Source organism: Eupeodes corollae, chromosome 2 (assembly GCF_945859685.1).
Source record: "Eupeodes corollae chromosome 2, idEupCoro1.1, whole genome shotgun sequence".
Taxonomy (NCBI): Eukaryota; Metazoa; Arthropoda; class Insecta; order Diptera; family Syrphidae; genus Eupeodes; species Eupeodes corollae.
In genome coordinates this window covers 34,245,048-34,386,529 of record NC_079148.1, presented here as the reverse complement: position 1 = coordinate 34,386,529, position 141,482 = coordinate 34,245,048, and the positions used below count along the sequence as shown (strand labels likewise).

The window sequence follows — 141,482 nt, the reverse complement described above, 5'->3', positions numbered from 1 at the left end:
GTGAAATTTTCGAGGTGACAAATTTTTTTTTGTTTTATAAAAAAACCGTTGACTGGATTTTTTTCAAAAAATATACTTGTTTGGTATCACGTTACAGTTTAATTCAAGTCTCTAGCGTTTTTGGTTCGTAAGATATTTCGGGTTAACCAAAATGTTCCTTTTTTTTAAACTGCTTTGGTAAAAAACTACCCACGCTATTTTCTTGAGAGCCCTTCATGCATCTTTCTGCATTGTTATCTGCGTAACAAATTTGTTTGAAGTCGATATGTCTTCTGGTTCTTGAGCTATACACTACGAAAAAAACATCGCGAACGTACGGACGTACGAAATAACCCATTAATTATCCAAATGACAAGAACGTGAAGGTGACAAAGAAGTCATAGCAGAAAATAAGGCTGGAATTCAAAGGGAGTTCCAAGAATGTTTTGGTTGTCGGGATTTGGTAACACAAATGACAGAAACACAGCTACACGATTCTGTCAATACCCTGAAAATCCAGCTAAATTAAAAAAATTAGACATAAAGAACACATTGAAAAAAGACATTTACAGTACATTTTGCTTGGGCTCAGACGTCATCGTGCAAATTTTAACCACTCGAGCTCTAACGTTTGATTTTATGCCACGTTTTAGGTTATTTAACAAGGCTGTGGTGCAACGTGCCACACAAGAAATGAAATGGTCGCCAAACAGGAATTATATTGTAGTATTAGTCCCTATACAAATTTTTTGTTAGAGAATGGGAATTTCGAATTTTCTCAAAAATGGTCAGATATACCTACAAAAGTGTACCTCCAGAGAACCTTTATATTGTTTTTTTTAGTTTTCTCAACAACGAAAGAACCGATTTAAATTTTTTTTATCTGACCAAGATCGTATATTGTCTAAGTAGTATTTTACTACAAAAATGTCTAATTAATTTATTTCTTAAAAAATATATATTATTTAAAATTCGGTGTAATATAGGAAGTTATTTCAATCGGTCCGATTTTTTTAATTAAAAGTAAGACATTTCTCGACGTTTCAAGGCACCAGAATCTAAATCAAATGTTTTTTTTAGAGAAGTCTTTGTGTACGTAAATTTTCCTCAAGAGCTGGCAGAGACTTAAAATGTATATTGTTTTACATCAAAAGAATACAGACACGACTTTTGAAACATTGAGTGGGTGTTTTATTAATTTAATTTGCAATTTGTTTACCCCAAATATTTCTCGAACCAAAAAAACTAGCAACATCAATTGAATATTATATCTTACATTGTCAATTGGTACCAAATTAACAAATCAAAAGAACTTGAAAATAGTATTTTTCATCCCAAATATTTTTCAAACTAAAATTATATTACCTCCAGAATAATTGTATGCGTACAAAAAATAACCTTTTTTAACATGTGGTAAAATGTTTAGAAATATCGAAGTGACAGTTCACAAAAACAAATAAAAATCCAAAAAATCCCTACTTAAACTTGGATAAAATTGCCAACAACTCACAATTTTGGCTTACATCTAATTTAATGTTGTAAAACAAATTGTTCTTAACATTTCGTCCAGTTGAAAGTTTTCAAATACCAAAATTAAAATCTACATATAAAATACTACACAAAATTAGTAAAACTAATTTTCAACCCTAATATAATTAGAAAAATTCAACCTCCACTTTTTGGTAAAAGTTGGGTTTTAACTGAATTATTTGAGGAAACAAAAAGAGATATTGAAATCAATTTTATAACATCATACGTCCAATATGGCAGTTAACTTTAAGTTATTTGTGTATAAACAAAAATTGACAACTTTCTTTTAACAAAAAAGAACAACTAAAAAATGATAAGAATAGTTTTGGGCTCAAGTGTCTTGAAAACAAAGAGAGATATTGACTTAAAATTTTTGTTGTTACTCAAAATGTTATTCTTAGTATTTTATAACATTTTTAGAAATATCCAAAAACGGGCAAGTGTTGGTCACAAACTTGCTTATATTAATTCTCAGGATATTAGAGTAGAAAAACAATTTTTACCAATTTTGTAAAGTTTTCTATTTTTCTAAAAATACCACTGATTATAAAAAAGTTTTTAATTCTACAAATTGAGCAGGTTATACAATGGGAAGTTAGCAGTGAGAATTGATAAAACTAGATATCGAAATAGAATATTGAACAGTTGGAGTCCGAGTATGCCTCTATCCCAAATTTAAATATACTTCAAATCTGTTATAGTTAGTTTTAAGATTTTAAAGTTCTATTCAAATTCTGTCCCCACGCAGTCGGGTTTCCTATTAGTTTGGATTTTCCATGTTTAAGAATATTCTCATGAGAACTAAACATTACATTTTACAAAAATAAGTCAACAACAAAAATCTTACACTTAAAAAAGTTTAACATTCGATATTAACTTGTATTTTTTGACTAATATCTCCCATCAGTTTAAATCAATCCTAAATATATGTATGTACTTGTAAATAGGAAAAAGTTTATGTTGTTGTTTTTGTTTTTGTTTTGGTTAAGTTCTATTATAAACTTGGCCATAAGCCACAAGAGACGTGTATAGGCATTGGGAGAGACAACTTTAAAATCCGCCATTCAACATTTACTTTCTGTGTCAGTGTTTGTTCTTTTAACTTTTTTACTCTATAAATATAAAAGAGGATAAAAAATGTCCTGTTTTTGATTCTAATTAAAACCTCAATTCAAGGACCAAGGACTTTCGACAAAAATAAAAACTCAATAAATTTACTTCACAACAAGCAGTCCAGTACAAACCTTATACCGTATATATGTAGGTATGTATGTATGTATTTTTGTCAAATCCCATTGTTGTCCTGTGTACAGAAATATACTCAATGAAATGTAAAGTAAAATACATGTCCAAAACTTTCAACGAAAAACTTCTACACTGAATGATGTTTTCCATTAAAACTTCTAAAAATGATTCAATGGGAATACATACTACATATACATATATATCTCGATTTACTAAAATACTTACATATACATTTTTGTTTATTTTTCATTTTTTGTTCGGCTTACGGGAAAAGATTTATGTCCTCCTATATGTCACAACAAAAGTATGTAATACCTGCCAACATTTTTTATTTTTATTTTATTTTATTTTGTCTGTTTTAGGTTTAAACTTTATTTAAACAAAAATTAAAAACAACTAAATCGGCACAAAAATATGATGTAAAAAGTGAATCCTTTAAATAAACCCCTAATGAAAATTCCAAAAACCCACAAATTGAAAACATAAAATAAGCAAATAATAATAAATACAAAAAAAAGTGTTACAAAATAAAATTTCAGAAAAGAGTAATTTAACGTTTTGAATTTCATTCATTGAAAAATTTCAAAGGACATTGGTGCATTAATACGCATACCTACAAACTTATGTATTTGTATTCATTTTTGTTTGTTTTTTGTTTTTGTTTCTGTTTTGTTAATTTGTTTCTTTGCCTTTGCGTTTTTGTGGTAGTATTTTCTTCTTTATTCTTGTCTCTTGTGTCGCATTTTTATTTGTTATCCTCAATTTGTTTGTATCCTTATTGTGTGGCGTTTTTTTCGCTATCAGTTGTTGTGTTTTTAGAAACTTTCCCTTTCATCATATGGTAATTAAATGAGAAGAACAAAGGGCCGTAGACAGAAATTTGATTTAAAAATTTCAAAAAGGCTTTATAATGATTGACAAAACCCTTAAAATAGTGATAAAACAAAATAACCACTGCACAAGACAGGCCACCAAGTGGCCTTCTTTTATAACAAGGTTATTTTGACAGTGACAGGTATTTTCCAGTCGAAATTTGTACAAAAAGCCTACACTTTTAAACGGAACGATTAGAAATAAATTAGCACAGACAAATTCAATTGAAATGTAAATTTAAGGAAACTTTTTTTATTACTTTAAAATGGAGTTAAAGATTTTCAATTATGAACTTATTGCTTTTGAAAAGCGTCAATTACTTGTCATTTAATTAAATAAATCTAATTGAAAATAAAATTAATCATTACACAAAAAAGTAATTAAATATACTTTGAAAATGTTTCCCCTTAAGAACTTGAACAAACCCAAAAAGTACACTCAATTGTTTAAGAAAAAAAGTTTGGCTTAGTAGTTGGTGTGCTTTGGAGCCGCTAGAATTCGAAAACTACTTTGAGTGAAAAATCATTCAAGAATCCAAGAACAAAAGAAAGAAGCCATCAACAAGGTCTTCGAAAATTGGGATGCGATTTAAAAAACCAGTCGAGGAAGCTACTTGAACGACGTTAAATTCACAGGATCACTCATTTTCGGTTTCGAAAGTAAACCTTAAAAGAGGCTGAAGTTTTACGAAATAATGGGATATCCATTTTACGGCTTCAACAAATTAAGTTGTTTTTATCAGTTGAAAGTCTGATTTTTATGAAAAAGGATTGCTTGACTTTCGCATAACGCATACAAATTCTTAAAACCTACTACAAAACTGGTAATTCTGCAACAACCACGTATCGTGCTTAAAGGTTACATAATCGTCCAACTACGCAAGAAGTTGGCAAAATTGTGAAGAAACTTGAAGAGACTGAATTAGTTACAGATATTGTAAGGTCTGTGCATGATTGTTTCGCTCCTACCACTCAAAATATCGCTGCTGTAAGTGAAAGTGTTGTTAAAGACCGAACTGTGTCGATTCCATTATGGCACATTATGACGTATTTGGATCTATACCTTCATCCATATAAAGTCCAGCTCAAACAACAACTGAAGGCGGCTGAAAATTCACAACGTCTCAGGTATATCAAATGGGTGCTTGAACAACAGGCGGTGGACTGCGATTTTTCGACCAAAGTTTTCTTCAGCGAAATGGCACATTTCTCAAACGACGGGTAATAAACTAAATTGTCGTATTTGGGGTTCTGAAAATGCTCAAGTAATCAAAGAAAGGGCTCATCCCCAAAATGTCTCTGTTTGGTGCGCACTATGGTCCGGAGGTGTGACTGGACCTTATTTCTTCGAAAACGACGATTGAATGACTGTCACCGTCAACCGACTTTTTTTGCCTGTTATTGAAGAATGCGACTTGAAGAACAGGGGTCTAAACAAGATGGTGCCACATGCCATACAACTCTAGTGAATATGGCTTTATTGCAAGAGACATTTCTTTGCCGCGTAATTTCTTGTAGTAGTGATAACAACTGGACTTTTTTTGTGTAGGGCTACTCACCCTATAGCATCCGATATGTTTAGAAAAGTGGTCGAAAATTACCTCAAAAGACTCGATGATTGCACAAGTTCAGCTGGTGGTCATTTAAATATAATATTTCACACATAATGTCAAAGTTCAAATTTTATAACAAAACAGAAATATCATGATAAAAAAATATTATATATGTGTTTTATTTACGTTAACTCTTAAAACCGCAAAATGGATAACCCTGTTATCCTTGTAGCCCTTGGTTTTATTAAACGTTCTTACTTAATTCCTTTACACTACCTTTATATGCTAGTCAAGTCTGGTCTTCCCATCAGAACTTTCACTATCAATTAATTGAATCTGTAGAACGCATATTTCTTAAGCTTGCACTCCGTGGTTTTCAATGGCGTGATAATCTTTTCTTACCACCTTAAGAAGATAGTTTAAAACTTATTAATCTGCAAGCTGTTTAAAAAGCCGTGAAGTCTCAGTTATTCTCTTTAAACACCATCTTTTATCAAGAATAATAGACTCGCCATTTCTTCTAGAAAAGGATCCATAATCATAGCGAAGAGCGTGAAAAGATTGAAATACCACTTTTGTTTTGATCTAACAACCGTTTTTTTGGTAGATGGCAAATAATAATAGATATTTTGACACTTAAAATGACAGCTGAATTTGAAAGGTATCAAATACCAGCTCTCCAAAATTTGAAACCATGATGTACTTTCAGGGTCTATCAATTTTACTGTGATGACAATTCATAGTCAAACCTTAGTAGGAAGGTTTACACTCCCATATCACGCTTTAACACAGTGTTGTACTCTTGAACGAAAAAATTCACCTCATTTACTGAAGTTTGATGAATGATAATGATAGCCTTATTAATTTGAAAGTATTATGGCTGGAATTTTGTGTTTGACAGTTAAGCGAAACTACATTTCTTATGATATTTGTTACCATTAAATTGTTATACCGTCACTTTTGAAATCGAACATTCATAGAAATCCGAAAATATTTTTACCTATTTAACTATATTTTCGGAAAGATTCTCAAGACTTATTTTAGCAATCAAACACGTTTTTACAACTCTTATAAATAACCTGAAAAAATACCTATTTAAGTTTGTCAATCCCTTCAGTATTTCTAAATGCGTGCGAGCCTGGCAAACAAGAGGGCTAACAAAAACTACACAAAACACTAAAAGATGAAAAAAAAAAAACACAAAACAGAACTTGATGACAGACACGGAAACATCTGTCGCATGGAGCAATGCAATGGATGACAAAATAAATGCACGTTACGTATACGTTATAACGTTATACGTAAGTACTATATCCTGCCTGAGTGGATATCACTTTTTGAATGTGCAATGCGAGAGACTTTTGTTGGCTAAACTCCAACAATAAACTTCAGGCTTTTGAAAGAGTTTATGGGTCTTTTGAAAATACACACAGCATAAATAAAATAGTATTATAGATGATAGTAAATTATTTGTTTTGATGTTTGGGTTTTTAAAAAGATACTTACAATTTTCATACCAGCATTTGAAATTGAAATAGTTGTAATTTAATTTATTCAAAATGAGGATGTGAGATCCAAAGAATTTTGCAATAAAAGTTGGACTTTGCGTGTTGAAGTGTTTATAAATTAAGTGTGTTTTTACCTTGACATTCATAGCTGGTATGGATTAAAGACAAGAGTTACATATATTGTTTTATTGAAAACACACATTTTATTTTCGAAAATGCGTGGCTCTTAAAAGTACAGGGTCATTCATTATATTTATAAGCACTTTCAATGTTTAAAGTTAAATAAAATAAGTGTACGTCTATTGATTCCATTTTGTAGGTACAGTGTTTTAATATAAGAGGTTTCACTTTGGTATAAAAAACGAACATTATACGTCCGTGCGTTTGGCACGCTTTTTTCGTCGTAATAATGCAGAAAGATGCAAAAAGGACTCTCAAAAAATCGAGTACGTGTTTTTTCACCATAGTAATTTAAAACAATTTGGTTAACCCAAAATATCTCACGAACCAATTGGATACAAATTAAATTAACTTTTTTTTATAAATCAAAAAGAACTGAAAAAAAAAAACAATTATCACCTCGAATATTTTAAGGACAACAAATTATTTCATCTCCAAAATAATTTAATGCAATGAAAAATAACGTTTTTGAGATCTATTTACATTTTGAGAAATATTGAATTTACAGTTGTTATTTTACAAAAAATAAAAACATAAGAATTTATTAGTAAAAGTTGGTAAAAAATTAATTTGGACTCAAACATGTTTTTAAATATTATAAAAGTTGGCTTCAAATTCAGCAAAATTTGTTTAGAAATCAAACAGTCAGTTTTTTTTTCATAAAAACTAACATAAAACAAAATAGTACACAAAATTGGTAAAAATTGTTGTTTGATTTTCGATGTCTCGTGAAGAATTGAAGGTTTTGACTTCAAAATGATTTCTTCGAAAAATCCCATCTGTACTTGTTTACATAAGAAATAAAAATTTTCAAAAAATGGTACTTAAAATTGGTAAAAATTGATTTTCGACTAAAATATCGTTAACAAAAACAGATTTTGAAATCAAACTGTTTCATCATATGCAAAATTTTATTGGAAATGTTTAGTTAATTTTTAAATTACAATTAAAAAAAAGAGAGAAGATAATTTCCCATTCCGCCGGTCGATTTGTTTTGCTTGAAAGTTTGTAGGTTTTCGTGTTGGGTTAAAAAAGTTGTAAGTTGAATTATTCTGACAATATTTTTCATATAAAGAAATAGTTTAGTTTGAAAATCTAGTTTTGTTAAATAAATTTTTAATCGAAAACAAATGTTTACCAATTTTAGTATCATTTTCAAATTTCTACAAATTGGATGAAATAAATTAATTTCAGAGATACCAAGAACCGAAAATCAATTTTTAAAAAATTTGCGTAATATTTTTTGTAGATTTTATTTTCTTTTTAAAAAACTGACTGTTGGATCTTTTTAAAAAAAAAGTACTGAATATCGAAAACAATATTTTATGTGAAATAAAAAAGTTTGAAGGCAATATCTTTAATTTTTGAAAAGCTATTTGGGTCGAAAGTCAAGAAAGTTTTAGTATTGTTTTTTTTTTAGATTTTTTTTTTTGTAAAAAAACTGTCAATTTGATTTTACTCAAAATTTTACTGAATGTTGAAAGTAATAATTTTTACAAGCTAAAATTAGTTTAGAGCCAATATCTCAAAGGATGTTCAAATGGTAGACATGTGCACTCAAGAGGACACTAAGGCACCACTCCTTATCCAGACGGTAGCGGAGGAATTCCAGAGATGGAATCAACGGTGGCCTCTACAGCTCCAGTAAGGTTGAACTACTTAGTGAACACCTTATAGGGCTTCTTCGACATATTTGGAGCTCAGGCCTATAAGGAGCGGTTTTATACGGTTCCCCATTCTTAGAGTAATACTTAGGATCTGGCCCTCCAGGTTGGGGTTGTGACTTCCTGGCCACGTAAAAGCTTTCATGGTTACGAAACACCAACAAGCGTCGGGTACGCACGGATTTACTGTTGACAACCAACGCAAACGGATTAAGGACAACGAACTTCGGATATGCACGTGGAATGTTAGGTCCCTTAAAAGACCACGAGCTGCCGAAGAATTAGTGGAGGCCCTACACCGCTATAAAAAAGACATCACCGCCATCCAGGAAACACGATGTGGCAGGCCGGGAAAAAAGAGGATGAAAAACTGCGATATTTACTATGGCGACTGCTTCTACGAAAACCAACAGCGCTTATTTGGATGCGGTTTCGTCATTGGAGCCAGACTTAGGCAAGAAGTCTTGATCTATAGGTGCATCAATGAACTCCTCATGACCATACGCATCAAGGCTAAATTCGACAACATTAGCCTGATATGCGCACACGTCCCACAGAAGAGAAAGACGACAACAAAATATATGAGCAGTGTCCTAGCTACGATATTAAAATAGTCCTGGGCGATTTTAATGCCAAGCTAGGACGGAAAGACATGTTTGGTGGAATAATCGGGAAGAATAGCCTACACGACAACACTTCCGACAACGAAATCAGGCTCATAGATTTTGCTGTGGGGCGAAACGTCGTGGTAGCCAGTACGCGTTTTCATCACCTCAAAATCCACAAAGGATCTTGGACTTCTCCAGATCAATCTACCGTCAACCAGATTGATCAATGATCATATTTCGATCGACGCCAGACAAGCTTCCAGCATCATGGATGTACGAACTTTCCGAGGAGCTTATATCGACTTGGACCACTACCTCGTTGTAGCCAAGGATTTCCAGACCCAAGGTAAAACAGGGAGGTGCTGGGAGAAGATACAACGTAGAACGGCTACAATCGCCAGAGATCGCCAAATCCTTTTCCGACCGAGTAACAAGTAAACTCTCACGAAGTTCTCTGCCGCAAACACAAGGTATCGAAAACCAGTGGCAACATTGCCAAGATGCAATCAGAGAAACCGCCTCTGATTTGCTGGGTTTCAAACAGCCACCAACAAGGAACCGCTGGTTTGATGAGGAATGTCGGCAGGCAAATGCAGCCAAACAACAGGCAGGCAAAGCGGCGCTGCATAAAAGGACGAGAGCTGATAGTGAGCTCTTTGAGCAGAAGAGTCGAGAGGAACGCCGACTTCTCAGAATAAAAAATAAGAGAGGGCATGAGAAGCGTGTGGTCGAAGATGTTGAGAAGTATAAAGGCAGGAATGAGGTTTGAAAGTTTAATGAACTGGTGAAACGAAATTCACAGGTACATAAACTTAGAACCCAAGGCTGCAACGACGAAAGTGGAAACATCATAGTGGAACCGCAGTCAATGCTGAGGACATGGAAGGACCACTTCTGCAGACTGTATAACGGCGACGAAGAACTGAATTCCGCTGTTAGGCAGGATGATCCATTCAATATAGACGACGAAAGCCAACAATCCCGTCCTCCCGACTTAGACGAAGTAAAGATTGCCATATCTAAGTTGAAGTCTAATAAAGCCGCTGGAGCGGATGGCTTGAATGCCGAGCTCTTTAAAGCAGCTCGAGATAAAATGGTTAGGAGCATGCACCAACTTATCTGTAAGATATGGTCAGAAGAAAGCATGCCCGATGAATGGAACCTCAGTATTGTTTGCTTGATCCTGAAAAAAGGAGACCTTCTAAACTGCACCAACTATAGAGGAATAAGTCTACTTAACATCGCCTATAAAATCTTCTCTGCCGTAATATGTGAACGTCTAAAGCACATCGTCAACAACCTGATAGGTCCTTATCAGTGTGGTTTTAGACCAGGAAAGTCCACCAGTTGATCAAATATTCACATTACGGCAGATACTGGAAAAACCCAAGATCACAAAATGGAAACCCACCATTCTTTTCATCGATTTCAAGGCCGCATATGACAGCATCTACAGGGACGAGCTGTATAGAGCCATGTCTAGTTTTGGCATCCCTGACAAACTCGTCCGTAAAGGTTGGAAACAACTTAACAGAACCTTTCGATGTCAAAAAAGGTTTAAGACAAGGTGATGCGCTGTCATATGATTTTTTTAACATCGTGCTTGAAAGAATAGTGCAAAGCTCACACATCAACACTATCTTTCAAAAGTCTGAAAAATTACTAGCATATGCTGATGACATTGACATAATCGGAAGAACTCAGCGTGATGTCAATGGGACTTTTGTGAGTATTGAGGCAGAGGCGGCAAAAATGGGTTAAACGGTTAATGAGGGCAAAACAAAGCACATGCCGTCGTCAAGAAAGCACACACAACACCGACGTCTTGGTCAAAACTACACCATCTACAGAAGTACTTTGAGGCAGTCAAGGACTTCGTCTACCTAGGCTCCGCTGTAAACGTAGAAAACAACACCAGCGCTGAGATCAAACACAGAATAACTCTTGCTAACCGCCGTTTCTTTGGACTAAGAAAGTAATTGAGTGGTAAAGTCCTCCCTCGAGGGACCAAAGTGTTGCTATATAAGACCCTTATCATCCCCGTCTTGCTATACGTTGTAGAAGCATGGACTATGACAAAAGCAGATGGAAGCACCTTGGGTCGGTTCGAGAGAAAAGTTCTTCGTGTGATCTACGGTCTCATATGCATCGGAGGGGAGTGGAGGAGAAGATGGAACGACGAGCTGTAGTACGGGCTGTACAACGACGTAGACTTAGCCAGAAGGGTAAAAGTCCAACGACTAAGATGGCTGGGTCACGTAGAGCACATGGAAACCAATGCTCCGGCCCAGAAAGTCTTCGAATCCACACCCACAGGACAGCGCAGTAGAGGAACACAGCGGATCAGGTGGCGCGCACAAGTGGAAGGTGACCCCACCCAATTTGGAGCCCCAAACTGGAGACATATAGCTATAGTGACCGAGCTGGATGGTCTTAAAAAATGTTGTTTAAGTTTTTTTTTAATTGAGGTTGTTTAACAGTTCCTAGTTTGTTTTAAGTCAAAACTTGTCTAATTACAATATACTTACCGTCAATTAACTTACTAACCGCTAAATTTAACGGCCATTTAGAAAAAGAAACATAGAAAAACTTTCAATTGAAATAAATGACACAATTTTGGCAGATGTAACATTAACAATAAGTCCGCTACCAATTACCTAAGATTAAAAGTTATAATGGGAATTTTCTATGTGTTATGCTTCTTGTTTTTTTATCGAATAATGAGTCCATTGCCTAGAACTCTAACATTTCCAGGACATTTACAAAGTAACTCTTCGTGCGTCATCGGTTGTTCAATTTATTCTATAATTAAATCCACGTATCTATACGTTTAACTCTTAAAACTTAATTCATATTAAATCAAATTACTTTTTGTTCATTTTCAATCTTATATAGATAGAAACTTAATAGCCACACGTTGAGCTCTCCCCCCCCCCCCCCACTAATAATCTCTTCTATAAAAATAATTTTTAAATTAAGTGCATGCCATTAAAACTAGTTTCCTCCATACTATCCAATTTATGAGTCACAAAATGTATACCCACATTATATAGGTTGCAATAGTACAGTAGCCTTAATAGTTAATTATTAGACTCATAAGATACCCAATAAAAATTAATTAGACTTAAGAACTTTCTTTATTTGCGGAAAGAAGTCGAAGACTACGACGGACGGCGCAAGATGAGATGAAAAAGAGAGTGAGTGAGAAAAAAAGTGAAAAGAAAAAGTTTTGTCCGTAATAACCGTCATTCCATAAAAGACGGATATAATTTTTGAGGATGTCGCTGTTGCCACTTAGAGCACAACTCTTATTCTTGCCTTGCAACACACAACTCTCTACTAACAGCGTCAAATTGAAAGCTAGAAAGTAGCTCTGTATATCTCTGATGTAGGTATATTTTTTTTTCTGATCACGTCCTCTCATCTCTATGGGCTCTCAAAACTTTTCTACTAAGAAAACCGACAGTTTGATGGCACCATCATCATCATCACAGCTTCACAGTGCCAACGCTAGGACCAACAGCAGCACCAGCACAAGACACTATAGGCACTATTGCCTTGGCTGTATATTTTCATCGCCTGCAGTTGCCACATGGATTTTTTATTATATAATTTTCCTTTTCTTATTCAATCTAGCTTTTCATTTTGAGTCAGAAGATAGGAATATAGGTAGAGCCTGGAATCACAATATCCCGATGGGTGGAAATAAAATCCAACAAAAATCCCTGCCATCACATTAATTAAGGTTTAAGGATATGTACACTACGCCATAGGTACCTACTTTCATATTAAAAATAAAAAGGACGACCTGAGATTGCTGATGCTTTGATTTGGCGAAGAAGATACTTACACAAGTGGAGTTGTTGCACGTGAGTTGGAATAAATGTGACAATAATTTATCCTTCTTAACGAAACAAAATGAAGAAGAAGCAGAAGAAGAAGTCCTAGAGATGAAAGGAAGGATATTTTTGTTGAAAAGGATGCCGGGTTTTGAGATGAAGAGCATAGAATAACGTTATATTTATCTCTTCCATGTGGTGAACTAGCTTTATCCGGTCTTTTCACAAGTCATACAATCCCACCCTACCTGCAACTTGCGTCGTCGTCGTGGTGGGGTATAAAAAAACATCGTCCAAAGCCTAAAGTAAATGCTTTCCGATGCGGCGAAGTAAACTCAACTCTCTCCATCTGAACAGCTGATTGCTTTCGGTAAAGCGGAATGACTGCACAAAATAACTTCCATTTTGCGTTAGTCCTTCTCAATGATGTTTTCATATTTAGAGAGTTTTATCTTCAACGAAAAAAGGAAGTCACATCCTTTATTTCCGTTGTTAGTTTCCATGTTAAGAGTGTAACAGCATTTCACACTCGACAGAACATATTCCTCTCCAGCTCTTCTGTATCTACCAACTGACTGGAATGGAACTATAGTGAAAAACTATAAGTTGTGACTCTGTATCCCTTTTGGGCGCATTTCCATGGCCGACTGTGATAACGAACGTCGACATTTTGTTCGCTCATAAATCATAAATTTCCTCCGACTCAGCATTACTTAGCACAACCGCAGCAGTAGCAGCAGCACCAGCGCAGCGAGTTGCGAGTTATTATCGACAATCTAAACCTATACCAAAGAAGCCCACAAACCTACTCCCAAACTTGTGTCGAATCCTCCGAAAATGGATGAACATTTTATTTTGGTTGGTAGTTTATTCGACAAAAAAAGTTTAAACAATTCCTATACGCACTTTTGATTATCGTGCGGTGCGGTGCGGAGCGTGCGTTCGGTCTGTAGATTCAATTCCACATATGATATGAGAGGCTAATGAAAAATCCAACTTCACACCCCATAAATTCAGAGCGATAGGCTATAACCTTTTTCCCAATGATCGTAATCACAATCCAATAAACGTGTGTTTATTATTCCCTTGCCTTGCAACATAGGCACAGCAACAAATTCAAAAATATCCGCCACTAAACTTGCCTCATCTAACCTCAACTTGCCTCGTATATCTACTCTCGCACCCATAAGCAGTAAGCAAAAGTATAGAAACAGAAACAGAAGCATCGACACGAATTTCAAATAATGTGTTTTTTGAGTCCCATATGGATTGGATATACGAGTATGTAGGCATAACGTGGGTATACCTAGATTGAAAGAAACCGAGACCGTTTTTTGAATTCACCATCAGTGCAACACAGGATCAACACATACGAGAGTATATCTATGTTGGTAGGTAAGGTACACACATTGGGAAAACCAATTTCCTAACCAATGTATTTGTTTATGCCTAATAACAGATTCGACTTCTGGAAACTGGTATACCCATCCTTTGAAATCCATTTGTGGTTACCACACGAGTGGATGCTATGCGGTAGTGTCTATGGCACCTATTAAAGTGAAACCTTATTTCAGGCAGGAAGCCACATTGTATTGAAGCTTCGGGGTATTTCTTTTTTGGACTATGTCTATAGATGTTTTTGTATATGAGAAACAGTTAAAGCAAAAGGATGGGTGGCATATTTCGTCGTCAATGCAACCCTTACCACCATCAGCTAGGAGCGCAGCCTGCCAGACAGCCAGCGGTTCCGCACAATAATAATAGGAGAATGAGTCACCTTTTGGCACCATGAGGCTGCCCTCTAACTCCAACAAACTTTCATGGCATTCACGTTTTGAATGTATTAAAAAGTCCTATTGGGATACGTTATAAATTTTCTGAAGTAGGAGAATATCTAAGCATGGCGCGCGAACGCTGCGAGGAGGTAGTGGCATGGCATGGCATCAAGGAACCTAGTCTAAAGAAATGAAAATGTTCACCTAGAGGGTGAATTTCAGCGTATACTCGAATGATGGATATTTTTAAACTACTCCCTTGGTTATTTATGCGTTAGTTTATTTTTAACGGGGCTGTTTTTGGATTTATAGTGTGTGTCCTGTTGCATAAACGATTATGATTTGTGAATTTATGAGTTCAGAAATCAGAAGTTTGTAGTGTAGGCCTGTGGCGTGTGATAGAAAACTAGCTAAAGTTTTTATTTTTCATAGGTCACTGCTCATTTCAATATTGACAAATCTTCTATTTTGTACTCACCTATGAAATATGTGGTATTGGAAACTTTTAAATACACTTTGCTCCATTTTTGAGCTACAGTAATTATCAATTTTGTGTACAAAGTAAATGCTGAGGCCAAAAGTTTTAAGAAAACAGTTAAATCAATTTATTACTTGTATTTTGATAATCCAGATATTTATTTTGATATCAGTCTTTGAGACCGTTTACAGAATGGGCAACTTTGTCTAATATGGATGCAAAATATTGATACCTATATGATTGTAAAGCTCCTCAAAAATGCAACTATAGTTTGTATGAGCAAAATTCTGGATGCTAAATTTACATTTCTTGCAGGGAAAGCTGTTTTTTGCATTCGGTGTTTTAAAAATATATTTTTTCTTTCTGTGGAAACAAATTATTTAAACATTAAAGAATTATGAATTCCTTATCCATATTTAAATGTTGCAAACAATTTTTTAAGATAAATTTTGAAAGACAATTTTTTTTAACAGTATTTAGTCAAAGCATTACAGTGATTTCTTAGATTCTTAGAATATTAACATAAATATTTTTGTACTTACGTTGAATGTACCCGCGTTTTTGTCAATTTTTGACCAAATCTTGTTTTTAATTTTATTTAGATTAAAAAAACCTTTTTTTAAATCGACATTCGGTGCCAATAATAACTAAAATCATTCTTAAATGATATCCACTTATTTATTGTATCCTTTGAAACTTAAAGTATTTTATAACATTAGTCAATAAGGTTATTTAGTTCAAAATAAAATGATACCGTCTTTTTTTAAGGTTTTTGATAACTCACTTTTTTGAAATTATTAAAGGCTTTTGAAATAAAACCTGTACTAATTCGAAAACACTTAAACCAGACTTTGTCAATCAAATTCGTAATGATTTCTAATTTTAATTATCCATTTAGTATCCATGATAAAAGAGTCAGCATCTATAGTGCGGTCGTGTTTTTAGCTTTGCTCTACAATGTCAAGTCTAAAATGCTTTAAATGTGATAATTTGCTTCTAAAAGAAGAAAAAGCTATAAAGTGTAGTTTATTCTGCGGTAAATCATATCATAGACTTGTGTTTAAATCCATCCGATGAAGTGATAAATTGCATTTAATTATTTACCTATCGTGCGCTTGCTCTCTAAAGTCAATGAACTTTTCAAAGTTATCGATGCTGATTTTTTTTGATTTCAAAAAAAAGGAGATTTCGTTACACTTAAATGTTTGAAATCATTTAAAATACCTTGGTCTAATAAACGATAATTTAATTTAAAAATGTTAAAAATAAAGCTTTTAACAAATTTAGAAAATCAAATTCCGAAGCGGACAGAAAGCTTTTCTGCCAATTTCGTAAAGAATATGATTTCCTAAACAAGTATTAGCACAAGCAATACATATTGAACATCCAAAGCTGTATTTCTTCGGATTCCAAAGCCTTTTGGACTTTTATAAATGGAAAGAAACGTTCTTTAGCTCTTCCAGAAAATATGGAATTTGAACTTTTCTTAAATTTTTTTAAGTCGGTTTATGTTCAACATTCCGAATTAAAGCTTCATCAAACAGAAAATGTATGCATTAACAATGCTTATATCTCAAAACTTCATCTCTTTAAGTCTGACATTCTTAATGGTATCTCAAAATTAAAATCTAGCTCAAATCCTAGTACAGATGAAATTCCATCTCTGGTTCTGAAGCAATGTCAATTCACATTAGTGTTCCCACTACTAATAATTTTTAATAAATCTCTCTGTACTGGCGAATTTCTTGATGAGTCGAAGTTCTCATATATAAGTCCTACTTACAAAGCTGGTCCAAAAACTCTTGTAACAAATTACCGCGCTATAACTAAGCTCTCTGCAATACCTAAATTATTTGAGCTTATAGTAAAAGATCGTTTGTATTTTAGTAAAGGGTGATTTTTTTGAGGTTAGGATTTTCATGCATTAGTATTTGACAGATCACGCGGGATTTCAGACATGGTGTCAAAGAGAAAGATGCTCAGTATGCTTTGACATTTCATCATGAATAGACTTATTAACGAGCAACGCTTGAAAATCATTGAATTTTATTACCAAAATCAGTGTTCGGTTCGAAATGTGTTTCGCGCTTTACGTTCGATTTATGGTCTACATAATCGACCAAGTGAGCAAACAATTAATGCGATTGTGACCAAGTTTCGCACTCAGTTTACTTTGTTGGACATTAAACCAACCACACGAATGCGTACAGTGCGTACAGAAGAGAATATTGCGTCTGTTTCTGAGAGTGTTGCTGAAGACCGTGAAATGTCGATTCGTCGCCGTTCGCAGCAAATTGGGTTTGTGTTATTCGACCACATGGAAGATTTTACGCAAAGATCTTGGTGTAAAACCGTATAAAATACAGCTCGTGCATGAACTGAAGCGGAACGATCTGCCACAACGTCGAATTTTCAGTGAATGGGCCCTAGAAAAGTTGGCAGAAAATCCGCTTTTTTATCGACAAATTTTGTTCAGCGATGAGGCTCATTTCTGGTTGAATGGCTACGTAAATAAATAATAAATAAAAAATAATAAATAAATAAAATAAAAGAGCATATTTGCTGTGGAACAACATGGTTTTATGTCAGGCAAGTTTATTTAATTTAATTCTATTTGTCACGAAATTTTTCTAGCTAAACTTCGAGCTTTTGGCATTCACGGATTGCCTTTGAAATGGATTTTCAGCTACCTTTATAAATAATACAATGTATGAAATTGGGGAAATTCTTCTCTAATACCATACAAGCTTCATCAGGAGTTCCTCAAGTTAGCCTTTTGGGACCCTTCTTTTCAATATATTTGTTAATGATATCCCCTCTCTTCTTAAAAATGCATTTTGTTTGATGTATGCTGATGATATGAACATTTTTCTTTGTATCAAATCTTCAAAATGATTTAAATGTTTTATCTGATTGGTGTGATAGGAATATCCTTCCATTAAATATCACAAAATTTAATGTGTTTACAGCACATCGTATTTTAGTTCCAATGATCCACAACTACCATATGTTTAATCATAACTGAGATTCGTAATCTTGGAGTCATTTTTGATCCGAAGTTGTCTTTTTCACTACATATAGATAATGTAATTGCCAGGCTAATTCAATGCTTTTTTTCGCCAAGCGAACCTGCAACGAGTTTTCTAACCCTTATGCTCTGAAATCAGTGCGTACATGTCATTAGTTCGTCCGATCCTTGAGTATTGTTCAATTGTTTAATATCCTTCTACTTCCATTGGGATAACTTGTATTAAAAGAGATCAAAAGGCTTTCACAAGATTTGTTGTTAGGCAACTGAAATGGAGAATTGATACTTCTTCATATCCGTCAAGATGTGCTTTGATTGGACTTGATTCTTTACAAAAAAGGCGTTCTGTTCAATGTGTACTGCTTGTCCATGATGTATTTTCATACCGTGTCAAATGCCCATGAGAAGATTGCGTCTTCGTCATTTCTTCAACAATAATAAACATAGATGTAATTATGGTTGCAACAAACCATTTTCTAGATGTATACAATTTTTCAACACTTTATGTGATGAACTTGATCTTTCTACAAACAGATGTGAATTTAAAATTCAATTGCAAAGCATATTGTAAAAGAGCTTTAAGTATTTAATTATATTTTTATATCAAGATTGTTAATAATCTGTAAAATTTAAGAATAAATAAATATATTTTCAGTATCTTACTAAAAAGAAACTCATTAGTTTTAAGGCTTCACCTGCCTTACATAAACGCAAAAAGAAAGACGAAGCATTTTTGCTATACTGGGTATTAACATTAAAATGCAAAACGGTTTAAAATCAATAAGTCGAGTTTTTGAAATATATTGAGGAAAATATAAAAATGTTGTTGGGTGTTTCTATTAAATTCTATTTCATTCAAAATTTCTTAAGACTTTAGATAGAACCAAATGAAGATAAAGATTTGCATTTTTTAAAATCATCATATCCTTGAAAACGGGTCAGCTTATATCTCAAAAACGTGTCTTTATAGAAAAAATGTTAGTTAAGTATTTTTCATATTTCAATAGGAAGTTATTGTAATCGTTCCAACTTGTCGAATTCAAAATGTTGACATTTCCCGACGCTTCAAGGTCCGTAGAATCTAAATCAAAGTTTTTTTTAGAGAGATATCTGTGTGTTCGTACATTCGTGTGTCCATACGTTGGGGCAGATTTTTTCGTCGCCATATCTCAAGAACCAGTAGAGATATTCACATTAAATTACATTTATTATACAGATAATAACACAGAAAGATGCAGACATGACTTTCAAAAAATATTGAGTGGGTGAACATTATTGGTTTGCCCCAAATATCTCACGAACCAATAACGCTATTAAGGTCAATTAAATTGTATATTATATAATGTGACGTGATACTAAATTAGTATAATTTTTAAAAACAAATTAATTGACGATTTATTCCGTAAATAAAAAAAAACTGAGTCTATATAATTGTCACCTCTATTTTTTAAGAACTAGAAATGGCTTTATCTCCAAAATAATTGTATTCGACGATAAACGTTTTTGACTTCTGCTAACATTTCGAGAAAAATCAAATTTGCAGTTTAATTTTTTACAAAAATTAAACATTTATAAAAACATTACTTAAACTTGTTAAAAAATGATCTTTTCGAAAATTAAAGGTATTGACTTAAAACTAAAAACAGACCAATGTCTAGTTTTGGTATCGCTGTCAAACTTATCCGTTTCTGCAAATGACGATGGAGAATGCACGCTACTCTATCAAGGTCGGAAAATATCTCACCGATGCATTTGATGCCAAAAAAAGATTTTAGACAAGCGATGCATTGTCATGCGACTTCTTTAATACCGTTCTGGAAAGAATTGTGTAAAACTCAACGAACACTAGAGACAAAACTTCCAAAGATCCATCCAACTACTCGGATACGCAGATGATTTTGACATAATTGGAAGATCAAAGCTTGGTGTCAGTGGAGCGTTTTTGAGTATTGCGACGGAAGCGAAAAAGATGGGTTTAGTGGTCAATGAGGGCAAGACCAAGTAAATGCTGTTATCAAAAAAGGACACTGAACAACGACGTCTTGGACAAAACGTCACCATGGACAGCTATAACATTGAGGTAGTTAAGGACTTTGACTACCTAGGCACCGCTATTAACTCAGACAACTAGAAGGCAATTGAGAAGTAAAGTCCTCTCTCGAGCATCTAAAACCACCATATATAAGACACTCATCATCCCGGTTCTCATTTATGGCGCTGAGGCCTGGACCCTGTCAAAGAAGGATGAGAACATCTTAGGATGCTTCGAGAGAAAAATTCTTCTTGTACGGGCTGTACAGCGAAACTGACCTAGTTAGCAGAATTAAAGTCCAACGGCTTAGATGGCTGGATCATGTAAAGCGAATGGACATCAAAGCTCCAGCCCGAAAGGTCTTCGAATACAATCCCGAGGGACGGCGCAGTAGAGGAGGAGCGCAACTCAGGCAGCGCACTCAGGTGGGTAAAGATCTCAACCAACTAGTCGTGCGAAACTAGAGACAGCTAGCTAGGGACCGAGCTGGCTAGAGAAGCATGTTGTTTGAGGCCCAGGTCCATCTCAGATTGTAGCATGAGCTTAAGTAAGTAAGTAAGACTTAAAACTAACTTCCACTGTAATTTTTTTTCATAAAAATTAAAACCACCAAATGTTCGATTCTCGATATCACTTTAAATTTAATTGTTAGAAAAATTTAGCTTTTTTTTTACAAAAACTGATAAGAAATTGTTTTCCACACAGGTATTATTAAAATTCAAGTTTTTTATCTCCCACAAAATATATTGTTGTTAATATTTTGTTAACATTTTAGACAAATCGGGTTCAGAACTGGGAAGTTATCAGTTTAAGTCGCATCCTAGACTCTTTTTTACTTCATTTTTTATAACTATTTTCAAATTATATAAAAACAATAATATTTATGATTTTTTGAAATAATGTTTGTATATTTTATTTCATACATAAATCATGTATGTGAACACAAAAAGCAAACTAGAAAAATAGTTACTTATTTTCAGGAAAAAAAGTTTAAAGTTTTTGAAAATGGTATCAAATTACAATTTATAACGTTGGGCGATTGGAAACTCTGGTCTTGTTAAAACAGAGAGTGAAACAAAGAAAAACCTTGCTCTTTCTTAGTTCAAAGTTATTGTACACGGATTTATAAATAGAACTATTATTTTAGTCGTACTGGCCTTTTGGGTTTATCATTTTAAAACATCGTGTCAAGATTTTAGTCATTTTAAATTTTAATGAATTATTGTGTTAAAGCCAAAAGTTCAGTTAAGCAGCTTTCCTTTGTCTTTTTATGAAATTCGTACATTTGCGGCTGTATAGCACAAATTCTATCTTTAATGTCTTAAATTGATTGTGAACCATTTGTATTTATCTAAAGCTTGATGAATAACAAAATATTAGGGGTCAATTAACGTTAACACGTCTACTAGAAGTAAAACGGTCAGGAAACTTTTCTTGCAAAATTGCTATTTATTTCGTAGCATCAATCACATCAATATTTTTCAAATCCGAGTGTACAAAATTTTTAATCATAGTTCAGTACCTCAATTTATTCATCGTAATATTTACACCAGCCTTATTTTCAAAACGGTGAGGCCAAAACACGGCCTAAAAAACGAACTAAACAGTGACACTTCAAAAGTGAAGAGGATTGTCAACAATTTTGGATATTTTGAGCTCCTATCTTGTCACTCAAAGATGATTTTTCGTTTGAAATCCGGATCATTTTGGTGCAAAACTTTCGATTCCTTACATCACTTACTTGTCTCAATAGCTCAAATTGTTCTACCAGTTCTACTGTTAAAGGTCAAAGAGATCCTTCACGACAGAGGCGATCTAAAATGCTTTAGTTTTGCGAACTGTCATTGCAAAAAGTTCATCATTTTTATAGTACATTCAAACAATTTTAATACGGTTTTGAAACGCTTATCGTTCAAGCTAAGATTTTCTTTATAAACTTCTTTACAAAAATCTTAAAAGTTTCTCATAAATAGTTTGAAGGAAAAACTCAAGTTCAAGAAATTCTCCTTAATACCAAACACTTTTTCTATATTGAATTCTAAAACACATATATTACAAAAAAAAGCCCACAACTGGTGGAATATATTTCGAACCGTTATTATATGAGGTGGATAAAATGAAAATTTTTAACTTAAAATGAATTTATTTCTACTTAAAGGTAGGAGGGTTATACGTACACATGTATAAAAACTTGTACCTGCCTCACGGAGCAAAGTCTTTGAAAATAAATTAAGGTTTTTGTTTTTTTTTTTTTAGTTCTAGTCTTGAATGTTTTTTGTGCATTCGGGTGTCCTAGTCCTCCTGTGTGGTATGTTTATGCGGTATAATAATAAAGATCCTAGGAGAGGTTGATTTTTGTGTTTATTTATTTGACTATATTGGGGCGTTGTGAAAGCGTGGTGGCGCGGCATGCACGGCGTCAGGCAGCTGCCGGCGGAGTAAAGGCAGCAGCTCCTCAAAGGTTGCTCTGAAATTCTCTTTTCCAGGAACATCAAGTCATATAATGACTGGCTCATTCGAATGTGAAAAGGAAGCCTTGGGCCTACGTATATGTAGAGAACATATTTATAGGTTCAAGATTTTGGTTATATGCAAGGATTTTCTTTGGATAAGCTGCTGTTTTGAGATAACTAAGATTCTTGCTTTTATTATATTTTTTCTGTTCAATGCTGTGTGGTAATTTTTGTTTTATTTTGATTTTTTCCCCATCAGGTCTGTTTATTGAAATTGATGCTTTTTCAGTGTACCTAGTGAATGGAAATTGGCTTATTCATTCGTAGGCGTTTTGAATTGAATAAATCATTTCAGGGTCAGTGAGTGTTGATTTTTGAGGACATTCATGTGTAAGTAAAGGGATTTTTTTTTCTTTCTACTGATGTTGATGTTGTTGGCTTTTATGTTAATTTAATTTTAAAGAACATGATGTTCCAATTTGGTATTTATTTAAGTTTGTTTAAAGAAAAAAAAGAAGAAGTTGATGGTGTTGCTGTGAACATTTGTCAGACAATACCTGATCTTGATATAATCATTTTAAAATATTAGTTTAGAATAAAATGAAAGCGACTGTTATCATAAAACAAACCTTCACGGGAAGAAACTCCATAAATTTAATACATTAAAAAATATTGTCAATAAGATGTGACTTTAAGAAAGGTCGTTTTATAACAGCTTATTTTTTTTAATTTACTAAAAATACATTAAATTCAGTGTAAGGTGTTTGGGCTGTCCTCGAAAGAAATAAAAAAAAATATACGAAGTTGGATCTTAAATTTGTACATTAAAATATTTGAACATTTTAAAAAAGAAAGCCATTGGAATTTTATTTAATGTCGATAACAAAAATATGTATAATGGCAATTGTAAAATTTTATGTCAAAATTAATGCATCCAAAGGACGACAGAGAGGGTGAGAGAGGGTGCATGACAAAATTCATAAGGAAAAGCTACTATCATCACTGATGATGAAGCAAAGGATAGCTCATATCAAGTATCACACCACCTACTTACCTATTTTTTGATTCACTAAAGTTTATACTCGTTTTTATACACTGAGAAAAAAGTGTTGATGGTGTTTATATTGAATTTTTGTGCTATGGAATCTACTATAAGCATTTTTGCGTCTTTTTTATAGGGGTTGCAAACCTATCAGTTTCAATCGATCGGCATAAGGAAAAATGTTGAATGTATCATCCCAGGCGATGCAAATCGAATGAAACGCCTTTGACAATTTTCAATTCTAAGTTAATGGATTTCATAAAAGAGAGACCATACTTGGCATGCATATTCAAGATGAGGACGGACTAGGGAAATATAAAGCCCTTTAGTTTCTTAGGGGTTGGATAATTCTTTTGAACATCTTTTAAAAAAACTGAGAGATCTATTAGCTTTCTTAATAATTTGATCAAAATGCGAATTCAAATTTAAATTTTTGTTAATAGAATCGACTTCGTTGACGGAGTCATTAAAGGTGAAATATACTTTTTGAGAAGGGATTTGTTTGCCCGAAAAGGTCATTTGTTTACATTTACCAACATTTAAAATATGCATGCACCTTGCAAAAAAGATATTAAGATCATTTTGTAAAAGTAAAGAATCAGTTGGATAATCTTAAACATTTTCTTATCATCCGTAAACATTAGGGTATCTGAGTTATTTAATTTAAGCTAGACATCGTTAACAGATAAGACGAAAAGTAGGGGACCAAAGTGACTGCCTTGTGGGACTCCAGAAGTGTCATGTTTCGGACTGGAGACTGAATTACAGAAGACGACTCTATAAGTTCTATTCGCAAGGTAGAAGCTTATCTAGTTTATAAATACAAATGGAAAGTCTAGGGCTCTAAGTTTTATATAAATAATCTTATGAGATATTTTATCGAAAGCTTTGCTGTAATCAGTCTACAAACCATCAACTTCATTGGCATTCTCAAGGGCTATGAAAACTTTGAATATAAATTCAATTAAGTTAATAGTAGTGGATCTTGCTTTAAGAAAACCATGTTGAGGCTTGCAATGTAAATGAACGGAATCATAACCTAAGCTTTTAAAAAGTTTTGGGTTGCATAAAAGTTTAGCAATAGGTCTATGATTGTTTATTTTAGTTTTATTGCCTCTTTTATGAATCGAATTGTGAAAGATAGAGTTTAAAGAGTACAGTTAGAGGTTTAGACAGAAAATGCATACATTGTTTTAGAACAACACTGATGGAACGTCAACGGGATCAGGGCTAGAGATTTTTTTGAGACTTGCGGTTTTGGCAAGTACCATTTCTTCAGTCATTATAAAAGATAAAAGAGATGTTTGAGTGCAACCTTATAAATAACTAAAATAGTGAAGATCAGGATCATGAAGATATTCACTGTTCAGTATAAGTATTTAACAAATAGATTTGTTATAGGTGAAAACCCATCAAATATGGTGCAATGAACTTTCAAAATTACTATTGATAGCTGAAAGCACACCATTTAAATATGTTGTTACATGTGTGGCAGTTTTTACTGCTATCATTTCACTAATCCTGCAAAAACTATTTAAGATAAATAAAAATCGTCAATCATTGACTGATTTAACTAAGAATAATCGCAATTTCAATATTAAAATAGAATAAATATGAGCCCTGTTTCAATAAACTTTTTTGCACTTTTTGTACGCAAATTACATTTCAACAAGAGCGTATTTGTAAAGAGGAAATAATTGAATTGAAAAGCTTTATTCTTTTCAAAATACGATTTACCAAACTTAAATTTTCAAAGTAAAAATCTTTTCTGAAAAGCACCTTTTTTTTATTTTAAAGTATTTGTTCTTTATGTTGCACCAAACCAAATAAAATTTTCAATAATATGCAATTAGAAATGTATATTTCGAAGTAGGAATTTTTATTGAAAAGTTTTGGGAACTAATGAAAAAAACATGTACGAACTGTTTTGAAAATGATAAAGAATATAATAGTTAACATAGAACATTTACTTTGCATTTTAGGGTAAACCCGTTGATTCACCTGAATCTACAAAATGTCTAATTTTTTAGAGATTTTTTAATCAAGGCCATCCATGGAATAAAAAGCGATTATTTTGTAAAGCTGTTTGCAAAGTAATTTATAAAAAAATGAATCGTTTTGAAGAATATTTTTAAGAACAAAGAAGTTAATAACAGTGACCAAAGAGTAGTGAAACTTTGAAAAAACTTCGATATCAGAAATTATTTTGATTGATTGAAAAGTTAAAAGTCTTTTCACTTTGCAAATTTTGTGAAAAATTTTGCTCTTTACTTGACAGAATATTATTTCTGAGCAAACTTAAAAGTGTTTGGTGAAATAAGCTCTTGGTATACCTAGTGCCCTAAATCGAATTAAGAACAGAAGAATTTAAATACTCTTAAGGAAAATACTATACAACCATATTATTCGCTATTATTAGTCATTAGTATAAAAGTTCATTTATTGTGGGATTTATTCAGTTCATTTTTGCCGTTGTATTCGGCTTAAACTGTAGGTCCCCTCCATCGCTGTCAACAGTACTCGCACACAGGAATAGTTGAGAGTTAAAAGTCACTAGGCGTTAGTTCTTAACGGATTGTTGCAACACCCAATTTATTTTTTATTTATTTATTCAGTTTGTTTAAACTATTGCAACTTATTTTCGTTCCAATTGCAATCTTTGATACACAAGGATTTAGGTTAAAAACGATATAAAAAATAGACTGGGATGTGACCCTCACTGATAACTTACCATCCCGTTTTTAATTTTCGTGTTGTGTTAAAAAATCAATTGAAAATAAAATTTACAAAATGATGAAATAGTTTGATTTCAATATCTATTTTTTTATTGGATTTTTAGTCGAAACCCAAATTTTACCAATTTTAGTAACATTTGCGTACTATTTTTTGTAGATTTGTGTGTTGGATATTTAAAAAAAATTATTGAATATTTTCTGTAAGATAAAATTATTTTGAAGCCAATATCTCAAATTTTTGAAAAGATATTTGAGTTGAAAATCAATTTTTACCAACTTTTAGTTATGTTTTTTTAGATTGTTTTTCTTTATAAACAAACTGTCAATTCAATTGTTCTCAAAATTTTACAAGATATCAAGAACGCTGTTCTTCTTTGCATACAATTATTTTAGGAGATAAAATCATATTTTTTTCGTAAAATATTCGAGATATTATTTCTTTCAGTTTTTTGATTTATAAAAAACAGTTTATTGGATTTGTTTCCAAAAATTTACTAGTTTGGTAAAACATTACAAGATATAGTTTAAAATTTATTTATATCACAAATCAATGTTGACTGTAAACATTTTTGGAAATTTATTAACACAAAGAAAAATCAACTGGATTACCAAATTGCATGGAGTTTTGCGGCAGCACTTTCAGTGATTTGTCAACCGTATGCAATCTTTTTGCTGATTATTTTGAGTCGGTATATTCTCTTACATCACCTAATGTACGTCCACAGTTCTCACCTCCTAATGTTATCGATGTCAGTAGCATCAATTTAAGCATAATGGAAGTATGTATCTAAAGCCTTAAGAGGTATTAATGAAAATAAAAGTGCTGGACCGGATGCTATTTCTCCTAAGATCATTAAAAAATGTTCAACATCTCTCCCGATAGCACTTTGCTTTATTTTTAATATTTCCCTGCGAACTGGTCAATCATAGATGAACGGAAAACATCTTTCATCTATCCCATTTTCAAAGCAGGATCGAGACAAAAAGTATGTAACTATAGACCAATATGTAGGCTATCTGTAATTTCAAAAATATTTGAAAAGATTGTTTGCGATAAACTTTATTTTTTACCAAAAATGTAATTGTTGAATCTCAGCACGGTTTCGTGTCAGGCAGATCAACAACTTCTAATCTCACTGTTTTATGTAATTCCGTAGTAAAAGGTTTTGATAAAGGTTTTCAGACAGACATAGTTTTCACAGATTTTGCTAAGGCCTTTGACAGGGTTAATCATGATATTATTGTTCATAAACTTTCTTTGCTGGGATTCCATTCTCAGTTTTTAAAATTGATAAGCCTTATTTGAGCAACTAGACCCAATTCGTCAAAATAGATAAATTCAAATCTAAAGCTATCAAAGTAACATCAGGTGTTCCACAGGGGAGTCATAGTGGACCCTTGCTTTTATACTTTTTTAAATGATATTCCTAATACTTTTAAACTTTCTAATTATTTATTGTATGCTCTTGATGTTTGATTACCCAATTAATGACATTGTTTCGGAAAAAGTTACTAAAAAAAAGACTTAGGAGTCATATTAGATCATAAACTTTCTTTTAATTTCCACATTGATTTTGTTGTAAATAAAGCTAATAAAATGTTCGCCTTTGTATGAAGGAATTTACTGATTCTTACGCGCTCAAATGCCTTTACTTTTAAGGTGTCAGCTATTTGGTATGCAAACGCTTGAGTTAAGAAGGAAATATTTTTCAGTAATCATGGTAAAACATATCTTAAGTAACCGCATAAATAGTTCTTATTTGCTTGAATGGATTAATTTGTATTTTTCTTGAAGAAGTCTCCGTATGGTTTTCTACCTACGTAATGAATTTTTTAGAAGCAACTACAGTAGGAATGAACCCATATCTCGTTGCATCAAAGTGACAAATAGTTTGTACACTCCATTAATATATTTCAACTCTGTTCAAGAGATAGTTTGAAAAGATATGTCATGCTTGTTTTGCTATCTAATAAACACATAGTTACTTAATTTCATATTTACTTATTATTATTAGTACTATTATTTTATTATTATATAAGTAGTAATCTATAAGAGATTGTAAACTCTGCTTGATGAAATAAACTAAATTAAACTATATTCAAATTATGTTTGTTGAACGATCTCATAGGCCATGTCACCAAAAATACTGCACAATGTTTGTATTTTCTGAGACGATGCAATACATTTCTCACTCGAACATCGTCGGGATGTTTTTGGCCTCACCCTTTTTACAGTTATTTTAAAGATCTATGCTTTAGTGAAATAGCCAATTGCATTCCTTCTTTTAAAAAGTTCAATTATGATTCTCGCTCTTCTAGGATTGAACATCAGTTTACCTTCGAGTCCAAATTCGGCCGTACTGTAAAGTAAAGATTTTCGTTTTTTAGCCGTACTTCGCGAATGCGGAATGTGTTACCACACTTTGTCTTTCCCTAAAGAATTTAAAACCAATGCACAACGACATCTCAAAACCCCTTTGTCTTTTTCTAATACTCACACTGTGTCTCTGGCATTGTATAGACATTCAAAATCCTATGAGTGCGCGCTAGTAATAAAAAAGGATGCCGTTTCAGCATCGAATCCTTTTGCTGAAAATTGTATTAAATGTGTGCCCTTAAATTCTATCTTAAAGGCTTTGGATCGACTGTGGTGTCCACGTCAATCTCTTTCTGTAGTGGCTAAGTTTTTCACGTCAAAATACTACTGCTTCCAAAGTGACAGCTGCCCAAATTAAGGGCTAAATTTATGTTAAGACCATTTATTTCCCAGGGTAGGTATTAGACAAGGACGAAAACAGAAGAACGCAAGAATTTCGTGATGCCAAAATAAAGGCCACCTTTTAGAAGAGTTGAGACTAAAACAAAGCGTATAGGAATATTTTCTGAGTGTATAAATTATGTATTTTCGCGATATCAACCTCATTTACCACCATTTTAGACTGACAAAAAATCTTATACAAGAGAAAGTATAAAATTGAAGGTACGTTAGGAAGGTAGGGAGAGATAGGACATGTGTAAGAAGGATATGACAATGTGCCCTGTCAGCGATATGATACTCAGCGCTCAGCTCGTCATGTTTTATTACTATTTTTTTCCCGTTCATTTAAGGATGATGCCTTTTTGCAACAACTGTCACTGAATATACATACATACATACATATACATATGTATAGTACATGTAAGCTCTGTATAGTAGGTATACTATATCTATGGACTTGTTTTTAACCTCTAGAGAACGATATGAGCGAGAAAAACTCGTTCAAATTGTATAGCTACTTACTGATAGCTTTTTTGTTGTTGTTGTTGTTGTTGTGTGCTCAGCTGGTGTATAACATTACAGACAACAAACTGCCTTTTTGGCTAAAAAAAGTCAAATCTTTCAACCAAAAATTATTCCATCAACAATGTGCTTCTGAAGATTGAATTTGAATATTACGGGCATGTATGTAGAATGTAGATACATATGTATATATTATTATGGTCCCCACCGTATATGATCCATTGGCGTTCGTTGTCGTTGTCGTTGATGTTGTCGTTGTCCCTGCAATTTGTTCCTTTAATATTTCTTCCTTCAACCTTAAAGGGGGAGACCTGGGTTGTTGTTCTATAGGATATGACGGATAGATAGGTATAAAAGGTTCTGTATATGACACATGAAAGATGTCATCGTGCTTCAAACATCTCCATTACAGGTTTATTGTGATGTACAGAAATAAATCCGGCAAAGGTTCAAATTACAATCATCATTCCAACGGAAAATTGAACTTGATTTATTGAAGAGATTTTCTTTTGTTTCCGCTTACGTTGCTTATTGTAACTATGGACGTATGCATATAAAAAGGATCTGGTAAAAAGAATTTAAACCCAAATCAGTTATAGAAGACTGCAGCATTTGGTAAAAGAGTAATTTCCTTGAAAATGCATATAAGGCTTTGCGAGAAGAGATTTAAGTTAAATTAATTTTTAAGATTTACAAAAGGTGATTAAATCCCGTTTTGTAAATTAGTTTTAACTTTTGGACTCCATAAAACTTTAATGTGATCTAATGATAAGGCAGATGGATATCAAAACGAATCAAATTTATGAAAGAAAGTTGTTTTGCCTTGACATGGACAATTGTTTTTTGTACATTGCTTTTTAACATAAATACAACCACGAAATGTTCAAGAAATTGAGAAACTAAAGTCAGCTAAACATTATGTAATAATTTTCTATAAAAAATATTTAGTTGTTTCAATTAATCTTTACAAGTCCTACAGAAAATAGGACTACGTAAAACAAGCCTACCAAAATAAGGCCTCAGAAAAATAAGACTATGCAAAATATTCCTACCAAAATTACGCCTAAAAAAAGAGGCCTATAAAAAAAGGCTAACCAAAATTAGGCCTACGAAAAATAGGCCTGCTAAAAATAGGCCTACCAAAACTAGGCCTACAAAAATAGGCCTACCAAAACTAGGCCTACAAAAATAGGTCCATGAATAATGGGCCTATCAAAATTGAACCTACGAAAAATAGCCCAAAAAATTAGGCCTACCAAAAATAGGCCTACCAAAAATAAGCCTAACAAAATTAGCCAAACGAAAAATAAGCCTACCCAAAATAGGCCTACCAAAATTAAGCCTACGAAAAATTTGCCTACAAAATTAGGCCTACGAAAAATAGGCCTACTAAAAAAAATCAAAAGGTTTATAAAAAATAGGTCTATGCAAAAATAGGCCTACCAAAAATACTCTAATAAAGTTAGGCCTACGAAAAATAGGCCTATAAAAAATAATCTTACAAAAACTAGGCCTACGAAAAGTTGGTCTATGAATAATGAGCCTACGAAAATTGAGCCTACGAAAACTAGCGCACAAAATTAGGCCTACAAAAAATAAGCCTAACAAAATCAGCCCAACGAAAAATAAGCCTACCAAAATTAGACCTACGAAAAAAAGGAAAATAGGCCTACTAAAAAATTCTAGCAAAATAGGATTATACAAAAAGGTCTATAAGATATAGGTCTGTGCAAAAAACGCCTACTGAAAATAATCCTACTAAAAATATACCTACGAAAAAAAGTAAAATTGGCCTACTAAAAAAATGAAATAGGTCTGTGCAAAAATAGGCCTATGAAAAATAGGCCTACCAAAATAAGGCCTATGAAAACTAGGCCTCAGAAAAATAGGCTTACCAAAATTAGGCCTACGAAAAATTGGCCTAACAAAAATAGGCCTACGAAATAAAGGCCTAAGAAAAATAAGCCTATGTAAAATAAGCCTACCAAAGTTATTCGTATGAAAAATATGCCAACAAAATAAGGCCTACGAAAAATAGGCCTATGAAAAATAAGCCTACCAAAGTTATTCCTACGAAAAATATGCCTACAAATTTAGGTCTACCAAAAATAAGCCTTCCAAAATTAGGCCTACGAAAAAAAGGAAAATTGGCCTACTAAAAAAATCTTAGCAAAATAGAAAAAAATCAAAAAGGTCTATAAGAAATAGGTCTATGCAAAAATAAGACTACCTAAATTAGGCCTACGAAAAATAGGTCTATAAGTAATAGGTCTATGCAAAAAGGCCTACTGAAAATAGGCCTACTAAAAATATGGCTACCAAAAATTGGCCTACCAAAATGAGGCCTACTAAAATTAGGCCTATGAAAAATAAGCCTACCTACATTTCGCATACGAAAAATAGGCCTATGAAAAAAAACCTACCAAAACAAGGCCTACGAAAAATAGGCCACCGTTAAACAGGCCTTTGAAAAATATGTCTAACAAAATTTGGCCTGCATAAAAAGGGCTTCCAAAATTAGGCCAACGAGAAATGGGCATATGAAAAATATGCCTACAAAGATGAAACCTACAAAAAAAGGCCTATGAAAAATATGTCTGGCAAAATTAGGACTACGAAAACTATGCCTACAAAATTAGGTCTAGGAAAAATTGACCAACCAAAAATAGGCCTACGAAAAATAAGCTTACCAAAAATTGGCCTACAAAAAATATGCCTACGAAAAATAAGCCTAGCAAAAATAGGCCTACAAAAAAATAGCCTATCAAAATTATGCCTACCAAAAATAGGCTACTAAAAATAGACCTAAGAAAAATAAGCCTACCAAAATTAGGACTTCGAAAAATAAGCCTACCAAAATTAGGCCTACGAAAAATAGGCTTATGAAAAATATGCCTACTAAATTAGGCCTACCAAAATAAGGCCTATGAAAAATAAATCTATGAAATATAAGCCTACTTAAAAGAAAGGAGTATTAAAAATAAACAATAAAAATAAACAATTAAAGCTACTAAAAAAGTGCCTATGAAAAATAGGCCCAACAAAATTTAGTCTATGAAAAATAAACCTACCAAAATTAGGCTTAATAAAAATAGTGTAAAACAGTTCCATGAAAAATATGCTTAAGAAAAAAAGTTTGTGCAAAATATGCGCACTAAAAACAGGCCTATGAAAAATGTTTCCGCCAAAAATAGGCCTATGAAAAAAGGTCTACTAAAATATGAAAAATAGGCCTACTGAAAATAGGGTTTTGAAAAAAAGGCCTATGAAAAAAGGTCAATACGATTTTTCATATAACTATTTTCCATAATAAAAATAATAATAATTTTCCAGAAATAATTTTGTTTAAAAATTGGCCTATAGTTACCAACTTTTAACCATCTAGGACGTGTTTTAAGCGAGATATGCGCGTTTTAAGTTTAAACATGAATTTTTTTCCGTAACTTGTTGTTAAATTAGTCTTATTTAAAGATAGAAATAGTGATTCTTAGATCACAGTACTGAAATTTCAGCCCTCTAGGTGGTCTAGATCAAGAAATGATGCAGTTCCAAAATTGCCCTCTACTCCACTGCCGGGGAGATGTTTTTATATAATGAAAAAAACTGGCTTATCTCACATAGCCGCTGTGTAAAAGGTTAATTAGGTCCTCAGTTTGCAACTAAAAAGAGTAAAACTTTTTTAAATTCATAATTCGAATATTCTTTAATGTTAAACTACCAAAAAATATGTGCCTTTACTACACATAAATTTAGTACAACTTTTCTTCATTTTAAAGTCAATTTGAGGGTCGTTTTATACATTTGTGATCTTTTCAAGCTATCAAACACAAAACTTCATTATTCTTTTTATACCACACTAAACCATACTATCACCCCAAGTCTTTTGAATTCCACCAACGTTGTTTTGAATTCATTCAAGCTACAAACCTTATTCATTGTGTTGTCCAATTAATCTTCTGACGACGTTATCCTTTTACTAAAGCAAATTGTCAAATCATATTGCAATTATAATTAGTTTCGTTCGGTTGTTGCCGTTAAAATCTTTGTGCAATTTTTGCCGTCATTCAGCCACCGCACCGCACCGCACCGCACTGCACGTTATCTTGTTCATTTTTATCACATTTTCAAGATATCCTTCTATCATAGTTCTGTCTGTCTTATGCAAACTATAATCCGCAATAAAAAAAGAGCCAACAAAAAGGAAAAGTGGTGAAAAAATCTTTTTTCCTCCTTGAGAGTTGCTAGGAAGAAAACACGGATGGTTGGATTTCAAGATTTCTACAATGCACAAATCCTTTTAGCGATTCCGCGAACACTTTCACAAAACTCCTTCCAAAGATACGACACGATACCGTAGTGTAGATAGTCTACCTCTATAGTATACCGTAGCAAGTACCTAAACAATAAGAAGTCGAAAGGATGATAGACATCAAGAAATGCAGTGCTATATACGAGTATAGGAGTCCTTAAATTTAATTAAGTGAATGCATGGAATCCTTTGCATTATTCATCCTTTTCTACGTTATATCCGAATAACAAAGCGAACGATTGAAGGCATAGCTAAGCTAGCAATACGTTAAAGAAGATTCACTGAAAACTGCCAGGCAGAACATATAACACAATTGGGCAATGTAATGATAGCTCGCTCTTGCTACTATCGCTCTTATATTCGTTCCTACCTTCAAGTTTTGTTTTGAATAGCTGGGAATAGGTATACGTAAGGTATAAGGATACTTTATATAGGTATAGTTTTTTTATTGTCTGTTTATCTAGCTATGTTAGAATATTTATAAAGCTAAAAAGCTATATAGGAAGGATTTTGTATTGTTGGATTAAGCTTTAGCGAGACACAAAGATAAATTAGTGCAAAAGGCAGGTAACTTATATCTAATATTGAAGGGATCTGACAGACAGGAGAAAAAGCAACTTCTTTATTTGGAAAGGAAAACATTATAAACAGTAGGTAGGCTCTCAGAAAATATGATTCTTTGGGAATTGTAAGGCTTATACTTAGAATATTTTTACAAACTGGGACTTCTATCGTCCACTTAATATTGCTTTAATATTATGGTGAAACATTTAATACAAAACACACAGCCTAAGGTTTAAATAGCAAGGGACCTTAATTGTGACTATAAAGCTAAAATATAGCTGGAAAAGCCAACAGTTACCATACTTCTTGGACGAACCTGACCTCTCTATCAATATTGATAAACAAGAAAACATTGTTCCCAAAAAAAACATCCCTTATCGTTATTATTTATAAGGATTCAAAAGATCATTTGATGCATACAAATATGCAGAAAGGACTTTCAATTAATTGAATTTAAGTTTTTTTTTTAACTTTTTGGCTGTAAATCAAAGTTTATTTTAGGTCATAGAGGTTCTTGAGATATGGCAGACAAAAAAAGCTATCCCGAACGTACATACGAGTAACACGCTCACACTTGATCTAGGAACCTTGAAAGTACGTCGAAATGGAGCAAATTTGAATTCGACTAATCGGATCGATTAGAATAATGGCTGAATCACAAACACGCTTGAGCTTCGGCTTCACCTGACGTTTACGAGTTCAGCCATAGGAATTCAATGCATGCTATCACAATGTAGCTTCACAATAGAAATGTCATTCAAAGCAACCTCGAAGCAGGCCCACCGTAACGCAGACGAAAACGAAGCTGAAGCGTGTTTGTGATTCAGCCATAACTTCCTATGGGAAGTTAAAAAACTGATACATTTGAGCAGTTTTTATTTTTTGTTATTCATGAATAACGAGCGATTTTGTAAAACGATGAAATCTTTATAAAGTTCAGATGAATATTTAAAGGCAATTGTTCCAATTAGAAGAATTACAAATGTTGAATTTTTCGAAGTTTCAAGTTCCCTAAGATCTTAATTCACGAGGAAACCATATAAAAGAATTTGGTTGCGACGTTTTGAATATATCTACGAACATGAGCTAATAGTGCAAAGCTTTTTTTCAGTTGAAAGTCTGATATTTAGGTTAATGGATCGCTTAATTATGGCACAACTCATACAAATTGTTAAAACCTACTATACAAATGGTGATTCTGCGTCGTAGATACGTCGAATGGGTTCTTGAACAACAGGCAGTGGAAAGCGATTTTTCGAAGCACATTTCTCACACGTTAGGTTCGTTAATTTTTTGTATAATAAACGGGCACTCAAGGGGTTATTAATACCCTTAACATGTTTAAAGTTTAAACCCAGTGCGAGCATTTGGAAAACAGGGAATGATTAAAGAGGAGATACCGATACACATTGGTCTTAAAATTTTGAATATCAAAATGATAGGGAAAACTAAAGCTGGGTAAAGCATTCGGCTACATTGTTTGAAGGGGAAATGCAACTGGCTAATTCGGCATAACACTGTTTATAAAAATATCGGTAGAAAAACGAAAGGCATGAAACATTGCGTCGGTGTTCAAGTGACGTAATTGTTTCGGCTATAGTTCTATCACCTATCATTTTCAAAGCTCTTTTTTGGACCCTGTCCAAAATACTTAAACTCGTTTAAGGGGCACCTGCCAAATATTGTAAAAAGTTGAGAGTACTGTCGTCAGCAAAACAGTTTATTTGATTAGAAGTGACAGACAAAAGATCGCCTATGAAGATAAGGAAGAAAGTCGGAGACAAAACGGAGCCCTGGGGAACACCAGGGAACCGTTTTATTTTATTTTATTTTATTTTATGAATTTCAGACTTGAAACCATCGAATACAACTTGTATTGGATGGTTTAAAAAGTAATTTCTAATCCAACAAAGAAGAGATTCATCAATACCAAAAGCACACATTTTCGATAAGAGAGCTTGGTGCCAAACTTTATCAAAAGCCTTTGAAATATTAAGTTCAATAATCTTACTTTCTCCTAAACGATGTAAAGATTTCTTTCATTGTTCGGTGAGATAAACCATGAGATCACAAGTGGACCTATTGCTACGAAAGTCGGTCATTAAGAAGCTTCCGTTCTTCAAGATATTTCTTAAGCTCATAATTAATCAGCGTTTTCATGAACTTGGAAAGAAGGGCCGTGAGTGCTATTGGACGGTAGATTGAGGGGGAGGATGATTGGTCTTTTTAGGGGACAGGCTGTACAAATGGTGTTTTCCATCCGCTCGGAAAGAGACCTGCAGAGTAGAAAAGACGGAAAAGCTGGCGCAGTAATTTTGCCAGCGTTGAACAACACCTATTCAAAACAATTGGGGGAATACTATCCGGATTTGTGTACGCCAAGGTCTTTCAGTGCTCTTGCAACTGCATGACTGAAAAAGAAGATTTGTCCCATAAAATCGTTCACGCTCTTAAGAACAAGAGGACTCAAGACACTCTCTGGTGGCGTCGAATTAACAGCAAACTGTGCTGCAAGCAAATTGGCTTTATCAATCGAGCTTACGTAAGGAATGTCATTGTGGACGATTGTTGGAACCGAGAATGACGTGGTGTTTCGTACGTTTTTTACAAATGACCAGAAATTTTAACTACCTTTAGGACATTGTAGAATTGTTTGCCTTAATTTTTGGTCATGAAAAAGTTTGCTTCGTCAAATATGGCCGTTAAAAGTCTTTCGAGCTTGTTTGAACTTATTCCGGTTTTCCTCAGTGGATTTGGCTTTATAAATCCCGAAACTTACATCTCTGAACCTAATTACCTATTTACAGCTCGAATCAAAGCATGAGTTCTCTTTAGGTTTGATAAATTTTACGCTATTAGGGATAAAATTTCTCATTACGCTGGAATCAACGTCACTATCGAGGAAGCATAGTGACCAGCTAAAGTTCCTGAAGAATTCATTGAAACCGTCTCAGTTGTCTTTCTCATATTGCCAAAAGGTTCTCTTAGGAGTTTTTTCATTATCTGAGTTCTTTACACATGCAAACTTTGCAGATACGATGCAATGGTCTGATGTGCCTAGAGGCGGTAATACTCTGATTGTGTATTTATAAGGATCAGAATTAAGAAACAAGTCTAGGGTGTTAGCGGATTAGCCTGTCAAGGATTCGAGTTGGCTCACCGACAAGCTGAGTTAAAGCTGGATCGATACTTTAAAGTTTACACTTATCAACAGTTTTGACTGATCTAAAAGATATCAGAAGTTAATTTCAACAACATCAACATTTTTGGCTCACAAAAAAGGCCAATGATTGACCACTTATGATTTAAGTAATTAATCTGTATATTCGGAAATATAGTCTGAATCAATTCATTTTTTCCTGAAGAACAGTGCAAAAATTATCTGGCAGCTTAATGCACTGCGGATTTGATTGCAGTTCTATTTAACCGTTCTCAGTATCTAGCAATTTCTCGAAAAATTGGTGACGACAAAAATTGAAAAAGTAAAGTTCACTGTATTTCGTTTACAAACAAATAAATTTAACCTAAACTTTAGCCTATATACTCCCTAGAGCAAAAGGAATATACTATGGTGGGCTTCCTGGATATTGAGGGCGCTTTCAACAACGTTGAAACATCCGCTATCACTTCTGCTATGACGACCTTAAACGACGAATACTCAATCTGTGAGTTGATTAATGTAATGCTAAAAAGCAGGATGATCAACTCTAAGTTGGGGGATTTTTGCACAAAAAGGTCTGTCAGTAGAGATACTCCGCAAGGTAGTGTTCTGTCCCTTAGTATTAATCTTCAAAAAACAGACCTCGTTCTTTTCACACGGAAATACAAGATCCCAGTAACTGTACCTCCTTCAATAAAAAGTGTATCACTAATTTTTACCAATGAAGAGTTAAAAAAGCTACAGCTGTTCTTTTCCTTTGCAAGAAAGCCATAGGAATCAAATGGGGTTTTCAACCTCGCATAACCTACTGGCTATACACACTGGTCGTCCGACCAATACTTATGGACGGGGTTGGAGTATGGTGAACTGCACTGGAGAAAGTCACATACTACGACAAACTCAGCAGTGTCCAACGCACTGCATGGCTCTGCATAAGCGGGGCATTAAGAACCACACCCTCAGCAGCGTTAGACACTCTCCTCCATCTGACACCCCTCGACATCTTCAGTAAACAAGTGGCAGCGAGTACAGCTATAAGGCTCTACGCCTCATCTCAATGGACCAACAACAATGTGGGCACTCCATCATTTTGAACCTCTTTGGTTCTATACCAAAGTACATAGACTACACTATTCCTAAACCCCTATTTGAAAAAAACTTCCAGGTATCCATTCCATCCAGAGATAATGGGAAAACAAAAAACTCCTGGATAACAAAAGTATTCATTTTTATGCAGATGGATCCAAGACAAATGAGGGAGTTGGTAGTGTTGTGTACTCAGAAAAGCTTAATCTAAGCATCTTATTCCACCTCCCTTATCATTGTAGCGTCTTCCAAGCGGAAATTTTAGCGATCAAAGAGGTTCTCTCCTGGCTGAGAGAAAACGTGATATCAACTTCTGATATCCGCATCTTCTCTGACAGTCAGGCTGATATCAAATCCCTTGACGGTGTCTCAACCAAATCTTTAACGGCCCTCGATTATCGATCGTCTCTTATGGAGATGGCGCAGCAATTTAACATTCACCTCTGTTGGGTGCCGGGCCACAGAGACATCACAGGTAATTGTAGAGCCGATGAATTCGCTAAAAATGGAACCGTCATACCTATTTCACCTGAAAGGGAGAAGATACATAGGTGTACCGATAGCTACATGTAAACAGCTTTTGCGGTAGCAAATTCTAGGTGGCACAATTTACCATCATGCGCAGCCACAAAACTCGTATGGCCTTCACTGTACCTAAAGCGCTCTAAAGACTTGTTATCTCAAAGCAGACTTCATATTAGCTCCCTAATAGGTGTAATTACGGGAAACTCTTTGCAGGTTTTTTTTTATAAGAATTTCCATGTCAAGGCTCTTTTAAAATCACAACACATACCAATTATGTCTAACTGAAGACTTTATATCTGCTCATTATTTAAGGAGGATATTGGAAGAAACAAGGAGGATATTTCAAACTTACGAACACAGAAATCTCTCTAAGAACTAAGTTAAAAGTCGACAAATCGCATCATTTACAATTTCTACTAATATGAACCTAATTTATAATTAATCAATTCAATGAGTGTATATTTTCAACTTCCTACTTCTTGGAAAATGATTAAATCTCTTTAAAAATGTCCATTATTGACAATTCTTTCCAAGCTGCATATTGTCTTTAAATCTAATTATTTTTCCAATTTCATATCAATTGCGCTTTAGATTGATTCCTCTTTTGATTTCTTTTTTTGTATGTCTTAAATGACCACAAAGCACTTAACCATAATTGCAAAAATTATCTCTCGATTAAGCTTAACTAGTTTTCAAATAGTAAAAAAGCCCTTCCTTTAACATCGCACAGCCCAGACATAATGCAAATATAAAACAAGGTTATAACTTTATCCACGCGCATCGTTACCATCAATGGCACCATCACACCATCATCGTCATCATCATCGTTCTCGTCTTTTTCGATTTGGTTCTTTCACCAGAAAAAGAAATCAAAATTAATAAAAAAAGAAGAGAAAAGACTCATTCCATGGAAAAGCCCCTCAGCATAACTATTGTAATAGTAAAAGTTTTTAATTACTAATTAAACTTTCGTCGTCGTTGCACACTAGAACAGACTTAAAATGTGTCCTTTTATGTTTGCCACAGATAAGCACCGCCAGCCAACGGATATTACCTCATCGTCATCGTCATCGTCCTAGCATATACCATACATACATATACGAGCGACGCATGTATCATTATTATTATTATTATATCCTTATAGAGTTTTTCCATTTTTCTCTTATTATTATTAATAATTCAAGGATACAAACGAGAGGATAAAAGCGCAGTTCCCTATTGTACGGCTCCATCGATGTTTGCAAAAGTTTTGATATGACAGTTAAAGCACATAAGCATAAGCGCAGTGGTGGTAGCTCCACAACGATATACTCTTACTCATAGAAAAAAAAGGACAAGAAGGGACTTCATATAAATACTGTTAAGCGACGACGACAACGAGCGACGTTTTGTTATAAGTAGGTGTGCCAATTCCAATGCCGATATCCCATTCCGTTCTGAGCCGAACCAAGTTGAGCCGAATAGAAGCAAATATCCCGTCAAGTGTAAGGTTTAGTGCTGATCCTTTAAGCCTATTAACAGCTACTTTAAGAACTCGCGCTTACCGACAGATAAAGCTCACAGCTCACCGACAATGGATTTCATTATTTTCTTTCTTAAATACAAAAGTACAATATTCAAACCCTCCTTTTTGGAACTGGAAACCTTGATATCCATACAACCCCCTTAGAATCTAGAACCCAACCCAGGACTCAAACCAACCAACCAACCTACTGAATCGTCGTCCTTTTCGTTTCGTTCTTATAATATAGAGGTGAAACCTCGTGCATCATTGTGCAAACAATAGAAAACTTTAATCTATAAAATGCCATTTATTACTTCAGTGGCGGTAGTGGCGACAACAGCGACGGCAGCGGCGGAGTAGAGGACGACGACAATGAATAAGAAAGGAATGAAAATAATTCTGTAAAAGGATAAATTTTGTGCAGATGATGATGATGATGATGCAGTTAGTCCCTAAATAGATTTGTAGAGAATGTTTTTTTTGGTTATTAAGGAAAGGGAAAGGTTTGGGGGGAGGGAGGGGAATCTTTGCATTTTTCTTCCTTATTTTTTAAGTTTTGTTTTTTGTTTTTCTATACAAAAGGTAGCTTTAGGGATATTTGACACTTTTTATCAATGAAAGGACTCGTTCATCAAGTAAATTGGATTTTAAGAATTAATTAGTATTTGAGATGGAAACTAATAACAAAAACATAGATACGAGGAGTTGGTATATTTTCTATAAAGTTTTGATATTTTATGCATTAATATTTTTCTTTGGAGATAAATTTGAATTGTGCAAGTTTGACAAGTAAAAATTGATAAAAAAGAATTGAAAGAAAGTAATTTTTATTCATGGCAGTTTTTTTTTTTTTCTTTTTAAAAGTGATGGAAAAGAAATCAATCTTTTATGGTAGAAACTGCGAGTAACACAAAGAAATTCAATTTATGACATTGGGCTGAATGTTTTGAGATAAAAGGAAAGTTAGCTTAGACAAAAGTGAATAAGAATGGGTGTGACGTCAAACTAAAATATGATGGAAAATTCTAGCCTCTCAATCAACAACATCAAGATTTTATTTTGAGCTTGTTAAGAAATCGGCTGCCTTAGATTATAAAACAACCTTTAAGGGTATGAAGGTAGTTTTTGACGCCGCTGACTCTTGAGTTTTTTTTTGGAGTACATACAAATGGTAGACATGTGCATTCAAGAGAACACAAGCGTCCACAGGTTTTTCTCAAAACCCACCCCAGTCTATCAACTCCTACTCTCACCTCCCCTTGGTGAACATCGGGTGCCTAGTACCTCAACTGGAGATTGGGTTCCAACCCCAGTGGCAACTCTCCTTATCGAGGCGGCAGCGGACGAAATCTCGAGGTGGAGTCAACGGTGGCGTCTACAGTTCCAGTGAGGTTGAACTACTTAGTGAACACCTTATAGGGCTTCTTCGACATATTCGGAGCCCAGTCCTGGAAGGAGCGGTTTATACGGCTCCCCTTTCTTGGAGTTTTACTAAAGGATTTGGCTCTCCAGGTTGGAGGTTGTGCCGTCGGGGTGACTTCCTATCCACGTAAAAATTACCTTTATTTGCGAAGCACCAACAAGCCTCGGATACGGACGGATTCACTGTTGACAACCCACGCAAACGAAAAAAGGACAACGAACTTCGGATCTGTACGTTGAATGTAAGGTCCTTTACCATACAACGTGCACCCTGACAATAAAATTGTCTTAGCAGATTTTCTGGTAGCTAGTACGTAATTCACACATTTCAATATCCACAAGGGGACATGGAAATCTCCTGATCAATAAACCGTCAACCAGATTGACCACATTGCGATCGACGAACGACACTTCTCCAGTATACAGGATATCCGAACATTCCTAGAGGCCAACATTGACTCGGACCACTACCTCGTTGTAGCCAAGGTACGTCTACGGATATTCCGATCCAAGCCAAAACAAGGAAGTACTGTGAGAATATTCGACGTTAGAACGTAAGACGGCTACAATCGCAAGAGACTGCCATGTCCTTTTCCGATCGAGTCTCTAATAACCTCTTAAAGAAACCTATGCTGCCTGCATTAAGCATTGAAAAACAGTGGCAACATTGCCTTGCAGCCATCAGAGATGCCGCCTATGAAGTGCTAGGTTTCACACCGTCAATACAGCGAAACCCTTAATTTGACGACGAATGGTGGAAAGCACACGCAGCGAAACAAGAGGCATACAAAACGGCGCTGCACAAAAGGACTAGAGCTACTCGCGAGATCTACAAGCAGATGAGGAGAGAGGAACACCGGCTTCTTAGATGGGGAAAAAGAGAGCATGAGAAACGCGCGATAGAGGAGATATAGGGATAACACAACAGGAATGAGGTTCGTAAATTTTAGCAAAAGGTAAAAAAAACCTCCCAAGGGTACCAGCCATGTACCAAAGCCTGTAAAGACGATCAGGAGAACATCGTAGTCGAACCGCAGTCGATGCTGAGAATATGGAAAGATAACTTCTCCAAATTATATGTATAACGGCGATGACGAACCGAATTCCGCTGTAAGTTGTTGGAGCTGACGGCATAGCTGCCGAACTATTCAAAGCAGCAGGCGATGACTTGGTAGGGAGCATGCACCAACTCATCTGCAAAATATGGTCGGAAGAAAGCATGCCCGATGAGTGGAATCTCAGCATAGTGTGCCCGATACATAAGAAAGGAGACCCTCTAAACTGCGCCAACTGCAGAGGCATCAGTCTCCTTAACATTGTGTATAAGATCCTCTCTGCCGTATTATGTGAACGTCTGAAGCCATTCGTCAACAACCTGATTGGTCCTTATCAGTGTGGCTTCAGACCAGGAAAGTCCACTATCGACCAAATATCCACACTACGGCAGATCTTGGATAAAACCCAGGAGCTTCAAATCGATACCCACCATCTCTTTATCGATTTTAAAGCCGCGCATGACAGCATCTATAGGGAAGAGCTCTACCGAGCAATGTCTAGTTTTAGCATCCCTGTCAAACTTATCCGTTTGTGCAGAATGACGATGGAGAATGCACGCTGCTCTATTAAGGTCGGAAAAGATCTTACCGATGCATTTGATGTCAAAAAAGGTTTTAGACAAGGCGATGTACTGTCATGCGACTTCTTCAACATCGTTCTGGAAAGAATTGTGAAAAACTCAACCGTCAACACTAGAGGCACAATCTTCCAAAGGTCCATCCAACTACTCGGATACGCAGATGATATTGACACAATTGGAAGATCAAAGCTTGATGTCAGTGGAGCGTTTTTAAGCATTGTGACGGAAGCGAAAAAGACGGGTTTAATGGTCAATGAGGGCCAAGTATATGCTGTCATCAAAAGGACATTGAACACCGACGTCTTGGACAAAACGTTACCATGGTCAGCTATAAATTCGAGGTAGTTAAGGACTTTGTCTTCCTAGGCAAAGCTATTAACACAGACAACGACACCAGTGCTGAAATCAAACGAAGAATAACTCTTGCAAATCGCTGCTTCTTTGGACTTAGAAGGCAATTGAGAAGTAAAGTCCTCTTTCGAGCATGTAAAATTACCATCTATAAGACACTCATCATCCCGGTTCTCATTTATGGCGCTGAGGCCTGGACCCTGTCAAAGAAAGATGAGAGCGTCTTAGGATGCTTCGAGAGAAAAATTCTTCAGGTGATTTTTGGTCCCGTACGCATAGATGGAGAATGGAGGAGAAGATATAATGACGAACTGTACGGGCTGTACAGCAACACTGACCTAGTTAGCAGAATTAAAATCTAACGGCTTAGATGGCTAGGTCATGTAGAGCGGATGGACATCAACGCTCCAGCCCGGAAGGTCTTCGAATCCAATCCCGAGGGACGGCGCAGTAGAGGAAGACCGTGACACAGGTGGCGCACCCAGGTGGGAAAGGACCTCAACCAACTTGGCGTGTGAAACTGGGGACAGCTAGCTAGGGATCGAGCTGGCTGGAGACGCATATTGCTTGAGGCCCAGGTCCGCTCCGGACTGTAGCGCCACCTTAAGTAAGTAAGTAAGTAGGTAATGTGCCAGAAGACAGTTCTAATTCCTGAGACCGACGCGGAACCGATACATTCGGGTATTTGGCAAAACTTTAACTTAAAGCAGCGATATTTTCATTAGTAGGATTAAAACGATGATGATAGGCCTTTCAATATCTGTAACCAATGCAGTCTCTTAAAATGTCTTCACAATTTCGCCTATTGCTTGCGTAGTTGGAAGATTATGTAAACCATAATCTGCTCTTGAAGCAAGATATGTAGCTGTTGCGATCAATTTTTGTAAATGTCAAATTGTGATGACAAATTTGTCATCGTATTTTTCTGACAAATTACTTAAATGTCAATATTTTATAAAATACAGATATCTCAGACAGGAGTGTCAAGATTTTAGAATTATAACCTGTTATTTTTTTTTTTGAAATAGTGTTCTGGTCTAAGTTCACAGGGATTTCTTTTCAATAGCAATTCGTTTTCTACGTTTGCCTGGTTTCGGTACCAATCTTGGGTACATTAATGTAAAGAATTCCCGATCGCAGTTAGTAAATCGAATACACATCTTAATCGTAATTTTTGGCCCAAATATACCACGTCCACAGTGTCAGACGAAAAAGGCTTAGAACGACCTATTATTCCTTAATTTACTGGTAGAAAGTAAGTAATCTCAACCCCCATTGTTATTGCCGAAGAGCAACCCGGACAAGAATAGGGTTTTCATGGCTAGTGGTCCACTTTCAATAACGTAGCCTCACTTAGAGATCAACCACAACCGGTGTTTCTATTTTTCGTCAAATTAAGCATTGAAACTTTGGTTGGGCTTTTTTCTGTGGTTTTCTCTTCAAAACATGATCTGTTTTTTTCTACACAGGTTCACTGTGGAAATAGGTTTTTAATTATTCCAAACGGAGTTTGGCATTGACTTCCTGTTTAGGTTTCAATCAGAAAGTAGCTGTCAAAATAGTTCATGGTTTAAAAAGCAACCTCTGTATGGATAATCTAGGGTGTGCAAAGCCTGATATATACGATAACTTCCATTAGTTGTCCAACTGTTGATTATTCTAAGATCTTATCAAAATACTAATAACCATATAAATTTTAAGTCAATATCTTTTTTAATTTTGTCATAACACTTACCGTTTCTTATCAACTTCTCGTTGCTTTTGTAGGTTTTCGTGTTTTGTACAAATTGTTAACAATCGGTCCTTTCTTTAAAAATTAACTAAAAGAAAGAAAGAATATTTTGTAAATGATAAAAAAGATTTGATTTCATTTGTTATCGACGTTTTAAGTCCTACATATCTACAAATTAAACTTTCAAGAAATGGTTTTTAACTCAAGTATCTGGTAAACAAAGGCAGAACTTTTTTTCATGTCACCAGTATGGGTCAAAGTATTATTTTTCTCTTTAGAATTGATCTGATTGCTTTCTTCTGATCATTATCAACATCCATAAGTCAATTTACTTTAATGTTGTGTATATAGCCACGTATCTTCTTTTTCTAGACTAGACTTTGAAATAAATATACAAAAAATTCTAATTTATCCTTTTTAGCGGTAGCGACAAAGCGGAAAATGGCTTATTTGTCATTTTGTTACATACAACCACAAAGAAAATAACAAACGTTGCTTTTTATTTTAAACAAATTAAGCTCTCTAGGCTGTTCTCCTTTTAAAAAAGTACAAAAAATAATTAAAGACATCGCTGATGCAAGACGAGGCAAAACCCAGGCTCGACCGACTTAAGCCCAACAGGCGTTTACAATAGGTTGAATTTTTCTTTTACATTATTGTTAAAATTGTATGCCCCCATTTTTGCAGTTCATTGTAATCTTCCAAAAGAAACACGAAAAACAGAAAATGACAGCCTTTGTCTTGCGCTACTCTCTTTCAACAGGAATTGTGTATTTCTTCCACCCTTGCAGAAACTACTGCAATTAATTCTTTTTTTTATTTTTTATTTCTCAATCTCAATCTATAAGAAAAATGGCATCATATCAACCTAAAAATCAATTCCCATGAGAATATAAGTCAATATACTCGTCTTATACTATAAACAACACTGTGGCGTATACTTGATTTTTTTGTTGCTGTCGTCAAAACCTTTTGTATGTTGACTTTGTTGTATGTACGGAACTTTCTTCTTCTAGTACTGAGAAAATTGAAATTGCTTGTTGTGACCCAATAATGCTTGCAACTTTTTGACATTTTCAACCCATTTTATTGACATCAATCCACAAGAGCTAACTTTTATAGCCTGTGACTGCTGCTACCCTTGGATATCATCATCAGAACAGCCAAACGACGAACACCGCATCATTATAACTCAATCGAAGAAAATCCATCGTTTCTTATAACTCCATAGGTTGGTATGCATATGTATGTATGTATAAAGGAACGGCTTCATCAACTCTGTGATGGTTTCATGATAAAAAAAAATTGTTTTTACAAAGCAAATCAATTCCCCGGCTCCAATCCATGTTCTAGATGAAACGTAACCTATACATAACTTCATACCTAAAAACCCAGGAAAGAGTTGAATGAAGAATGCAGCAATGAACCCACATAATTGCCACATCCTTTTGGCGCATATAACGTGGGTCCATTAGTTTCTAACGTTTCTCGCTTTTCATTTTCAGAAAGAGCCAGACCAGGCCAAGCATGAGCTATGGAGGCATGAGGCATCAAAATCCAGGAGCAACAACTATACTGCTACTAACTTTGCTCTCCAAAACTCAGAAATAATGATGACAACAATGACAAACGAGAGGAAAACTAGTTTAAGTCAACCAACAACCTTTGGTATAGCTTCGTATAGTATGAAGGAAAAATGAGAAAATAGCGGTATGTATAAACGATAGGAATAGGGATAGGAAAGTAGAGTGCAATCACTGACATTTCCACCAAGTCTATCGATTCGAAGGAAGTAGAGCGACTAAGCCATCGTCAGTCAATGCACTACTGTTGGACACTCAGTGTTCCCACTTCATTATTTCAATTATAAAAAATTGATTGAAGTTTGACTTTTGTTTAAAAAAGTTATTAGCATTATACTTTAAAAAATTCAAATGGGTTATATTCTTTTTAAAATTCCTTTTTATTTAAACACTGTTAAACTACCAAAAAAAAGCAATGTAAAACTAATTACAAACTAAATAAGTAACGAAATTAAAAAAATCGAAATTGACAAAAAAATACTTGTTTTCTTTTGTTACTTGGGAAGTCATGCAATCGAAAAAAATTTCGAACACGAGATTATAATCAAAAATATTTCTATGGTACAGAAATTGGAAAGAATGCTTAACGCGATTCTGTAAGTCCTCAAATACGTTTTAACTTAAAATTCATTTATATTCGAAGTTATCGTTCTTAGGCTATATAATTCTTTTTTATCTAATCGAGGAAGTTATTTTTCAATTACTTTTTATCGTTGCCGAAATACGGTAACTGGTAACAGGGTATTCGATCTACAGCGACTTTATAATACAAAACTGTGAACATTTTCAACGTTGGTCACAAACAAACTTGTTCAAATTCGATCAAATAGTTAAAACCGAATCATTCAAAGTTTCAAAAAATTATAACATAAAATCAAATGGATGGATGGAATAAGTTCTCCCATACACAATAAGAACTTCTGGAGCAAAACTAAGATAATTTAAAAACTTCGCTTTTTAAAATTTGTAAAGAGAATTATTTCAAAGTACTGCCGTGTATATTTATATTTATAAAATAAGACACAATTTCAGGAACCTATATTATTATTCATTGGTTATTGGTACAAGAAAAATATTTAACTTTCTGACAATGGCATTTGCAAAAAAAATAAGAAGCAGAAGTTTGGATTTTTAAATGGTTTAAGATCTATTTCAAAACAATCTTTCTTAGCAGAAAGGTCTTTCTTTGCAAAAAAACCGAACATCCCCACAAAACAGTGCTTCTGATTTAAAATTTCATTTAACATAAAATAATATATATATAATATAATAATATATAAACTCATATAAATTAAATAAAAAACACATTTTGTATAATCGTTACTAAAAAGAGGTTGGGATGCGTCCCACACTGATAACTTCCCATCCCGTCTGTCAATTTGCCTTGCTTTATTTATATTTATGTTTTGTTAAAAAAGTTGTCAATTGAATTATTCTTTAAAAATTACCAACAATATTTTGCATATAATAATGAAATCTTTATTTTTTAACTAAATTTTTACTCGAAAACCAATTTTAGTAGTATTTCTTTAAAGCTTTTATTTCTTGTATAGACAATATTTTCTATTGCTCACGAAATATCGAGAACTGAACATCAATTTTTACCAAATTTGCATACAATTTTTTTACATTTTATTTTTTATGAAAAGACGGATTTTTATTCAAAAAAAAACTAACGAAATGTTCAAAATAATATTTTCTGTATGATAAAATTAGTTTGAAGCCAATATTTTTAATTTTTGAGAAGCTATTTGATAGATGAAAGCACATTTTTACTAGGTCTTAGTAATTAACTTCCCATAGAAAGTTATTGTAATGGGTCCGATTTGTCAAATTGAAAATTTTGACATTTCTCGACGTTTCAAGGTCGCTAGAGTCGAAATAAAAGATTTTTAGAAAGATGTCTGTGCGTGCGTGTGTACGTACGTTTGTACGTCCGTACGTCCGTACGTTCGCGAAGTTTTTTCGTCGTCCATAAGAACCAGAAGAGATATCGATTTCAAATAAATTTTGTTTTACAGATAATAAGGCAGAAAGATGCAAAAAGGGCTCTAAAAAAAATTGCGTTGGTGGTTTTTTTACCATAGCAGTTTGAAAAAAAGGTGAACATTTTGGTTAACCCTAGATATCTTAGGAACCAAAAAGGCTAGAGACTTGAATTAAATTGCTTATAATATATTGTAACGTGATATCAAAGAAGTATAGTTTTTGAAAAAAATCCATTTAACGTTTTTGTATAAATCAAAACAACAGAAAAAAAAATGTGTCATCTCCAAAATTTTACGTCTAAAATATGATTTCATCTTCAAAACAATTTAAAAAAAAACATTACTCAAAGTTGTTAAAAATTGAATATCGATTCAAATATCTTTTCAAAAACTTGAAATTTAGGCTTCAAACTTATTTTATCTTATAAGAAATACTGTTTTCAACATTAAGACAAATTTTGAGAAAAATCGAACTGACAGTTTTTTTACAAAAAATAAAAACCTAAAAAAAATGTATAAAAGTTGGTAAAAATTCATTTTCGACTCAAATATCTTTTCAAAAATTTGAAATATTGGCTTCAAACTAATTTTATCTTATAAGAAATGTTGTTTTCAACATTCGGTATTATGTAAAAAAAATCGAATTGACATTTTTTTTACAAAAAAAAAAATACTAAAACTTGGTAAAAACTTACTTTCCACTCAAATAGGTTTTATTTTATTTCACAGAAAATATTGTTTTCGATATTCAGTAATTTTTATATAAAAATCTAATAGTCCGATTTTTCATAAAAAATAAAACAAAATTTTAAGCAAGACAAATCAGTGTGGGTCGCATCCCAGCCTCTTTTTTTAAATTGCTATTGTAAAAAAACACCCACTTAACTTTTTCGAGAGCCCTTTCTGCATCTTTCTGCATTATTATCTGTATAACAAACTTTATTTGAAGTCGATATGTATACTGGTTCTTGAGCTATGGACGTAAGGAAAGGTACGGACGTTCGAATGTACGTACGAACATAGGAACACACGCACGCAGACACAACTCTCCAAAACACAATTATTTCGACTCTAGGGACATTGAAACGTCGAGAAATGTCAAAGTTTTCAATTCGAAAAATCTGACCGATTGCAATAACTTCCTATCGAGATCGCGCACCTCCTAATTTATTTATTCATTTTAACATTTTACACAGTAAACATAATAATAATAAATAATAAACTTCAAATAAAATGTTGGTATCTTAAATTGACAACAAAAGTTTATTCCGATAATATGTAAATTCCATTTCGTGTTTTAGAATTTTTAAAAGTGGCATCACTGAAAATCAATAGAACTCGCTTAAACTAAAAAAAAAGTCCTCAAAATTGGAAATTTCCAAACGATTAAGTTGTGACTCAAATATAACTTGACTGACATAACTTTTGTGCATGCGAATTTGTTTTCCTTTTCACATCAATTTTACAAAATTTTACCATATTAAGTACACAATAGTGTATCTATACACTATGCATGTATTGTATACCGTACCTATCCAGTGCTATATGGATTTATTGTTAAGAGGCCGAAATAGCAGTTTAAAGGGCTTTATAGGATTGCAAGTAATACAAAGTATGAAATTTCATTTGTTTTGAAGAGTGTGTATATGGTCGTGACACAACAAGGTGCCGTGTGTGCATTTAATTGCAATCGGAATGCGTTGATTTGAATTTGCATTCGCTTTCGAAGAGGATTTTACCCTCTTAAAAACATCATACCATCAAACATACCAGAGCTCCGTAAGGCCCACAATTTTGCATACAAAGCAATAAATTTTGCACACTGAAGGTATAGAGTCTCTACTTCTTCTTCTTCTTCCTTCTCTGGTGGTGTTATGCTCCTCGCATGCATATAAAACGGAAAAGACCCCTCATCATCATCATAATAATACTAGTTGCAGTGTAGTATGGTAATCAAGGGCTCTGTCCTAGTTTCCTAGTGGGAAGCTCTGCATGTCAGTATTGCCAGATCAAAAATACTTACATGGACACAAATGAATTAAAGACCGACATGAGACTGAAACTAAGGTTGCTCTACAGAAGTTTTGTTTTTTAGAAAAAATAAAACTAGAGCTAACCTTATTTCTACTAAAATAATAAATTTGTCTGACAAAATCATGAAAGCGGCAACCCCCTTTTTTAAACTACAAATTTTATGGATTTACGGTTGGGAAAACACACCAAAAAGACTCATATTAGTCTTCAAAACAAACCTTTATAAAACTGTCAACTTGACAGTTGTCTAGCTGTGACATTAAGGCACAGACAAGTGAAGACTTTTTGCCCTAAAGAGACCTTGAAATCACAGATGAATAGAAAATCATTTAATATAGTATGACAAATGGCTTCCCGAATCTAAGTTTAATCCTTTTAACTTATCTTATTTAAATGTTTGGAAAAATGAATTCCATTTATTAAAACAAATTTTCAAAATAAATGAAATCTGGCAACACTTTTTTGAAAGAATTGCAATGGATGATAATAATGGTGGTTAAATTAAATCTACTTAAAGAGTTTCGCCTTTAAATGATAGTACTCAAATGCGGCATTTGACGCATGAATTATGAGAATAATGTTGCATCCGGAACCATATACGTATACTTATACCCAACCTCACCAAATTGAACAGAACTGAACTACATACATAATAATGGTACGAGTACTTCACACGAGAGGGCGTGCAATATGCGTGCATTCATATGCAGCCTGTCTGATGCTTACTTATACATTGGCGTTGGAGTTGGCTATGGCGTTGATGACGACAACGACGACGACGAACAGACGACCAGGACACGAGATCTGACACTGAGCGTGAGCGCTTATTGAATGCGGTGTTATAGTGTTTTGTGAAATGTTTGTAGATAAGCTCCGACTTGATATACGTACATACTCCAACACTCGCATATAGATGGCTCTTAAAGCAAAAACAGGACTCGGGTCGAAAGCAGATTACAAATTAAGTGCGGGATTCTGCAAATTATGTCAAACTTAGCATATTCAATTTCGTATTTGAACATTTTGTTGACTAGTGTGGTTGTTTAAGTACCAGTATTTGTGGGGTTGAATTGGTATAAATTCAATGAATGGTTGCGGCTTTTTTGGTTATACTGAACTCGAATAGCTTGCCTCGGTATGTCTGTGCTCAATACTCCAAGGCTTCATCTCAAAAGCTTCTCTTGGCGGGTTTATTATGTGGTGCGGATGTTGTAATTGGGTACAATGAAAAACAATTCCACCAAATATGGTGGTGAAAGATCATTATATAAGTATGTATATACCAACTATAAATTCAAGTGTTATTAGAATACTCATTACGGAATGGATATGCCGAAGTATGCTTATGTTTTTGAAGAGTACAAAAGTGGTAATTTAATATAACATAGAAGTTGCAATTTGACAGTTCGAAACTTATAATATTTTGTAGTTGGTTTATAATTCGAATTTCGAGTATGATTAAGTTATTATTATTTTTTAAAATACAAAATGAAAGACGAATGTAAGATGATTGCATTTTAAAGATTAGGCTTTATTAGAGGTTGCCAGAAAACCAAATTTCGTCCCAGTTTTATAAGACAAGACATTGCCTTCTACGTGGACCATGACCTAATTTGAGAGTTGAGAAAAAATGATTACAAACAAAATCAACAATTAGTTGGTATAATTACAATATAACATCACATATAATTGTATAATTACTCTCAATTTAATTACATAAATGTAATTAAAAAAGTAACGATCACAAAAGCTGTAATTATTGCAAAAATAATAATAATAATAATAATAATTGTTATTATTATTATTATTATTATCTTTATTTTTTCTTCACAAAAAAAATACAGGCTCACTTACATTTTAAAGATTTACAAGCATGGCTATTAAGCCGTCTGCCAGTTATATATAAATTTTAAACATTGAAGGAGAAGTTATTTTTTAGCTGTTATATAATAAAAATTAACAATTTAAAAAATAATTTAAGATTAAGATACTGATTATGATTAAGTATGCCAGATTGAACGATTTATTTGATTTGAAAATAACAAATGTTACAGGCTTTCAGTTTAACTACTAACATATATCTTGAAATAAATATTAGTTTGGTATAGTTAAGCTTATTGGTAACTTTTTAGGTTTAATCATTGATATTTAGAAACATACAAAAAAAAATACATACAAAAAATGGAAGAGCAGTAAAAGACTTTCAATATCAACATTGAAACGGGCTTTAAGTTTAGCTAAAACAAAATTATATTAGAATGAACATTACATTAGAGGTCCACGAATGAATTTCTATATACGCAACAGCTTCAGAGAAAAAACGGATAAGAAGTTTCCAACCACCCTCACCATTCAAAACTCCAAGACAGTCCTCAAACGAAAGGAAGCTCTTATTGAAGTAGAAACGCCGGATCTCTTGTAAGATCGGACATAACGCTAGTAAGTGGAAAACATTTTCAATTTGATTAAGGTTACATAATGTACAGTTAGGATTTATATCATTTCTGTGAGGTCTATAGTTAAGCTCAAGCATCTCCGTGCGAACCTTAAATATCAGACTTATCTCAACAAAAGTGAACTCGGTTCGGAAATAATTTGCTTCCCACAAAGAGAAATTAAGTTTACTGTATAATGATCTAGATTTGGACTCCCTTGCCCGATTGAGAAATGTCTGAAAAATGTTGTCATCTATAACAGAAATACAATCGTAAAGTTCATTCTTCCACGAATCTAGATTATCCAACAAATCGTCAAAGGAAAGTTATGTTCTGAGGCCAAATCACTCCAATCTTTAAAGGGTGTGTATCTGTAGCGTAACGCTGTTAGGAGAATCCTTTTCTGCAAATTGTTTTTAGATCTTTGCATGGCTTTGATTATAAGTCTGCATTCGCTTTTAGATTCTTTAAAAAAAATGGTGCTTGTCCCGACGATGGCATAATTGGGGGTATTAGATGGAAGTCTAAAGATTCGCTTGAAGAAATATCTTTGGATAGTTTCTATTTCGTCTAATTGCATGTAGCCATAAACTTCATTTCCATAGCAAAGGCAGCTTTTAACGGTTGAATCAAACACTTTAAATTTCGAAGCCGGATCTATTTTTTTGTTATTGAAAAAATTTGACGACATACAGTTAATAGCTGCTTTTGCTGCAGTCAATTTATCTTTTATATGACTTCGAAAGTTCAGATTGTGTGTTATTGTGAAACCTAGATATTTGAAGTCCTTCACTACTTCTATATTTAAACCGCTCATGTTCCAAGAACGGTCATTACGTGCACTGCGATTATGGTGTCTGAATATCATGATCTTAGACTTCGCAGTATTTATTTGCAGGTCCCACAAATCACAATATTGTTTTAACTTGTTAATTTGGAGTTGAAGCGTCACAGGATTATCAGTTAAAATAACAAGGTCATCCGCATAAAGGAGCACCTTGATAACTAGATCACCAAAAACAACACCACCTGGTATGTTATATTCAATGTCATTTATAAAGAGCGAGAAAACCAAGGGACTCAAAATGCAACCCTGTGGCACACCTGTTTCTGACCTAAATTGTTTCGACGTGTTCATGCCATTTTTAACTACAGCTATCGTATTTGAGAGAAGTTGCTCATAAATTTTTATAAATTTTTCTGATAGACCGATACATGAAAGTTTAAATAATAATGAGCTTCGGTTGATGGTATCGAAGGCTGCTTTAAAATCAACGAAAAATGCATAAAGATTTGTTTTCTTCTCTATAAAGCGTCTATCAACACTAGTGAGAGTAAAGATTTGGTCCACTGTGGAGAGATTAGCACGAAACCCAGCTTGGAAACAGCTTATTTTATTATTTCTTACAGCCCAACTAGCAAGTCTTAAGTAAAGAATTTGAGTGAAAAATAATAATATCCTCTGTACAGTTTGCTGTCTACATTGATCTCAACTCCTCGAAATCTGTAAGAACTGTTCATATGGAATTATTTATGGTTTATTAAATTGTCGTTGATTTACTTGTTGCGATAAATTTTCCCACAACAGGTTTCACCTGCCTTTTCGTTTTCTCGCTTCTTTTTTTAACCTTCGGATGTGCTTCCAAAATGATGATACGGGTCAGAGAGAACCTGGTCCTTGCACCAGAGGTTTGCGTTAATGGCATTTAAGTATCTTGCTAATGTAGCCAAAGCAAGTATTCGAAGGACAACAGGGTGACAAAACTCTAGCCGAATGTCAATTCATAAAGACATGCGACAGAAGGCTTCGAGCATAACATAAAAGAACAACCAGGAGCCCAACCTAAATATTGTTTAAAACTGAAAAATAATAAATGTGAACATTTTTAATTGATAGGAGACATTATTACGGGAGTTTTCAAAATAGAAAAACTTATTCAATTGTTTGAGGACTGAGAAAAATATAAACGGAAGGGCCATAAAGGCCAGAACTAATACAAGAGGATTAATCGAACTTTAGTGAATAGATTCATAATATGTTGCAGTGGAAAAATCACATTTAATTGCTCGCCAGATGGGTAAAGCTTGTATGTTCCGTACAGCATTCGCCCTTTTGAAAAACCACTTAAAAAAAAAACAACTTTTTTTAGCTTTTTAATTGTTAAAACTCAGTTAAAATTCGCCAGTTTAGATTTTTAAGATTTCTGAAAATATTCTCAAGAAAATTCACAAAGCAGGAGAATGAAATGGTAACGCACTCTTAATATCTTGTGGCGAATTAAATTTTGTGCGTTCTTTATTAAACATTAGTTGAAAATCAATTAAAAATCACATTCAGAAATAATTTTGTTTTCCAATTAGAAGTTTTATATTAAGCAGTCTACTATTTGGGGAGCAGTCTCTTTTAAAGCTGTTATTTTTGACATTTAACAAAGAAAAACTAAGAAAAACTAATCACTGAAGACGGGACTATATACGCTTTAACAACTCATTGTAAATTAAAATTCACTACAAAAATGGTGAACATTTTTCAGACACAATTAAAAAAATTTAATTAAACTCAAGCTTAAGGGGTCCGGTCGTCGTAAGCTATTTTATTCAGAAATGGTAAAACCGATTGCAAAATTTGAGCTGTTGAAGCAAGTAACTGACGTAAAAAAGATGGAATTTGTAAAGTTGTCAAGGACTTACAGACAAAACCGTAGCCGTAAACCCATTTCACTGATATTGTCTTACATTTTTAATGGCATACCTGCCAAATTGTGAACTGCAATTTGTTGATACTAGTACCCGTGGCATGATGGTTAGTGCGTTGGACTGTCATGCAAAATAATCTTCGCGGGTACTGCCTCTTGCGAGGAATTGACAATTTCTTCAAGAATAATTCTTGTCATGAAAAAGTGCATTCTCAAATTAGCCATTCGGCCTAAAATTGTAGGTCCCTTCCATTCCTGACAATAGTACTCGCACACAGGAATGGTTGAGAGTTGTAAGTCACTAGGCCCTGGTTCACAACGGACTGTTGCGCCACCCAATTTAATTTAATTTAATTTGTTAATATTAATTGTGGTCAAAAAATATCGCACAAGGATTTAGGTTACTTATAGCTCAATATTGCAATATATAGGATTATCCATTTTGTGGTTTCAAAAGTAAAGTTAAATAAAAAACATATAGATTATTTGTTTTCATGACATTTCTTTTTTATTATAAAGTTTAAATGTTGATATTAAGTGTGAAGCAATAAACCATTTAAATGACCACCAAGCAAATTGTTGCAGCCATCGATTCTTTTGAGATAATTTTCCACAGAACAAATTTATATATAAAAGAATCCAATTCTGTTTGCGATATGATCGACTTTTGTCTTGGTAGATTTTCATTTAAAAACAATTTATTCGTTATTTTGAGAAACCTTAATGGTGGAAATGTTTAATATATATTTATTTATTTATTGTTTTTTATTCATTATTGATTTCGTACGTATATTATTATTATTTTACTATCGAATAATCACTAAAGCATTGTAACTTTGTTTGATGAAATAAACACTAAACTTATTTGATAACTTAAGTGCTCAAGAGTTAAAGTTTTATCTGCATAACATTACATTACATTTCACACTACTTAGCACATAAATGTACAGAGTAGAGAACACAGCACCTTGAGCGACTAGACTATGCAAGGTGATAACAGCACAAGACATTAATACAATATAGAAGAGAAAGAACAACAGGTTGAAAGAACACATGAGAACAACACGCGGTAGGTTTCGAGACGGTCCTCCATCTGTCTACTAACCACGCTCACTGATGCTTGATTTCGATGACCGATGGGAACCGAAGCTTTATCAGTGACTAGGCCGTTACTATTTGCATAAACATTAAACACTGTCTTTCGCGTAGCCCTCCAAAAAAAAATCCAGAGGTGTCAAATCGCATGATCTTGGTGGCCAGTTTATATAGACAAGACGAGAAACTACGGAGGCAGGAAATGACCCTTGCAATAAAACAATATTTGCTCGAGTTGTGAGGCATGTGGCATCGTCTTGTTGAAACCACATATTCCCAAGTTGTTTTCTTCAATAGTAGGAAAAAAAGTCGGTATTCATAAGATCAAAACGCTCCGAATTGAAGGTGACAGCCGTTCATCGTCGTTTTCAAAGAATTAAGGTCCAATCACACCTCCGGACCAGAGAACGCATCAAATACTGAATTTTTGTGGATGTTTTGTCCTCTCTTCAATAACTTGAGGATTTTCAGAAACCAAATTACGAACATTTTGTTTATTAATATACCTAACGAATGAGAAATGTGATTCGTCGCTGAAGACAATTATGTTCGAAAAATCGCGGTCCACCACCTGTTCTTCAAGCACCCATTCTACGTACCTACGACGCACGTGTTAATGGTCAGCTGGCTTCAGTTGTTGCGTAGGTTGGACTTTATATGGATATAGGTGCAGATCCAAATGTAAAATACGCCATAATGTGCCATTAGACAGTCCTAATTCCTGAGAACGATGTTGAAACGACACATTCGGGTCTTCGGTAACACTTTCACTTACAGCAGCGATATTTTCAGTGGTACGAACAAAACGATGATGCACAGGCCTAACAATTTCTGTAACCAATCCAGTCTCTTCAAATTTCTTCACAGTTTTGGCTATTGCTTGTGAAGTTCGACTATAATGTAAACCATAACATCCTTTTAAGGTACGGTATGTGGCTGTGGCAGAATCACTATTTTTGTAGTAGGTTTTAACAATTTTAATGCGATAAATTTTAGATTTGTCAGACTTTCAACTGAAATCAAAAATTGTTTTAACAACTTAGTTTGACGGATGTCGAATACTTTTAGAACTAAAAAATGTATAACCCGTTATTCAAAAATAATATCCCAATTTCCGTCTGTGAAAAAGACTATTTTTGCAAGATGTTAGTGCATTTGTTTTATCTTATTATATTTGTATAACAATTTAGTTCTTTGGTCTTTAAATTAAATTAGTGCACTTTACTCATCTCAATGTAATTAAGCTTAAAATATAGTTCCAACTTTTAATTATGCAAAATTTTAAGCTTCTTTCAAAAATAACTACACACAAATTCATAAAAGATACAAAAACCATTCAAAAAATCCAAGTGTAATTTTTCTTTTCTTCTTCTTAAAAACCCGGACGCACCAGTCTGATTTACATTCATACTATTTTATCAATGAAACTTCTTCATGTTTCATATTTTTCAAACAATAGCAGCACCCAGGTAGTTACTTAAGACCAAATATGAGACTCTATTTTTGCTTTCTTTTATTTTTTCATGAATATAATAAATAAAAAGCGAAAAGATGTATAATTTTTCTTAAGAATATTATAAAGAAATCAGAAAACAATGCTTTTATTACCGTGTTCTGTTTCTGTATTATTTAAAAACACAACCTTAAAAGAAAAATATTACACTACAAAAATTACTCCTGCTGCCACAGCCACAGCCATTAACATGATACTTAATCGCTTTTTACGACAACATGGCAATGGCATAAGGATACGTATACAGATGGTGAATCTTTTTGTATTTTCATTCAAAAAATAACCACAAGTTAAAAAAAGTGTAACAATAAAAACAAATATATATTAGCTAGACAAAAAGCAAACTTGATGTTAGGTCTAGGATCTGTAGGTATGTAGGTTCATTTATACGGTGTACCACAATAAACCTAAGATTTCCTGTTTTGCATACAAATTATTCTATAAACAGCGAACGGAGTCCTTTGTTATTGTTGCGTTGAAAAACATTAACATCAAGAATTCAGAAACCAATGTCCTTACATCCTTCTACTCTGAATATGTAGGCATATAATTGAAAAACTATGTGAAATATTTTTTATAAATGTATCTACGTATATAGATCCACGTGTGTCATTATCAGGAAAACCTTAAATAGAAATAGAAAATAAAAAGAAAATATTAAAATTACGACAGTTCTGAAAGGAAAACACCACGAATGCAGTAAGAACTGTGCACAGTGCACACAAAAGTTAAACATTAAGAGAATGTCATCATATCATAATATGTCCTTGTTCTAAGATTCCCTCATGAGAATTGAAATGCATGCGAGGAATGTAAAACAAGAATTCCAATCGAGAAACAGCTGAACAGTGAACTGAACAGAATACCCATCAGCATCAGGAGTCATCATCAGCAGCATGAGAAAGGAGGAGTGCGAGAGTCAGTATATATAAGAAGCAAGGAGCATCTACCAGACAGACAGCAACATATAAAACATCAACATGAGCTTGAGGAGTCATGAGTTAAGAGCATCAACCAGCAGGGTTTTATACGAGATTGCAGATGATGAAGGTAAGGAGTCAGGACTCAGGACCATCAACCATTCATAGTCAGACTAGCCCAGCACAGCTCAGTACAGTAGTATAGAAATAGCAGCATAGCAGATAAATATAAAAACGAGAAAAACAATGCAAAACATGAGCTTTTCATTTATACTTTTATTTTCCTGAAAGAAAAAAAGAAAGAATTCCTTTGCGACATTCTCATCCAGACGACTCCTATACATAATACAAGTACGTAGGTATACCATCAAGGAAGACACAAATGTCGTTGTCCTCCTTCTTTCGTCATTACCATCATCATCAACATCATTCCAATCATATCGTTATGATCATTTTATCTATGTTTTTATTTTTATGTTGTATGTGTAGGTATGTTCCACTACTTACATATTTTGTAAAATTGTATGTTAATCACAATGTTCGATTAGGATTATTACGTTTTGAAATGTTTTATGTTTAGAAAAAGTTTTGAAAAATAAGAATTTGTATGTCAACATCTATAATATTGTGATGAAGGAAATAGAAAAATGTGCACGTTTTTGTAAGTAGTTTGTTTGTATGTACATTTCTACAACATTTTAGAACATATGTACATTCATGTCAAAGATTTATGATGTTTATGTTTTAGCATCGTTTTTGCACAAAGAATTGTGTTATTTTTTAAATTAGGTTAAACAGAAAATATAAATAATTGGTTGACTCAAAAAAAGGTTTGTTTGTAATGTTATAATTTATTTGATGAAAAGTAGAAATTAAGAATTGAAAATGTGGCCATTTTTGAAAGCATCATTCACTTTAAGAATGTAATTCCTTCATATTTTTAACTTCCCATAGGAAGTTATTGTAATGGGTCCGATTTGTCAAATTGAAAATTTTGACATTTCTCGACGTTTCAAGGTCCCTAGAGTCGAAATAAAAGATTTTTAGAAAGATGTCTGTGCGTGCGTGTGTACGTACGTTTGTACGTCCGTACGTCCGTACGCTCGCGACGTTTTTTTCGTCGTCCATAGCTCAAGAACCAGAAGAGATATCGACTTCAAATAAATTTTGTTATATAGATAATAAGGCAGAAAGATGCAGAAAGGGCTCTCAAGAAAATTGCGTGGGTGGTTTTTTTACCATAGCAGTTTGAAAAAAGGTGAAAATTTTGGTTAACCTTAAATATCTTACGAACCAAAAACGCTAGAAACTTGAATTAAATTTTATATAATATATTGTAACGTGATACCAAACAAATATATTTTTTGAAAAAAATCAATATAACGGTTTTTTTTTATAAATCAATAAAACTGAAAAAAAAAATTTGTCACCTCCAAAATTTTACGACTGAAATATGATTTCATCTCTAAAATAATTTTGTGCAACGAAGAATAATGTTTTTGAAATCTGATAAAATTTTGAGAAAAATCTAATTGACAGTTTTTTTTACAAAAAATAAAAACCTAAGAAAAAATGTATAAAAGTTGGTAAAAATTGATTTTCGACTCAAATATCTCTTCAAGAATTTTAAATATTGGCTTCAAACTAATTTTATCTTATAAGAAATATTGTTTTCAACATTTGGTTAAATTTTTAAAAAATTCGAATTGACAGTTTTTTTTACAAAAAATAAAACTCTAAAAAAAAAAAAAACAATACTAAAACTTGGTAAAAATTTACTTTCGGCTCAAATAGCTTTTCAAAAATTAAAAATATTGGCTTCAAACTTATTTTATTTCATAGAAAATATTGTTTTCAATATTCAGTAATTTTTATACAAAAATCCAACAGTCCGTTTTTTTCATAAAAAATAAAATCTACAAAAAATAGTGCGCAAATTTGGTAAAATACATATAGACAAACTTTTAAGCAAGACAATTCGACAGACGGGATGGGAAGTTATCAGTGTGGGTCGCATCCCAGCCTCTTTTTTTTATATTGTGCGCTTACTAAAGCGGTTTTGAAATCCCTTTTAATGATTGCAAGCAATTAGGAAAGGAGGATTGGATTAGAAAGGAGTAAGCGATAAACATTGATTTTGAATGTCTGCACATTGTAATGAGTGGGAAATATTGAGACTGGCAAAGCATTCCACATTCGTATAGTGCGATTAAAAAAAGAATCCCCTTATTTAACAGTATGTCCGAAATTGTACTCAAAGGTAAACTGAAGAGCATTCCTAGCAGTACGAGTACAGGTTACGAGTTACGGTTGAATTGTTTAAGAAGTGGAATGCAACTGGCTATTTCACTAATGCATTCTTTATACAAATAACGATACAACAATGAAAGACATGAGACCTTGCGACATAGTTCAAAAGAAGCAAATGTCAAGGTATGACAACGGATCTACTATCATTTTTAGCTCTTGTTTCATTTCTATCCAGAAGATTTAAGTACGTTATTGGTTTTGTAAATTAAGGCAATGTTAGAAGCGCTAAAAAAAACTTATTGCATCGCCTGAGAAATGTCGAATATGTGATCACTCCAGAACAAAAGATTAGTTATGCATATACCTAGAATTGAAAGCTGTGTAGTCTCCTCGATGCAAGTACCACCCATAAATAGTAGCTTTAAATAGGGTTATGCCTTTAAAACAGTAGGCAGGATTGAGTTTTCGAAGCATTAAATTTTACACGATATTTTATTCCTCATTGGACAATGCTGTTAAGACCAGAATTAAATGAGCTTGTTATATATAACCGGTTTCTAAGTCCACACCGGATGAGAATCTTAAAACGAATCTAAAAAGGTGAGGGTATGTCATATCATCAGCCAAATAATTTAGTGGGTTAGAAGTTTCAGACAAAAGAACGTCCTGCGTTTATTTTGTGGATATCAGATCAATCCATTCAATACTACTTGAATTGAACGGTCCAAAAGGTTATTTCTAACCCAACAAAGAAGACATTCATCAATACCGCATTTTCGATAAGAGGACTTGATGGCAAACTCTATCAAATCGATGTAAAGGTTGGTTCCACTTTTCGGTGAGATAAACCATGAGATCACCAGTGGATCTATTGCTACGAAAGCCATACTGTTGGTCATTAAGAAGCTTTCGTTCTTCAAGATATTTCTTAAGCTGTTTAAATTTATCAGCGTTTTCTTGGCTTTGGAAAAAAGGGACATAAGTGCAATTGGACAATAGTTAGAGGGGGAGAAGGATTCGCCTTTTTTAGAGACAGGCTGGACAAATGCTGTTTTCTATCCACTGAGAAAAAGACCCATAAAAAAGGACAGATAAAGAACACCTCTTTAAAACGTGGATGCTATCCGATATGTGCATGTCAAGATCTTTATGTATTCTAGTAACTAAACTATAGTACGAAAGAACATTTGTCCCATAGAATCGTTTACACTTTCGGGTACAGGAGAAGTCATTTCACTCATTGGCAACATTGAATTGACAGCAAATTGTGTGAAAATCAAATTGGCTCTATGAAACGAGTTAACAAAAGGAAGGTTATTGAAAAAATTAAGTTTTATTTTGAGAAATCAAATGCCGTTAAAATTTTTAAAAACAAACTTTTTTGCAAGAATGTTATTAAATTTAAAAATACAGATATTTTTTTTCAAACATGGATAGTTGAGCAAGTTCTTGTGACCCATTTCATTTTAATATGTATACAATGAATATACATTACAACTGGTTTGAAGTGGATTTTTCAAATTTTAAATAAATGCGATGGGAACCATTGTTAAAAGATGTGTGAATATGTACAATGGTTTAACGAAAGTAATATCTAAGTAAAAATAACGATCAAATTGATGTTGAGTTGAAGAATTTAAATAAGACATATTATCTATAATACAAGTTCTTACTTACGTTCAGATGTTACAATTATAAAATGGCTAGGACGTATACGGCTTCTATTTTAAGTTTATAAAACTATGCCAATTTTCAAACTGAAAATGTATTCACAATTTCAACTTCCCGAGAATATAAATCCATGATTTTTAGAGAGACATTTTATGATTGTATATGACCTAAAGCTAGAAAAACTTATTTTAGTCGTTTATCCTAAAGAACCTACTAGATAAAGTTTTGAAAAATATCCTTAGATGATGGGCAATATCACTTTGACAAAAACCTTCTTTGCCTTTATCACCTAAAAAACATTCTTTGAATTTGGTAGTTTTAATATAATTTTAATATTCCTGGTTCAGTTATCATAAAACATTTTAAGTATGTTTATGTTTCTATTAGTTTATTCGAAAATTGTACGGCAATAATGCTGCACGTACCATATGCTTAGGATGACATGTTCAAATCAATGGCTACGAAGAATGATTTTTTGTGTGGGAAATGTTTCAGCAGAATCTAAGGAATAGTTATTTTTATACAAGATAAACTAAATTCCTTTCAAAAGAACTACTTACTTAATTTAACAACAGAAAACAACTTAAGCTTCAATTTTTGATTTCATACTTATTTCTTATTTAGATTTAATTAAATTCAAAATAAGAATTTAAAAAACAACAAATCAACAAAATAAAAATAAAACACTAAAATGAAATTTAAGTCAAGAAAATATGTTTTTTTTTTCATTGAATTGTCAAAATCTTCATCTATTAGTTACCTATTATTTTCTTTCTAAGATAGCCTTGCGAAAAGTGCCCTTTAAGATAGTTTTATTCTATGTTATATTATTAACAAAATAAGAGTTTGGAATATAAATTCAAATTGTTCATGCATTTTCTTATTACTTGAAAATGAAACTTCGTGAATAAAAAACAGCAGTACCACCACTTGTAATTTTGCAGGCTAGTCTTAAATAAATATATACACTGACAAATTTTATCGAATGAATTCGCCTTTGCAATGCTAAAAAAAAGGTAGGATTATGTCCTTTTAAAAGTGTTTTCTTATGGCAAAAGTCCTTTCAATCTCTTTTTTTTTGGATTAAAGTATGCATCACTTTCATATTTTCTAGTTTTTCATTTTATATGTTCCCTGAGGCAAATTATATGTAAAACTCTAATGGAATTTAACTCCAAGCTTAGATCTTAAAAAAAATTGATATTCATAAGATTCTTCAATTCAATTTGGAATGTTAGAAGATTCTTCATCACCTGTGGCGGTCAGAAATTGATGATACATGAATAATTCATTCATTCAAGCATAAGGATACTAAATGTACATAAATATTGACAAAAAAAATATACAAGGATGCCTTGATATGGTTTGGATGAAAAACTACTTTTGGCTTTAGATATGTGTAAGTGTTTTTTTTTTTAATAATTTGAGAGAAACAAAAAATCAATTCAATATAAAGTAAAGAAATCATCAATACATATATTTTTGAAGATATGAATATAAGATCTATTTATATAAATTTTAACACTTCAGTGTATTTTGAAATGCACATAAATTACTATCATAAAATTCATTACACCATAAAAAAAAAATAAGATCAAATTCACTCAAACCCATTAAAAAATAAATAATTTATTTCAATACTTCCGCTGGGCAATAATTTATCAAAAAAAAATAACAATAATAATAAACATACCTTTCAGTTTCGATACAAAATGGCTATAAAATTCTAAAATTTATTTGCAATTACAAACGCATAAAATTTCAAATGACCATTTTAATATCGTTTGACATTAAACAAAAAATAAGAAGAAGAACACTACCCTCCTCTTATCCCTCTCTGCCAGTTAATAAACTTTTAAAAGTTATTTGATTGCTTTCAAATGTTAAAAAATATACTAACTTTAAATTTATTTCATTTTTTCCACCTCATTAGGCTATAAAGTCAGTAAATAAAATAAAATAAAATGTTAAAAAAATAAAATCAAATACTCTCCTGTTGAAGTTTCTTTCTATTTCAGATTTTTTTTTAAATTACTTCTTTTCCTTTTCCGGTGTGTGTGTGTTAAATGTTTTACGATGCAAACACCTACTTAGATTCAACGCCTTCAAACACCCCACCAAGTTTTATCGGTTCAGAGTACTTACTCTGAAGAAATAAAAATAACTTTGCTCCCACATTTTTTTCTCAAAACTTAGTGCGTCTTCAAGAAATCATTTGAAATTCATCAGCATTCTTAGGAGGATAAAAATGACTAAAAAATATAGTGGGAATACTAAGGTGCAATAAAAAATACCCAGCACGTTTTTTCCAACTCTAAAGAAATTCATAAATTAAAAATTATTGAAATTTTATATTTATCTCTATGATTCATGACATTTTAAAAATTAATTGAGTTTTTAGTGTCTTTTAACTGACATTTATGTTTGTATTCCTACAGTAATCAGCCACCCTAAAGCCATTTTAAGAAATGATAATAATAACAAAAATAATGTGACATTTTTTCCTATTTTATACATTTTAAAAATATTACAATAGAACGGTATTTTGACAGCTGCCAATTAAAAGCAAAAACTATAATCGAAAGATGTTTCTGAAACATCTAGTAGAAAACCAAAAAACAACTCTCAACTAATCCTGTTTGCAAGTACTTTCAGGGGACCTAAAGTTTTAATGTCGAGTCCGGATGGATGATTTTTGAAAGTACTTTTTATGATAAAAATGACTCTTGGAGAACTTGCCAAATATGCAAGAGGCAGTACCTCAAAAACCTCACATTAAGGAAATGAACCCAAGACCTCTAAGATAACAGTCATACGCAATAACCTTCATTCCAGGGGTACTACTTTGGGATAATGTGTGCACCATTCGAATACAACTGCCTGTATCCCGAAGAGTCGACATAAAGCCGACGTCAATTTCTTGTCTGTCTTTCGAATTAAGGATTCCAGAAACGACATTACACATTATTTTGCATAAGGTTTTTAAAGTTCAGTTAACGCAAGAACTTAAGCCAGTTAATCACTAGTAATTTTGTAAAATCTATGATTGTACCCTTCCAAGGCATCAAAATAATGCGTGCTATAATCGAAAATCATCGAAAGTTACGTTGACAAATGGTCTAAGCTAATGCGTCATAATCGATTCAAGACTTTATTGATGGAATACATTATGTTATTGAGGACCTACTGACGTTAATGTGACAGTTGGTCATGGAAACATTTCTAAGGATATGTTATTATAACTCTTTTTCCTCTCTTCAATGAAATTATCGTTAGGATCAATTTCCCTTAATATTGTTTTTTTTTTTTTTAAATACCCTACGTAAAAAAGCCAAATCAAGTATTTCCTGTAAACTAAAGTTTCACGAACGAATATTTCCACTGTTAAATCTATTTCTAAAGCTCTGATGATTCCACTACTAATTTTCAAAATATTTAAACACTCGATTTAAAAAAATGCTGGTTAAAAAAATTACGTTTTTCCTCTAAGACAAATAAATGAACTTAGGTGTTCTAAATCAGAATATCTCCTTAAAATTTTTTAACAAGTCTGTTTTTTTTTTTTGTAATATGCCATTTAAAAAGTGCTTAAAACAACCAAAATGCCGTTTTTTAAATACCCGTATGAAACATTATTTTTATACTTTCTAATACACTCCATAAACTAAATATAATAGAAGTGTTTCGTTAACAGACAAATTCGCTATAAGAGAAAAAAGTACTTTGAAACCGTTTTGCGTTTTTCGGATGAGAATTTTTTTAAGAAAGGTAAAATCTAACAAGTTGAGAATATTTTTCCAATGTCATAGAAAATAATATAAATATTTCATCTGAATATTGACGAAAGGGATTATCTAATATATAAAATATCGCTGTAACAGTGTTAGTTGCCATACTCCTCCGAAACGGCTTGACCAATTTCAATGAAATTTTGCATATACATTCGGTAGGTCTGAGAATAGGTTTTTATATTCCTAAGTGCTACGGTTTAGTTGCATCAACATCGTACACGGTGCAACGATCTTACGATAGTATTAAGTGACTCTATGTACAATGAAGCATTGATTGCTATTGAGGATTTTTGCGTTAGCATTGCAAACTTACCACTCAGTCATTTCGATATGCATTGACCAAATCGAAATGCATCTGATTTAATAGATACTGATTTGAATCGTAAACTACAATACAATACTGAAGAAATGGCAGCGATATTTGATCGCAATGTCCCACTAATGAATGAAGAACAAAGAACCGTTTATGACCACATCACGCTTGCAGTTTCGGCAGGATAATGTGGATTCTTTTTCCATCCAAAATAGAGAACCTGGAAGCTCTCAAAATCAGCTATCCAAATGTGGGTAGGTAGCAAACTACAGAAAGTACCCGTAGTACCCGTGGCATTGGACTGTCGTGCCAGAGGTCTTGGGTTCGATCACTGCCTATGCCATCTAAAGTCTTTTCTTGCTTGCGAGGAATTGACAAATTCTCCAAGAGTAACTCTTCTCATGAAAAAGTTTTTTCTCAAATTTGCCGTTCGGATTCGGCATATAAACTGTAGGTCCCCTCCATTCCTGACAGCAATACTCCCACACAGGAATGGTTGACAGTTGTAAGTCACTAGGCCCTATTTCTCAACGGACTGTTGCGCCACCCAATTTATTTATTTATTTATTTTAAATGACAGAAAAATGAATTGAACTATAAAAGGTGGTAAGCTATGAATGATTGCTTGAAAATTCGAGGTGTGCAATAAATTTTTACAAACAACGCAGCGACCAAGTCAATAGAATCTTTCCCGATAAGGCCGTAATGCAAAAAGGATACGAAACACTGCAAATGAAACTACTGAAGAAGAACAAGAAATCGCATGTGACCAGCGCCGCTTTAGTATGGCTCGACTTCGTGCTTCTCAATCACAGCCAGAGGTCAACAAATAGATAATTTGCGACGCAGAACAAGAGATTTATCAAGTGCAGATTAGAATCGAGCAGTGTTTCGATAGGATTGCAGCAATGATAACAGCTTGCATCCTAGCGTTTCCATTGGGCAAATAGACGTTGTTTGCCAGTGTTGTGGTACATTGAAGTTTTAGGGAGGAACGCCAGGATTATGCTGCCTTGGTGGTAAAGTGATATTGATATTGTTGACTCCGACATCTGAGCCATTGTTTTCATTGCTTTTGTGGCGAAACAAATGCCTTACTGTCTGGCGATTTCCGCCCACCTATGCCAACAATTCCAAGATCTACGGCTGCCGACGAAATAAACACTTGAAAATTGGTAATGGTCCAGTACCTGTCAATGAATCGAGTGGATTGATATCATTCCTCAATAATTTCTGTAATTTTGTCTGATCAAAAGACGAACTTATTAACGATGTATTTCCAAACATTATTTCTAAATGCAACAATTGTGAATGTTTGAGTGAGCAAGAAATTTTAGCGGCTAAGAATAAAGATGTTAATTACCTGAACTACATAATTCAAAATAAGATAAGTAAATAATTAATTTTTAGACTCCTCGGATGAGCCTGGGTTATCACCACATAATGTATATTAAGCGGCTATACTGAAAATGAAATTCAAAGGTGAGGAAGCTCTCATTCCGAGCATTCCAATGATCCCAACCGACATGCCGTTTTAATTTAGAAGACTTCAATTTCCGATCAGTCTTGCATTTGTCATAACTTATGATCATAAACAAATCACAAGGCCAATCCTTAAAAGTTTGTGTTTTGAATCTAGAACATTCATGTTTTTCCCATGGTCAATTATATTTTGCTTTTGCGTTGTTTGTTTTCGTGCCTGATAATAAAACTAAAAATTTCGTCAAGCTACTCAAGTAAAGAGCAACCTGTGTACTAAATAATGAATGATTATTGCAGGTACTTGATTTTTGTTATGTTTGTTCTAATAAAAAATATAAAATTCAAAAATGTACTCATTTATTGCCTTTAAGGCGGAACAAAGTTCGCTGGGCCAGATTTATAAAATAAAATAAAAAACTTCATAAATTAAGGTAGCCTCAAAAAACCTTATATATTTGTTTTTTTCTTGCAATTTTAAAAATATATATACATATATTCCAAAGACCAGACGTAACCCATTGACTTTGAAGTCGGATTTAAACAAAGGTCGTCAAAACCCATTGGAAAAGTGCAATTTTATCTCTAGTGAGAAAACCTCGTCGATTAGTGAAATTTGCATCTGAAACATTTTTTATGCGCTTTGCAATTTTTGAAAATAAAATGTTAGTAAAAAGGTCGTTTTCATAATTCACTTGGAGACTTTCCAAGTAACATATATTTGAGTTAATAATTTTGTATAATATATATTCAATATTTAGCTATTTTATATCTTATTTAAAATGTTCCAATATCAACGACTTAGAATGAATAGGTAGAAAGTATTTGATTTTCACCAATACAAAAATGCGTATTGTTTAATATGCGATTGAGTGTAGAAATATAAATTTTAGTTCTTAAATATGAATGCATTTATGTGGATATTGTTAGCCTCGTATCTTTAGTATAAAAAGACCAGAAGAAATAAAAAAAAATAAGACTCACAGAAGAAGAAGAAATTGCTCTTTCGTATTTACCACGTCAATTTGAAAAAGTGTTCAAAGCATTTTTATCGTAATTGCTTTCCATAAAGTACGCATCAATTTTCTGCATTTGTGTTCCATTAAAACAAAAACTATGATAAAGCGAAAAAATGGCTTTGAAATTTAATACATGAAAAAGATTTGCGATGAATAAAGCGATCCGACATCTTTAGAAGAATTTTAAGTCAGATTTGTGGAAATAGACATCGAGTATTGAACGCAATATGGTTTTAAATGATAAATGCAAAATATCCTGGAACCATAGTCCATTTTTTTAAGGTACAATTTAACAGAAAAGTAAGCATATATTTTGGCCAAAACAAGAAAATATCAAATTTAATTTGATTGATTTTGTAAACTGAACAGTTTGTGTTGGTGACTAAACAATTAATTTATTAACCAACAAATAATCAACTTTTGGCACTTCAATAGTTTCAACATTAAAGATTAAATGAAACTTTTAAAGATTTCATATTTTGAAATTTAACGAATTGAATTTTAAAAATTGAAACAATACACACTTCAATTGTTAATTTAAAAATACAAAATTATTGTAAATTTAACAGCTATTATTATAGTTTTATTATTTATCATCTTTTATCTATGTCAATGATCCTTAATCGATTTGGACCTTAAAGATGGACTTAATGTAGTTATCAGCGGCATATAGCCACCAATGAGTTGTAACTGTCGATTTAAATGACATCCCTATTTCCTTATAATCAAATAAACACTTACAAAAATAATATTTTTTTAAAATATCAAAATGGTTGTACCTGTTATGTAAGAGGAACTGGACTGTCACGGGTACTGCCTCCTGCGAAGAATTGACAAGTTTTCCATGGGTAATTAAATATAAATAAATAAATTGGGTGGCGCAACAGTCCGTTTGAGAAATAGGGCCTAGTGACTGACAACTCTCAACCATTCCTGTGTGCGAGTAATGATGTCAGGGATAGAAGGGACCTTTTTTTAAGCCGAATGTGAACGGCAAATTCTAGAAATTTTCATGACAAGAATTATTCTTGAAGGATTTGTCAATTCCTCGCAAGAAGCAGTACCCGCAAAAATTATTTTTTTTAAATTAAGGTGGCACAGGCAGGGATTGAACCCAAGACCCCTTGCATGACAGTCCAATGCACTAACCATCATGCCAAGGGTACTACTGTGCCACCATGCCTATTCTACTTAAAACTAAACCCTTAAACTATAAAAACAAGTATGTAAGCCGGCCAGGGTTTTAAACCCCATCCCGACTATCCACTAACAAGTGCAGATTGAAGCCACCAATACAGGTTCTCCTGCTTCACCATATCAGCTTGGACCCGTTCGGACACAGCCCTACTGAACCGAATGAGCTCTGCTCCGCCTTGTGCAATGACGTCCCGAATGTACAGGAGTCGCCTATTCACGGTTCGTCGTCTGACGTGGTAGATTAGAGGAACTGACAATCTATTCTTTATCAGACCGCATCTGTCTAAAAAGAGGAATGCCTCTGTTGGTCGAAGACATAGCTCTTGCAATGTGACCTCGAACGAGTTTTATCACGAAATTGTATATTCTGTTGATTCGAGCCCCATTGTATAGGACCTCGTTCGAATAGTAATGCACGTAAGAAGATTCGGCTGTTCGATATAAGCCGGTACCAAGTCGTGAATACTGCAGCATTTATAGGTCTGTCGAAATATAAATACTGATCTTAGCAGACCGAGGTACTTAACTTCTTCGCAATATCTCTTAATCTTGTCGAAATCACGCTGCAAGAGAATTCTAATAACCTCAACCTTTCGGGCCGTTCTGTACGCAATTAGATCGTCGGCGTACGCAATTGCCCTTAGTAAGACTACATTTCCGATCGCTGGTGTAAATGCTGAAGAGAATCGGCGAATTCCCTGTTAAAGACCATTGTTAATTGAGAATGTTGTGGTAGAAGTTACATTGCCACTTTCGATAACAAACTTTCTACCGTTAAGAATATCATAAAGTATGTACAACAATGGCTTGCTTGTGCCAAGCCTGCTCAGTTTTAGGTAAAGACCCTCTAACCATACGGTGTCAAAGGCCTTTTCCAAATCAACCAGAACAGCACCTGTGCATTGTTGTTTTGATTTATTCCATTGGATATCAGAAACGAGTTTAGACGCAGCATGAATTGTGTCATGACCCGCCTTGAACCCGAACTGTTTATCCAGAAATATTTTGTTGTCCGCAGCCCACTTAGTGAGAGCCCTATTAATGATTTTTTCGAAAACTTTGCTGATGCACGGAAGAAGACTTATCGACCGAAGATTTGACGGGTTGGAGTTGTCCTTTCCCTTTTTCAGGAGAGGATCAACTACTGCGATCTTCCAATGCACTGGATAATATGCATTATTCAGTGCATTTTTGAAGAGTGTGGTGTAAATGTCGATTTCCTCCATCGGTAAATGTCTTAGTACAACGTTGGCTATACCATCGACACCTGCTGACTTTTTATTTTTTATTGAGTTGAAGATGAGCTGAAGCTCAACCTTCGTCACTAACAAGGGACTTGGTCCCGTTTGCTCGGCGATTATGGCATTTGCCAAGGAATCATCATTGACCGCGGTTCTCAGATCGCCATTGTGTCATATCATTTCAAAGGTAAAAGTGATTAAGTAGGGCTCTGTTTTCCAGGTCGAGGTTGAATGCTAACATTCACCTTGTACACTTGCTGGAAAGCAGCTCCCACCACCTCCACTTTTTCCTTCGGATCTTCAATTATATAAAAGTCATCGTCGAAGATGGCTTCTTCTGGATCTATTTGCACTATCCTGAGTACGTCACTGTTCTCTTCGGTTCTTTTGAGTTTCAGACTCGGAAGGTCACTATCGATCTTTTTCCTGAATATCTTGTTGATTTTAGGGAACATACTAGGGTCACTTGAATTAACTGACCTGATCTTGCGGTCCCAGTACTTGTTATTTGATAACCTGTAGTTCTCCTTAATCAACAGATTGACATTTTTTATTGACGACTTCAGTGTCCTAACCTCCAAGTCGTGCGGGTCTGTAAGTCGTCTGTACAAGTTTTTGAGTCCTGTTAGTAAGCCACTCTTGTGCCTTCGTAGTGCGTGAATAGTCGCGTTTCTGTAAGCGTCCATTTGGTCCCGTTCTTTGTACTTTGGAATTGTCCGTTCCATCGTTCGTTTTATTGTTTCGTCCATTTGTTGTAAATGTTGTGCAATTTCTGTAATTGTCAGGTTTCTGTTGTTTGGTGGGGCTATGTCACTTGAACGAAATTCTCTCGCTAGGGCGTTGGTGAAACGAGGCCAACGCATCGTATTGCTCAGAATCCACGCGTTCGTTCGGAACCTGCATTACAGCAGCCAGTCCGCAGTGATCACTGTCGCACTCGAGTGCCTGTAAGCAGTTTCGAGGGGATTACCCACTTTGTCTGTAACTGTCAGTCCAGAAAGGAGCCGCTTCTTGTATGCGATGGCTTTTCAGTAGCCAGCAGGTCGACTGTAAATATATAAATAAATCGCTCCGTTTATAGCCTACTGAACGTCTCTTAAAAGAATTGCTGAATTTATTGGTAAAGTTCCTTTATCAAACCTAGCTTTAAATTGCATGAGAAATTTCATCAAAACCTTAACTGTATAAATGGGTTTAATGTCCAACTAAGTAAAACGAATAGTTTATGGGAATTGTATCAGGACTCATCTGGACGGTGATGGTGTAAGTGAAGAAAATCAATTACTTTGTATTTAAATTTAACAAGTTCTCGAAAGCAAAACAATTTTATACCCTTATATCTGGACATTGGAACCATACGTGTTGTCAAGTCCATGTTTCAGAAAGCAAAACATTATCAACTTGAACAACATCATAAAAACTGTAAAACATAAACACATAATACCTCCTGCACCCTTTTCTCCCTATATTAATTTCATAACATTGTGTGTTAATGCACAAAATGTCACTTGAAACGTTCAAAGCAACATACAAAAAACAACATTAAAGCCATTCAACTTGCAATATGGCAATTCATTAAGCCAAACAACATCCAAGCCATATTAAATTTTAGTCCATACTAAACATAGCATCAGGCATAAGGACACATTCCCGCACATCTGAACTAAAACATTGGAACTTCTCTACGTAACTATACATGACTATAGGTAGGTTCCATGTTAGGTATTTATAGGTATGTACCTCCGATGGAATCTCTCTTTTAACCCTCCACCCTAGTCGGAACCATGTTATTCCGAAAACACATCACATCTCTAGTTGAAACAACATGAACAAATAGTAATAAAAACCAAACGCTAGCCAAATTTGTTTCATGTTGCAGGAACATGAAAGAGAACACTTTTAGGTACACTACATACATATATGTATGTACATAGTGTACAAAGGTATCTCGTAAAAAACTGAATTTGTGTCACACTCGCACAGAACCTAGGTGATTAAGGATAATAACCACTTTAGGCCCTAACCTAACCTCGCTCTTTTGGTTTAATATTTGAGCCTCATATTATACAGTTTTGTGTTCCACAAAACATATGTCAGCGTTGGCCAAGACAAACGGCATTCTGGTTTTGTGCGTTTGCTGGCATCCGGATTCCGTATCCGTATCCGTATATCCGGGGTGCATATGCGTTCATATTACACACATACTCGCATAATCCGTATGTATACAAATACAAAAAAGAAAACATATTTTACAAATTATTGTTTAAAGGGGTTGTGGGCCACCCTTTTTGTATATATTCGAGAGTGTTACATGCATTTCCAACCCACCACAGCGATAAACGCTGTTGTTGAGAATATAATATCCTTTGGTGAATGATACCATCAGGCTATCATCAACGTCCCCTTTTGTGTACAATTTTGAATTTAATTTAAGGGGCGAGGACTTATAAGTGCTACTCCAAACACCAATCCTCAAACCTAACTTTCCAACCCTAACCCTAACTCAACCATCATCGATGGTATTATGGAGGGCGCCATCATCGGGCGGCGGCGCGGCGGTAGTGCTTGCTATGTTGTGGGGTGCGTTAATAGAGTTTAGGTTCTTCTCGAATACAAACACAAACCAGATCGTTGTTGTTCTAGTCAGCTGTTAGTAATGCCACTGAAATGGCAACCATTATGTAGCCAGTTGAGTGGAGTAACAGCTACAACAACAACAACAAGAGCAGCAGTGGCAGTAGTAGTAGCAGCAAAAACAGCATGTTGTGCGAAATTTATGGAACAGCCACAACAAATCCAAGCTTTCAAATCTCATTAAGACTAAAAGATATGCGTGTAAGGAGGAGGAAGTTACGAGTATAGAGGTAGATACTTAAGGTTTACTTTTATTATATCAAGTTATCAGTCTTAAAGGTGCATTTGGGGTGTCTTTAGCCCCACAAATGTTATTTCTTTCATTTTGTTTGTAATGCAAAATGGTATCGACTCCGAATCAAGGCACTTATAAAATTGCCACAAGTAGATTCTGATCAATAAACGGATTGCAACTATTTACGAAGACTGATATAGGTTCTTGTCACTGGCAGATAAGAATCCATAAGAGAGTATTTACTTTGAAGTTTTTGAAAACTTTAAAATTTTAAAGAATTTAGTACCTTAAAAATAAGCTTAGATTTCTGCGTCTGGTGCGGACTTCGCACTTGGCATGTTTATTGATGAAGTTCTTTTCTTAGTCTGCTTTGTTATGTATGTGAAGACTTTTTTCTGTTCTTCTGAGAACATAAGTATTGACCTTCACATAAACTGTATAATAGAGGACCAATATTATGTAACCATATTCTAGTATTGGCCTTAAAAATGATATATAAAAAAGTGTCGAGGATATATGAGTCACGAAAGTTATGTTAAAAACGTTTTATAAAATAATGAGCTTGTAAAGCGGTCTTATTTATAATTAAGAGTCAAAAAATTAGTTAGCGTTTAAAACATATAACCTTACGTTTGATTCTCAGAAAGCCAGCGCCGCTTACCTTCTGAGGATTAGCGAGAAAAGTCTAGGGGCTCTCGAAAAGGCCGACTACAAACTTAGTTTTGGCATAAGGAATGCCAAAATTAAAATTCTGCAGAGTCAGGGAACAGACACCGACAAAGCTGATGACAACGTCGAGGATGACGATGTTATAAGCGGAGTCGAGATCCCCAGCGAGTTGCCGGGCCCCAGCTCTGCAGCTAAAAATAATTAAAAACGCGCTGAAGGTTATCCAGATTAATCTGAAGTGGTATAAGTGTGCTCAGGCCTCAAGGTGCGAGGCCTCCAGGACAACCAATACGACCTCTTTTATAAAACACATATATCAATACCAAGGTAATCCCTGAACTTGTATTTTAGCAAAGAAACATTTAAAAGGTTTATATGTCAAAATTTTAGCACTCCCGATCTGACAGTTGTCAGATTTGAAGATAAGAATACACAGGGTTTGCTGTTAGCCTCTTTTTACTCTGCCCATAATGCACTATCACCTCCAAAGGAGGTGTGCAAAATAAAAACTAAGCTAAAATTAAAAAGGCAAACCTTCTGATCGGAGGCGACGCAGATGCTCGGCATGCCCTTTGGGGAAGTTCTGAGATCAACGAACGAGGTGAATGACTTTTTGATTTTATTATTGACAATAATATGACCATTTGGAACAGAGGCAATACTCCCACTTACGTCTTTTCGAACTCGAAAATTATGATGGATGGGAGGATGTGCTTGATGTTACTTTAGTGAACAACCGTAATTTATTAGTGGAGAATTGGAGAGTTTCCCCTTTGAATTCGTTTTCGGATCACAAGTGGATTCTTTTTCAAATTAATTTGGAGTCGAAAAACCCTCCTCCTTATGGAAATCACAAAAGGACTGACTGGAAGAAATTCTTGATTACTATATTAGAGAAATCCTAGTTGGGCGTCCTCTCGAAAGCTCTCAGCTTATCTTAAGGGCAAATCTACGGACACTGCCCTCCATGAGGTAGTACGTACTGTAGAACAAACAGTCCATTACAATGAATTTACTCTTGCCACCTTCCTAGACATAGAAGGTGCTTTTAACAACGTCCTTACCGAATTCATAGAAGAATCGCTCTTTAAGTTCGGTGTAGAAGATTTCATTCGAGAATGGATTATTTCCATGCTCAGTGGTAGGAAGATTTGAGCCACTCTTGGTTGTATTGTAAGAAATAAAGAAAATCCTTCGTTTACAAAATAATTAAATTGCTTTATTTAAGATACGTGTTTTTTCTTTCACGTTTGTACAAAAAGTGATTATTAGTGAAGAATATAAATCAGAGTGACAAATAATAATATATACATAGTTTGCTAACTTGATTGAGAAATGTACAGTATAATATACTGTGGAGTATTAGATACTAATAATTCCTTGTTCAGATACAACAGCTCTTCCCTCGTGAGAATTGTTTAACCTCTCACAAACAAATATAAATAAGATCATAATAATTTAGAGTCAAACTTAATTCATTTATATACAATTTCAGAAAATAGATATAATAAAAAAAAAAAACAATTCAATAAACTTTAACAAAAGAAAATGAAAAATTTTCTCTTCCAAAACCGTAACGATCTGGAGCCTGGCGTGCTCTTTCAGAACGTCTAATTGCTGGAGGTATTTGAATACCTTCATTTGAATTACCTAAATCATCCGAGAGCGCAGCCGACCTGGCAGAGGTCTCCGACATATTTGGCTTATCAATTTGGACTGATGTGAATTCTGACAAATTTGGCCTTTCGATTTGGTCTAATGTCTCAGCTAAACTAACATTCTGAGTTTCCTTAGGATCTATTATTTCATCTTCGCTATCGCCGTCCGTTTGTACAGGTAATGTTATTGGAGATTTTTCAATGTCTTCACCAATACTTCTCATTTGATCAACATGTCGTTTCCATATACGAACATCGTCTAATTTAATGTTAAAATGTAACTTACCGAAAATTTCAATTACTCGACCAAACTTCCATTTTTCCCCCGATAAATAATCACGCACTGCTACCCGCTGATTGATAGCAAATTTTGGTGCGCTTGGTTGTCTTGGTTTGACTTTAGTTGGTGATGTTGGCAACATCAAAACAGGTTTTGATCTTATTTGACATCCAAACATAATCATAGCCGGTGATTTACCTGTTTCTGTATGAATAGCTCGGTGGTACGACATTAAAATATTGCTCAAAGCTTTTCCAATTTCGTTACAATTGCACTTAATGGCTTTCAATTTATTTTTATTGTCTGGACGTATCTCTCCGCTTGACCATTCGAAGCTGGATGGTAAGGTGCTCCACGCTTATGATGAATTCCATTTAGTGTTAGAAATTCTTGGAATTCTGATGACATGAATTGGGGCCCCCAATCAGAAACAAATGTGATTGGTAATCCAAAGGTAGAAAATATCTCTCGGCATTTTCGTATTGTAGTTTAGGCAGTCATATTCTGTAAAATGTGCACTTCTGGCCACTTCGAAAAAGCGTCTACTAATATAAAAAAGTACTGCCCCATAAACGGACCAGCAAAATCTGCATGCACCCGATCAAAAGGTTTAGATGGTGTTTCCCAACTGTGTGTTGGTCGTACTCCTTTAGCCTCGGGTCGCGTTGATTGGCAGTTCGAGCAATTCATCACCATTGCCTCTATGTCTTTATCCATGTTAGTCCACCAACAATATCCACGAGCAAGAGATTTCATTTTGGTCATACCGAAATGCGCAGATTGTAGCTCGTTAAGAACTCGATTTCTTAAAGTTGGTGGTATGTAAACTCTTATGTTTCTCATTAAACAGCCCCTTTGTAGTGCAAATTCGGTTTGTTCGATTCCAAAACGATCTCTTGTTTCGCATTCTTGACCAAATTTCAAAGCTTGAATCAATTTTCGAACTGTTTCGTCTTTTTGCGTAGCATCTGCCAATTCTACTACTGACACTGGTAAATTTTCGATTGCATTCACTTCCAAGTGGTCGACTTCTTCAATGGTATTATTTGTTTGTTTAATCGGTAATCTGGACAACGCATCCGCATTTCCATTTTCTTTCGATCGCTTGCATTGTATTTCATTGTCAAAGGATTCCAAAAAAAATTGCATAATGCTACATACGCGTTGCTGACAATGTTGGCAACCCTTTTCTAGTTGAAAAAATTTGTGAAATAGGTTTATTGTCTGTAACCAAAGTGAACCTACGTCCCCAAAAGTATTGATAAAATTTTTTAATTCCAAAGATAATGGCATAAACTTCACGATCGATTTGACTGTATCGTTGTTGAACTTCGGATAATGTCTGTGACGCGTATTGTATTGGACGTTCTGATCCATCATTATAAATGTGACTCAAGACTGCACCCACTCCATAGGGACTTGCATCCGTAGCTAGTACTAATGGCAGTTGTGGGTCATAATGTGCCAATACTACATCGGATTGCATTTGTCGCTTGACTTCTGAAAACGCACGTTCACATTTGCTGCACCAGATAAACTTTGTATCGTTTTTTAGCAAATTATTTATTGGATATAAAATTGTACTCAAATTTTGTAGGAAACGGCCATAATAATTTATGAGTCCAATAAATGATCGCACCTTATCCTTGTTTTCAGGTTGTTTCATGTCTTCTATGGCTTCAATTTTTTTCTTCATCTTTTTAATTCCGTGACAATCGATGACATAACCACAATACTCAATCTGGTCAACCATGAACTCGGATTTGTCTAAATTTATCCGCATATTATAACGGTGTAACCTTTGTAAAACTTGTTCCAAACTAGTCAAATGTATGGCATCATTCGGAGCCGTAATCTTTATGTCATCCAAAAATACCGTGACTCCATCTATGTCACTCAAAATCTGTTCCATCAGACGTTGCCATTTCGCAGGTGCGGATGCAATGCCGAACATCATTCGTTTCGGCATATACAATCCCTTATAAGTGTTCAATGTTAGCAAACTTTGGACGTCCGGATGAATTTCAAGTTGAAGATATGCTTTTGAAAGATCTATTTTAGTAAATTTCTTACCTCCAGCCATTGAGGCGAACAACTCGTCGATTGAAGGTAGTGGGTACTCATCGATAAACAAACAAGGATTCAACGTTGTCTTGTAATAGCTGCAAATTCGGATTTTATTATTACTTTTTCTTACGGCAACAATCGGTGTTGCCCATTCGCTTGTTTCGACTTTTACCAAAACATCTTTTTGAACCAACTTGTCTAGCTCATCTTCAACAGCTTGCATTAGTGAAAACGGTACACGGCGAGCTTTAAAAAATACAATTTTCATATTTTCCTTAAGGTGTAATCGAGCTTGCAATTCGAAAACCGTTCCCGTAGATTTCGAGAATACCTTCTCATATTTTTTAAGCAATTTCTTAATTTCATCCTTAGCATCAAGCCTCACCGTTGTTTCTAACTGCATTACCTCATTCAGTTTACCATCCAAAATCTTTTTCCAATCTAACTTAATTTTACGTAACCATTCTCGTCCAAGTAATGGATTCCGATTAAATCGCGTAATGTACATTTTAAGTTGTTTTGAATCGCCATGCCCATTTGTTCTAACAATTACCTGCACAAATCCCATACAGTCCAGTTTGTTGTCACAATAACTGACCAGTTCAATGTCACTTTTCTTAATCTTAATAGCGCTAGTTGGATCTCTGGCTAGGTTGCCTTAAGATCGCAATTTCTACCTATCTAACTACATTTGACTCTGTTAAGTTAAAGCTTCTTTTTATTAAACTAAGTAAGTAAGAAGTCGTCAAAGAGTGCGTACATTGAAAGCTTTTTTGTCATCAGGGTAAATTACAGCAGACGAGTTTTCGTAATTCAAATTAAATCGTTTAAATAAAATCAATAGTAATTGTCCCAAGGGCATTCCTTGGGGCACGCCAGAGTTGGTGCAAAATTTTGATAACAACACCTTTTTAAATATGAGGCTATACGATCTGCTATATGTATAAGGAAAAAGAAACCTTGGGCACTCAGTTTAGTAGATAATGTCTAATGGCACAATTTATCAGAGTCCTTACTACAGTTTCGTTTTTCAAACGAATCGAGAAAAAGAGTGGTAAAATGAAAGGAGGTAAGTAGCTATTGATTTTTATTAAGGATAAAAGTTTACAGAAAATAGATTCAAATAGCTTAGTAATAGGGAGAGTTTTGCAATGGGACGATCATTTTGTATTTCATGTTTCCTACCCCAAAGTTCTGAAGAAACTGAGGATCTAAACAATCAATTGAAAAGAATATGAAGAGGATAGGACAATTTTTTTAAATAAAAGAAAGCACACCCTCTGGACAAGGGTTATAACAAACGTCAATCTCTGAATCTTGGTTTACGATGTCATCTTCAGAGACCTATAAGAAACATCAATTTCTGAAACTTTGTCAACGAAAAACCAAAAGACTGATTATATTCAGCAGATTACAAATATTGCATGGCCAACTCTAAAACCTTAAACCAAACCATTATTAAAAAGCTTGGAACCTCCATTAACCCTACCAGATACGTCCCTGATAAAAAGCCTATCTTATTGTGGCTGCATGGACTTATCAGAGCCCTCTTAAGCTATATAAAACCATTTTAAAATACATTGTAAAACCATCATCATCATTGGATAGCTATCCTATCCTATCTACTCTATGTAGCTATACGATTTTATGCTCCTATTACAAAAACGAACGAAAAAGCATTGAAACTTACATAAACCACTGCCAAGAGCAATACATGCAACATTCGCAGCAACAATCCTTAAACATCAAAGACAAGCTCTAGCTCCCTATACATATAAGTATCTATGCCAAATAGGAGGTCGTATACGCATAAACGTCTAGGTCTAGGCTTTAAGGACGCAAAACATATTTATTGGATTATACCTATAATAATAACAAACTTGTACTCCATAGGGAAATCTTTCAACTTGTATTAAAGGACCTGTTTCATGTGGCCTACTTGATTATGCTCTATGAACATACGTATAACAACATACATTTATAGGTATCTTCTGCGTACAAGCCATCATAGCCTGTTAGAAGACCATAGGGATGAGTTTTGAAACAAGAGCGAGGGTCCTTGGCAATATCATAGACAATTATAATTTTATCACTGTTGTGTACATACATACATATGTTCATGTGGGTGTGTTTCTGTGTATGTGCTAGTGTGTCAGTAAAAGGTTGCCTTCAAAGTGAAGATAATGTCCTTTGTGTCGTGATGTTTGTTTACCATATTCGGAAGGGATTTACTGATGCGTGGGTTATGTATACGTTGTAAGGCTTTAAACTGTTGCTTATATAGACAATCCTTGTAGGTGGGAAATTTATATGTGGCACCAGTTCCAGCACCACTAGATGTGAAGATAAAACCCCTCGATACCAAACTGCCATATTAGCTATTAATGATGCTGAAAGATTTTCGAGCTTTTGCGGATTTGTTGTAATAAAACAAACAATTTACTTTTGGATATACGAATATGGTTAAGGAAGCTCTATAAGGGCTTATATGTAAATGCGGTTTTATGGTAGGTATTTTTCTCCTCTTTTAACAACGAAGACAAGGCACGATTATAAGACCTCTCTTATGCCACAGCAACTGGTATATATGTACATCGGTTAATATGTGTGAATGTAAATGAAATTAATATCCAACTAATTTGCAGCTATTTCTTATCTGGGTTTTAATTAGATCTCAACTCTCAAATGGATTTAATACGGCAACATAGGTACGTCATACCTTCAATCCTGCTGGAAAGGTAACATCAGTTTGTGGCTTGGAAACAGAATAATTTGTTTCAGTACTCTTGTCTCATATTTGAGACTCCTCAAGAAATAGATATAGGGTTACAGTTTGTATTGCTTCAATCAGACTTCCTTTAAATATACTTTTAGTTTTCGGGTTTTCAGTGAAAACATTAAAGTTAAAAAATGGTTTTTTTATATTTTTAGGGAGTTGTGACAAGATTCTTAATACAGGAACATTTTAATGGATTTAATAAATAAAAGTGTTTGGGATGTGCGGGCACAAACAAATTTACTTCAATTTCAATGTTTTTTTCAAGGTATCTTAAAATGTTGAGTTGCTTAAAATTTTTGTGGAAAAGGGGCTTCATATTTTTAACAAAAACATTTTTGATCTAATCAACATTGTTTATGTTCTTACTTAATGTGTATGGCCATGTAGGTGTTTCTTTTTAAATCATAGATTGTATTGACACCAACAGCTATTTTTAGCTTAAATCCTTTGAGGAACGAAGTGATTCGCTTGGCAGTTGAAAAAATTTGAGAAAACTTATATAAAAAGTCAGTTCTGTGTAAACACTGGTTTTTTGAGAAAATATTTGGCTGAAATAAAGCACCCATTACGGCTGTGGATCACTCCACCATTCTGCCGGTCATTATTGAATAATGAGCTGAATATCGATCACAACTTTACCTGTTGTTCGTTGATTTCAAGTCGTTCGGTATCAGTACGAACTTTTTAAAAGGCGTTTTTAATCTCACTCAATAAACAACAACAAATAAATAGTGTGGATAAATAAGTCAGTAAAAATAGTGCATATAAATAGTTCAGATAAAATTTTTGAATGCTTGGAATAGAATGACACTTCACCCAGTTCCAGAATCATTTTGTACTTAAAGGTTGGCAAGACTTTATTATTTGGGGATGCTTTCGTATCTTTCTTGTGCTCTGTTTTCACTAGAAAAAACATTTTTTATTAACTTCCCATAGGAAGTTATTGTAATTGGTCCGATTTGTCAAATTGAAAATTTTGCAATTCTCGACGTTTCAAGGTCCCTAGAGTCAAAATAAAAGATTTTTAGAAAGATGTCTGTGCGGCGTTTTTTTCGTCGTCCATAGCTCAAGAACCAGAAGAGATATCGATTTCAAATAAATTTTGTAATACAGATAATAAGGCAGAAAGATGCAGAAAGGGCTCTCAAAAAAATTGCGTGAGTGGTTTTTTCACTATAGCAGTTTGAAAAAAAGGCGAACATTTTGGTTAACCCTAAATATCTTACGAACCAAAAGCGCTAGAGACTTGAATTAAATTTTATATAATATATTGTAACGTGATATCAAAGAAGTATATTTTTTGAAAAAAATCCATTCAACGGTTTTTTTATAAATCAAAAAAACTGAAAAAAAAATGAGTCACCTCCAAAATTTTACGACTAAAATATGATTTTATCTCCAAAACAATTTTGTGCAACGGAGAATAATGTTTTTGACATCTGATAAAATTTTGAGAAAAATCGAATTGACAGTTTTTTTTATAAAAATAAAAATCTAAAATAATCATTACTCAAAGTTGGTAAAAACTGAATATCGATTCAAATTTCTTTTCAAAAACTTGAAATTTAGGCTTCAAACTTATTTTAGCTTATAAGAAATATTGTTTTCATCATTCGATAAAATTTTGAAAACAATCGAATTAACAGTTTTCTTACAAAATATAAAAACCTAAAAAAATTAATAAAAGTCGGTAAAAATTGATTTTCGACTCTAATATCTTTTCAAAAATTTGAAATTATAGCTTCTTACTAATTTTTGCTTATAAGAAATATTGTTTTCAACATAAGAACAAGTTTTGAGAAAAATCGAAATGACTGTTTTCTTACAAAAACTAAAAACCTAAAAAATAATTTATAAAAGTTGGTAAAAATTGATTTTCGACTTAAATATCTTTTCAGAAATTAAAAAAAAAATGGCTCAAACTTATTTTATTTCACATAAAATATTGTTTTCGATATTCAGTAATTTTTATATAAAAATCCAACAGTCCGTTTTTTCATAAAAAATAAAATCTACAAAAGATAGTTCGTAAATGTGGTAAAAATTGATACGAGTACATATAGACAAACTTTTAAGCAAGACAAATCGACAGACGGGATTTGAAGTTATCAGTGTGGGTTGCATACCAGCCTCTTTTTATTAATTAAATCTTAAACCTATCTTAAAGCTAGACAAAAATTCATAAAACTAGCCTAATTATCCATAACTTACAACTAACTTAATGGTCCCACACGGACACTCTAAGTTAAACTAGAACACTAACTACTAATGCCTTTCGGCCCTAAGATCTATTTTACTTCAATTTAAATTTTATTTATTTTGTATTTATTAGAAAATTTTGAGAAAAAGCTAATATCAAGGTCCTTTTTAACTTCCCATAGGAAGTTATTATAATGGGTCCGATTTGTCAAATTGAAAATTTTGACATTTCTCGACGTTTCAAGGTCAATAGAGTCGAAATAAAAGATTTTTAGAAAGATGTCTGTGCGTGCGTGTGTACGTACGTTCGTACGTCCGTACGTCTGTACGTTCGCGACGTTTATTTCGTCGTCCATAGCTCAAGAACAGAAGAGATATCGACTTCAAATAAATTTTGTTGTACAGATAATAAGGCAGAAAGATGCAGAAAGGGCTCTCAAGAAAATTGCGTAGGTGGTTTTTTTACCATAGCAGTTTGAAAAAAAGGTGAAAATTTTGGTTAACTCTAAATATCTTACGAACCAAAAACGCTAGAGACTTGAATTAAATTTTATATAATATATTGTAACGTGATACCAAACAAATATATTTTTTGAAAAAAATCAATATAACGGTTTTTTTTATAAATCAATAAAACTGAAAAAAAAATTTTTCACCTCCAAAATTTTACGACTGAAATATGATTTCATCTCCAAAACAATTTTGTGCAACAAATAATAATGTTTTTGATATCTGATAAAATTTTGAGAAAAATCGAATTGACAGTTTTTTTACAAAAAATAAAAACATAAAATAAAATTTATAAAAGTTGGTAAAAATTGATTTACGACTCAAATATCTTTTCAAAAATTGTAGATATTGGCTTTTAACAACTTTTATCTTTCAACAAATATTGTTGTCAACATTCAATAAAATTTTGAAAAAAATCGAATTAACAGTTTTTGTGCAAAAAATTAAAAACCTAAAAAAAATTTACTAAAAGTTGGTGAAAATTGATTTTTGACTCAAATATCTTTTCAAAAATTTGAAATATTTTCTTCAAACTAATTTTATCTTATAAGAAATATTGTTTTCAATATTCGATAAAATTTTGAAAAAAATCGAATTGACAGTTTTTTTACAAAAACTAAAACTCTAAAAAAAACAATTCTAATACTTGGTAAAAATTTACTTTCAATTTAAATCACTTTTCAAAAATTAAAAGTATTGGCTTCAAACTTATTTTATTTCACAGAAAATATTGTTTTCGATATTAAGTAATTTGTATATAAAAATCCAACACTCCGTTTTTCCATTAAAAAAAAAATCAACAAAAAATAGTACGCAAATTTGGTAAAAACTGACGAGTACATATAGACAAACTTTGAAGCAAGACAAATCGACAGACGGGATGGGAAGTTATCAGTGTGGGTCACATCCCAGCCTCTTTTTTATTTTTACTTAAAAACTACTTAAAATAAGGTCCTTAATATAAAACTTAAAGCTGACTTAAACTACCTATTCTACCTATAAACTACTTAAAACTAGAACAACCACAGCAGCAAATATAACTACTTGCCTTGCGCCCTGACATCCCTATCGTACAGGAGTCGCCTATCCACGGTTTGTTGTCTGACGTGGTAGATTGTCTAAAAAGAAGAATGCCTCTGGTGGAATGAAGCCGCTCAAGCGTGCACTCTCTAAATACTCGTCGTTCGGATAGAACACCCCGAAAATTAAGTTGTTAGTCCAACGCACTAACCATCACGCTACGGGTGATACGTGAAATACCAAATAGATAATGCACAATGAAGGGAGGTCTTGAAAGTCATGTCTTAAAATATTAGCGTCGTGAAATACCAAAAAATATCTGAAGATTTCAAGGGAGATCTCTAGATCTTTGAAATCAAGGGATGTCTTGAAACAATTAAGGGAGGTATTAAAGTACCTAGTGAGGCATACTTCTTTTGGTCAATTCGAACCCAAATTCATTTGATTTCAACATCAGCACCTATAACCTCAGACATCTTTTGACCACTACTCATAGTTAAAAGTTTAGGTAGATGGATTGGTTTTAGGAGGTGTTATACCCCCATTAAAATAAAACAAAATTAAATTACTCTTATTCGATCTTTGCAACCTCTAATCATACTGTCCGTCACGGAAATACATGAAAGAATTTAATCATAAATTTTATCTAAAATAAAACATAACATCGCTCGTCCATAGAATGGTTACATCCTTGCTAACTTAATTGGCTTAAATTTAGACAAACCTCCAACACCGCTCCCAAAGCTTGTAACGCTGGCGGAACTATTGGCAACATTTTGAGTTGAGTTAGTTAAATCTCATCTAAAACTTCCTTAACAAGCTAAGCGTGTCTCTATATCTATGTACATTAAACGTATACCTTCCTACGCAAACATAACCGCAAAAACCACTTAACATCCATTTAGTTAAGCAAACTAAGTAACTCTTGTAAAATCACCCCTTGGCTAAAAACAAAAGCAAAAACAAACGAAACCAAAATAAAAAAAATAAATAAATAGAAGATAATAAGTGTAATACAAACGCTCATTAACAAAAGCGGTTCCTATACATACTCCTCTCAACTCCTCTATAGATAGAAAAGAGCCAAAGTCCCCATTTACCGCACAACCAATTGTCATTATCCGAACTCATCAACAACAAATTAAATCCTAAAAGTCTAGTCGAAGGATTTCCACAACCCCTATACACATATACATATATCTACGCCTATACCTACCTATGGTCTATATATAGAGAGCGGCACAACCTTAAGGGTTGGTGACATCACAGCATCGGGGCAGAGAGAGAAAAAGACAGGCGAGTATTGCCTTGAACCATGAACAACGGAGAATACCACTTAATTGTACTGAACCAAGTCTTAATTACCAGTCATTTGTAGATGAAGGCGAAAACAAAGCCCCTGCCCACTTATATTATACATACATATATTTTGGTACAAGGTAGAGGGACCTACAAACTTATGCTTTCGGTCAGAACAAAGTAATAAAGCTTGTTGACAAGGACCAGGTGCCCTTTTGTCCTTTAACACTACTACATACTTCTATAGATAACCTGGTCCAAAAGTCTTTGCTTCGAGTCTTCATTCTTCGACCAATAATACTGATGCCTCCGCCACCGCCGCCGCTTTTGCTGCGCCGCTTGCCTACAGCCTCTATGTTGTGCAAATTTAACAAATATTCAGTCATGCTTCGAAGAATTTGTGATTATGATTCAAATTCCCAAAAGCAACTACCTCCCTAATCGAGTCTCATTCAAGCCCAAAAAAGTCCTTTTGGCCGAGAAAATGTATAGTTCGTGGTAATTTGCATTCCATTCGGATAGTACGAGTACTTGGGACTTCCTATTCGTGTTTTCTATACTCTCCTTCTGCTGTCTGCTTCCAGTGCTTCAATTCAGGGGGCGTGGAGAAGGGGTTTTCATTGAGTTCGAAAGGAATTGCGTTTAGCATTTCAAAAGAAGACAAACGGTCTTGAAAAGATCCAGTGACACCACCAACGCCACACCAGTAGGTCGGTCGGGTCATAGGGAAAGGGTTGATTTTGTTTGTTGTTTTGTTCAGTTCTTTTTTTTTATTGTTGTTTTAAGGGCAAAGCGAAAAGTTTTGCGTCTGGTTTTGTTGTAGGATTTTTTTTCGCAAAATTAATTTTTAATTAAACAATTTTCCACCCCGTCACAAGTCTTGTAGTCCGTAAGTGGATAAAAAGAAGAAACCATCCACGCCTAAAGATTATAAAAGATTTTTCTTTTGCAATTAACCCGTTTTTTTTGTTGTTGCGTGTGGCAGGCAGAAGGATCCTGCGATGATGGGAGTTCTAGCTCGGGATCTAAGTAAGATTGAAAGAAGAACGTTTTTGAATTTTAAACTTGTTTGGTGATTTTTTTTGCCATTGCTTTCACGGTTTTGTCTGTTTTGTGTGAAAAAAAGGAACAAAAGTTTATTCTGGTTAAGTCTCTAACACTTTTGACATTTACTCAAGAACTTTTCGTTATGGGTCGCTTTCATTTTTTTAAGTTGTTTTATTTTTGTACAAAACAACAACAACAACAATGAAAAGGGAAATGTGTATAGGCCGTGTGACGCTGATGGTGTTAAGCCTAGCTATAGGTACCTAGTACCTATTAGGCTTTTGGTGTGTTCAGATTTCTGTTATCCACTTAAGTGAGTGAATAATTTCCAAATGGAATTTTATGTCGAAATTTGAATTTAATTTGGATTAAATTATAAACCTACTCGCTGGGGCTTAAGTTCTTTGTAAAGATGGATGAATGGAAAGGGGGTGATTTAAGGTATATTAACCTGTTCCGGTTTTAAATGACCTTTTTTATTTTGTTTCTGTTAATATCATAAATTTCTGATCCTTAGTTAATTTCAGTTTTTTTTAATTAGCATACAAATTAGAAAGCTCTTTTTATTTGGTTGAGATTAAAAAATGGATTAAGTATTGCTAGAAACACAATGAGAACAGTATTTCCTGATATTTGGGTTGTTAGTAGTCTTGTCATTGACTCCTTTTTTGTTAAAAAGAAGGTATAACATGATATTTCAAATTGTTTGTTTCAAAAACAGTTTACGACCAGTATAAGAAAAATGGTTATTTTAAGAGACTTTATAGTATCTTTTAATAGAAAAGGAGGGTCAAATAAGTTTAAATTTTGTCTACGTCTTATGGTTTTATTACTAAAAGCAATCATTCAAATTAACTACGGAACACAACAGCGTCGTTCAAGTGGCTGCCTCGGCTGATTTTGAAGTTATGTCACTTTAATTTTCACAATGCATTATGTTGATGGTTTTGGAATTTAGCTCACGAATTTCCAGGATAATATAATGCCCCTAAAAGCTTGAATAGAATGTTGGCATAAAATCTCTCTTTCGCGGTTCCCATCAACAAAAAAGTTCAAGGGGTAATGTAATAAGCCCCGAAGTGCAAATTGATATTGCAAAGGTAGCTGATAAAACGATTTGGGAATGTGAGGTAAGTAGCGTGGTGCGGTTCTTTCCTCAAATACTGTAAAAGAAACGCAGTTCTTTATTGTGAAGGAAGATGGTCTAATGAATGCGACATCCGCATCAAAATGTTACTTTCTGTGGATGCTTTGGCTTCTAGACAAAAAGATTGTCAGGGGTTTAAATTTTGTTTTGTTAACGTAGCTGGTGAAAATCGTTGCCAATTTATGCTGCAGAACTCACTATCTCCCGCCTTTTCTGAAATGATGTGGCTTTCTTGAGTCTTTTTTTGTGGTGTTATCCATACCTTGAAGCAGTTGTACACAACATTTGAGCGTTGAGAATTCTCAATTCATTCTTGTTAATTATATCAAATTAATAGTCGTACTAAGCTCTCAACCAATTAGAGTATCCTTTTATATGTTTTAAAACACGTTAACAGGTAAGCTAAGACCTTGTCCCTATTCATGTGACACAAAAAAACAGGTACTTTTTGTGACCTTCTTTGGTAAAACCGCCAAACAACTTGTAAATGTTATTTTAATCCAAAATTTTTGTTTGCAACATAAACTTAATACATATCGTAACTCATTCATTCCACATTTTGGATTTCCATAAAACCTAAGGGTTTAAGAAATATCGGCAAATAAAAAACGAAAAAAAGAGGCTGGGATACGACCCACACTGATAACTTCAAATCCCGTCTGTCAATTTGTCTTGCTTAAAAGTTTGTCTATGCCTACTCGTATCAATTTTTACCACGTTTGCGTACTACTTTTTATGAAAATACGGACTGTTGGATTTTTATATAAAAATTACTGAATATCGAAAACAATATTTTCTGTGAAATAAAATAAGTTTGAAGCCAATATTTCGAATTTTTGAAAAGATATTTGAGTCGAAATCAATTTTTACCATTTTTTGTTAAATTTTGTTTAATTTTTTATTTTTTTGTACAATTCGATTTTTTTTTCAAAATTTTACTTAATTTTAGCAACAATATTTTTTGAAAGATAAAAGTAGTTTAAAGCCAATATCTACAATTTTTAAAAAGATATTTGAGTCGAAAATCAATTTCTTATTTTTATAAAAAACTGTCAACTCTATTTTTCTCACAATTTTATCAGATGTCAAAAACATTATTCTTCGTTGCACAAAATTGTTTTGGAGATGAAATCATATTTTAGTCGTAAAATTGGTTCTTGAGCTATGGACGACGAAAAAACGTCGCGAACGTACTTATATCGACTCTAGGGACCTTGAAACGTCGAGAAATGTCAAAATTTTCAATTTGACAAATCGGACCCATCACAATAACTTCCTATGGGAACTTAAAAAGTGCGTATACGTCCTAGTGTACCATATTATTCCATTTATTTTCAAAGTTGAATTCTGTACCACCAGTCGGATCAGTGGGTAAAAATGAACCTTCTTTAAGGAAAATAATTTTTCAATTCAGACTTTCGCGTTAATAAGTAAAATGGCGTCCAAGCCTTCAAACTACCCTGTACTCTTAAATTCAATACTTTTTGAACATTATGAACAAAACGTCTGTTTAAACTGATAATAAAAAACATATGAGTATGAGAAAAAATCGATTGTTTTAGTCTTACAAAACAATCAACACCTTTGTTCATTGTTTATTGAAGCTTTGTTAGGGGAGTCAAAAATTCCCAGAAATCGAATATTTTCCCAAGTATTTACCCGTTTTCATCCTTATAAAGTCTGTGTAACATAGTTTCTACACGCACCGGTACCAGAACCGGCACCGATGACGCCGTTGATATATGTCACACCTTTGTAAAACTATTTCTAAGATTTCTTTGCCTGAGTTTAATGCAACTCAAACAACTCAAAGCCTAGAGTAATCTTCATGATTTCAGGTCTCTCCCATCACAAAGTAAATATTTTCAACGAAACACAAACATCAAACCCGGATGGTGCTGCAACGACACGACCGACGACGACGACGACGACGATAGTAATGAGAATGACGATGATAATGTTGTTTATGACGATGATGATTTTAAGGACTTGCATCAGCAGACCCACTTACATTATTAAAATGTCCTTTGTTCTGCTTCTTTGCTTCTTTTGGAAATTACTTCCACTAGTTGGGATTAAATTTAGCAAATCATAACGCTCCTCATGCAAATGCTGCCACACACCTACCAACTATGCATACCTTCCTTCTATTCCAACTGTAGAAGGTATGTGCACTAACAAACAGCTTCAAGACAGGTTATAACTCAGCACATAGCTTGTCGTCGTCCTCGTCGGTCTGTCGGTATGGTCGTCGCAGGTACTTTATACAAGGAAAAGAATGAAAATAGAAAAATGTTGAAAAAAGAAAAATTGTTAGTATCATCTTCTTATACGAGTATATTCTAACGCTTCCGTGTTTTGTATTCATATGGACATTATGAAGAGGACTCAAAACAAAACGAGGACGTGCTGCTACAGGCTGCATACGTCTTATAAGGAGCCTAGATTAGGTGGTGGTACTTTTGTTAGTTTGGCTGTAAGTCCTCTTTATACTCGTCGTGTCGTAGTCGTTGGCGTCGTACGAAGGTATGTAGGTATAATGTAAAGGTACCTACTTTTTTATTATTTAAAAATGCGGAAGAACTTGTATATATAAAGTTTAATCCTGCCACCTGTAAATGAATGCAAGTGCACGGTTGTTGTATTGTGTGGGGGGTGCGAGTAAATTACATGCAACTTGTGCATGTTTAAAAGTTATAACATTCAAGTCACAAAAAGCTGTGTGGGACTTTTATTTATGGATTTTTGTTGTATTTTCATTTAGATGGTTGTATTAAGTTTACTATAAAATTTATACGATATTTTATAACTTAACAAAAGGCTAACTTTGACAAATGAAAATGGTGGCTATAAGGAATACATTCTACTCTTGTAATATTATAAAGAATGCCATAAGACATCGAAAAGTAAGGCTCCTTTAAATGTCAAATTTCAAAAACACACATCATGTTGCTTTCACCTATCTATTCTTTGATTCTGAATCCATTAAATGTCAGTTTTAAAGCTTTAAGGAATGCCATAAGCCACTGAAAAGTAAAGCTCCTTCAAATATCAAAAACACAAATCAACCATGTTTCTTTACCGCCATTTGTTTTAATGCCGCTTTAAAAAATGACATAAGCCACCGAAAAGTAATGTTCCCTCAAATGTCAAAAACACAAATTAGACAAGTTGCACTCATCACTCATGAAATGTCACTTTTCTCTTCTTTACCTCATTTTGTTTTAAGATTAAAAATTAAATGAAAACTGAAGCACCCTTAAATGTCAAATGTCAAAAACACAAATGAGCATTGTTGCACTCATCTATCTCTTTTTTAATTCTGAATCCATGAAATATAAATTTGACATAAGTAAAAAAGCTGCTATCAGCAATTATGTCTCTCTGTATTTATTTGTTTTTCCCCTAAAATCTTACCCCCCCTCAATTATCGTTTTATTGTCAAGTTTCCTAGAAATATTCAAGTTACTTTTAAAAGAGAGACACTGCTGAATTTGTTGGTATTTCTTTTGAAGTTTTTTTTCACGTCACTTGAACGCCCTCTACCTAATTTTATAGGTTAGGTAAAATTGATGTACATTATTAAATCAACTTAATCATGCCATTTTATCAGACGTAGACATAGACGGCGGATGTTTTTTTCTCATATATATTTATCTATGTATATATACCTTAAAGCATAGACCTACCTTTATGCTCGTATATTTTCCAGGAACTAAAAAAAAAACATTCACCAATTTCCGGATTTTCCAGAGCCATAGTATAAAAATGAAATAAATTTTCGTAATTTTGTTTGGATAGGATCTATTGCAGGGATTATCCGTTTATAATCATGTTTCTGCACTACAAGGAATTCTTGTTTTTTTTAATATTTATACTGTCTGAGCTCGTTCAAATATTATGTTATCCTTGTTCAATTTTAATGTGTTTCCGGAGTTATATATTTATGTAAGCTCTCATACCTCATCATTCCTAAATTTCTCATTGATTTTATTAGACTTTGGTATTTTTTCCTGTTATATGACAGTTTATAGAATCACAAAGGAAGGAAGGAAGAAAATGTTATGCTATAATTAATGGTGATGATGGTGGAACTATTTTTTTCTGCAACAGATCCCTATTATTCCTGACATACTTAACAATATCAGGGTTAAGAGTACAATAGTGGCCTCAATGCAATTTTATCAAAATTGAGTTTATTAAGAAATCGGCTTTTCACTATTCATGACCTTAGGCTTAAAAAGAGCACTGTAAAAAGTTATAAAAAGGTACCGTTGATGTATTTCATTTTGTAGTCTTTCTTTCTAGAATTGAATTTAAAAAAAAAAAACTAAATATTTTTTAACCCAAAAAAATAAAAATCTTCCTATCCTAAAATACAATTGTATCGACAATTTTTAACCATACATACATACATATGTATGAATATCGTCCCTTACCATCTGGGATGCGACCACACTGATAACTTCCCATCTCGTTTGTCGACTTGTCTTGCTTAAAACACTTTTTATGAAAAAACTGTTGGCTGTTGGATTTTTATATAAAAATTACTGAATTTTGAAAACAATATTTTCTGTGAAATAAAATAAGTTTTAAGCCAAAATTTTTAATTTTTGAAAAGATATTTGAGTCGAAAATCAATTTTTACCAACTTTTATACATTTTTTTTTTAGGTTTTTATTTTACAAATTTATTTTTTCAGTTTTTTTTTTATTTATAAAAACAAAAACGGTTAAATGGATTTTTTTTTCATAAAATATCCTTCTTTGATACCACGTTACAATATATTATATAAAATTTAATTCAAGTCTCTAGAGTTTTTGGTGCGTAAGATATTTGTTTCAAACTTACTTACTTACTTACTTACTTAAGGTGGCGCAAGAGTCCGGGGCGGACCTGGGCCTCAACCAACAAGCGTCTCCAGCCAGCTCGGTCCCTAGCTATCTGTCTCCAGTTTCGCACGCCAAGTTGGTTGAGGTCCTCTCCCACCTGAGTGCGCCACCTGAGTCGCGGACTCGCCTGAGTCCTCTACTGTGCCGTCTCTCGGGATTGGATTCGAAGACTTTCCGGGCTGGAGCGTTGTTGTCCATCCCCTCTACATGACCTAGCCATCTAAGTCGTTGGACTTTAATTCTGCTAACCATAAATGAGAACCAGGATGATGAGTGTCTTATAGATGGTGATTTTACATGCTCGAGAGAGGACTTTACTTCTCAATTGCCCTCTAAGTCCAAAGAACCATAAATGAGAACCGGGATGATGAGTGTCTTATAGATGGTGATTTTACATGCTCGAGAGAGGACTTTACTTCTCAATTGCCTTCTAAGTCCAAAGAAGCAGAGATTTGCAAGAGTTATTCTTCGTTTGATTTCAGCGCCGGTGTCGTTGTCTGTGTTAATAGCGGTGCCTAGGTAGACAAAGTCCCTACCTACCTCAAAGTTATAGCTGTCCATGCTGACGTTTTGTCCAAGACGTCGTTGTTCAGTGTCCTTTTTTGATGACAATCATCATATGCTTGGTCTTGCCCTCATTGACCACTAAACCTATCTTCTTCGCTTCCGTCGTAATGCTCAAAAACGCTCCCCTGACATCACGCTTTGATCTTCCAATTGTGTCAATATCATCTGCATATCCGAGTAGTTGGATGGACCTTTGGAAGATTGTGCCTCTAGTGTTGACGGTTGAGTTTTGCACAATTCTTTCCAGAACGATGTTGAAGAAGTCGCATGACAGTGCATCGCCTTGTCTAAAACCTTTTTTGACATCAAATGCATCGGTAAGATGTTTTTCGACCTTGATAGAGTAGCGTGCATTCTCCATCGTCATTCTGCACAAACGGATAAGTTTGACAGGGATGCCAAAACTAGACATTGCTCGGTAGAGCTCTTCTCTATAGATGCTGTCATGCGCGGCTTTAAAATCGATAAAGAGATGGTGGGTATCGCTTTGAAGCTCCTGGACTTTTTCCAAGATCTGCCGTAGTGTGAATATTTGGTCGATAGTGGACTTTCCTGGTCTGAAGCCACACTTATAAAGACCAATCAGGTTGTTGACGAATGGCTTCAGACGTTCACATAATACAGCAGAGGATCTTATATGCAATGTTAAGGAGACTGATGCCTCTGTAGTTGGCGCAGTTTAGAGTGTCTCCTTTCTTATGTATCGGGCTTGCTCGACCATATTTTGTAGAAGAGTTGGTGCATGCTCCCTACCAAGTCATCGCCTGCTGCTTTGAATAGTTCGGAAGCGATGCCGTCAGCTCCAGCAGCTTTGTTTGACTTAAGTTTAGATATAGTTATCTTCACTTCGTCAAGGTCGGGAAGGCGGAATTGTTGATATGCGTCGCCGAGGTTGAGTGGATCTATCTCCCTTACAGCGGAATTCGGTTCGTCTGATCGTCTTTACAGGCTTCGGTTCGTGGCTGGTACCCTTGGGATGTTTTTTTACCTTTTGGTAAAATTTACGAACCTCATTCCTGTTGTCACATCCCTCCATCTCGTCGATCGCGCGCTTCTCATGCTCTCTTTTTTTTCCATCTAAGAGACATAGCAGTCTCTTGCGATTGTAGCCGTCTAACGTCAAATCTTCTCACAGTACTTCCTTGTTTTGGCTTGGATCGGGATATCCGTAGCCGCACCTTGGCTACAACTAAGTAGTGGTCCGAGTCAATGTTGGCCTCTCGGAATGTTCGGATATCCTGGATACTGGAGAAGTGTGGTGCGTCGATCGCAATGTGGTCAATCTGGTTGACGGTTGATTGATCAAGAGATTTCCATGTCCCCTTGTGGATTTTATGATGTGTGAATTGCGTACTAGCTACCAGAACTTCTCGCCCCGCAGCGAAATCGACCAGCCTGAATCCTTTGTCGGAGGTAGTGTCGTGCAGGCTCTATCCCCCGATTATGCCACCAAAGATGTCTTCTCTTCCTAGCTTGGCATTAAAATCTCCTAAGACAATTTTAGTGTCATAGCCAGGGCACTGCTCATATGTCTTGTTCAAGAACTCGAAGAATATGTCTTTGGTGTCTTCATCTTTCTCCTCTGTTGGGGCATGCGCGCATATTAGGCTTATGTTGGCGAATTTAGCCTTGATGCGAATTGTCGTGATGCGCTCGCTCAAACTGTTTCGTTTCAAACTGCTATTGTAAAAAAACCACCAACGCAATTTTCTTGAGAGCCCTTTCTGCATCTTTCTGCCTTATTATCTGTATAACAAAATTTATTTGAAATCGACATCTCTTCTGGTTCTTGAGCTATGGACGACGAAAAAAACGTCGCGAACGTACGGACGTACGAACGCACGGACGAACGAACGTACGTACACACGCACGCACAGACATCTTTCTAAAAATCTTTTATTTCGACTCTAGGGACCTTGAAACGTCGAGAGCTGTCAAAATTTCAATTTGAGAAATCGGAACCATTACAATAACTTTCTATGGGAAGTTAAAAAAAAAACTAATATCAATATCCTCTTTTATTTTTACTTAAAATGTGAGTCGTGAGGCATCGTGTAATAGCAGACATAGTGTACATTGTTGAGCTGTCAAAATATAGCAGACTGATCAATTGCCCAGTGTATTTTTGAATGTTAATTTCTAGAAAGGGCTCTGTTATGAAAATATTAGTATTTAACATTTTTGTGTCGTGCTCTTAAATAGACATTGAGATGGTAATGGTTGAAGAGTTTCTTTCGGAGCTGAACAAATGCAAATGCGAAATACAAAGATAAACAGAGGACAGTTCGCTAAAACATCAATTATATTTTCTACATGTGTACATAACTTCCTTCTGTTAAAATGGAGCCCAGGTCTTAGTTGAAGTCTGGAGACGAAAGTTGAACTAAATTTCAATTGAATAATATACCTGATGAAGTCATAAAAGTCATTTCATTAGTTATGAACCTTATTTTATTTCTAATAAAATGAAACAATATCAGTCAAATTAATAACATAGATAAGCGAAGAGTTATGTCTGCTTAAATAAACTAAGGTCAACATTTAATTAATAAAACAAAATACGTACAAAGTAACGTTTACTAAGTTAATCCACCGAAGGAATAAGGTCCAAATGTGTCAAATTTATTCTTATATAAAAAAAATAAAGATTGTTTGTTTAATTTTGCTAAAATAATGTGTGCCAGATTTGTCGAGTTTCTAAAGCAGTTCCGTTTATTGGACAATCAGCCATCAACCAACAGAAAAAGAAAAATATACAAAATCTGGTATAATCCAGGGCAAGTACTAAGCGAAAAGGATTTCATGAATGAATATAAGGAAACTTATTGCAGTTTTTGTAGATGACTTAAATGAGGAAACAAGAAGTTGACATATTCCTGTCGGTTTGCAAGTTATAGCTACCATCAGATACTTGGATCGTAATGAGGTAAGATTAATGACTTCGTATAATCATATAATCTGAAATTACTAAAATAAGAAAGCTTCAAGACGATTGGTTTGCACGGCTTAAGTCAGTTTGCATCACGCATTATTTAAAACCCGCAAGACAGCTCCATTGGTATAAAATTCATTGGTATTTATTTTAAACTCATTTGGCATAAAATTCATAGGTAAGTTCTTTATCTTCTCTGGATGGGGATTTAGGTGGACCACCACCAATTTTATTTCTTGCCTTTCCGTAGGCTGACTTCACAGGTTTTAATTTTAATTTCATGTGAATCAGAAGGAGCGGTTTATCCGGCTAAACGTCTTTAGAGTTATACTAAGGATCTGAATCTCCCAGTTGGGGGTTGGGCCGTCGGGGTGACTTCCTGGCCACGTAAAAAATACCTTTAGTTGAGAAGCACTAACAAGCCTCGGATACGGAGGGATTCACTGTTGACAACCCACGCAAACGAAATAAGGACAGCGAACTTCGGATCTGTACGTGGAATGTTAGGTCTCTTAATAGACCACGTGCAGCCTAACAATTAGCGGAAGCCATAAACTGCTGCAAGGCAGATATTACCGCCGTCCAAGAAGTGCGATGGGATGGACCGAGCAAACGCAAACTAAAAGACTGCGGTATACTACGGTGACTGGTACCGTGAACAAAGACAGCGTCTATTTGGGTGTGGATTTGTAGTTGGAACTATACTCAGGCAAAAAGTCTTGGGTTTCTTGTGAGCGAGCGCATCACGACAATCTGCATGAAGGCTTAATATGCGCGCATGCCCAACAGAGGAGAAAGATGAAGACACCAAAGACATATTCGAGCTCTTGGACAAGACATTTGAGCAGTGCCCGAGCTTTGACATTAAAATTGTCTTAGGAGATTTTAATGCCAAACTAGGAAGAGAAGAAATCTTTGGTGGATACAAACTGCACGACACCACCTCCGACAACGGATTCCGGCTGATCGATTTTGTTCTGGTAGCTAGTGCGCAGTTCACACATCTCAATATCCACAAGGGGACATGGAAATCTCCTGATTAATCAACCGTCAAACAGATTGACCACATTGTGATCGACGCACGACACTTCTCCAGTATCCAGGATATCCAAACATTCCGAAGGACCAATGTCCTTTTCCGATCGAGTCTCTAATAACCTATTAAGGTGTCCTATGCTGCCTGCATTAAGCATTGAAAACCAGTAGCAACATTGCCTTGCAGCCATCAGAGATGCCGCCTCTGAAGTCGTAGGTTTCACACGGCCACCACAAAATATGGTCGGAAGCAAGCATGCCCGATGAGTGGAATCTCAGCAAAGTATGCCAGATACATAAGAAAGGAGATCCTCTAAATTGTGCCAACTACAGAGGCATCAGTCTCCTTAACATTGCGTATAAGATCCTCTCTGCCGTATTATGTGAACGTCTTAAGGCCTTCGTCAACAACCTGGTTGGTCCTCATCAGTGTGGCTTCAGACCAGGAAAATCCACTATCGACCAAATATTCACACTACGGCAGATCTTGGAAAAAACCCAGAAACTTTAAATCGATACCCACCATCTCTTTATCGATTTTAAAGCCGCGTATGACAGCATCTATAGGGAAGAGCTCTACAGAGCAATGTCTAGTTGGCATCCCTGTCAAACTTATCCTTTTGTGCAGAATGACGATGGAAAATGAACGCTGCTCTATCAAGGTCGGAAAAGATCTTACCGATGCATTTGATGTCAAAAAAGGTTTTAGAGGCACAATCATCCAAAGGTCCATCCAATTACTCGGATACGCAGGTGATATTGACATAATTAGAAGATCAAAGCGTAATGTCAGTGGAGCGTTTTTGAGCATTGCGACGGAAGCGAAGAAGATGGATTTAGTGGTCAATGAGGGCAAGACCAAGCATATGCTGTCATCAAAAAAGGACACTGAACAACGACGACGTCTTGGACAAAACGTCATCATGGACAGCTATAACTTTGAGGTAGTTAGGGACTTTGTCTACCTAGGCACCGCTATTAACACAGACAACGACACCAGCGCTGAAATCAAACGAAGAATAACTCTTGTAAATAGCTGCTTCTTTGGACTTAGAAGGCAATTGAGAAGTAAAGTCCTATCTCGGGCATCTAAAATCACCATCTATAGGATACTCATCATCCCGGTTCTCATTTATGGCACTGAGGCCTGGACCCTGTCAAAAAAAGATGAGAGCGTCTTAGGATGCTTCGAGAGAAAAATTTTTCAGGTGATTTTCGGTCCCATACGCATAGATGGAGAATGGAGGAGAAGATATAACGACGAACTGTACGGGCTGTACAGCGACACTGACCTAGTTAGCAGAACTTAAGTCCAACGGATTAAATGGCTAGGTCATGTAGACCGAAGGTATTCGAATCCAATCACGAGGGACGGCACAGTAGAGGAAGACCGAGACTCATGTTGTGGGAGAGAACCTCAACTAACTTGGCGTGCGAAACTGGAGACAGCTAGCTAGGGACCGAGCTGGCGGGAGACACATGTTGGTTGAGGCCCAGGTCCACCCCGGACTGTAGCGCCACCTTAAGTAAGTAAGTAAGAATCAGAAAACAGATTCTTTACAAACAAATGAATAATGATAATAATTTAGACAGAAACATATAAACAAAGGATTCTTAGGTGTGTTAACAAATTACCACAATTTGATGTCAAAACCCATACGAAAGAAACTCAAGTCTGTGGAAATTGGTCCGAATTTCAAGTTACTTATTATTGTAGTAGATTTTTTTAAGGGATTTTTTGTAAACCTTACTTTAATATTCCACTAACGTTTTGGTTTATTTCATAGCTTGTTTATTAATTTGACTTTATGTATGTAAACATTTCTTTGATTCTTATGTAGTGTAGTTTTGCTATCAATGAATGTGGTATTAGTCAATAGATTACTTGAATTCCTATTTACCTATTAACCTACACATTAACAATCCTTAAATATCTAGAAACAAGTAAAAATTGTCTTTTACTAGTACTTTTAAACATAACGTCTGAAGGAAACACCACCTAAAGTAACATGACTTCCATAAAAACCCATCTAAATCGTTGATTAGCAACAAAATATCGATATTCAAATCAAACAGACTTTTCTTATGTCAAAAACAACTCTCACCAAAAACACTCTAGTAAAGATATAAATCCTTCGTACGTATCACCCTCCAAAACCCATTTGTTTACATTGTTGTATTTGTAATGTGGACGAACTCAACGAGAAAAATTGACGTGTTTTCACGCATACATAGACACACTTACTGAGGTTTTTGGGGAAATTTAATAAATTAGAGGAGAAATTACACGCATACTATGAAAAAGTTTATGAGGCTGATTTCCGGTTTAGCTTGTAGGCAAACCAAGATGTCTACCGGGGATTTATATCTTTATATAGAGTGTTTTTGACTCTCACTTTTCTCTTCATTTTCTTTCACTACTTGTCCAAGTTCAAACTTCAACAAACAAAAACGGAAGAAAAAGTTAAAGAAGTCAACAATAATTATTAATTAATTCATAATACAAGATTAATATTGTTGTTAAATTAATTTAATTCTGTGAGTCTGGTCATCGTCTCGTCGAGTTTCATTTTTGTTTTAATTTTCATTAAAGTGAACCTTATTTTATCCAGACACCTTCAATCATTCTAAAAATGGATTATACGGTAATAGTTTGTTAATAGTTCTCTAAGTTTTAATGCAAATTTTACATTAATTTACGTAGTTTCCATTTGAATTGTTAATTTATGTTCATATCTAAATTATTACTTGAATGTCTTAAGTTGACCCTTTTAATGGCTCAACGATCTTAGTTACTATGTAGGTACCTACGCAATACCTACCTAAAACTAGCCAATAGGAATGTATCTAAAATTAAGAAACTTTGTATAGTTATTACTTTAAATTAAATAATAAGTATATACGAATAGAGATTCCATTAGTGTTATGTAAAATTAAGTGTTAATTAAGCAACTTGTGGTTTACAAAGTTAAATTTCTTGTTTACACGTTACGAAACATAAAGCCGTAATTTATATTTGGATATTTTTTAAATTGGCGGAGAAAGAATTACATTTTAATCCAATTAGATTATACTTAATTGGTACATTGTTGGCATAAGAAAGTTTTAGGAATATAGATACACATTAATAAATGATGGGCTTAACCGCTTAATACATATTCAAAGGTGTGTCTTTTATTTGATTATGTTCCATTTAAAATAGGTTTATCTTTATTTCCCTCTGAACTGCCATTCAACACGATTCAAAATAAAAAATCAAACATAAATCCAAATGAGTCATCACTATTTTCACAAACCAAAACATTGAAAAGTCATTTGGTTATTTTAAGCTTTAAATGTAAACAATTTGGAAAAACAAACCAAAGTTTAAATTAGTAGATGATAAGGTTTAGGTAACTACATAATTTAGATAAGACATACAAATCATTTTAGTACGACTATTTAACTCAACTATACATAAATAAATGTTATACTTCACATAGCCTAAACCAACTATAGTCCCAGCATCGCCGTTCGATCCTGCTGCCGATGGCCAAGCTCTTCGAACCGCCATGAAAGGTTTTGGTACCGATGAACAGGCCATCATTGACATTTTAACCGCTCGCTCAAACTCTCAGCGTCAGGAGATCAAAGCCTACTTCCTACATGAATATGGTCGTGATTTGATTGATGATTTGAAAAGTGAATTAGGAGGTAAATTCGAAGATGTCATCATTGGTCTAATGATGCCACCAGTCGAGTATCTTTGCAAACAACTTCACAAGTCAATGGAAGGTTTGGGTACAAATGAAGAATCTCTTGTGGAAATTCTTTGTACCAAATCCAACGAAGAAATGGCTGAAATAGTGAAAGCCTACGAAGATAAATACGACCGTCCATTGGCTGAGCATATGTGTAGTGAGACATCGGGTCATTTTAGACGTTTATTAACTCTCATTGTGACGGGTGTTCGTAATCCAGCCGGAACTGTTGATCCAGATAAGGCTAAAGAACAAGCTGAAGCCCTTTATGCTGCTGGTGAAGCGAAATTGGGCACCGACGAAGAGGTATTCAATCGTATTATGGCACATGAGAGTTTTGCCCAGTTGCGATTGATTTTTGAGGAGTACAAGCAGATCTCCGGCATGACTTTGGAACAAGCTATTAAGCATGAGATGAGTGGTGAATTGCATGAAGCAATGATGGCTATTGGTAAGATTTATTCTATTCTTTCAAAGAATTGACTTTAATTTAATTGAGTTTTTAGTTGAATGTGCTCAATCGCCTCCTGCATTCTTTGCCAATCGTTTATTCAAAGCAATGGACGGTGCTGGCACAGATGACCGAACACTGATCCGCATAATTATCAGTCGATCCGAGATCGATTTGGGCAATATTAAGGATGAATTTGAACGATTGTACAATAGGACTTTAGTCAGTGCTGTTAAGGTAAATACTCTTAAAAAATTGATTTGAATGTCTAAACAAAAATATTTTTATTTCAGTCCGAGACATCTGGCGACTACAAACGGGCGCTTTGTGCTCTTATTGGAGGCGCATAAATTGCGTATAAGAATTTCTTGTTTTTTTTTTAATTATGTATCTCATTGTCCTTTAATTATCTGTGAATCTCTCCAACTTGAAGTACCCTGCATAGAAAGTGCCTAACTCAAAAAATAGATATATTTACATTTTTATGTTAATTTTTGTTTACACTCTCTTTTTTTACCATTCCTAAATGTGCTTTAAAATAAACATACAGTTTCTCTCAGAATAAACAATAAAACATGTTTTCAAGTATGCTTTACAAGTTGTCATTTATTACTCTAGGGATAATAGGATGTGGTACCCTACGGACCCATTTCGAGTATCATTACACCACAAAATAAGCATAGAAAACGACAAGTAAAAAAAACTGTTGGACTTAATAGAACCTATTGTTGAAATGACTGGAGAAATCTGTCTCAAAGTCTTGAAAAAGTCTACAAATACTGAATAAAAATAATCTGCAATAAAAAATAGAAAATGCCACTTTATTGTTCTTAGCCCAATTTAGTAAATTTGTTCATAACAATTATGGAGATTAATTTATAACTTAGAAAATATTGGTTTTTCTCCTTTAGTTAGCTGAGCCATTGTTGCATTGACAAAGTCTTCACTTTGCAAGTAAAGCTTGTTCATTTCACGCTGTAAAAATAAAAAGTTTTTAGAAAAATATTTAATTGATGAGGTACCGTATTAAATAACTCACAATCTGATCCAAGCCTTCTTGGTTAGGACGATCGAAAGAGTAAATGATGTTCTTTTTTGTTGCCTGAACAGCAATAGGACTCTTGCTGGCTAAATCTTCAGCTAATGCTAGAGCAGATGTAATCATTGCATCTTTATTATCAAAAACCTAGTTAACAGTTTAATTCGTTAGTCAGATTCAAATTCAAAAGAAAATTAATTTAAATGACTTACTTGGCTTACTAGACCACAGCTTTTAGCTTCATCTGAAAGAAACTTTCTACCAGTTAGACAAAGTTCTCTGGCTAGACTCTGACTGTTGATGACTTTTGGGAAACGCTGTAATGTACCCACATCAGCAGCCATTCCGATTTCGACTTCTTTCACCTGAAATAATGCGTCTTTTGTGCAATAACGAATGTCGGAGGCTGTAATGAGATCAACTCCAGCACCAATGCAGGCCGAATGTACAGCACTAATCACAGGTTTATTGCAGACTTCCAGAGAAGATATGGAATCCTTTTTAAAATATGTAGGTATTATTTTTATTTTGTTTTTGTTAAGTAACGAATTGTTTTTACCTGATATAATTTGATAAGCTTCTCCAAGGCACATCCTTTGCGTGAGACTTCGTCAATTTCAGAAAGTTCTTGAGCTAATTTCATCATGTCATTTAAATCAATACCTTCAATAATTAATTAAATGATTTAAGTATGTGAATTTTAAAACGAAAAACAGCCTGTCTCACCCGCAGTGAAGTGTTTACCCTCGGCCGAAATGACTATAGCACGACAATCGGGATTGATACTCAATGATTCAAAGCAATCCTTGATGTCCCTAGAAATTTAATGATACTATCAAGACAGCTGAATACCGTTGAGACAATTCAAGTATACTTACACCCACATCTGCTTATTGATAGCATTATACTTGTCCGGGCGATTTAATTGGACATGATACACAAATGGTTTAGGAACAGCAATCGATAGAGATTTGAAATTATTTTCAGTACTTGATGTGGGTATTATTTTGGAACTCATTGTTCTAAAAATTGGAGAAGCTAGGAATATACGAAATAGAATTAACAGGTTTGTTGAACTTAATCGGACTTTGAACTCAAGTTTATAGGTCAGTATTTCTTTAATATTATTTAAAATTTTCTTACTTACAAACTAGGTTTCTAGAAATAACTTTAGTGGATAGAATGGTTTTTAAAGACATTTGTAAAGTGTGAATAAATGAATAATTTATTTAAAAAATTAAATGCTATTTCTCCTAAATACAAAACAACAGAAAATAGGAAAAATAATCACTTCAAAAAGTCAAAAACATATGTGTGGCGTGTTCAGAGACCTGAGTTTTGTTTAAGGTTTCTGAATGATTCCTTATACTACGTTTCCACCAGGCACTACATCGAGATTTAGCTAGATTTGTCACAAATCTCCTTGAAATCTCACAGATTTCACGAAAGAAATTTTAATCTCCTCAAATGAAGATTTTAAATAAAATTCATTGAAATCTACTTGGAAACATTAGTTTGTCAAATCAAAAAAACTTTTGTTTCGGAGAATAATTGTTGAACCGACCCATTTAAACGCCAATTTTGTTTATTGACAGATGGAAATGTCAACAAAAACTATCTGCCTCACCATATGATTCAAATAGCCTTTCCACACCAAACTGAAAACCCGGTTTTCGGCGAAAAGTTTTCGAAAACTCATAAAGTGTTCACACCGAGTATTTACAAGTTTTCGTTTGACATTTCCATTATTTTGATACTAATTGTCAAATTTTGTATAAATAGTATATTTTTAATTTAAAATTGGTTTGATTTCCATACATACAAAGAAAATGGAACAAAGTTCCTGCTCAACTTCATATCATTATCTCAAGGCTGTACCATGACCAGAAAACGTCAGCGTTTTATTTTGAAAATGTTGAAAATGAAAAAAAATAAGAGTATGATTGATGCAATTGAGAATCATCATCGCCAAAGAAGCATGTGGGCAAAGGTAATCTTCCATAATACCATTTACCTCTAAATTATAAAAACAAACTTTCTACCTCAATGTCAGATACGTACAAGCACTTTTTGGAAACACGAAGTCTTAGAAAACAATGATGAGTTTTTTAAACATAATTTTAGAATGAGCCGTGAAACATTCGACATATTGTGCAATGAGCTGAAAAATCTAGAAATGCACGATACCAACATTAGAAAGTGCATACCTTTGAAAAAAAGAACAGCCATTGCAATATATACGCTTGGGTCGTCTGCTGAATACAGGACAGTTGCAGCTATCTTTGGCGTTGGCACATCCACAGTAGGCATGATCTTAAAAGAGAAGTTTGGCTTGTTCTAAAACCAAAATACTTTTGTGCCTAACCACTCACAGAACAAACTATAAAAAAAATGTGAGTGGTTTTGAAAAACTTGGTTTCCCTCAGTGTTTTGGAGCTATTGGTATAGTATAGATTCAAGAATCTCTCAAACCAATGCGAAATGTTGAAGAAGACAAAACAACACGTTGTTGTTGTTTAGTAGTCGTATTGAATGTTTCGTATTGGTTTGGAAGAGTCATTTTTGTACTCTTAATTACTTTTTTTTATAATTTTCAATTTTACTGAAGATGGGTGCCATATTGAGATCCAAGCCCCAGCTCTGGATTCTGTAGATTACTATAATTATAAGGGATGGCATTCAACTGTATTGCTAGCTGTGGTTGTTTATCGGTAAATCCGATTTTTTGCTCTTACAAAAATAGTCCTAATAATTATTCCTATTCATAGTTACAGATTTCTTTTCATAAATGTAGGAGCTTCAGGTCGCTGTAATGATTCCCAAATATACGAAGATTCTTATGTAAGACAACAGCATCGGCAACCTATTCTAAAGGAAATGCCAAAAAATGTATGTGGTGTGGATGTTCCTGTAGTCCTAATTGGAGACTCAGCTTTCAGGTTTTCTGAATCCTTAATGAAACCATGTCCTTTTTGTACCGCAGCGACGGCAGAAGAAAAGAACTTCAACTACTCTCTTTCAAAATGTCGAAGAGTAGTTGAAAACTGTTTTGGACATTTGAAAGCAAGATTTAGAAGAATTGGAAAGGCTCTTGATAACCGTATTGACAACAGTACCTTGATTATAAAAGCATGCTGTGTCTTACATAATTTTATGAATGTCAATATCGATGAAATAAACCTTTAATGGTTGCAGAATACAAACAATAATCCGCAAGGACAACAACCAGAACATTCAACGCAGATAGATAATTTGAGAAGTTCACCTTGAATCATACGAAATGCCATCAGCATGCATTTAGGTAAGTAATTTTATATGTGCTGTTCGAGTGAAGCCTCATAGCTCAAAAAATACATACATAAAGGGTATTCACGATCCGATGTAACTGGTCTAGTATCATTGCAAAAGTGTAAAATTCAAAAATGTTCTTGCTCTAAAACAACAACACTGCCTTAAATTCCCATGTAAAAGTATTTTCAACATTTTTTTAATCTCAAAAATAAGTTGAAACAATTTTTAGATGGAAATTTTTTGAAATAATTTTTTGAATTTAATAGAGTTTACGGAATCAGTTAGCAGACATAAATTAAAACTCCGAACCGTTTGAACCATCCCAATGAAGAGAGTAGTTATGAAATGACGGTGGGTAACACTTTTAAAAATTTTGTATGATTTTCATTCGAAATTCTTGGAAGTGTTACATACAAACCCCTGTCATTTCAAAACTACTCTCTTCATTGAGATGGTTCAGACGGTTCTGAGTTCTAATTTATGTCACCTAAGTGTTTCTTCCAACCATTTTCATTTTAAAGAATGATTTGAAGGAAATAAATCCACCTGTTTTTGCTGGATATCCATTCAACCATGCTTTGAAATTCCCACAGAATGCCTGAAGCGTATAAAATTTCTCGTTGAATTTTTTTGACTCTTCAAGGAAATCTTTAAAAAGAGTTACTTTTTCTTCTTCCAACGCAAAGTTCCTCTCCTCCCATTGCTTGCAATCTCTGATAAATTCATCCATCGTAAATTTAAAACAATAAACAACTCGAAAACGAAAGAAATTAAAAACGAAATAAAATGCAAGTATACAAAAATAATAAATACATAGGTACAAGAATATAATAAAACTAATTACTTACAGATGATGAGTGAACAAAAACAAAAAACAACGAAAAACCTGGGCGGCGGAGGATGAAACGGTTTTGTTGGAATTGTGGGTGGACAAACAGGCTGAATTGATCGGCCAGAGAAAAAACTCTCACGTTTATAAGAAAATGGCAGAGATTTTGGTAGGATATACTCCAGAAGAAATAAAAGTGAAAATTCACAACTTATCAAATCGGTATAAGTAAAGTTCTTTTTTTGTTTAGAATTTATTATTAAATTCTTTTCACTAACAGCAAGGAAAAGAAATTGGTTAGCCCTTCTGGAGGTTCTCCGTCTCAATAGGGAAAAAGAACCCTGAGTAACCTTGAAAATCTACAAGAGGACAACCTTATATGTAAAACAATATAACTACTTAAAAAAAATCATTTTGTTAAAATTTATTATGTATTGCAGAATCAATTTACTCCACTCAAGATTCATCTCAAAACTCATTGTCGGAGATGTTTTCCGCTCCTGCCACTGCCGTTGTTCCGTCTGCTGCTTCGTCCGTTTCCACTACTCCTGCTGCATTATCCAGTCCGGGTGTTCCTTGTTCATCAAATTCAAAAGCTGGAAAAAAGAGGAAGAGAGTTCAATGGGATAAGGAATTTCAAAAGCAGGATGAAATAATATTGGAAAATTTAAAGCTTATAAGAGAAAATGATGAGAAATTAATTTTGATTTAGGAGAAGAGAAACGTAATACTAGAAAAAATTGCGAATCTCTTCAACAAGATGTTGCACTTATCAAACGTGCTATATTGAATTAATACATTTATGTTATTTATGTATGTATGCAATTTATGTTTATTTTTTTAAGTTCTTGATTTTGTTATGTTTTTTGTACCTACATACATATTTATGAATTAAAATAATGAATTAAAAAGCAAAGAATATAAACAAAATAAATGTTTTACTTTAATAAATGGGGTGTGTGAAAACTTCTTGTCGGCTTTCTTAATGCTTTTGTTATTAAAACAAAGACATTTAATTTTTGAAGAAGATTTGATTGTCGTCTGAAGTATTTGGAATGGTGGGACACAGAAAATAATTAAATTAAATTTATTAGTTACAAACTTTCGCAGATCGGTGTTTCAACCAGATTTGTACATGTCATCAAAAATATGTATACAAACACAGAAGCTAACGTCTGGGATGGAGCGCATTTTTCTGAATGGTTTAGTACTGATTCTGGTGTCAAACAAGGATGTCCGCTTAGTGCACTTTTATTTTCACTATTCATTAATGACATAGTTAACGACTTACCTGGAGGAATTAGAATAGCCGGAATCCGGATAAATGCTTTACTTTATGCTGACGACATGGTCATACTATCGGAATCGAAAGAAAATCTTCAATTGATGATAAACTGACTGTCATGCATACTGTGATAAATGGGAATTAGAAATCAATACAGAAAAATCAAAAATAATGATCTTTTCGCGATCCAATCGGACTGAAGTTGGAAGTAATTGGAAGTACAACGGAAGAAGTTTGGAGGTGACAAACGAATATAGATATCTTGGAGTGAACCTCAACCCACGACTGAATTTTAGTAAGTACCTTGACATTAAAGCCTAAACATCACAAAGTCTAATAAACTTAACATGGAAAAGGATCTTCTCGAACAACCTTGTATATTTGTCTACCAAATACCAAATTTTTAATTCAGTTGTGAAGTCCACTTTATGTTATGCAGCTCAAGTTTGGGGGATGGAAGAGTATGAGGAAATTGAGAGATTTCAGAGGAGTTTCATCAAAAAAATGTTCAACCTACCAATCAACACGCCGAACTATGCGATCTACTTGGAAAATGGGTTACCAAAATTATTTACAAGCACATTAAAACTACAAGCGGATTATATTATTAAAGTCTTAGGTTTCCCAGATGAGCGACTAAGCAAAATAATGCTGCTTTACGAAATAAGGAACAAAGACTGGTGGTATGACAAATGGCAACGAATTGCCTCTTCATTTGGTGAAGATATGCAAATTAATACAAGTAACATTCTTGGTGTTAAGGAAAAAATATATAAAATTATCCAGCTTAATGAAGACTCGGTTCGGAATCAATTTATAAAAGCAGCTATTGAATCAGAAAGTCGAATATTATATAGCCAGTTACAATTTAATCTAAGTAATAATAACTATTTCAATGAATCTTTAAGCTACAAAGATATTTCTTTGATTTTCAAATCTGCAATCATAAATCCAAAGAAGACTGCTTCCATTTTATAAGCGTATGTCCAATTTTCAGATACAAGAGATTCTCATATTTTAAAAAATTCTCTCTCACTCTACAAGAGACAATTCTAATATTGAATGGACTAGAATGGAACAATCTTGTCAACTATCTGAAGGAAATTTGCAGATTTAGAAAATTGATTGTGAGTGAATATGATTAAACCAGTAGTTGTATATATGTATGTAAGAATCAATATATAATTAAAACTGAAATTTAAAACAAAGTTTACCAATGTTATAAAAATTTAAGTTGCTAGTCGAGCTGACGGCAAAGCCAAAGCTTTTAAATTCAAAAACAAATGATTATGTATTTATTTTAAAAACTGTTAATAAATGAATTACTTACTTTCTTACTTACTTACTTACTTAGTAAACTCTGGCTGTTTTTCACATTAATTTCCTTTGAATGTTGTTTCCAATGGTTATTAATTTCATCATTATGGACATTCAAAAAATTGTGCAGTACGCAACAAGATTTTATGATAAGGTTGGTGTTTTCAATTTGATTGTCTAGCTACCAAAATCTTTATTAAGCACTGCAGGTGTTTTTTTCTATAAAAGTGAATTCTCCTGTCCAAAGCACCCACTACTACTTTCAAATTGTTGAGAAGAATCAATTGACGAGATACTAAAAGTTTTAAATTACTCATTCTTTTTTAAAGAAATTAACAATTCATAATTAAAAAATATTAAATTATCAATCAATAAAATCAATAAAAATTTCATATTTTGTTTTCTTTTCGAAAGGAGAATAATTTGACGTTTGGTTGTTATGACAGTAACCAAACGTCAAATTAATCTCCTTTTCTTTGGTAGAAACACCTTATTACAATCAAGAGGTATGTTCGCTTAATATGCATCGAGTCTTAAAGCCTTTTCAAACCAAGTCCAAGACCGACTTTTCGGCAAAAATCTTTTGAAAACGAGAAAACCGGTTTTTTAAATCGTCATTCCGCAAATGCCTAGCCATAAATTTTTCTCCATGATTTATTTATTCTCGAACGTGTCTATATTTTGCTGCCAACACCGAACTGTAGGATCTATAGAGTGGGCCATCCAGAAGTGTACTTTTAAAAAGTCAATTTTTTGACTCTGAGTGCTTATTTGATATGTTGGTAGAAAGTCAATACCATTCTTTTGTGGAACAAAGTTACTTTATACTTTAATAATGTTGGAAAATATTGAAAATTTATTTCCAAATTGATTGCTGCGTAGCCCAAACAGTGCATTTTTCGAAAATGATATAAAGCACTCACGATGCCTGTTGAACTCCATCTCCAGTTTATGCAAAAATTTCGTGAGACTGATATTCTAGTGAACATCATTACAGTTGAGAGTTAAGCTGCTGACCCGAGAGTGTGAGGTTCAATTAACGAACATGAAAGTTTTTTGAAAAGGCGAATGTCAGGGGGCATGTAAGAACAAACCAAATTGCTTTACCTGGAGCTTAGATAACCCGCAAGCAATTCATCCTCAGAAATCTAGCAAACATATGAACACGTCTCAGAAGTGACATTCTTAAAAAAGACACCGCAAAACCAAAATATCAACAAATCACGTGAACACCTTTTGAAAACAGATAAGACACTTCCATCAAGATACAAAAACACTCTACTTATATAAAAACACTCGTATAGTGTTTTTCTCAATATACTATCCATGAAAAAGCAGTCAATGATCTTCAAACAGTTAGTAAAACTAGTTAAGTTCCAGCGCATAATGGCCGCCAATTATTCATCAACATCGTCTGCCGAGGTTCCATTGCGATTTGTGCAATTCATTCGTAAAAACGAATCCAATAAGCTTTTAGGTGTTTTATCCAATGATGGCGAAACACTTCACCCACTCCCAGAAGGAACCTGCCAAAACGATATGATTAATTTAATCAAGCAGGATACCAAAGTTCTTCTGAAAAAATTACAATCACTGCCATCAGAACAATTGTGTTCAGACATTGAACTCTTGCCGCCTGTCACCAATCCGGAGAAAATTGTTTGCATTGGCCTGAACTATCTGGATCATTGTTTGGAGCAACACAAAGCGAAACCAAAAGAGCCAATGTTTTTTAGTAAGTTTGCCAGCACTCTTATCGGCCATGGTGGTAATGTTATAGCTCACAACATTTCCAATGTAAGTTTGTTGGTTGATTTTGAAAATTTGTGTTAATCTGTGGTGATTTAGAAAATCGATTTCGAAGTGGAGTTAGCAGTAATCATTGGCAAGGAAGCGAAAAACGTTTCCAAAGAAAACGCTATGGATTATGTTTTTGGTTATTCTGTGGCGCAGGATATTTCAGCTAGAGACTGGCAAAAAGAACGAAATGGAGGACAGTTTTTGATTGGCAAGTCTATGGATACATTCTGCCCACTGGGACCAGCTATCGTCCACAAAAGCTTAGTGAACGATCCACATCACCTTCAGATGATAACTCGAATAAATGGGATAGAAAAACAGAATGGAAACACCATGGATATGATTTACGAAATCGATGACATTATTCATGAATTAACAAAGTAGATTTTCTTCAATAATTCATAACAATAAGGAGTCAATAATATTCCTCTCTTTTCAGGAGCATAACTCTAAAGCCTGGTGATGTTATTTTAACTGGAACCCCCGCTGGTGTTGGAATGTATAGAAATCCACCAGAATATCTTAAGCCTGGCGATACGATTGAGAGTGAAATTGAATGTGTAGGAAAACTTTTTAACAAAGTTGTTGCGGATGAGTGCATTTAATTCTTATCATCCCAATTTGTTTTTGTGTACTATTAAAATATGTTATTAAATTGAAATAAATGTCTAAATTTCATGTTTATATCGTTAAATTAATTTGTTTGTTTATTTTGTATATACATATATAAAAAGATAGGTAGATTATTTGATAACCGTTTATCATATTTTATTAATTTAGAAACCATCTTGTTTTTATCTCTTATTAATTTATTTTTTAATTAGTGAGATAAAATTATTTCGTTGCAAATATAATGAAAGTATTTTATAGATAATAATCGGCTTTATTATAAAAAGAATATGCAAAAGTTCGCAGTACGTAACTATGGACAGAATTCGGATCTAAAAAAAAAGTTATTTTATTTATTAAGTTAAGAATAGAGCTTAATAATTTCATGTGAATATTCCATAAAGCCGATTGCAAATTTTGGTAGTATTAATGTAAGCGGGCGTGGGCGTCAAGTTATGCCACATCATAGTCTGGCTGGCAGGTTTTTCTCTCATCGTTTAGCTGGAACGAAATGTTGAAAATATGCACGTTTCAGTAGTAATATTAGTCTTACTTTCAGCCATTGAACCAACAAGATAAATGCAACATCTTTGAAAGAACATGGATTATGCACCATGTTTGATGTAACATGTTCTATGCAATGCGTTTGATGCTTAACGTCCGGTATAACATATGTGTTGGGACATACATACATTGGGGAGGATCAGGCAACATAAAGCAAGTTTCTAGTATCCGATTGGCCAGCTGCCAAAAAAGTTGGAAAGTTGACTGGAAAGTTAGTCAAGAAAACTCTCCCTAACTATCAAGTCAAGTCTACTTCTGTCAAAATGACAGATGTTTTTTTTTTTTTGTCATTCAACTGAAAGCTGAACTTTATTACTCTAAGTTTTTATGCTGACGATATAGTCTTCCTGACGGTAAACCATGCGCAAAGTGCGGAACTTATCAATTAATTTATCAAAGTCGGAAAAAATGATATTTAGAACCGGTGGTGGATGGAGATACTCTTGAATGGAATAATGGACTTATCAGGAAGAACAGTAGAAATAGTTAAGGAATATATGTAAGTATCTGGGTGTATTGATTACCTCCAACCTGAATCTCGATAGACACCTCCGAGCAAAAGTAGCGGAAGTTAAGCGTACAATGTGTACCGTGGTTCAATGCAATGGAAAAGTTCCTCCGTTTTTTCTATAAGCTGCACCTTGAAACAAGAGCATGCCCCCTTTTAATGGATACTCTCAAATTACACTTTAATTAAGAATTATGGCAAGGATAATGGAAATGTAAGAAAACAGGATTCCGAGGATTAACTTTAGGAGCATTCGTAAGTTAGTGGTATAAAATGGTGAACGATTGTTCAACAACTTTTTCAGTATCAACTAAAGATAACCTTTCTTCGCTGGATTCGAAATTTGATGATTTGTAGATGAAAATCGAAAACAGAATATACGATCAGTTAACTGAGGAAGTGGAATCATTATTATATAGGGGTTATTATAGTAAAGTTAACCACTTTATGGAAAAAAAGGCCTACTTCTTGGTCAAGCAAACTATGCGCAAAATCAATACAATCTTCAAAGACAGAGGTAAACTCCTCAGTTTAAACTTTATTCCTCACCATCACATCTATGAAGTGATGTTTTCAAGCGAGGAGGACATGAAGTCGTGTTCTATTCTTTGCGAGTTTGTTTAATTGTAAAAGAATTCCGCAAGAGATACTTTGGAATTGATGTATTCAATTTAGAAGTAACCATCAAATTTATGAATGGAGAACGAAGGTGAAAGGTATAATAAAATTCATTTTTGAAAACCATAAACTAGATTTACTTACTTAAGGTGGCGCTACAGTCCGGGCGGACCTGGGCCTCAACCAACATGCATCTACAGCCAACTCGGTCCCTAGCTAGCTATCTCCAGTTTCGCACGCCAAGTTGGTTGAGGTTCTCTCCCACCACATGAGTCGCGGTCTTCCTCTGCTGCGCCGTCCTTTGGGATTGGATTCGAAGACCTCCCGGGCTGCTAACTAGGTCAATGTCGCTGTACAGCCCGTACAGTTCCTCGTTATATCTTCTCCTCTATTCTCCAGCTATGCGTACTGGACCAAAAATCACCCGAAGAATTTTTCTCTCGAAGCATCCTAAGACGCTCTCATCTTTCTTTGACAGGGTTTAGGCCTCAGCACCATAAATGAGAACCGGGATGATGAGTGTCTTATAGATGGTGATTTTAGATGCTCGAGAGAGGACTTTACTTCTCAATTGCCTTCGATAGTGGACTTTCCTGGTTTGAAGCCACACTGATAAGGACCTATCAGGTTGTTGACCAACGGCTTCAGACGTTCACATAATACGGAAGAGGATCTTATACGCAATGTTGAGGAGACTGATGCCTCTGTAGTTGACGCAATTTAGAGGATCTCCTTTCTTATGTATCGGGCATACTATGCTGAGATTCCATTCATCGGGCATGCTTTCTTCATACCATATTTTGCAGATGAGTTGGTGCATGCTCCCTACCAAGTCATCACCTGCTGCTTTGAATAGTTCGGCAGCGATGCCGTCAGCTCCAGCAGATTTGTTTGACTTAAGTTTCGATATAGCTATCTTCACTTCTTCAAGGTCGGGTAGGCGGAATTGTTGATCTGCGTCGCCGAGGTTGAGCGGTTCTGTCTCTCTTACAGCGGAATTCAGTTCGTCATCGCCGTTATATAATTATCCACATTATCAACATCGACTGCGGTTCTACTACGATGTTCCCCTGATCGTCTTTACAGGCTTCGGTTCGTGGCTGGTACCCTTGGGTGGTTTTTTTTTACCTTTTGGTAAAATTTACGAACCTCATTCCTGTTGTGACATCCCTCTATCTCCTCGATCGCGCGCTTCTCATGCTCTTTTTTTTCCATCTAAGAAGCCAGTGTTCCTCTCTCCTCTTCTGCTCGTAGAGCTCGCGAGCAGCTCTGGTTCTTTTGTGCAGCACCGTTTTGTATGCCTCCTGTTTCGCTGCGTGCGCTTGCCGGCATTCGTCGGCAAACCAGGGGTTTCGCTGTGGTGGCCGTGTGAAACCTAGGACTTCAGAGGCGGCATCTCCGATGGCTGCAAGGCAATATTTCCACTGGTTTTCAATGCATAATGCAGGAAGCATATGACTCCTTAAGAGGTTATTAGAGACTCGATCGGAAAAGGTCATGTCAGTCTCTTGCGATTGTAGCCGTCTAATCTTCTCACAGTTCTTCCTTGTTTTGGCTTGGATCGGGATATCCCTAGCCGTACCTTGGCTACAACGAGGTACTGGTCCAAGTATTTAAAATGTAAATATCAGTCTGGTAGACGACCATTGGCCAAACCATTCAAAGACTTAAGATAAACCTTAAAAGAAAATTTTGAACTGTATTAAAGTTTTGAAATCAATAAAACTAACTTAACCCTAACTACATTGTCTTACCCTTATTTACCGTTATTTTGACGGTTTATGCTTAAGTGAAATAGCCAGATGCATTCCTCCTCTTAAACAGTTCAACCGTGATACTCGCTAGTCGCACTTCTGTTAGCATACCCCCGAGCCACACTTTGGCCGTACCGTTTTCAGCAGTACTCTCAAACCTTCTTTCCTTTTCCTAATGCTCACACTGTGTCTCTTCATAATAAGGGTAGTAATATCCCCCTGATTGTTCACTTATTATAAAAGAACATGCTTACCCAAAATTTTCAATTCAAAATGTATGGTACCCATCAAACCTTACACCTCAGGGTTATTTTCATTTAAACTTGCATAAATTTCCTTTAGTGCACTGCTATATCGACTGAGAAAGAGTTAAAGTTTGAGAAGCTCTATAAATTTGCAAAAACTATTTTTAGTACAACCCTGTTTTATGCAAGATGCATTAAACAAATTTTAGCAACACCAACTGTCATTATTATCTGACACCGGTCAAAAATTCTTTGTTTGCAATTTATTCATAAATAATACAAAATTTTTAAAAAAATATACAAATTTTGGGTTTATTTTCAATAAAATTCTTCAAAATTTAACAGTTTTATTAAAACAACACAAACCTAGTATTATATCCCAAATAAAAATGGAAGTAAGTAAAGTTTTGCATAACTCGTAGTACTAACAAACATAAACATCAAAAAACAATAAATTATTAACTCGTGAAACAAAAATATAAATGTGTTTATTTTTCAGGATGAAATAGTTTCTTGTTTGCCTAAAAATAGTGAGAGTATCGATTTCCAAGGTTGGAATATTTCATATGAAAAGTCACACATTCTAAAAAGTGTTTGTGCAAATGGCAAAGAATGTTGCCCCGAAAATAGTCCCACTTGTTGTGAACTTTGCACGTAAGTCTCAAATTATCATAACAAGGACATGCTCAAGAGTAACCTTTCATATTATGTACTTTTAGCTATCGTTATGCCTTGGAACTACCTCATTTGCCTGATATGGTATTCCACAAGAATAGACTGACTCTCATTTATTCAAATGGCGCACAATTGGAATTCAAACCTATGGACGCCTTGAATTTGGTTGAAAATGGAAAACAACCTTTACAGGTAGCGTGTGCTGAGGAATGGCAAGAAAGCAGGTATGTTAAATTATCGATTAAATTCAAAAAATATAATTTGGTTCGTACTTCGCTTTGCAGGTCTGGTCATCTGTTGGAAGAAAAATTCAAACCATTCGATTGGACATTTTCAACCACGTATCAGGGAACTCTCAACGATAAGATCCGTGTTGAGGAGACAGACTTAAAATTGGACATATTCAAGTTGATGCAAAAGGAGAGAATTCTCTTCTATCATGAATTAACTTTGTTCGAAGATGAATTGCATGACAATGGGATTTCGTCGTGCTCCGTGAAGATTGTAAGTGATATCGTAATAACCTAAAATAACGGTACTTACTCTAGCTAACAAATAACTTATACATTTCACTTATTTTTTAAATTTTGTTTACAGCGCGTAATGCCATCTGGGTTTTTCGTCCTTCTACGTTATTTCCTGCGTGTAGATAATGTCATGCTCAAAATAAACGACACGCGTTTCCACTATGAAATCGAGAAAGATTTCATATTAAAAGAGTACACAGCTCGAGAGGCAAAGTATGATGAACTCAAGACCGTAAGTTACAAAAATATACAACCCACACACTTAAGGTATATTTAATTTTTATAGGTTCCACCTGCATTATTCACAATGCCCCATGAGATTGAGAAATATCTACCAATTAAGACGAAAAAAACGTTCAAATTATATTTTAAGTAGAATCCGTAACAAATAAAAACAAAAATTACATCGCTGCCGCTTTGAAAAGAGTCTCACTCAAATTGCTATATTCATCGTGTTGTGACGAATACTCGATGGAATAAAAGTTGAATGTAAATTTAAATTGATTTTTATTTTGTTTCAATGGAGCATTTGGGTTAAGCGTTCTCGATTAACAGAATAAACGGTATGAGAAGCAAGCATATTTCTGTCGTTAAATGCCTTCTGCAGGTCCTTTAGAGTGATGAGGTTGCCCTTTTGTGGATACCTGTGAAGAACAACTCAATCAAAAAGTGTATTTAAACAAACAAAACCAAATTTACACTTCCTCGCAGGCAGAAAGGAATATTCCTTCGTCATTGGTGCGACGCATAAAGTTAGGGGAAGTTATTTCTTTATCCAACACCAATGGTCCATCGTCGATCTTTTGCCTTGTGACGGTATTTCTCAAGAATGGATCCTTTATCGGAGCCCCAACATCATAATAATACGATCCCTCCCCAGTGACTTTATAGTGCTTTCGCTTCATAATAATCGACGAGATGAGATTCTTCAGCAGAAACTGCACTGCAATGCACATATACTCGGCTACAGTGTCATCGACTTGCACCAAACCAATTTCCCAGACACCAATTTGAAATCTTCCATAGATAAAACCTGTATTGGGTAGGAAAAGTTCCTGCACACAATAGCGAGCGGATGGCATCATTTGCATTGTACTCTCGAAGCTGCTCGGCGGTCGAATGGGTTCCAAGGTATCCGGAGTGAGAAAGTCGAAGAAATCATAGGGTTCGAAGGTGGCTCGATCGTTGTGGGAGCGTGAGCTTCGTTTTCTTTTGCGACTCGATGATCGAGATGATGACGATGAATGTTGTCCACTATTCGAACTGGTGGTGACGAGTGGAGGTGGCGGTGGTGGTGTATTTATTGCACCAATTTTACACATAATCGCCGAAAATAATTCATTGTGTAAATGTAATTTATTCGTTGGGAGTAATTTCCGGGACTCTAAATCAAATTCGGTGTAATCGAGTTTGCGACGGAAGTAATTTTTCATTAGGCTCAGGTATTTTTGATAGTTATTGCCCAACGCAGTCATGAGAGCGTTTTTAGCTATCAACACTCGCTCATTTAAATCACTCATGTTTTTATTTTGTTTATAATAAAGTTTTTGTTTTGTTACAAAATTTCATATATTTTGCTCCGATGGTCTTTTCCTTTTGACATTTCAATTTTGACAGAATGATGGTGGGCGAGTTTTGGAAGATCTGATGTATTAGGTCTGTTTAGAATTGTTAAATATTCAACAAGTTTTGTTTGGAATTGAGGTAAGGTAGTTCTAGTAAAGTGTATATTAAAGGGTGGTATACACTTGTCATCGTTGAAAATTCGAATTCCAAACTTTCAGCGACATTATTGTCGATTTCAGTTGAGTAATCCAGAATTTTTATAATTCGGGATCGCAAGTGGACACTTTTTCACTATGTTTGGATTTTGTGATTTAAATAGCTGATTTGGAAAGTTTTGCAGCTTGCGAATCTTATTCCTACAGTTTGGTCTGTTACTCAAGCAAAACAAGAATGAAGATCTCAGGACAAAACAAGGTCTTTGAAATAGTCCCACAGAAAAAGTGCGTGTTTTTGAACAAATCTTGGCGGCTAATATGTCGTACGCTGATCTTTTAATATAACTTGCTCAGGTTTTCAAGCATCATTTAATGTTTTCTTTTTTCGAAAACTAACCCTAACTAAAAAGACCCTAGGGAACACTAGGAAACCGAGGAACCTAAAAAGCTGGGAAACCTTAGAACACAAGGAACCGAATTAATCGAGGAAATTTCGGAACATTAGAAACCCTAGGGTTAGGAATTTTGTTTTCATGTATTCATTCTTTGGCGAGTGCTTGCTTGGCTGGATTAGTCTACTTGTATTGTATTTTTCAGTTATCTACCAGGCGAGGAAGGGTTTTGAAATTTTGCTTTTTTTGATCGGGGAAGCAGTGTTGCCACATGTCAAATTTATCATGAATTATTTACCAAGGAAACTAAGAAGAAATTTTAATTTAACCATGGAAAATACCATCATTCAAACGCTTTGTTTAATTTTCAAGCGATCCAAAATGGGAAATTGAAAAAATTTAACTAACATGAGACAACAAATGATACCTGAATATGATGGGTGCCAAATGAGAGCGCAACCAACTTGAAACAATGAAATGAAAGACCCTTTACCAGGATGGGCCAAGAATATACGGAATAAATGTAATGATCAATCAAGATGTTTACTCTGCCTTCTTCTTAAAACCATACCGCTTTATGCAGATTGTGTAATGTCATTATATGACGATATGCCTATGCCCAGAAAGGAGACCCTCTAAACTGCGCCAACTACAGAGGCATCAGTCTCCTTAACATTGCGTATAAGATCCTCTCTGCCGTATTATGTGAACGTCTGAAGCCATTCGTCAACAACCTGATTGGTCCTTATCAGTGTGGCTTCAGGCCAGGAAAGTCCACTATCGACCAAATATTCACACTACGGCAGATCTTGGAAAAAAGAACCCAGGAGCTTCAAATCGATAATCACCATCTCTTTATCCATTGTAAAGCCGCGTATGACAGCATCTATAGGGAAGAGCTCTACCGAGGAATGTCTAGTTTTGGGCACACTGTCAAACGTTTGTGCAGAATGACGATGGAAAATGCACGCTGCTCTATCAAGGTCGGATAAGATCTTACCGATGCATTTGATGTCAAAAAAGGTTTTAGACAAGGCGATGCACTGTCATCCGACTTCTTCAACATCGTTCTGGAAAGAATTGTGCAAAACTCAAGTGTCAACACTAGATGCACAATTTTCCAAAGGTCCATCAAATTACTCGGATACGCAGATGATATTGACATAATTGGAAGATCTAAGTGTGATTCTAGTGGAGCGTTTTTGAGCATTGCGACGGAAGCGAAGAAGATGGGTTTAGTGGTCAATGAGGGCAAGACCAAGTATAAAAAGGACACTGAACGACGACGTCTTGGACAAAACGTCACCATGCTATAACTTTGAGGTAGTTAAGGACTTTGTCTACCTAGGCACCGCTATTAATACAGACAACGACACCAGCGCTGAAATCAAACGAAGAATAACTCGCAAATCGCTGCTTCTTTGGACTTAGAAGGCAATTGAGAAGTAAAGTCCTCTCTTGAGCATCTAAAATCACCATTTATAAGACACTCATCATCCCGGTTCTCATTTATGGCGCTGAGGACTGGACCCTGTCAAAGAAAGATGAGAGCGTCTTAGGATGCTTCGAAAGAAAAATTCTTCGGGTGATTTACGGTCCAGTACGCATAGATGGAGAATGGAGGAGAAGATATAATGACGAACTGTACGGGCTGTACAGCGACACTGACCTAGTTAGCAGAATTAAAGTCCAACGGCTTAAATGGCTAGGTCATGTAGAGCAAATGGACATGCACACTCCAGCCCGGAAGGTCTTCGAATCCAATTCCGAGGGACGGTGCAGTATAGGAAGGCCATGACTCAGGTGACACACCCAGGTGGGAGAGGACCTGAAACACTTGGCGTGCGAAACTGGAGACAGCTAGCTAGGGACCGAGCTGGCTGGAGACGCATGATGGTTGAGGCCCAGGTCCGCCCGGACTGTAGCGCCACCTTAAGTAAGTAAGCCTATGCCCAATTGATCTCTATATAACTGATTTGTATTAGTGAAAATTTTTAAGAAATTCCAATTATTTAGTTCAATAATTAAACGTATAAAATAATTTAATGTATTTTTTTTCTCTTTAACTTATACAAAATAAAATCTTAAAAAAAGTTTTTCATTGAAATTTAAACAAATTCAGATCGATAAAGCTTATCTCCGATGAAAAGAGTCATACGCAACATTGCGTCTGGCGCAGTAATTATATATGTTCTGTGTGCATCGGTAAATTCATTACCTTCACCTGAAAATATAAATAAAACCGAATTTAATTTAGTAGAAGAAAAAAAGGAAAAATAATCATTCTGGTACCATTTTTGTACTTACACTGTTCAAGTTCTTGAAATTTTGTGAATAATCCAACCGGACGTGGTTTAAAACTTTTTAACTCTATGATTTTCAGTTCAGACAAAACTTCCAAAAGGTACATTATGTCAGCAGCATGCATTTGTTTATACCGTAAGCAAACTGCATGAACAGTACAGCCACCTTGGGAAGAACATTCGATTAATATGCTAGCCAGCCATTTATCAAGAACACGTCGATTTAACGATCCATTCACGCGAATCCATGGGCATGGCTTAAGAACAAGTAATTGATCTTTTGGACTAAAAATCAAAAAAAAAAGAAAACAATGATTTTAAAAACTGAAAAGAAACAAAATCTTAAACTTACTTTTGGTTGTCTAGTGAAGAAGTCGTAGTTTCTTTATGATCTCCAAAACGTACAACTGGTTTTGGTTTTCGTCGTCCTTCTTCATTGACTCTACTTTGTTTAGCCACCGATGATGATGACTCTTCTTCATCACTCAAACCATCATCGTTATCATCGGGTTTTCGCTTTTGAGCTGGTCGTGATGCATTCGGAATAAGTCTACCCATCGATTCGCGTTCTAAACGCTTAATATGCCGCGTCTGGATGACCCATGGACGAATGTGATTTTTTTGTACATAAACAAAAGTTGAAACACCAGCTCTTAAAACGAGAAAGTGTTTACGGAGAAGTTTTGTAGCCTTTGTTAGAAATTCAACATCAGGAAAACGTTTCTAAAATTCAGAAAAAAATAATATAAACCCGATTTTTGGAGAAAAAATTAAAATGTTTGTACTACCAAAAGATCAGAAGCAGGAGCGCCGAGGTCAAAGGACTCTATGAAATCATGAATTCTTACAACTTCATCTTGTTCCTCGTCGGTATATCCAATTTCACTCATTAATGTTCTGAGTGTGGTTAGATTATTTTGGGTATACTTCCAGCATGCATCCCTAGAAATATAATTTGCAGTCATATAATGGAAAATTTTGTATTGGGTAAATAAATCAATTTATTTTTGAATGAAATCTGTCAAACTGCTAATTATCTTATTTTTCTTGTTCCATTGGATAAATTAAATAAATGATTTTTGACTTAAAATCAAATTCACAAATATAACGGGGTTTTCCCTGTCCAGACAACTCCGTTCTTTGAACATAAACTTCAAGCTAGGAACTTTACTTATTCTTTTATCATAAATCATAGAGGAATAAAGTTTAGCTTTCAGTTTAACGAACAATTTTGATTATTTAGCTGTCATTTTGACATAAGTGGAATTGTGCAGGTTTTTAGTACCTGATTGGCCAGCTGGCAAAAAATTACCTTCCAATTAGGGCAACTTTAATGGAAATTTGACTGGAAAGTTAGTTCACAAAAATCTCCCTAATTACAAGTCAAAATGACAGTTGATAATGTTTTTTCATTGAACACAAAGCTGAACTTTATTATTTATTTTCTGCAAAACTTTATTTTATGCTTTCTGTAAAGGTTTGCTTGTCAATTTGGAAAAGAAATAAGTAATATTTTTTTACAATACAAAATCCATTTTTTTAACTTGCTTGAGGAGTGTTTTGTAGACAATAAAATGTTAAGTAGTTTTTGTACTATGAACTTGCAGTAGAGGTTTGTGAAGTAAGGTTCTGAATTTGAAATTTATGACACTTGAAAAACTAACTAGTTGCCTTGGTCAAAATGTACTTTTAAAGAATGTAGTTGACTGCAAATGAAGGCCCTTATGTTGTCTGAACCTGGTCATTGACTTGATAGTTAAGGAGATTGGGCAGGTTCATACGACATAAGGGACTTGAAAGTTAACAATTTTTTAGTATATTTAGTGGAAAGTTGACTGGGAAGTTAGTCAGGACAAATCTATTTAACTATCAAAATGACAATTGATCATGTTTTTTCATTCAACTGAAGGCTGAACTTTATTTTTCTGATTTATTTATTTCCTGCACAACTTCATTTAATTCTATCTGTAAAAGGGTTCCTTGTCAATTTGGAAAACAAATAACTAATATTTCTTTACAAATTGTGATGAACTCTTAGTTTGCCTGATAAGTGTTTTGTAGACGATAATTTTGTTGGTACTTTTTGTACTATGAACTTAAAGTAGATGTTTAAGAAGTAAAGTTCTGAATTCGAAATTCATGACACTTGATAAACTAACAAGTTGCTTTGGTTAAATATTACGATCAAAGAATGAAGTTGACTGCAAATCAAGTTCCTTATGGCTGAATCACATACACGCTTCAGCTTCGGCTTCGCCTGACGTTTACGAGTTCAGCCATAGGAATTCAATGCATGCTATCACAATGGAGCTTCGACCTCACGTTTCGTTTGACAATCGTAAGGAAAAGAACGTAATGTGACTTCAAACGGAAGCTCTAGTTCAATTATCTGAACATTTGCTTTGTCTGACAGCTCATCAGCTGTAAAAAAATGTCAACAAACAAAATATTTGCTCTTTGGAGGGATGAAATAATAGAAATGTCATTCAAAGCAACCTCGAAGCGGGCCTAACGTAACGCAGACGAAGCCGAAGCTGAAGCGTGTATGTGTTTCAGCCATTATGTTGCTTGAACCTGCCCATTTTTTTAACTAAGTTAGGTTATAGTGGCTGTCCAAGATGGAAACGGACACACTTAGGCCAGTTTAATGGCCCATTGTGATACCACATAAATGTTAAGGCTTCGTCCCAAGCTCAATGGAACCAGTTTGAGCCTCTTACGAAACGTGAGAGGCAGATTATGCTAATATGATTTAGATCGTTTAGATCTTTGAAGAGGAATTCTCCTAGGTAATTCATTCGTTTTCGAGCCAGAGCAGGGCATGTGCAGAGAAGATGAAGAACTGTTTCTTCCTCTTCCTCGTCCATACAGCTTCTGCAAAAGTCATTTAAGAATACGCCTAGTCTCGTGGCGTGCTTTCCTATTAGACAGTGTCCGGTTATGACACCTATTATCGATCTTATATGCGATCTGTTTAGGGAGAGCAAGCACCCTGAACGTTTTAAATCCAGTGTTGGCCAGATGTTTTTTGTGACTTGACACGTGGTAATGTTGTTCCACCTGGTGCCTGCCCTCCTCACAGCGTCTTGCATTAGCAGCAGTTTACAAGTAGCGATTGATATGCCAGTACTTGCCAAACGTGGTAGGATGGGCTGTACTGTACCGTTCCTGGCGAGTTCATCTGCCTTACAGTTATCTGGAATGTCTCTATGGCCCGGCACCCAGCAAAGGTGAATATTAAACTGTTGTGCCATCTCCATTAGAGATAATCGACAGTTATGGACTGCTATAGAGTTTGTAGAGACAGAGTCCAGAGTTTTGATAGCGGCCCGGCTATCTGAGAAAATACGGATATCAGATGTTGATATCACGTTTTCTTTAAGCCAGGACAAGACTTCCTTTATCGCCAAAAGTTCCGCCTGGAACATGCTACAATGATTGGGAAGGCGGAATGGGAGACTTAAGAGTCGTTCAGAGTACACATCTCCATCAACCTCTTTTGTATAAAAATGCATTGACTCATCCTCCAAGAATGTCCTATCCTCCCAAAAAGATCTGAGAGGTATAGAAATCTGGAAATTTCTGTCGAATTGCAGTTGGGGGATGGTGTAGTCTGTGTGCTTTGGAATTGATTCTACATAAATATCTAAGAATCACGGAGTGGCCAATGTTGTTGTTAGTCCACTGCGACGAAGCTTTGAGTCGGATAGCAAAACTTGAAGCTATTTGTTTGCTAAATATGTCAAGAGGTATCCAGTGCCGCAAATGGGGTCTTGCGAAGCGATCCGCTTATACATAGACAAGCTGAATGTTGGACTTTTTTTCTTAACTAAGTTTCCAGTCAATTTTCCAATAAAGTATTAAGGCAACTTTATTGGAATTTTTACTGGAAAGTAGAAAACTTGCCTTACTTTAAAGTCCCTTATGGCGTCTGAATCTGCTCGTTTACACAAGCGAGTGCGTTTAAAAAGTTAATAAAATAAATATAAATAGAACAAAATGCTTATTAACCCATGTTCACCCTATAAAAGGCTCGTTATCAAAAGTAAATTATGCAACATTATTAAATACATTGAATATTTGTGACTTACAAAATAAAATAAAAATTCAACTTACTCAACAATTCGTTCGAGAATCTTTTCCCTCAGCAAAGCAGTTTCCATCAACATCTCAGGCATCATGGTGTCCTTGAATTTAGCCTTTGGCATTTGTTCACTCTCAGGCGATGCATGTATTTTGAGCGTTGGCAAATTAACAACAAAAACATCTTGAGCTCTAGCGACTTTTTCGTCTTTATTCAGTTCGGGTTCATGTTCATCGTTTAACGGCATCTCATCGCATGTCTCTAGAATATCCTTGCAAACCTCTACTAAATCCAATGGTTTTTTCTTCAAACCAATCGAACCAAAGTCCTTAGAGTCTTCTTTGGCCAAATGGTTTTTCATGAATGTTCGATAATTTTCAAAAATTGCCATAATATTTTCGACACAAAGTGTAGTGGTATTGTTTTTACATTCGACACCATTCATATCGATGTCTTCGCTTATGCCCAGGAGCATATTTTCTCGATTTTTAACAATTGTCTCGATGGCTTGTAAATAGTCTTGACTTTTCATAACACACTCAGCAGAGAAGGGACATAAGTTCACATCCTCTTTGTCTTCGTTTTCATCTTCGTCCTCGTTTTGTTTATCCTTTTCTTTGGGTTGTTCTACAATCAACTTACTAAAGTTAATGTCCACTGATCGATTTAGTTTTCCCAAAAAACAAAAGAAATGTATCTGCACACAGTCCATTTTAGCGATTACATCAAAGGGATTATAGTTGAGCTTGTGTTTGACGTTGCCTGCTTTGAACTTCACCCTTGTTGCCAGTTCGCCGAGAGAATCAAAATGTTTGGAATATTCTGTTTGAGGGGCATTCTCGAGGATGTTATGAAAATGATCCATGATTTTCTGCGTTTGACTTGTGCTCGATTGCTGGGCCATGGGATCGATGGTGAGCATATTGTTCGGAGTATTGATGTCCACAACAATTGCCTTGTGCCAGAGAAGTTCTGCCATAAAGAACAACTGTCCCGAATGTGGTGATTTTATTACAACTGCTTCTGGCTCACTATTATATATCTGCTTTGTTGCTTGGTTAAAGAATGCGTATAACATGTCCAGCACAACGTAGGGGAATCTCAGGAACATCAAACTCATTCGGTACTTGTTGGAGAAAACAAATGAAGGACCCGTTAGTTGAGTGGTGTAGGTGTGAGTTTGGGATTTCTTCCGAGACACCACCAATCCGTCCATGCGAGCAATCTTAAATGCAGTGTGAAGCACTTCCTCGGAGTATGTCTTGAAGATGTCAAAGATCTGCAAGTTATACTGCGTCTTGTCCCGCACACAACTCAAAGAACTGTGCAGGACATTGTTTATAGTGGCAAGTTGCAGGTCAACTCTTGTGGCAGGATTGAAGTACAGCAGAGACTTTTCGTCCATAAGAGGAGTACACTCACGGTATTTTTTGTAGAATTCCGTCAGTGTGTCGGGAAAGTTGCTTCTGTGATGAGGATCGTCTTGTCTTTGTTGGGCCTGCAACACACCAAAGGCGTACAAAAAGTGCACCGCAAGGGCATTCTGAAAGTCCGTCTTAACCGGATAGAGTTCTTTCAAGTCGCGAAAGAATGTTTCAGGATCATAACGATCGGTGAGGTGTTCATTTGTTTGCATGGCATGTAACCATTGCGGTAGTTCAGGCAAATGGCGATTAGTTTTGACCATAAAGTGAATCCTACGATGGCAGGCTTGTGTGGTCTTGTTGTAGATGCCACACTGCAAGCGAATGATGTCTCGAGCAATTTTGGCCACATCGCGAAGATTTAAATGAACAACTGGAACGCCAAGGAAGAGGAATGTTGCCCTTGCCATTTTTAAGATGAGATCCTCCTTGTGACACCAGCGAGCTCGCAGGGAGCGCATCTGCCTGATCGCATCTCGATCAATGGAATCGGCCGGGAATTTTGGTTTTGGTTTGACCGAAACAATTTTCTTTCGTTTGACCACTTTTCCCGATGAGGTTGTTGCTAGGCGAGTAGTCACCTTCTTTACGCTAGATTTCTTTATCATAGTCTCATCGGCTAGCTTGGACATCTTCGTCCTCATGTACTTAGTACTCTGTTTTTTGAGTTTCTGAGCTGCTGCTGCTACCGCAGCGGTGTGCTTGTTATTCACCAGCCAAGTCCAATTGCGTTGGAACGACGAATATAGACCCGAGGCTAGACCACCTGCTCCGAGACCATCGCCCGGTGGAACTCCCGTATCCCGAAGTGGAGCCTCTTCGAAATTCGTCACTGCCGAGACAATGTCATACAAAGCAAGACGTCGTTTTTTGTAAACGTGTTTTGCACCAGGCTCCACAATGTTCTTATGGACAAAGCCCAACTTTGTGATGAGACAGATCTTATGCAAACAGTTCCAGTACTGTTTGATGTCACTCATTTTTTTGAAATTAAAATCTATCTTCGTGTATTCTCGGTCACCGTTAATTGTCAAATAGCCTGGTTCTGAGGGTGTAGTATCGACGACTGTCGCCTTTCGATTCAAATAGACCCAAATTTGCAACGGGTCTTTGCCTTTCTTGTCCGTGACTTGAACCAATCCCATAAATTGCAGAATTAGCATGATGTTGCATAGGATTCTTGACAATCGACCACGATTAATCAGACCTTGCAAGGCCAATGGCAAATGTTTGATTATGTAATGCTGTCGAACAGGATGAGTTAAGTATTCCATCGCTTCCTTGTCCACAGTCGGAGGGACGTGGATGATCTTACTCAACAGCGAGAAGGGCATTCTTTCGACGACATCCGGAAAAGATATCCAACCAGCGGGCTTATCTTTATAAGTGGGCAAGGGTGTAATGAATGTCTTCCAATTGAGACTGTCTCTGTAGGGATAAATGTGATCCTCTACCATGCTGTTATAAAGTTCTGTTGGGTTGATATTGGGCTCTGATTCAACCCACGTTGACAGGAAACTCTCCGTCAATGGCAAGGGTTCTCGATTAGAATGCAAATCATTGGACACGTAAAACATAAACTCGTGCAAAAACCGAGCAGTAAGGAATTTCGGCGATTTCTGTGGACCCATAGGAATAATGCCCACTCGCTCCACTTTTGGCTTCGCCAACTCCCCGCTTCTCGGCGGTAAAGCACGACATTTCCTCTCTTCCAAAAATAAGAACATTGCATTTTTGAGTTTGAGAATTTCCTGTTGCATGATATTGTGATCAATTGTGATCTTGGGATGAGTAACATATCGATACAGGCGAGCGTTATCTTCCAATCGTAGTGATATTTCGAACATATTGACAATTTTATGCTGTTGCAGACGTGCGATTATTCTGTAAATTGATTTATTGCATATTTCATCTTTGTATCCGGCTTCTTGTTCGCATTTGATTATTTCCAAACGTAGCTGCGTCAATTGAATGATGCAGCGTTCATCGACTAAATTGACGATTTTTTGCTGACGTTCGACTTGTTTCACTGTGACATCACGCGGAGTGGGTTTGAATTTATTAATAAACTCTTTGATGCTGGATGTTATTTGCTGGATGTCTTTTGGTGGTTGATCAGGCTCAGGTGGAAGTTTCTATAAAGAATTAAGGATGAAATAATGTTAATTTTCCCCCAAAACTATTCTAGGGAATTGTGGAATTTTCAGTACTAAGCTTTTTATAATGCGTGCTGCTGTTTACTCATTTCTTGAGATAAAAATACAACATGGCAGTAGTTTTGTCTAAGGATCTAATATTCTATAACCAGAATGATTGTTTTTAACTTACCGGTTCGTCACTGCATTTTAAATTCTTTGTGATGTTATCGCGGTCTTCCTTGACTTTCTTAACAGAATTTGCACAGCTAACAGCTACAATCCTGAAAAATATGCACATTGGTTTTGAATTATTGAATTTTCAAATACTGAGAAAGACAGAGAATGATCAAGTCAAGGGTTAGAACAACTAAAGAAGAATATTTTCTATACTTCCGAAAAGTACGATACAAAAGTTTTATGGGGTAACTCATGGACATTCTTAAAAGCTGAGGTATCTTGGTTAAACTCTTCAAGGGTGAGTTTTGGAATGAATATGGCAAAATGAGATTAGCAAAAACATAATACATGCTGTGATCCTGAAAGGGGCTAGAACACCGACGTCTCTGTCAAAACGTCACCATCGACAGAAGCAACTTTTAGGTTATTAAGGACTTTGTCTATTTTGGCTAACTAATGTTTCTTCGGACAATGACAAGATCGGATGAAAGAACCTTTGGTCAGTTGGAGAGAAAGGTTATTCACGTGAGCTACGGTCCCATATGTAAATATGGTGACAGGAGGAAAGATGGAATGGATAAAAGTCCAAAGCCTGTAATGTCTGGTCATGTAGAGAGCATGGAAATCGGAGTCTTCTAATCCTCGCTCCACGCACAAATGAAAATTGACCTCATATAAACTGAAGTGTGTAACTGGAGACACGTAGCTAGGGACCAAGCTAGATTGAGGAGTTTGTTGGGTGAAGCCATAGTCCACACAGGACTGTAGCACCACTTTATGTAAAGTAAGTAAGTGTAGTCGATTAAAATAAAATAAACAAAGAGTGAGGGAAATATCATTACGACGATGTTAGTGTGATTTAAATGAATCAATGTCAATTGATTGCCACTAATCGTTTATGACTTAGTATACAGTTCAAGGGAGTTAGGAAAGATACACCTTTGAAAAAAGATTGAATTACGTTTTTTACTAGTGATTTTAGGGATTTTTGCTTTTTTAAGCATGTTGTTTACATAAGACAAAGTCCATGTATAGAAAATTGTGGTAATCCTTTTTATGTAAGGATTAATAAATAAATACCAACCTAACAAACTTTTGGTCTGTAATACACTTTGAAAACAAAATAAGTTCCTATTTTAGGCCATATGAAAAAAGATGCCAAAAAACTTACATATTCGTTCTTTGTCGACCCATATCCTTACAATAAGTTGTGACAATTTTTTGTTGAATAGCTTTTTTCAAAGCTTGTCGAACATTTAAATGATTTGTAGATAAATTTGCACACAATTGTGATTGACTGCAACCTTCACTGCCGTACTTTTCAATAGCACGATAAATTTCCTCTGAAAGTGGCATATCAACATAAGCATGTTTATAGTCATAGAAATCTAAAACAACAACAAAAAGAAAAACAGTGTTAGAAGTAAAACATATAATACACAACTTTTTATATTTACAAACCATTATTCTGTTCTTTTTCTTCTATTACTTCGTCATCGTTAAAAATTTCATCTTCTGATAAACCAGGATTTTTTAATTTCACACAAAGTACTTCACGGTCTCCACTTGCTTTGGAACTTTGTTTGACATCGGGCAATTCCTTAGCAAGGACATTCTTTAAAAAAAGAGAACAAATTTACAAAAAATAAGAAAGGAGATGTGGATGCAAAATCTTACAGAAATATCGAAGAATTTCTTAAAGAAATGTGTTGTTTGGATTTTCTTTATCATTGCGTGATTTTCCGGCGGGAACATGTGCCTGAGACTGCACATAGACATTCTTTGATTTGGAGTGTGTCTCAAGGCGAAAAACATCTTCTCGATCACGGCCGTAAATGCAGTTTTGTTTTGAGAATAGAAACGTGATAGATTCAAAAGACTAGAACCGACTAAACGATCAGCACGTTTCTCTGTGTAACTTTGTCTTACAACCAAACCAAGGCGAATTAGTTTATTCCTAGAAAAGTTCCAAAAAATCATTTTGTTTTCTGAATACTATTAACAATGTTTTATTTACCTTATGTAAAAGCCAATTGCAGAATCTTTGCAACAATGCAGGATTGAGAACTTTCCGGCTGTGGAGATGCCATTTTTACGGGAACGTCCAATGAACTCGAGTACACAATATTGGATTGAGGTAATTTCTGTTGGTGTACTTATGTGTGATGGAATGAGGCAACTGTAACGAAGTTTTTGGGTGCCAACTATAACAAAACTATCACCCCATTTTTGTTCGATTTCTTTTAAAGTCATGTGTTTGATCTCATCGAAGGCAATTGCTTTGCGGGTGTCGTAATTCTCACATGATCCCATTATTTCTCCATCGGTTATTGGTACACATTTGTACAAATTGAAAGGACACTCCATCTACATTTGATGAATTATAAGATATCATTCGATATTTGAAATAAGTATTGAGACTTACCAATGTTAAAGGCAGACCATAGTCGGGGTCGGTTTGGGCAAATCGGTTCCATAGTTTTAACTTCTCTCGTGGTTGGGGTAGTTCATAGAAAATTAAGTAGTCATGTGCTTGAATCAAAACATTCCACACTTGCATTTGGAATCTATCAAGAAGTGGTAGTGGAAGTTGCATACTATCTGAGAGTCTTGTCCATAATCCTTGAGAGTTTCCGAATAATAATATTAACTAATTTGTGGTTTGAAGCAAAAACAATGTGGAAACTTACCAGAAATTGTTATTCCTTCTAGTCCTTCAAGTCCAATTTCATCGAGGATCATTGAAGCTAATGTTCTTGATTGTTCAAATGCCATTTTTTGTAACGAATTCTTATAGCTTCATGAATAGAATTTAAAATTATATTTTATTTCGTTGATATTGTTTATTTTTGGTCATTTCATATTTTCTTATGTTTGGCTTTGGCTTGATAAATTGTCAAAAACAGCTGTTGTTATTGTTTTCCAAAGGAAGTGGAAGCATTCACTCGATAAATTAGAAGGTAAAGAGCAAACTTTGTTACCGACACTATAAGGCTGATTATACACGGGTGCTCACAAAATAATTTTGTGACTGGCTATGATGGTGCTTATATGAACAAAAATCGTAAATCTAAGGACTCAGTTTGCGACAGTAAAGGCTAAAAAATAATACAACTTGCTGATGCGTATGACTGCCGTGTTTTGAATGGGAGCTGTGCAGGAGATTTAGAGGGAGAACTTACATTTATTCGAGGATCATCTTGTTCGGTTATTGATTATTGCGCTATAGCTGGAAAATGGAATCATCTGTTGGAAGACTTTAAAGTTGGAGCGGAGATTTTTTCTGATCATATGCCATTGGAAATCACATTTTCTTGTACTGCAAGTTTAAACCAGGAGAACATAAGGCGTTTAGGACTTTTACTGAAACTTGTTTGGAAGGAAGGAATTCGCGAAAGCTATCAGCACAACCTAAATGCAAATCTTGAAAATCTGAAAATGCTTAATAGCCCAGTTGATACTGAAACCTTAACGGAAATCATAAAGAAAGCTATCCCGCCTAGTAAATTACCAAGTGGCGACATTTTATTTAAACAAAAACTTTTGAGATCAAATAAATATAATTCCAATATTTTCAAAGTACTCTATAACGAAGCCAACAAAGATTTTAAACGAATTTGATAAAAAGGCAGCATATGAACAACAAAATATAACTGTGATAAACAATACGAGATCTTCAGCTGAGTTTTGGAAAATGCGGCCCCTATGTTTCTAGATGAAAATTTGGATGCATTTTTTTCTCTTCAAGATGTTCAGGAAGCTATAAACAACTCAAAGATAAATAAAGCCCCGGGAAATGACCGAATCCCATTTGAATTTTATAAAAATTCAACAAACGAGTTTATGAAATTACTAACCGTGGAGTTCAACCGAATCTTCGAAACAGCTGAAGTTCCCGAAAGTTTTAAAAAAATTTTCTTATACAAAAGACTTAGTCAATGGGTGCAAGAAAAGAAAATTCTAACAGAATTCCAAGCTGGGTTTAGAAAGGGTTATTCCACAATTGACCAAATTTTTGCACTTACCAACATAGCTGATGCCTATAAAATTAAAAAGAAAAAATTGTATGCATTTTTGTGGACTTTCGTGCAGCATTTGACACAATATCAGAAGCACTATTTTATAAACTCTTTATAATGGGAGTATCAACCAAATTTATACGCATTTTGAGAGCATTGTACGAAAATAATGTGGCTTTTGTGTGGGATGGAGATCTTACATCTGAAGAATTTGAAACTTCAATGGGCGTTAAACAGGGGTGTATACTAAGTGCCCTACTCTTCATATTGTATCTTAATGATGTAACGGATTCTGTTAAAGGTGGTATAAACTTCAACGGCGTAACAATTCCAGTTTTAATGTATGCGGACGACTGATTCTGTGGATGGGCTTCAGCGAATGATTAACAGACTCAACATATATTGTAAAACTTGGAATTTAACAGTTAACCTGGAGAAATCCAAAATTATGGTGTTCAGAGACGGTGGCGGTCGATATTCTTGCTTGGAAAAGTGGAAGTTCAATGGAGAAGATGTGGAGATAGTACGCAAATACAAATATCGTGGTATGATGATATCGGCGAACTTAAATGTAAATATACATCTCGATGAAAAACTATCAGATGCTAAACCAGCAATTTCATCGATTTGGGGTCGCTGCATTAGTAACAATTACGTGTCGCACAGTGCAAAACAAACAGTATTTCGTTCAACCGCAGCTTCAGTCCTTCTTTACGGAGCACAGGTTTGGGGATACAGAACATATGAATCTGTCGAAAAATTTCTTAGTTTTTTTTAAAGAGGATGTTCCGTTTGCCGAAAAACACTCCAAATTATATGTTGTATATTGAAACTGGTATTCCCGCTATGTTTTTGTATACACTAGAATTGCACTTTAATTATGTTATCAAAGTTTTAGAGATGGAAGAAACTAGAATACCAAACATAGTAATGAGAAATATTATTCAAACGGGTGGAAGTATTTGCAATGTGTGGATAAAAATTGCATCAGAGTGTGGAGTAGATTTAGATATCCAGACAAATGAACAACCTTCCTATCTAAGAGAGAAATTCAACTTTTTGTTAGGTAAATTCGGTAGAATATTATACGATAGATACACTGAAGATGCTGGAGCTACAAAAAACTTTGTTTTCATTTGTTAAAAACATCATTGCAACATTTGGCTCAACTTTAAATTACCAAAAGATATTTGAATCGATTTTCAATTTTTACCAACTTTGAGTAATGTTTTTTTTTAGATTTTTATTTTTTATTAAAAAACTGTGAATTCGATTTTTCTCAAAATTTTATCAGATGTCAAAAACATTATTATCCGTTGTACAAAATTGTTTTGGAGATGAAATCATATTTTAGTCGTAAAATTTTGGAGGTTACACATTTTTTTTCATTTTTTTTTGATTTAAAAAAAAACCGTTAAATGGATTTTTTTCAAAAAATATATTTCTTTGGTATCACGTTACAATATTATATATACAATTTAATTCAAGACTCTAACGTTTTTGGTTCGTAAGATATTTAGGGTTAACCAAAATGTTCACCTTTTTTCAAACTGCTATGGTAAAAAAACTACCGACGCAATTTTCTTGAGAGCCCTTTCTGCCTTATTATCTATATAACAAAATTTATTTGAAATCGATATCTCTTCTGGTTCTTGAGCTATGCGGACGACGAAAAAACGTCGCGAACGTACAGACGCTAAGACATCTTTCTAAAAATCTTTTATTTCGACTCTAGGGACCTTGAAACGTCGAGAAATGTCAAAATTTTCAATTTGACAAATCGGACCCATTACAATAACTTCCTATGGGAAGTTAAAAATCAAAAGGAAATTCGTGCTGCAGTAATGGAAAGTCGCCCCAAACATTTTGAGTATTAAATTAATTTATTATGAACGTATTTCTAAATAATAAATGTAGTTAATAGTTTACAAAAAATTGAGAAAACAGCAACAGTCTTATTTTAGAGAATGCGTAAGATTCCAATACCTAAAAACGACTTCTTTTTAATGCAGAAGTCAGGATTTTAGCGAATACAAAGATTTACATTTATTCTTTATTTTTAAATTTTGTTGCTATATTACATTTTGTACGTTTTGTCAGACCTTTTTCCAAGAATTTAATTTAAATTTCCTTTTGATTGTGAGGTTAATGGAACTAATTTCAATATTTTTCATAGGTTTTTACTATAAAGAATTATAATTATTATGTAAGAACACTGTTTAACAAATTATAGCCACATTTTGTGAAACTCATGAGTATGTTTATTATGTTATCCATTTAACATCATGTAATAATAAAAATGAAATAATGAATGAAAAAGTTAGTTTCTTTATTGATAAGTTAAAATAAATTTTGATGCAGAAATAAAAAATAATAGATAAATTGAAATTGGAAAACAAAATGACATATTTGTATATAAAATATATATTACTATCATCGCGAGATTATACGTTGGTGGCACCTAATTGCTAAAACGACAAAAGCTTTTTTAATTTTTCCATTTGACTTTTTGTGTACAAAACTGCTTTATGATAATACCATAATTAGTATATAATTAGTGTATCGAAAGATAATTCAAAACTAACTATTTTCAATACCTAAATGTATTTAACTGTCCATTTAACTCAACTAAAAAGCACCGACTGTTGGTTAGTAATTTTTTTGTGACAAAAACTAAAAACAGATATGAGAAATTAAAACTTTAATTTGTGTCTTTCATAAAGCGTTTTTGTAGATGTATGACACTTTGAATAAATCAATTAAAGACTATTTTTAAGATTGGTATGTACATAATTTATTTAATTTCATTTATAATCTTTCGGAATTATAATTTAAATATAATTTCTGTATTAAGTCCGTATGTTGAAAATAACGTGGTGAATTTTGTTCTGCAAGTTCTTATTTGTTTCCGGCTTATATAAAGACTAAATATTTTACATATAACCACAAAAAATAGTCCTAGCGGTGGAGACGTTAAAACGCGAAGCAGGACAGTTCACCTCCGCCGGTTTACCTCTGCCAGTTTACCACCGCCAGTTTACCTCTGCCAGTTTACCTCCGCCGGTATACCTCTGCCAGTTTACCTCTGGACAGTTTACCACCGCCAGTTTACCTCCGGACGGTTTACCTCCAGAGCAGATAAGGTAGTTTATTATTTTCAAAACTAGCATCGAATTGAAAACTTTTGGCATTTAGTTTTGTGTTGTTCTTTATTTGTATTACTTATGAAATGAATTATGACACTTCCACAACACCATTACGTTTTTTTTCTAAAGCAAAATATTCATTTGATATTTAAGTAAGTTTTTGTGTTTTTTTTTTTTGAATATTTAACAGAATTCAATCTTTTTAATCAAACAAAGCCCAAATTTCTCTTTCTTCAACATTTATGAGTAACAGTTTTTAAAAATAAATAAACTCACGGCCGAATAACACTATAAAATAAAACACTAAGAAGCAGAAATATCGGCCTTTGCATTTATTAAGAAGCACGCTGTGAGCAAAATAAGCCACATTTCAAACTACCTTACCTGCTCTGGAGGTAAACCGTCCAGAGGTAAACCGGCGGTGGTAAACTGTCCAGAGGTAAACTGGCAGAGGTAAACCGAAGGAGGTAAACTGGCAGAGGTAAACTGGCGGTGGTAAACTGGCAGAGGTAAACCGGCGGAGGTAAACAGTCATGTACCGGTTAAAACGCACGATATTGAAGTCCAATTCGCTGTTCCTTAATGTTAAATTATATGGTTTGCAAATGTTTTCCTTTACGAGGTGTGGAAATTATGCGCCATTTTGTTAACACCGTAGCTCCTGCACATCATTGATGTTATATTAATAAACCAAAACTCAGTAATGATAACTCTATAGGAATTATCATTAAACAACAGTTTATGTTTGTAGATGTAATGGTGTCTCAATTTGCATTTGAAGATTGTCTTCAATCCAAATACGGCAATTTTGTTTATTAATGTATTCATTCAACCCAAAGTAAGGTTCATAAAAATGGACGTATTGTGTGATTAATATTTCGGACAGAACCATGATTTCAAAATCAATCAATCAAAATCAAAATGTCACACTAAAATAAATTAGTTTATAGCTAACAAAATGGCCTTCATTAAATAAAATAGTTGTGCCAACCTAAAATTCTATACTTCGCTCTGCCTTAAAACGGGACTTAAGGCCCAACTATAATAGGCATAAGCTAGCATATGCGCGCATAAGTAAACGTGCGAATACAAAGAATCTCAATACGAGTGAACATAATGGAGTCTAGCTCCGTTTCGTTCAATTTTTCTCAGTTTCGTTAACTTAAGCACACTTAAGCAAGAGCGATCCCAGTCTAAATCTGACATTTAGATACGTGAGCAAAATTGCATTATGGCTATGCAGTAATTTCGCTAACTTAAGTGAATTATCGTTGGGTTTTTGACATAAGCTTATGTTTGCATATGCTTATTATAGTTGGGCCTTTACCCTTAAGACACTTAATTTGGTGAAAAATTTCCTTTTTTCAAAAAATTAACCTTAAAATCATAAACGTTTACGGTTTAAATACCCTTGATGGTTTTTGAAAGAAAATAACAACAGTCGAGTTTGAGGTTCCAACATTTATGAATATGTACATTGTACATAAGAGCCCGTCATACCAGAGAGAAAAAACTAATCGAGGGAGCCAAATTTCCTGGTCTCCGTCCCTTCGATACCGCTTACTCTCATTTTTTATAGCGTGTTGAATTCATATCTGTACATACATGTTTTCACCTCGGAGAGCAGAAAGAGAATGAGACATTTGATATTTCTTTCTCTCTCTGGTTTTCACAAATTAATTCTAGCAACAAATTTTCGTTTGTCAATAGATTACGGTAAACCTTATAGCGGTAGATCGTGGTAAATTTGTTTTTCCTTTCTCTTTCTCTGAGTTCCAGATAGATGGCATTAACAACCAAAACAGGAAAAGATGTGTTCAGAAAGAGTGTAACAAGGTTAAGGTTTTTTAGGCTAGACTTTATTTGTATATATGAACGAGTAAACATGATTTTTATAAATGGCACCAGAATGAAAGTGACCTAACTTAAAAATTGCAACTTGTGGGAAATGAACAAAAAGTCGTCAAGAAAGTGTTGTTTTGAGTAATTTTGATTGTATTTCTCATATACATATTTCGATGGAATTTAATTATTTGCCAAATTACTTGTATTTGAGAAATACAATTACAATTACTAACTACACTTTGTTGAAGACTTTTTGCTCATTTCCCACAAGATGCATTTTTTGATTTAGGTCACTTTCAAAACTATATTTCCTGATCGCCATACCAAATAAAAACAAACATTAGGCATTTGCCATTAAGAGTATAGGGACACCTATAACTGTAAACACTGAAGGTAAATAATAATTAACTATCTATTTATGTATGTACATATTTAGATATTATTCATTCTTAAGAGATTTGTTTGTTCTTTTGTTACTTTAAAATGATGTAGAGTTTAAAATCTATTTTCTTCACTATAACTTATATTATCGCCATCAACTTTAACTATCTAACCGACAGTAATAAACTAGTTTTATTCTAATTAAGCATGTATACCGCATGCTTCATGGTCTTGATTCTTGTATATTATTTATTATTGATTGTGCAAATTGCCTCCTACCAAATATAATCAACTTATTGTTTATTATTTTAATGA

The 141,482-nt window shown here is 34.5% G+C and overlaps 6 protein-coding genes across 6 annotated transcripts; 3 read left to right on the top strand and 3 right to left on the bottom strand.

Annotated features, from left to right (window-relative positions):
• Positions 1–102,708: 102,708 nt before the first annotated feature.
• LOC129946446 (annexin B10) lies at positions 102,709–105,064 on the top strand. Its single transcript, XM_056056628.1, has 4 exons — positions 102,709–102,930; positions 103,768–104,476; positions 104,532–104,713; positions 104,770–105,064. Exons 1-4 carry the CDS (start codon positions 102,919–102,921, stop codon positions 104,824–104,826), a joined length of 960 nt encoding a protein of 319 aa, XP_055912603.1. The 5' UTR covers positions 102,709–102,918; the 3' UTR covers positions 104,827–105,064.
• Positions 105,065–105,276: 212 nt separating this feature from the next.
• LOC129946447 (delta(3,5)-Delta(2,4)-dienoyl-CoA isomerase, mitochondrial) lies at positions 105,277–106,822 on the bottom strand. The gene is made up of 7 exons (XM_056056629.1): positions 106,663–106,822; positions 106,394–106,553; positions 106,242–106,330; positions 106,075–106,178; positions 105,728–106,012; positions 105,516–105,662; positions 105,277–105,451 (listed from the first exon to the last, which is right to left on the bottom strand). The coding sequence occupies exons 1-7, from the start codon at positions 106,712–106,714 to the stop codon at positions 105,353–105,355; spliced, it is 936 nt and encodes a 311-aa protein (XP_055912604.1). The 5' UTR covers positions 106,715–106,822; the 3' UTR covers positions 105,277–105,352.
• Positions 106,823–113,430: 6,608 nt separating this feature from the next.
• LOC129945351 (fumarylacetoacetate hydrolase domain-containing protein 2) lies at positions 113,431–114,735 on the top strand. The gene is made up of 3 exons (XM_056055033.1): positions 113,431–114,034; positions 114,086–114,417; positions 114,477–114,735. Exons 1-3 carry the CDS (start codon positions 113,564–113,566, stop codon positions 114,640–114,642), a joined length of 969 nt encoding a protein of 322 aa, XP_055911008.1. The 5' UTR covers positions 113,431–113,563; the 3' UTR covers positions 114,643–114,735.
• Positions 114,736–118,558: 3,823 nt separating this feature from the next.
• LOC129947674 (TIP41-like protein) lies at positions 118,559–120,041 on the top strand. Its single transcript, XM_056058311.1, has 6 exons — positions 118,559–118,730; positions 118,835–118,989; positions 119,055–119,234; positions 119,295–119,514; positions 119,608–119,769; positions 119,824–120,041. Exons 1-6 carry the CDS (start codon positions 118,725–118,727, stop codon positions 119,911–119,913), a joined length of 813 nt encoding a protein of 270 aa, XP_055914286.1. The 5' UTR covers positions 118,559–118,724; the 3' UTR covers positions 119,914–120,041.
• Positions 120,028–121,145, bottom strand: LOC129947673 (transcriptional adapter 1-like). The gene is made up of 2 exons (XM_056058309.1): positions 120,237–121,145; positions 120,028–120,181 (listed from the first exon to the last, which is right to left on the bottom strand). Exons 1-2 carry the CDS (start codon positions 121,055–121,057, stop codon positions 120,055–120,057), a joined length of 948 nt encoding a protein of 315 aa, XP_055914284.1. The 5' UTR covers positions 121,058–121,145; the 3' UTR covers positions 120,028–120,054.
• Positions 121,146–123,674: 2,529 nt separating this feature from the next.
• On the bottom strand, positions 123,675–134,664 carry LOC129945877 (general transcription factor 3C polypeptide 1). The gene is made up of 12 exons (XM_056055827.1): positions 134,467–134,664; positions 134,202–134,398; positions 133,794–134,143; positions 133,454–133,733; positions 133,238–133,391; positions 132,948–133,164; positions 131,790–131,880; positions 128,070–131,596; positions 124,742–124,895; positions 124,306–124,676; positions 123,958–124,238; positions 123,675–123,874 (listed from the first exon to the last, which is right to left on the bottom strand). Exons 1-12 carry the CDS (start codon positions 134,549–134,551, stop codon positions 123,759–123,761), a joined length of 5,823 nt encoding a protein of 1,940 aa, XP_055911802.1. The 5' UTR covers positions 134,552–134,664; the 3' UTR covers positions 123,675–123,758.
• Positions 134,665–141,482: the final 6,818 nt, after the last annotated feature.

What these genes read in the sequence shown, in the direction of transcription:
- LOC129946446 (XM_056056628.1), top strand. An exon ending in TGAAGCAATGATGGCTATTG is followed by an intron (nt 104,477 to 104,531) that starts GTAAGATTTATT and finishes TTGAGTTTTTAG; the next exon opens with TTGAATGTGCTCAATCGCCT. An exon ending in CTTTAGTCAGTGCTGTTAAG is followed by an intron (nt 104,714 to 104,769) that starts GTAAATACTCTT and finishes TTTTTATTTCAG; the next exon opens with TCCGAGACATCTGGCGACTA.
- LOC129946447 (XM_056056629.1), bottom strand. Translation starts at nt 106,714, where the DNA reads ATGTCTTTAAAAACCATTCTATCCACTAAAGTTATTTCTAGAAACCTA. An exon ending in TATTTCTAGAAACCTAGTTT is followed by an intron (nt 106,554 to 106,662) that starts GTAAGTAAGAAA and finishes GTATATTCCTAG; the next exon opens with CTTCTCCAATTTTTAGAACA. An exon ending in AAGAAGGCTTGGATCAGATT is followed by an intron (nt 105,452 to 105,515) that starts GTGAGTTATTTA and finishes TTATTTTTACAG; the next exon opens with CGTGAAATGAACAAGCTTTA.
- LOC129945351 (XM_056055033.1), top strand. Translation starts at nt 113,564, where the DNA reads ATGAAAAAGCAGTCAATGATCTTCAAACAGTTAGTAAAACTAGTTAAG. An exon ending in TAGCTCACAACATTTCCAAT is followed by an intron (nt 114,035 to 114,085) that starts GTAAGTTTGTTG and finishes GTGGTGATTTAG; the next exon opens with AAAATCGATTTCGAAGTGGA. An exon ending in ATTATTCATGAATTAACAAA is followed by an intron (nt 114,418 to 114,476) that starts GTAGATTTTCTT and finishes CTCTCTTTTCAG; the next exon opens with GAGCATAACTCTAAAGCCTG.
- LOC129947674 (XM_056058311.1), top strand. An exon ending in GAGGAATGGCAAGAAAGCAG is followed by an intron (nt 119,235 to 119,294) that starts GTATGTTAAATT and finishes TTCGCTTTGCAG; the next exon opens with GTCTGGTCATCTGTTGGAAG. An exon ending in AGTATGATGAACTCAAGACC is followed by an intron (nt 119,770 to 119,823) that starts GTAAGTTACAAA and finishes TAATTTTTATAG; the next exon opens with GTTCCACCTGCATTATTCAC.
- LOC129947673 (XM_056058309.1), bottom strand. Translation starts at nt 121,057, where the DNA reads ATGAGTGATTTAAATGAGCGAGTGTTGATAGCTAAAAACGCTCTCATG. An exon ending in CTTTCTGCCTGCGAGGAAGT is followed by an intron (nt 120,182 to 120,236) that starts GTAAATTTGGTT and finishes TGTTCTTCACAG; the next exon opens with GTATCCACAAAAGGGCAACC.
- LOC129945877 (XM_056055827.1), bottom strand. Translation starts at nt 134,551, where the DNA reads ATGGCATTTGAACAATCAAGAACATTAGCTTCAATGATCCTCGATGAA. An exon ending in ATGGTCTGCCTTTAACATTG is followed by an intron (nt 134,144 to 134,201) that starts GTAAGTCTCAAT and finishes CATCAAATGTAG; the next exon opens with ATGGAGTGTCCTTTCAATTT. An exon ending in CTCCTGCTTCTGATCTTTTG is followed by an intron (nt 124,677 to 124,741) that starts GTAGTACAAACA and finishes TCTGAATTTTAG; the next exon opens with AAACGTTTTCCTGATGTTGA.